The sequence below is a fragment of the Pelodiscus sinensis genome, chromosome 7 (assembly GCF_052426305.1).
Source record: "Pelodiscus sinensis isolate ZL-2025 chromosome 7, ASM5242630v1, whole genome shotgun sequence".
Taxonomy (NCBI): Eukaryota; Metazoa; Chordata; order Testudines; family Trionychidae; genus Pelodiscus; species Pelodiscus sinensis.
The window spans coordinates 26,795,883-26,940,061 of record NC_143058.1 but is presented as its reverse complement, the minus strand read 5'-3'; the positions used below and the strand labels follow the sequence as shown (position 1 = coordinate 26,940,061).

General features: G+C 45.2%; 1 long non-coding RNA gene across 1 annotated transcript; it reads left to right on the top strand.

The window, feature by feature from the left end:
- Window positions 1–34,687: 34,687 nt before the first annotated feature.
- LOC112547841 (uncharacterized) lies at window positions 34,688–123,014 on the top strand. Its single transcript, XR_003091646.3, has 4 exons — window positions 34,688–35,489; window positions 39,530–39,615; window positions 79,562–79,638; window positions 122,805–123,014. It is a non-coding gene; the product is annotated as an uncharacterized LOC112547841 (long non-coding RNA).
- Window positions 123,015–144,179: the final 21,165 nt, after the last annotated feature.

The following is a 144,179-nucleotide window of genomic DNA, read 5'->3' as shown; positions in this document are numbered from 1 at the left end:
ACACAGCCGATGAGCTTTATGTAACATTTCTAAACTGGATTATGTGTGCCAGAGACATAGAATTCTGTAGTTTTAGAAATCTCAATTTATTGGCTGCTCCAAGGTTTTTTGGATTCAATTAGAACTCACAGCTTGTCTTTCTTATTTGCATAATAAGCCTATGAATGACAGAATAGCTACAGCCAGACGGTGTTGGCTCAAAGGATTGCAATTTAAGAAGAGGAATGTTTTGCAAGAGTGGCTGAACGCAAGCAAGTGCATGTGAAAGAGAGGTATGGGGGAGCATTGTTGCAATATGCATAGTTGGCTGAAATTCGAGTTCTCTAGCTTGACTTTGTTTTAGGCAGCCTGATTTAAGACTGTCTTTCTGAACTTAGATGGATATTATAGCTTCCTAAGAGGCTCTTCATAAGTAGGCCAAGAGCTTAAATGTCTTCAAGTGAATGTCCCTATGGATGTTCCACTATCGGATGTCCACATGCGCATGTGATCTTACTATGATTCCTGAAAAAAGCAGTGAGCACAGGTCCACACCTGCATAGAACAGCACCCTGTGCATCCAAGCCAGGACATGTGAGTAGGTGTGGAATTGCTACAGTTTAGTTTCTTTGTAACAATAGCCTTCCACTTGAGCTGGAGCATTTGTAGTGTCTGCCGTTCTCAGCCCCCACCTTTCTCTTGTTAAATCTCTTCCTTTTTTTTTATTAGTGAAGGTTTTTTTTGTTGTTTTCTTAGGGCTTAGCACAAGTCTCTTTAAAACAGGGTTTATTGCCCTTATTGAAATTCTTGTTTTAGTGCTTTGGTGCTTCCCTCACTTATAGCTAAAAGGTCTGAGACCTTGTCCCTTTAGCTGTCTCCTGTGACACTCATGTCCTGTTGAAGTGTAAGTCTGCATAGGTACGTCTACACTGCAGCACTATTTCAGGATACTTCAGGTAACCTGAAATAGCAATTCTACATCTTTAAATGCATCTTTTATTTCAAAATATATTTCGAAATAATGGGCACACTATTTTGGCATCCATTTAACCCTTGTTTCATGAGGGTTAAGGGACTTGTCAGAATAGTGCTTTATTTTGAAAATTGGCACTGTGCACACAGTGCCAAATTTTGAAATAAGCTATTAGCTTATTTCGAGGTAAGGATACTGTGTAGACACACCCCATGAGGTTAAAAAGTAGATCTCAAAAAGGTTACCTAGCAGGTTGAATATCCTCTAAAATGAATGCTCTCATTTTCCAGTGAGGTCTACTTCCTTGTACATCAGCCTCAGGCTCCCATGGTGCTCTGGTGAGTGCTGGAATTGCAGGAGTAGCTTCAGACATAAAGATCTTAAAAAGAGTTCCCCTCCCATACAAAAGACCCTAAGAAAAAGAGCAGGTCACTTCATAAAACTGGCTCTTGGGGGAACTTTTGTCCTACAAAGGCTACCTCCTGCTGAAATGGGTATTGAGGCTACAGTAGCACCCAAAAAACTCTTAACAGAGAATTCTTCAGCTAAGCAGCACTGAGAAGCACCTACTTGAGTACCACGCGGCATCTTTCATCACTGAGGTGCACTTCACAGTACCTGAGCATGTGAGAAATTTCTTCATCAGTCACAGAGACCAGGACTCATGTAGGCTCAGTTCACTTTTCTGACTTGCTAAAAGATTATCCACATAGCAGAGATCTGTAAGACTGCATCATCCAGTTCTTCAGTTCATACACATTCACCAACTATTGCACAGTCTTTGCTGCTTCCAGAGCTGATATTCCCTTTGGTGATGCAGTCCTCTGAACTATCTTGGATTTCTCTTCTCACTGAGTTTCTATCTGGTAGTCTCTTAGGCTACGTCTACACTGCGGAGCTAATTTGGAATACCGGGAGTATCCCAAAGTAGCTATTCCGTGTCTTTAAAGCAGCCCGTTATTTTGAAATAGATTTTGAAATAACGGGCACACTATTCCGGCATCCCTCTAACCACATAGGTTATTTGTACAGCTTATTTCGAGGTAAGGGTGCAGTATAGATCCACCCTTTATTGTGGAGCACCCGTACAGACATATACTCAAAGAAGGAGAGGTTACTTATCTGTATGGTAATGTGAATTCTTTGCTATGTGCTGTCTCCATAGGTGTTCTATCTCCCATCCTCCTTCCCCTCAACTTCAGAGTTTTTCATTTCATGGCCAAGAAGGAACTGAGTTGTTACAGGTATCTTGAACCCAGTCCTGAATGAGTCATGGGAGTATTCTTGCTTCAACTCGCCTGCTGGCAGTAATTTACCTGAGACTCATTGAACTTAGCCCCAAATATGTTGCTCTGCCCTCCTGACATCTCATTGGTGGACTCCTAGAATAGATGATTTGTCCTCTGGCCCTACTTAAATGAGCAACAGGAACAGACAGTGGTCTAAACAACTGGGCTCTACCTTGCTATGGACTGTGTGCTTTGTGCTTCCTGCTACCCACTGCGGCCTCTCCAACTTGACTTCTTGTCATTCAGATCTGGCTCGACTCCTGGCATCTGATCTGTTCTTAATTTCTAGATTTTTTTTTTTTCACTTGCTTCTGATTCCTCTGATATCCTGGCCCAGCTTGACTCTCTGGTTTCCAGCTCACAATTCTGATTTCCATTTTTGTTACCTGCTTTTGACTTCCCAGTATTTTGCCCCTAGGGTATGTCTACGCTACAGTGTTATTTCAAAATATCTAATTTAGAAATAGTTATTTTGAAATATCTTATTTTGAAATAACGCTTCTACACACAAAATGCATTTCGAAATAGCTTTTTGCTATTTTGAAATAGCGCGTCCGCACTGATTGGATGCTGAATCGCATTTAAGGCCAGCCGGAACTGGTTCTGGCAGGGCATCAGGTCATAAGTTACCTTGTGGCCAGGGTGGCCAGCAGGGCACCCTGGGAAGGGCTGGAGGCCCCTATTTCGAAATAAGCATCTACACCAATTTTGAAATAAGCCCTCCGCTATTTCGAATTAATTTCAAAATAGCAGTTGTCTTGTGTAGATGTTAGGAAAGTTATTTTGAAATAACTTTGCTGTGTAGACTGACTCTTGACTCATATCTAGTGACTGCAGATTTATTGTTTCAACTACTAGATCTGGTATCCCAAAACTGAAATGAGGTCTGAGCCTCCTTATATGCCCTTGTTTGGAGTATGAGGTGCTGTTCTATGCAGACCTGTGTACTATGCTTTTCTCATTCTCTAACTGAGTACATGGGCGTATTATGGTAGAACACTCTGAAGGACAAAACCTTTCTAGGTTACTGATTATTTAGGAATCCTTGTCATAGTTCTATCTGTGTTTTGGGATTTGTAGAAATTAGCTTACGTGTTGTGAAATGCAAGCCCTGAACTTTCAGATGTGCTAGGTAAAACTGACTCTTCAGAGCAGGCAGACACCCTTTAACAAAGCAATCACTAAGTGATTCAATCCAATCCAATTTTCCTTCTTTGCTGTCTTAATAGTAATAGCCCTTTTAAAAATTGATGTATAAATCACATAAACCAAAATAAGAACCCTTATGTAACCCAAGGCAAACCCACAAATCAAACTGAGATTGTTTTATGGAAGGTCAGTTTAATTGCTATCATCCAATCCCACAGTTTTCTATTCCCTTAACCCCATTAATGTTATAAGCCATGGCAACATTCCTGACTATGCTACAAGTAAGACTAGCACCAGCTGACTTGCTAGCATCTGTTTTGGGGTTCATCACTTTCCTTGTTTATCCTTGGGTCTTGTGCCTATTACTGGAAAACATGGAGAAAGGTGCTAGGTTTGCAAAGCTTGAATGTATATCCTTGCTAGAGATGAAATGCCAAAGCATTAGGGGTTCACACAGTACAACTTCTTCCTATGTAGCTCTGTCCTTCCTGGGGGCCCAAATGATGTGCCATTGAATACTATGAATATGTAGATAATGTGGGTAGTATGAAGAAGTCTTTAAATAGAACTAGTGGTGAGTTTGCAGATAGAAGTAGAATGCATCTCCTTGGATTTCTTCTTTGCAAACTCATTAGTTGGAATTTATGCCATTTTATTACCTTTATGACATTTTATTACCTTTAAAATCTGTTGCGCATAGCAAACTTTCCTGGTCATTTTGCACAGAAGTTTGAACAATGATTACTAAACCTTGTTCAGGGCAATCTTGTCCATATATTTCCTCCCCCATTCTCAGAAAACTATTCTGCGGCATATGGGTAGAACAGAAAGAGAAGCCTGATGCCTACTTGAATCAAATACGGGCATGGAGAAATGGTTATTTTCCTTACAAGCATCATGCTAAAATTACAGGACAGAAACTATATCATTGCTTCACTTAAAAACAACAAAGACTCTGTTAAACAATTCAGTTAAACCTAATGGTGGCCTTGAAATTCATGTCTCCAGTATGGAATGGTTGTAGCAAGCCACACTGTGTCATTTTTTGAGGATGCAGCATGTCAATCTGCACAAAGTGCTTTCAGTGTGTTTCAAATGATCACACCTTTCCTTTTGTGGTGCCACAAAATGAATCCTTGACAAAATGATTTACTGACTCTGCCAGTCATTGTCTAGTTGGGAGTTTGCTTGGACAGCCTCCCTTTCAAACTACCAGATTCCTTGCAGCATTTAAAACAACAAACATCTTTGCTAGTAAATGTAAATATATCTTGACAAATTCAGTTATCTTATTTTAACTCCTTGAACACTTATGAATTCATCCATTTCAAGATCAGCCTTTCTGCAGTGTGACAGGACAAATATTGGTGGAACCTTCATCCATTTGGTGCACATCTAGAGGGTATTAAGAGTGCCTGCTTTTGGTATGTATTGTGTATCTATAAAGCTTTGAAAGCTGAAGAATGTACTAAAACTCTACCACCTCTTGACCACTAACTTGCAATCATTAAGTTGGGAGCAGGGAAGGGAATGTTTGATGACATGCTGACAAATATTTTCACTTTCTTCAGATTTTGAAAGTTTAATTTATTTTAAAATTTGAAAATATGAGCATGCCTGAAGATCTGGGTCTAATATGTTACTCTTCAAGAGGAAATATTTTGAGTAAAATTATTATTATTATTTGATTGCAGTAATGCCTTCAGGGCTTCCTTGTTCTCAGATGAGACCTCTTTGGAAGAAGCAGTGTACAAACCCAAAGTATTTCCTTGCCCCAAGGAATATTATGGTTTTAAAAGACAAGACAAGATATAAGGGAGAGGGAAAAAGCACACAGACACGAACATTTATGCACTTAATTCTCATTGTAGTCAATAGGAGTTAGGTGCTTACATACACTTGTTAATATAACCTGAAGTGACTTGTGTAAGGTCACACCCTAAGTGAGCAGAAGAGCCAGGAATAGAACAGCTGTCTCCAGTTACTCAGGCCAGCGCCCTAGTCACTTATTTAGGGAGAAGTAGATTTTTCATCACTTGAACTTGGCTATACAGCTTTCTGTGTACTTCCTTAGAAGTTCCTGTGAACAATGTTTCTGCAATGCTGTTTACAGTGAACCCGATTGATGGATAAAGAAACAACATATAGGGATTCTTTTTTTCTCCTAATCTGTGACAGCTTGTCCATCTGTCCTTAAGCTCTGAGATCCTTGTGGCAGAAACAGGCTCTTCTTCAACATCTGGAAATAGCAATAAGTAAACAGACACTTTGCCTTTCAAGCTAATTTATGATATTTTGGTTTTTTATTAATCTAAAATCGAAATATCTGATCAAGGGAAGCAATAGTCTCCTTGGAATAGCTCCATAGCTATTCTCTACAGTTTAGGAGCCCAAAGGACTAATAGATAGAATAGTATGTAAAGCTAGGCATACCACTGTTCTGTTGGCCAGCAGCAGTGAAGTCTGCATTTCTGCTGGATAAGACCCCCAGGGTCTTAATGAACCAGAGGTTTCTGACAGTTTGTGGGTAAAATCTCCACCAAACATCCTTGCAGCACTTTCTAATCAATAGCATTTTAAGATCTAGGTGAGCTATTTCCTACTGAAAGTGACAATTGTTTGTGGACGGGAAAGAAAATCAGTCTTCTCATTTTTGAAATGTTGCAGTTCATTTGGTTGTGTTATGTCATGCTGTTTGTTCTGTCATGTCAGATGCAACATGTTACACTGCAGTAAAATATAACATGACAGAGCATTTTAGTAAGAGATTGGAATGCTATTTTTTTGCTATTGGAAAACATACACTATGATATTGTGAAAAGTGAAAATTACAAGACAGAAGTATATCCTTTCCCTTCCTATCAAAAATAAAAATATCCCTTTAAAGACCAGCCTGTGAGAGAGGGAAATACTTCCACTATGTCAATACTTGTATTAATCCCTGTAAGTTACTCATAATTATTTGAACACTGTATGAAATAACTGAGTTACCTTTTGCTTCAAAGATATTTGGATAGACATGTCAGATACACTTGCAGCAAGTTAGTAACTACCACCAGGTTTATTTGAACTCAGGACTTTCAGAGCTTAGTATAGGAGCATCTACAACTTGAGCTATAAAGCCAGCTGGCTTGCAATCTAGGGTGTAGAAGTCTCTCGTTCTTATCTATTGCTGTGGTCTAAGTACCACTGTAGGGGACAGTGAACCACACTAGAGCTACATCTACACAGCTTCCCTCTTCCGCAAAAGCCTGTGCAAATGAAGCAGGGATTAGCATATTTCCATGCTTCATTTGCATAATTAGGAGCCATTTTTGTGCAAGAGGTTTTTGCACAAAAAGGAGCTGTCTACACAGCACCGTCTAATTAATTATGCAAATGAAGTGTGGCAATATGCTAATCCACGCTTAATTTGCATAGGCTTTTGCGGAAGAGGGAAGCTGAGTAGATGTAGCCTAGGTATGTGGGTTACACAAGGCTTTGTGCAACTCACCTAACTTTTTCTCCGGTTTAGTTTCCCCATATGTAAACTGGACAGGATAACTTAATTCATGGGTGTCAATTAATGAATGTTTGTAAAGTGTTTGGAGCTGCAGGGTGGAAACTTCTATGGAATTACAAAATATTACTCATATTTTTTGGCTGCTTTTGCAAACTTTACATTATTTTTGCACATAAATCTACATGGGGTTACAGCTTGCTACCCCACCCTTAAATTATCCGGGCTTCCTTGAATACAATGTCTACTCTCTTCAAGGTGGACAACTATCATCAGTTACCCTTATAAATAGGGAAAATGAGGGCACTGATTTGCCTGTGGTCACACAGGAGGTCAATGACACAGCTCTCCAAACTCCCAGTGCATCATCAGATACTTCACAGATATTTTGGGGACATATCACACTCACTAGAATGGTACCACTTGAAACAAAGCATGACAACTTACTGTTAGGAAAACTATAGAGCAAATTGCTCTGCCATTTTGTTACCTTGGAAGGACCTCCTGAGGTCTCTTCTGGCCCTATGTACTTTAAATGCCAGTCCCAAACAGTCAAAATTCATGAGTTATTCTCCAACTTCATAAGATTTTTTTTTTTGAAAAATAATGTTTCATTTTTTATTTGACTTCTGTTTTCACATTTATTCATTTCTCTGCAACCATGAGGAGGTGATTCCAGGAGATGGGGCTTTAAGAGAACCATCCAGTAATGAGATGTGTACTAAAATTATGTGAGCTGGCAACACTGAATGATACATTGCAAACCTGAGCCCTTCTCTGAAGAAAAGGGATGAAGATTGTACTGACATAAGCCCTCGCTCTTCTTATCACATAGCACAGGTTGAATTGTGGTGCTTTGGTTCTGTGTTCTATCCATGTATTTTTGGTTCTGGACTTTATTTTCTGTCAGCATGCCCATGTGGTTTGTAATACTGTGGATTGTCCATGGGTGCTATGGTACAAATGTAGGACTCAATCCAGCATTATGTAGTGAGTGAGAGAACCACTGTGTTCATGTGGTTCCCAATGCAATGCCTTTGCACAATCAGTTGCAATACTGGGACCTTTCTTTTTCACGACTTAGTGAAATTTATATAAATTTGCTGTTTTCTACCACTTTTTGGGCAAACGGAATATGGCCATGGTGATTAAGAAGTTAATTGCGTTAAAACGCAGTGGCTCAAAAGATGTTAGAAGATCAAGTGTTAAAGAGAACAGAAAAATGAACATGAAGTACTGGGCTCTGCTGATGAGTAAATGAAAACAGTAATTTAGTACCTCTTAGTACATAGAGAAAGTATAGGCTTGAAAGTGACAAATAGTTGAAAATAGAAGTAGCGTCTCAAGTCTCAAAATTTGGATGCAGATTTCAAACATTCTGAAGGGCAAGGGTGTTGGGATACATAATAGTTTTTAGCTTTAAAATGGCTAAACAAAATTAGCAAAATATAAGATCAACACCTTCTAACTTCATAGATACCCAGATCTAAATGCTTAGTTTGGGCCACTCTGGTTTTGAATTATATAAGTAGAAGACTGTGATCAGCACAGAAAATACTGAGAAGGCACTAAGTTAAGTAACTCAGTGGAGTATGACAGCATGGATACTCTATAAGAATAAAGACAGATGGGCTAGCCTGAAATGTGAGAAGACCACGTGGAAATCCAAACTAAGTTGTTGAGAAAATCCGGATAAGTTCTGTCAACCAAGTGTCAACCAAGTGTGGGAACTAGGGGAATTCTAATAATTAGGTTTTATGGCTTTGTGACTATTTGGATTGTGATGACCGACTAACTTTTTCAAAGCACATCAGGTGTCTTTTTGAATTTATCTAGCCCAGCAACAGAGCAGCAGGCACTATGTTTGTAAAAGCCAAGCAAATTCTGCTTGATGTTTTGCGTGAGCTGTCCCATGTTTGACTAGCCCCATATGCTTTAGTTTAGTGATGCATGGATCTATATTTCAGTTGATGATTCCTAATTGAAACAATACACTAAATGAGCCTATGTAAGTATCAGTACTATGACTTGGAAAGAATTACGTTTTCAGTTTGTTTACACTTTGCCAGGATCGTAATTTACAAACTTCAGAAGCACATTGACAAATTCCCTTACTATTTTGGCAGTGCTTCCATCAATCATCAAACTAACAGTTTCAACATTTTTCCTGGGCTATAATAGTCACTTCAATTGCTGCAACAATGTATTCTGCCCTGATAAATCATGAATGATCATTTCAGATAGTCCTAAATGTAACAGCATTTAAAAAATAGATTTTAGCAATTCTTTCTACCTTCCCTGTTGCTTATTTTAACATGTAAAATTAAAATATATATTTTCTGAATTTGCATAGGAACAAATGTGATTTGCATTTTTTTTAAACTGGACAGTCTAGTGCACTATGACGGTCCATTTATTTTTTTTCTTTTCTGCGCTTGTATCATCGACTGCAAAGAACACTTATAGATAGGTATGCTTCTTGGTTTCAACATTCTGCTGACAGATCTTGTCACACCGAACAGCTAGGTCACAAATCTGAGACCTATTTCTTCTCTTTTTAAGCAGCTTTGTTTCAGGAGGAGATGCTGCTGCAACGGAAGTGCTATCATACCTTGTTCTTTTTAGTATTTATTTTTGAAGTGCTTGTATACAAATACAAAAAATCAAAACACAAATTTGTGCTAGCTTGATCTCATGGTATTAAATGAAGTTATTGATATGACAGGCATCACAGAAACTTGGTGAAACAATGATAATCACTGGGACACAATAAACGAGGGTACAAACTATATCAGATTGATAGAGTTGGTTACATTAGTGAGATAGTGGCTCTACATGGAGACTGGGGATGTTACAAAAAAACAAAAAATCTAATAGTAATGGGGTATTTCAACTATCTCCATATTGACTGGGCCATGTCACCTTGGGATCGGATGCATAGTAAAAACTAGTAGACACTATTAACGACTGTGTAGTTAGGCAGTATGGCCTCGTTTAGACCCAGAGGGGAAGAAACTACTCTCTATGCCCAAGTGGTTGGAAGTAGGCCTGCTTTTCATCTCTCACCAGAATAAGTCACCAAGAAGCAAAAGGTGGGGTCTCTTGCTCAGCTGGAGCTGAGACACTGAAGGAGCAGACAGACCCTGTTTGCTCCCAGTCACTGGCACTGCTGCTGAACCCAGTGCTGTCCTGCCCTCTAGGGAACCCACACCTGCAATGGACCTGCCAGGATTGCCATAGACGACCCACCCAGAGGAGGTGAATATGTCCTGTTCCTGGTACACCCAAAACAAAGGGAGGAAGTGGTCTAGGGTCTACCAGTTTTGGTCTGGCTGCAGTTTGGAGCATGACCAGTATATTGTGGTTGGGATCCTTGTCGACTCAGTGGCGGACCACTCCACCACTTACAGGGCCCTGCATCAGCATCCGGTGGAGTAGAGTGGCACCGGACGTCACTTGCCACCCCACCCTTGGAGTGGCAATCTCCCCTCACCTGGCTTGGTGGCCCAGGCCAGCCCATCGATTGTTCACCGGAGCTAGGAAGTCCAACTGCTGGGATTTCCTCTGGCTATGCTAAAAGGGCCCAGGATTAATTGACTACTGGGTTTTCTCTGTCTCTGAATCAACACTGGATGTGCCCTTCCTCTATATTGAGTGACTAGGGCTAATTGACTACTGGCTTGTTCTGTCTCTACACTAAGAAACTGGGGCTGATTTATTCCTCGGCTTGTTCTGGCCCTGCAACTAGAGCCCAGAACTGACTGATTGTGGGACTTGCTCTATCTGTGTCTTCAGAGGACAGAGCAAATCCTCCACTGTGTTTGCTCTGCCCTTGGCTGCAGGGCCTGGGCTACTTGTTGCTTATGTGGGCTCTGAACCCTGCCACAAGGGCCCAGAGACCATAGACTAATTGGTGCATGGCCTGAGAGGTTTAGGAGGTTAGCTGCTTAGCCTGTTACCCTGGTCGGGACACTATGCTTGATGTATGTACATCCTTGGCAATGTAGTGAGGTGGTATGGCTCCCTTCCAAACCAGAGGGGGAGGGATAACTGCACCACCATTGCAAACCATTGGAGCAGCTAATCTTGGAACCCACAAGGGGAGAGGCAATTCTTGTTTTTGTCGTAAGGCATATAGGATCTGGTTCAAGAGGTGCATTTAGTTGAACTGCTTGGTAATAACCATAATGAAATTCCATTTAAATATTCTTTGAGAGAAATGGTGGTAAAGGAACCCACCACAGTAGCATTTAACTTCAAACAGAGGAACTTCACAAAAATGAGATGGCTAGCTAAATGGAAATTAAAAGGAACAGTCACAAGAGTGAAATTCCTGCAAGCTGAATAAAAACTTAAAAAAAATCCATAATAGAGACTCAAAACAAAAGAAAACAACAAAACCCACAAGAGAACCAAACAAATGCCACCTTATCTAAAAAAGTAAGTATAATTAGACCCAAAATAAATTTGAAGAGCAAAGGACACAAAAATGAACATCAAAATTTGTGAAAAGTACATAAGAAGCAAGAATCCTGCCAAAAAATCAATGTGGTCACGGGAGGATGGAGGCACTAAAAGGGCATTTAAAGAAGGCATGGCCATTGCAGAGAAGCAAAATAAATTATTTGCATTGGTCTTTACTTCAGAGGCTGTCAGGAGAATTCCTGAGCCATTCTTTTCAGGTAACAAATTTGAGTAGCTGCCAGATTGAGATGTCACTAGAGGAGGTTTTGGAACAAATAGATAAATTAAAGAGTAATGTGTGACCAGATGGCATTCACTCAAAAGTTCTGAAGGAATTCAAATGTGAAACTACAGAATTACTAGCTATGATATGTGACCTATCACTTAAATCAGTCTCTGTACTATAGGAATGGTTAGAAGGGAGGCTTAATATAATGCTGATTTTTTTTAAAGACTCTAAGGCTACGTCTAGACTGGCACTATTTTACAGAAATACCTTTAACGGAAAAGTTTTTCCGTTAAAAGTATTTCCGCAAAAGAGCGTCTAGATTGGCACGGATGCTTTTGCGTAAAAAGTGCTTTTGCGCAAAAGTATCCGTGGCCAGTCTAGACACCATTTTGCGCAAGAAAGCCCCAACCGCCATTTTAGCCATCGGGGCTTTTTTGCGCAAAACAGTTCTTCCCTGTCTACACTGGCCCTCTTGCGCAAGTATTTTTGTGCAAGAGGGCTTTTTCCCGAGCGGAAGCGTGAAAGTGTTTGCGCGAGAAGCACTGATTTTACATTACAAAGTCAGTGCTCTTGCGCAAATTCAAGCGGCCAACGTAGACAGCTAGCAAGTTTTTGTGCAAAAGCGAGTGCTTTTGCGCAAAATCTTGCCAGTCTAGACGCACCCTAGAGGTGAACTTGGTAATTATAGTCTTGTAATCCTAACTTGAGTGCCAGGTAAGTTAGTTGCAACTGTAGTAAAGAACAGAATTCATCTATATGACTGATAACACAATATGTTGAGGAAGTCAACATGGTTTCTGTAAAGGAAAATAATGCCTCACTAATACATTAGAATTTTTGAGGGAAAGCATTTGACAAAACTCCTTTCCAAAGACAAAATAGGCAGTCCTATGGTAAGAGGAAAGTCTTAAAATTGGGAAGTGAAGGGTAGGATCAAGTGGCCAGTTTTCACTATGGAGAGAAGTAAATAGCTGTACTGTGGTCAGTATTGTTCAACATATTCATAAATGATCCTTAGGAAATGTGTGAAGATGTGGCAATGTTTGCAGATAATACAAAATTACTCAAGATAGTTAAATCCAAAGCTGAGCACTGAGAAACCACAATGGGGTATCACAAAACTGGATGAGGGAGCAACAAAATGGAAGATGAAATTCAGTACAAATAAATTCAAAGTAATGCACACTGAAAAATGTAAAGCCAGCTATACATATGTAAGCAGGGGCTGAACTACTGCTTGCAGTCAGCCAGCAGCACTGGGGATGAGTATGCTCACTCGGAGGGTATATTATTTCGAATTAACTTTCATAGAGTATACACAGGCAAACCACTATTTTGAAATAAAATTGAAATAGTGGGGTCCTTATTTGGACTTTGGTAAACCTCATTCGATGAGGAGTAACACCAAATTCAAAATAGCTGTTTGGAATTAAGTGCTGTGTAGACACTTAATTTGAAATAGGGGGCCTCCAGCCCTTCCCAGGAAGCCCTGGTAGCCACTCTGGGCACAACCAGGAAAGCTTACTCTCCTCTTCCTCAGCCTTGGAGACATTAAAGGGGTAGACCCTGGCCACAGTGCCTGTGCCAGCTCCAAGCCTGCCAGCCCAGAGTCAGCAGTCACTGCCCCTGACCCAGTGGCCCCAAAACATAAGCCAGCAAGCCACTGGCAGTCAGCCCTCCACCGCTCCCCAGGAGCAGTCTGCCAGCTCCCAAGAGCCTGACAGGGGCTGGAGAAGGCGGGCGCTTTCCTGGTCCAGGGTGGAGATCATGGACCTTATTCAGGTTTGGGGGGGATGCCCCCAACGTCCATGATCTCCGCACTAGACAGAGGAATGCAGCCGTCTATGGTAGGATATCTGCCAGCCTGGCCACCAAAGGCCACATGCGAACCCCAGAGCAGGTTAGCATGAAAGTCAGGTTGGTCCAGCGCTATTCCCCAACCCTGAGCCCTGAGCTTCCCCTCCCCCTTCTTCCCCTTGCTTTCCCCTTCCAGCTCCTTCCTCCCAGGTTTCCCCCTCCCCTCACCAACCCTCTCTCTTCCCTTCTTCCACCTCCTTTTCCCAGTCTCCCCAGAGGTTCATCTCTCCCCCCCCCCGTTTTGTTCAATAAACCCAGTTTCTATTTTTGAACATACGTGTCTTTTATTTGACATCAGGAAGAGGGGCTAGGGAGGGGTAGGTGGAAGGACATGAGGGAGGAATGGGGCACGAGCCCCCGGTGGGGAGGACTCGGGAGGCTCTGAGGGCTTCTCGGGGTGGACGCTCTCCCTCAGGGCCTCCTGGAATCTGACAGCCCCCCCGATGGACTCCCTGGATGTCAGCCTGCAACCTGCCCATGGGCAGCTCTGGCTCCATGTGGCCAAGTGCTGTGGTGTCCCGAGTGCGGGCACTCAGGGCACTCCAAAACAGGACTGCTTTGCTGTCCCTCATTGAGGTAGACAAGCAAGCGGGGAACCCTGAGAACTGTCTGTCCGGGGTGGGGGTAGGGTCCCTTTAAGCATGGAGTTCAGTTAGTCTCAGTCAGCAGCCCCACACACTAAGTCCTAACCTGATGCCCTGCCGGCACTGGTTCTGACCAGCCTTAACTTTGGTTCAGGGTCCACTCAGTGTGGATGTGCTATTTTGAAATAGCAAAATGCTATTTTGAAATAGTTTTTGTGTATAGAGGCGTTATTTTGAATTAGCTTAATTCGAATTAACTATTTCAAATTAAGTTAATTTGAAATAGCACTGTAGTGTAGACATACCCAAATTGTTTAGGCTTGCAAGATAAGTAACTGTTGATATGTAAATACAGCTCATGCTGGGATGGGGAAGGAATCTGAGGTATGGTTATGTAAATCCAATTCAGCCAGGGCTGATGGAGGATCAGTTGTTAGAATGGAATGTGATGTACTATAACTAATTTGGGCTGTTGTGGGGTCACAAATCATGCTTACCCTAAACATGGGAACTGTAAAATATGACACCAGTGCTTGCAGGAGAGACACCACCACTGTAAGATGTCTCAGATGAACAAGTCTCCCCCTTCCAAAGTGGAGTGAACTGGGTTGGCGGGGGTAGGGGGTAGGGTGGTAAAAGGCTTGAGCCAGTCTGCTTCATGCCTGCCAGGTGTGAGCTGTAAGACTGGTTCAACCTCCCTCGTTCCCTCTTGTTTTAAGGAAAGAGGAGTCTTTTTTCTAGTCCAGTGGAAGCTGGAATCTTTTGCTAGCCTAGGTGGTGGCTAAAGAGTTGAAATCACTAAGATCTGAAGTCACTGGTTTGGCCTGGAGCCAAACCCATTGCAGCCAGCAAGATTGCTGGTGGGAGTGACCGACAGGTGGACGGTAGGAGTGGCGGAAGGTAGCTGATGGGAGCAACCAGCGGGTAGCTGGTAGGAGCAGTGGCAGGCGGCCAGCAGAGTGGCTGGCGGGAACGACCAGCGGGCAGCTGGTAGGAGCAGCAGCAGGCAGTGCAAGCAGACCACAGGAGCAGCACAAAGGTGGCATGGCCTCAGGCTAATTGAGTGGAGTCATTAGGGTGATGTGTCTGGGTCTGCACTGACTGGACAGAGCTGTAAGTGGGGCGTTTCAAGTGGGGTATGGAGAAAGTTTGGGTAAATGAATGTAACCCTTACCTTGTTGGACTAGTGAGCCTAAGGGGCAAAGGACATTGCTAAATCCATTTGAGTTGGGACATATACTCGTGGGGGGTTAGGAACTAGGTTTGTGATATTTTTCCGAGCTAACGCCATGTAACTTCTCTTCATGTTTCATTAAAAGTTTCTTTTCTACACTCAGACTCCGTGCTTGTGAGTGGGGAAGTATTGCCTCTCAGAGGTGCCCAGGGGTGTATGAATTTCTGAGGCTACTGGGTGGGGGCTTGAGCCAGTTCTGTGTGAGATGGATGGAAAGGGACCCCTACATATCGAACCCAGCCCTGGCTGCTGCTGGCGCTACCTAGCAAAAGGGTTACACATATAAAATGATGGAGGTCTAAATTAGCTGTTGCCACTCAAGACAAATCATGGAGATATCACAATTAGATTTCTGAAAACATCTGCTCAGCGTGAAGTAGCAGTCAAAAAAGTTAGAGAATGTTAGGCACCATTAGGGAAGGAAGACATAAGATAAATACTATCACAATGCCACTACATAAATCCATTGCACACCCATACTTTGCATTCAGTCTGGTTGTACCACATCAAAATTGTAGTAGAATTGGAAAAATTACAGAATAGGACAAAAAATAATTAAGGATATGGAACAATTTCCAAGGAGGGCTCTGTTCATCCAAAGTGAGCCATGATCTTGCAAAGCATAAGATGCAGAGGAGCTCACATTTTGTCTGTGTACCTAGCCAGACCATTCATCAGAAATTTAACCACACTTTTCTTCCAGTATATGTCAGATAGTTTGATTGGGGTGGAGACTGCAGGTTAATGATGATTTGCACTTCATTGATGACAAAATTGTTATTCAAGTTGATTGGCAGTTGGATTCTGATACTCGATTGGCAAAACACCTATTGTTACCTAAGATTCTTTTCTTTTTTTTCAGTAACAGAGAAAATCTATTTAATTAATTTTTCTTCACTTAAAGTATTTTAAGAATCATGCGTCAGGCCCATTCTGGTTGTGGATCTTAAAATTAGCTGTTCAATGACCAGTGAGAAACATAAATATCATTTCAGAAGATGAACAGCAAACCTAGTACTACATCACTGAAATCAATGGGAGTTGTGTCTGGTCCTAGCTGCGTATAGCTATTGGCATTGATAGTCTGGATTGTAACCCACAAGTATGAAAATGGGGAGAAAAAAGTTTGATTTTTCTAATTTTACTAATCTACCAAGCAAAATATAATCTTAAAAGTTCTGAAAATGGCTTGGTGTTAAAATTTAAAGAATCAGAAATTTAGAATAACCCAACACATTTGATTACTCTTGGACAACCTAATGTTCAATTGTTATCATTTAAAAAAAATAGTAGAAGGAAGGAGGCTTTTATCTGGTGATGCAGGTTCTAATAGAGCACTCTCAGACTGTATTCTTTGAGTTGTTCAGGAATCTGGCTCTCTAAAAAGTTATTTCAGGCCCATCAATTGGTGTCTGGGCACTTATGTAAAAGTTAAAACAGTTAGCAAACACAATGACAAGCAATGTTACCTTGAAACCAAATAATCTTACTACCCATAATCTTCCTTATGTAGCAAATATATTAATAATGAAAGAATTAGTGGGAAGAGGTGGGGAGAGAGGTGAATAATTAACTCTGTAATGTGGTTAGAAAACTCAGCTGGGAGATCCAGGATCTGATCCCTCAGGCTCTAATTACTTGCTTATTCACAGTGGAATATCTTCAAAAGGAGAGAACGAAGGAGCCTTGCAGCAGAATGTCCTATACTCCTAGGCTACGTCTAGACTGACATGATTTTCCGCAAATGCTTTTAACGGAAAAGTTTTCCGTTAAAAGCATTTGCGGAAAAGAGCATCTAGATTGGCACGGACACTTTTCCGCAAAAGCACTTGTTGTGGAAAAGCATCCCTGCTAATCTAGACGCGCTTTTTCACAAAAAAAGCCCCGATCACCATTTTCACGATCGGGGCTTTTTTGCAGAAAACAAATCTGAGCTGTCTACACTGGCCCTTTTTGCGCAAAAGCTTTGCGCAAAAGGGACTTTTGCCTTAACGGGCACAGCATAGTATTTCCGCAAGAAGCACTGATTTCTTACAGTAGGAAGTCAGTGCTTTTGCGGAAATTCAAGCGGCCAGTGTAGACAGCTGGCAAGTTTTTCCGGAAAAGCTGCTGATTTTCCAGAAAAACTGGCCAGTCTAGACATAGCCCTAGTGATAAGAGAATTCTCCTGAAAGATGTTCACATTCCTTCTCCCTGTTAGACGGAGGGGTGACTTAAACTGCAGGTCTCCCACATCCCAAATGAGTACCGTAGCACATGGGCTAGAACTTATGCAGGAGGTCTTCCTCATGTCTGTCTCTTGCTAAAATGGTGTAGGCATCTAACATCAAGGGAGGGTTTGCTGCTCAGAATTCTGAATAGGTAGGTGCCTATCACCCTGCGGAGGGAGAGATTAGGACACATCCTTTCATTGTCTAGCTGAGGTAAGGAGCTGCCTAGCATGCTCTATTCTCCCCTCTCCCCCACCATCACTCCATTAATTGTATAGGGAGCTGAGATACCATACTCAGGATTTGTGAATCCCAATAATTTCCCCAGCACTCAAAAGTTAGGGCTGGCAACTCGCAGCATCACCACACCTAAATTTCTTTGTGAATCTAGCCCACTTGTAGTGGGGTGGCTGTCCCAGTCTTGCAAGGGGTGGGGTAAGCATAGGCCAGAGGGGGCCTGCATAAACCCCGCTCTAATCAGGGAGGGGCTCATAGGGAGCCAAAAGACTGTTTGCTGGGGGAAGCCTTGATAAGGATGTGCTCAGCAAGCAGGGGGCAGTTGGGCTCTGACCAGTGAAGTGGAAAGTCTGGTTCCTTCGGAGAAGTTTGTTAGGTGGAACAGTACTGGATGGGCTCAGGAGAGACCTAATGCCATCCAGGCTGAGGGCCTTGATACAAGGGCCAAGAAGGTGCTAGGGTCACAGGAAAGAGGCCCAGGGACCACTGAAGGCAGTTAAGGGCCGTGAATGAGGGCAAGACAAAGCCAGAGGGTCCCTGGGCTGGGATTCCCACCCCCTTTCCCTCTTGCACAGCACCTAGCCACACTGAAACATGACATATACAGACTGCAGCCTGCCATTGAGGCAAAGGTCTAGACTTTGGGTTGCAGTTGGCCACAAGGGCAAGGGAAGGACTGGGACAGCAGGTCCCCCCAAAAGGGGGTGAGAATGAGTGGTGGAGACTAGTGTCCCAAAGAGGACACTGTGGTCCAGGAAGCAACGCAGGGCCACAGAGAAACACTGGAAAGTGGAGTGACGATGAGCAAGGCACCATCCAGAAGGCAGCACACTCAACAGTCAGAGCTAACTCCCAGTGTGACCAGCAGGAGGTGCCACAGCAGTGAGTCACCCCTGCTATGTCACTGACTAGAATGAATTTTCCTTTATGCTTGTTTAAATATAAATTTTGTGACGATTGCCTTGGAGACTGAAAGACAGGATATAGGACAAGCAGTTGAAGGGCAATTGTTCCTAGCCTTTGCTACTTCATATGTGTGCCTGAAACTTGACATAGGAGGGACCTCCACCTATGTATCTGACAACTTTGTCCATTCCCATTCAGTGGGTGGCATCTCTTGGGAATGTAGGTCATTGCTAAATGTGGTCATGGTGGTAGTTTTTCTGATGTGGTCATGTGGTCACTAGTTCATTTTACACTGAACAGCCTTGTAACTTTGGGTCACCATCAACCTAGTGTAAAGTTTCAAACTATTACTCATGTGAAACCTAATGGATTTTTTTATGTAAGTGAGTGACACTCACTTGAAAAAGCGTTTGCATAAGTAGCCTACTGAGCTGTTTTCAGGTTGGACTAATGAAACTGAAATTCTCCATATTCTGTGGCCAGTCTGTGATTAGGATGTTAAATTGTGGTTACCTGGCTAATCGTGTAGTTGATACAATTTGTATTGACTACATGATTAGTTGATAAGGGCCACTCTGCAGAGCCACAGCACTCCAGAAGCTGGCTCGAGCTGGGGGCTGAGCAGTCTTGGCTCAGGAAGCCACCTGTGCTTCAGCTCTGCATTTTAAATGTAGTAAAAGCTGCTGGGCTCTTCCTACATTGAAAAATGCAGAGGCACAGCATCCCAGACCAGGCCCAGCCTGGGCTGCCGTGAACAGAGGTTGCTTGGCTGTAGCAGCCCTTATCCATGGGGCGGGGGGGGGGGGGGGGGTGGGTGGGTGGGACCAGCTTCCTGCTGGGACACCTGCAGTCAGGGGCTTCTGCTGGAGCAACTTCTGCCAACAGCGAGCCTTGGCCTGCTGTGGGCAAAGGCTGCATCACAGCAACCTCTCCTATCCCTGCCGCTGCCTATGACATAGGCAGAAGGAGGGGAAGGCGGAACCATGAAGATGGTGCTAGGGGGAACCTGCTTTTAAGCCAGTTCCTCCAAGTACTGGCTTTGTCCTAAGTCCTTATATACTGATCAAACATCCTATCAGTATTTCCCCATTAATTACTTTCACTCCTACTTAATTCAAAGATGAGACCTCCATTTGAAATTCAATGAAATGCTGCCTTTTAAAAATCATGTAAATACCATTTAAAACTAGGTGATATTGACACAAGGTCATTCAGATTAACAACTTACCTTTTATAAAAAGAATCTTGCCAAAATACTCATTAATTTTGGGCCTCTTCAGGCACATTTGTTAACTCAAAGAGCATAACATTAAAATAATGTTATTCTCTGAGACTTACTAAAGCAGTTTTTAATTTTCTTCCATCTTTTGCCAGTAACCATTGAATATTGCTGACAGGAACAATTTACAAAACCTAAGTTGTTATCCATTTATCTATTTGTGTGTAAAGAGGTAGAACTAGTAATTTATTGTTCGGACCCTAATTTGAACAGAGGACTAATTAAATTGGCTAATGGTTATGGCCTAAGTCCAGAAAAATTCTCTCCTACAATAAAATCCTCCTCTTAGGGAGGTGCAGCCAAATACCTGACCATTTGCGGAGGGAGAGGTCCAGGTTGGATATTAGGAAAAACTATTTCAGTAGGAGAGTGGTGAAGCACTGAAATGGGTTACCTAGGGAAGTAGTGGAGTCTCGATCCCTAGAGATTTTTAAATCTCAGCTTGACAAAGCCCTGGCTGGGTTGATTTAGATGGGATTGGTCCTGCCTAGGGCAGGGGGCTGGACTTGATGTCTCTTCCAACTCTATGATTCTATGATTTCCTGACAATGTCTGATACTAGTGTTATAGTAGATGTTATGTCAAATTGTTCTCTGCCTGACTTTCAAATCTGTGTTTTCTGGATTGAACAGCTAGGGACCTACTCTAAATCCTGAACATAGATTATATTCATCCATATATGAATGTAGTGGACCTTTGTTCTTGAGTGAAGAGGGAGACAAAAATAGTTAGGTTCCTTCTGGCTGGGATGGATACCAATTGAATCTGGGAGTTCTGACCCTGGGAACGTCAGAGCAATATGCAGTCTTTAGTCCTGAGTTTTCTGGATGAGTCAGATAACAATCCACAGGTATGGGCCTTCTGGCCTAGAGGAAGTGTGCAACCAGTTCCATGTGTGGGGCTGCTGCTAGGGAGCCTGGGCTCACCTCTATTTCACCAGGGTCTAGTTCATGTCCCTCCACTACGTCAGTAAGGAAACACGAACATGCTGCCCTGTTTCCCAGCAGCACAACTGGACTGAAGTCTCGTTCCCCTGGGTTACTTCCTATTCAACTCTGGCTATGTTTCCCCATTAGCACTGGCTCCATCTTGCATCTTCATCTGGGGACATCCTTTTCAGCAACTCCTCAGAACCCTCCACTTCTTCAGCCAGTAGGGCTGCTCAGCTGCTGGTTTGGATTCCAACAGAGGGCTTGGTTGCCTAGAAGAGATGTCTGCCTCCTTCTCTGTTCCAGCCCCAACTGAGCTACAAGGCCTTCCCTTTGTACTTCCTGTCCCATCCCAATACTTTCAGCAATGGGAGCGGGTTTGGTTCTGCCCACCAGCAGAAATTTAGTGGTCCCTCACTCTCAAGTCTGGAGGATGGCCACTTCATCTTACAGTGAGTATATTCACCAGTGTGTTCTTGATTTCCAGGGGGAGATTTTGGTAATAAAATGAAGAAAGAACTCTAAATGTACAGTAATGTACAGTACACAGAATTATTATCTGAATTGTGGCCAAATGGAACATATATTTAGATGTATGCAAAATCAAAGAAATGTAGGACTGGAGGGGATCTTGACTAGTTATCTAGCCAAGTTCCCTGTACGGAGGCAGGACTGAGTATTATCTAGAGTCTAGACCATCCGTGACGTGTTCATCCAACCTGCTCTTAAAAACCTGCAATGATGAAGATTCCAAAAACTTCTAGGTAATTTGTTCCAGTGCTTAACTACCTTTATAATTAGGACATTTTTCCTAATTTGTAATGTAAATTCCCCTTCTGCAATTTTATGTACTTGAAGGCTATTACCCTGCCTCCCCCTACTCAATTTTCTCTTCTTCAGATTGAAAAAAAGGGCTTTTAAATCTTTACTTATAGGTCATATTTTTTAGACCTTTAATCATTTTTGTTGCACTCATCTGGACCTTCTCCAGTTTGTCCATTTTCCAGAAGTCTGGCACTCAGAAATGGACACTACTTCAGCTGAGGCCTTGTCAGTGCTGAGTAGAGAGGAAGAATTACTTCTCATGTCAAGCTTATGAAACTCCTGCTAATACATCGAGAATATTTGCTTTTTATTTTGCAATATATTTAATCATTGACTCATGTTTAATTTGTGATTGACTGTAACTCAATCCCGTTCTGCATTTCTTTTTCATAGTCAATAATTTCTCATTTTGTATTTGGGCAGTTGATGATTCCTGTGTAAGTGTAGTACTTTGCCTTTGTCATTATTGCATTTCATTAATTTTATTTCAGACCATTTCTCCATTTTGTCAAGATCATTTTGAATTTTAATTCTGCCCTCCAAGACACTTGCAATCATTTCCAGCTTCAGATCATCTGCAAATTTTATAAGTGCATTTTCTATGCTGTTACCCAAATCGTTTTATGATATTATAAGCCAAACTGTACCATACTCAGAGGCCAAAAATGACTTCATTGTTTCTGAGTAAATAACTGACTTTAATATTAGGGATGAGGGGGAACAACAACAAATAGCAAAAAGTTAAGAGTAGTGTAAGTAAAATAAATGTAATGCTGGGGTTTGTTTTATTTTAAAAACAGTTTGTGGTTCTTGTGTTTGATGTAAGTGGCTTCGGTCCTGGGTAATGTAATATCCTGGGAAATGTAGTCTGGTAGCAGATTTTTTCAAAATGTCTTTCTGAGGCTTGTTCTGCTCCAGTCTTGGATGTAAGTGAACTTAGAAAATGGTCTCTCCTTATTAGCTGAGTCAGGCAGGACATTGAAGATGCAGGAAACAGCATGGCACTTAAACACATCAATCAAAGTTAACACACTGGGATTCTTTAACAGTATTTTCATGTACCTGGAAGTTTCAAAATGTGGGTGAAACTAATTGATCCTCCCCCTGAATAATAACTTTTGTTATATACAGGAAGTCCCCGGGTTACATCAATCCGACTTACGTCGGATCCCTAGTTACAAACGGGAGGTGGGGGGCACAGCTAGTGTCGGGTGCCTCTCCCACTGTCACCGCCTCCGGTGGCACGGGAGGCGCTTCCCCCCAGCAGACCAGGGAGACACGGAGCTAGCACCCTCCCCCCCAGCAGACCAGGGAGACGTGGAGCGGCTTTTCTCGCCGCGGAGGATGCGGGCGGCAGGACTGCCAAGACGCGCCACGGTCTCGCCGCCCTTGTCCTCCGCAGCGAGAAAAGCCGCTCCGCGTCTCCCTGGTCTTCTGGGGGGGAGGGTGCTAGCTCCGCGTCTCCCTGGTCTGCTGGGGGGAAGCGCCACCTGCGCCGCTGGAGGCGGCGACAGTGGGGGAGGCACCCAGCACTAGCTGCGCCCCGGCGGCAGCATTTCCATTCACGCGGCGCTGAGGGAGTCCGGCGCGCCCTGTTGCATTGTGGGACTGGGCTGGGAGTCCCGTTCGCGGGACGAGGCGGAGGGAGGGTGAGGAGCGAGCCGGTAAGAGGGAGACCTGGGGAGGGGGGGGCAGGCGGGGAGATTTAAAGGGGAATCCGCCTCCGCTGTTAAACACCCAGCCCTGCGCCGGGCTGCGGCCTCCGGGCGCTGCAGCGGCCGGTCGGGGCGCATGGGGCACGCTTGGCCCCAGCCCCAGAGCCCGGCCGTGGGGGGTGCGGGGGAAGGGGATGCGAAGCGCCTCTGGGGCCACTTTAAAAAACTCCCCGCGCCGAGGCCGGCAGGCAACGGGTTAAATCTTTCACCCGTCGACATTTTTGTTGCCACTAGGGCCCCGCGCCGTAGAGTCCCCTGGCCGGGGAGCCTGGCGCGTGCCACTCACAGGGAACGTTCCACACCCTCCCCGCCCTCCCCGGGGCTGCGGTGACGGCAATGGGGGGCGGCTGCGGTGCTTCGCCTCCAAAGGCTGCCCCAGCACCTCTGCTTGCAGCGAAGGGTTAACTCTGCTCCTGCTGACATTTTACCTGTTCCCCCCCTTCCTCTGTACTTTTCCTGCTAATAATTTCATGTGTAAGGGAGATCGTCCGGGCTCCCCACCCCCGCTTCTGCACAGCTCCGTGGAGGAGCCTCCGGGGGTGGGGTGGGGTGGGGTGTTGGAAGGGGATTGCTGTGTGCGCAGCTCTTTCCTGTGCACCGCCAGCCGGGCTCCTGCACGGCTGCACAAAGAGCAGCAGTAGAGGCCCTTGCTTGCCTTTAAAGGCAGCAGCTTGAAATTTAAGGTGTCCCAGAGCCATGTCTATCTGCAGCCCTCAGCGCTACACTCAATGGAGAAATGCTCATTGCAGTTTTTCACCCTGTAGATATCCCTCACTTGTGTTGCTATTCCCTGTCCTTGGGTTTATTTTGGGTAGGTACCTGGTTCTGTTCCGAGACGCGCAGCCTCACAGGCGGTTCAGCCGGCGCTGCCCCGAGCGCTGCAGGGGAAGCGCCCCCCACGCCGTGGGAGGTGGCGACAGTGGGGGAGGCACCCCGTCCCGCCAGCTTTGGGTCTATTGGCCCCGCGGACGCCCCTGGGCAGCTCCAACACCCCCCGCTGTCAGCTGGAAGGAGGGTCTTGAGAATAAAGCTTGAGAATAAAGGACTGAGGGAAGTGAGGTGTGGGAGAATAAAACTGAGCTCTGGAGAAATGTTTGGCTAGAGTTTCCCCTACAACAGTGGTCTCCAACATTTTTACACCCAAGATCACTTTTTAAATGACAGACCAAGCCAAGATCTACTGCCCCGCCCCTTCCTTGAAGCCCCGCCCTCTCTATTCTCCTCCTCTCCATCACTTGCTATCCCCAATCCTTATACTGCTGCTTTTTTTAAAAGGTTTTTCCAACATTTGGAAGTGGTGCTCAGCCAGGGTGCAACACACTCCACGTGGGCTTGTGCAGAGAAGAAGCTGCCTGGCCAGCTGGCTGTGGCCTTCAGCCCAGAGGAGGCAGAACCTTGCTCCAGCTGATCGGGCAGCTTCCCCTCTGTGCCTGCCTACGTGGAGCTTGGTGCACCCTGGCTGAGCGCCATGGCCAGCTGGCCGGGAAGCCGCTTCTCTTAGCTCCCGCCTGACTGCCCTGCACTCAGCCTGGGAAGCTTGCTCCAGCACAGCTGGAGCTAGACGCAGCCTCCCTGGGCTGAGCGTAGAGCAGCTGGGCTAGGTGCAGAGGAGAAGCCGCCAATCAGCTGGAACGTGGGGCAGCTTATTTCAGCTGAAAGCCACAGTCAGCTGGCTGGGGTGTTTCAGCCCTCCCGACCTCCCAGCTCCAACCATTCTGCGCAGCTACTCACCTGTGTTGTTGCTCGGTGAGTAGCTGCTCCTCAAATGAGGAAATCTAATGTAAATGTACTGCGCAGGCACGTAGTTCAGAAAGGGCTCAAGAGCTACTCTTAGAGCCCCTGAGATCTACTGGTAGATCGCGATCTACTGGTTGGTGACCACAGGCCTACAATATGTACCAGTTCCGACTTACATACAAATTCAGCTTAAGAACAAACCTACAGTCCCTATCTTGTACGTAACCCGGGGACTGCCTGTAGTAAAAACTAAAAGTGACAGGGCCTTGACTACATCCCATTTTTCCTATTATTAGTGCTATAACTTGTGGTATTGAAAGTAACAGAATTTAAGAATCCAGAGGTGAATTAGAAATACAGCTATGTTTTTAGCAGCTACATTTTACTATGCTAGCAATTGACAAAAAGATCCAGTTCAGACCAGTGTCAGGGAAAATGCCACCAATGCCACTACTCTCAGCAAGATGTTAAGAGACAAAGTCAATAAAGCACAAGGCAGAAGTCTTTTATTGTCAGAATACCTTTATTGACTAAGAATAGCTTAAGGGTTGACTACTGTTTCCAGCAATGATTGAATTCATTTCATGGACATCATGCTACAATATTAAAGCTATTCAGAGGCTTAAAGGCGAGAAGGAACCATCATGATTATCTAATCTAATAACCTGCTCATTTGAGATCACAGAACCTGACTCACCGACTCCTACAATAGGTTCATAACCACTGGCAGGGTTAATGAAGTTCTCAAGTCTCGATGTAAAGATTTCACATTACAGAAAATCCACTATTTACTCTAGTTCAAGTTCAGGAGTGAAATGGGGAGGGTGTGAAGGATCACATGCACCCTCAACACCATGAGTTGGAGGGGCAATGAGCTACCAGGGACTAACAATGGGGGGGAAGGGGTGGAGGCTGCTCACACTTACTGTGGTGGCAGGGGAAGCATTGCCCACAGGAAGACTATCAAGTTAATTGCCTATCATGCTAATAATGTTGTGTTGATTTAGATTAATTCATTAATGGGTAGATTTAGTATAGAGGTAATAGTTAAGAGCTGTAATGTATGAAATCTGCTAAAGGCTGTAACAGGCCATTTGCAAGATCAGCAGAAGCTAAGGTTAGCAGACTTCCATGGTTGAGACATGGTCTCACCCAGATACAGGTCCTAACTTATTTATGGTTTCTCAGGACTGAAAAGGGAAACTTACGTCTGAGACCTTTCACCCACATAGGATGGTAGGGGAAATACCCTCAGACTCAGCAGATGCATCATTATATAAAAGTCCCAAAATAACTGGTTCAGGCTGAGTTGAGTAATCAGGACAGAGGATGTGATAGATGACCACAAAGGCCCATGGCAATGCATTGACATATATGATGATAAGTGGAGAGCAATGATACACTGACCTACAGGAAAAGGTTACTTCAACATTAGAAATATCCCCTACTGAATATGCATCAAACATGTCAGCATCACATGGTATAAAAGTGGGCCCCCAGCTTAGGGGCGAAGGAGGAGAAGATGCAGTCCTTGGAAGGGTCAGAATGATGCCCCGGATGATGATGGGGAAGGTGAAGGTAATGAGAAAGATGATGGGCTAACACCTAAGACTGTTCTAGAAGGAATGATGTAAGTATACAGTATGGAAATATGGATGTACATGCCCTATCTTATGAAATGGGGGTGTTTGTGACTGTGCTAACTGTATTAATAAACTATATTTGTAAATATACAAGAGTTTCTATAGTGTGAGTGTTGCAACTGTGCACATCAGGGTTCCCAATCAGAATAATTGAACACTGGGCCTGATCCTGGGACAAAGAACCTGTCAACCCTAAAGGTGGGTAATTAGAAATTAAAACATAATCTTAGATCAGGCAACAGGGAGGGTGTGAGGGATCACATGCACCCTCAACACCATGGGTGGGAGGGGCAAGGAGCCGGCCAGCAGGGAACTAGCAAGATGGGGCTGGTGCTGCCCACACTTACCATGGTGGCAGGGGAAGCTCTGTCCAGAGGAAGACCTCTGCTGCTGCTTCCAGCCTTTCTAGTCCTCTGGGCTACCTCAGGGGAAAAGGTGAGGTGGAGCAGGTGTAGAGAGAGGTGGGGGGGGACTTACATGGAGGGGATTTGTCCTGGACCTTCCCAGACTGACAGGTGTCATGTGGCTGGTGGCTCCCAGGTTTCCCCTGACCAGTCACCTCTCTTCAACCCAGCAAGTGACCTGTGCCTCATGCTGCAGATGAAGGCAAACACTGCTCCCCATGGTCTCTGGTAATCTTACCTAGAGGAAAATTACTTTCTGCCCTCAAATATAGTGATCAGTTATATTCTGAGTATGTGGGCAAGATCTACCAGCCAAAACCTAAATGAATTGTTATTCTCTGAGAAGGTGGGGAGCCTGGTTCTGCCCCATGGAGTCTGAGTCCTACTGTTTTAGACTCAGACCCACATCAGCAACAATAAAGCTGGATATAGTGGCAGAGGCAATTTATGAGTTGGCAATTGAAAGCATGCAAATGTCTGTGCACAATGTTTTGTGATGAATCAATTTAATGTGCTGGGATTTCAATCCAGATGTGGGAAGACTTGCTTTGTAGATGATGATGTGGATCTGTGGGCACAGGATTGCGTTTTATACTCAGAGGTTGGCATCCTACTTGCCTTGAAGGTTTGCAACCAGGGACTAGTGATAAGGCAAGCCTGAGTTGGAATGGGGGGAGGATCATGTTATTGGATCAGCTGATTACCACATCTGTACTCTGTGGGAGCCCTTTAATGGTCATCAGTATAAAGGTGGCCCACCTTGAAAAACATTATTTGGGAATGTGTATAAAGGGTCTGAATTAATGCCCAGAGCAGAAGGACTTGAAGCTGATCCTTCTAACTTGTCCAAGAGAAAATAAAAGTTGTGTAGTCAGACAAATGGCTTAGAAAAGGCCTTAAAATGGAGGTGTAATGTTTATTAAGGGAATGGAATGGGGTGTGGTGGTTGGGGAGCTTATGAATGATATAACAGGGAACCAAATCCACTTTCTCATAGCTGACTGTAACCCTTTTATGAGAGGGAGTGGATGGTAAGGTCCCAGCAATAGGTTGGCGAAGAACCTGGATGGGAAATGGGGGAAGGGGGCTGATAGAAGCTTCCTGATTAACTATTTAATGAACATATGATTACTCACACTGTGCACTTTTATCTGCTGGATAGTCCCAGACATCTAATAATAAAATTGCAGCCTGATTAAAAACACAATAAATGTTTCCATCTTTCAGCATAGTTGGGCAATTTGCTAGTTACTCTAGTTAAAACAAGCAAGTAATCTGTGCTCCATGCTGCAAAGGAAGATGAACCTACATATACTAGGGTCTCTGACAATCTGACTAAGGGAAAAGTTTGTTTTCAATCACAGATACATCAGTTACATCATGAGCATGCGGACAAGACCCACCAGCCAGACACCTAGGAAAAATTTATCTGCAATAACTCTGTCTCTTCCCTGTGAAGTATTTGGCTGTTGAATATATTTTCTCATTGCAATTGTGGATAGGCCATATAAGCTCTTCTTCCGATCTGGGAACAAGAAGCATGCTATGTCAGTTCAAAAGCTTGTCTCTTTCACCAATAGAAGTGCTTCAGTAAAAGATATTACCTCACTCTCTTTGTTGCGCTAATATCCTGAAACTAACATAAGTACACCAACAATATTGTATTTTCTGCTTATAATTAAAGGTCATGTTTGTCTATCTTAAGAAAACATGCATTTCTTTGTTTACATAATGAGTGTCCCTGCAGGTCATCAACAGGTTTTGAACCCAGACCTTTTTTAACAAAGCCTTGATGTCTACCACTTGAGATAAAGCAGTAATTCTGTAAATAGACAGCAGTTGGCTTTTGTTCTGTGGACTAGCTACTAGATGGAGATATGACACACACTTGAAGAGCATGTTATATATACACTGTGAAGTTTTCCTTGGGAATATTAGTACTTGAAAATCTATTGATTCCAGACAGTATAATTTCTATCAGGTAACACTTATGAAAAATTAAGTTGTATTATGTAGTCCGCTGTCCTTGATGAACAATATTTTCAACCAATCTTATAAGTGCACCAGTTTGTATATAGCTTTTGAAGGCTATTCATCTACACAGGTGCTTAAGCTCCACTTCAGCAATTCTGATGTGTCAAAGCTTTGTAACTTTGGGTGAAATAAACACATGAAAATAAAGTCGGCCAAGGCAAAATCTCTAACTTTTCAGTACTTTAGCATTATATCTTGAACAGATTTGTTCTGACCTTTAACTTCAAAGAACAGGTTTTAAATTGCAGTTTTACTTTGAAAAGTTAGTTTCTAAACATAGGCATTATAGGCCTTCATGTTTATTATCTAAGTATATTATGTTGGCTTATTGTACAAGTGAAAGAACTTATTTCTCTAACTTCTAAATTCTATAAATTCATCCTGGAATCTGAAAATCAGGCTCCTTTTTTACATTTTCATAGATTATGACCTGTAAACACAGCTCTGCAGACCAAACTATAATTCCCATTTTGACCCAAACAGCCAAATCTTTATATTTTCTCAGGACCGTGTTCCTGGTACTTGTTCTATTGTATCCTTGGCTTTTTCTGCTCCTTTTTCAATGCATCTCTGTGGTGTTTTTCACTGTTCCTCTCTCCTACAGCACTGTCTATACTATGGGGGTTATAGCAGAATAGCTACCATCCCTTAGCTATGCTACTGTATTGCTGTGGATTCTACAGGGAAATGACTACAACAGAAAGGATTCTTCCAGCACTATAGTAATTCTATGAGCTACAATTCCATGAGCTACAATAGCTTCACTGACAGATTAATCTTTTCATTGACTTGGTTGCGTCTGCCAGGGGGGTTAGGTTAGCAAATCTATGGTGACTAGAGGTGTGGATATTTTACACCTTTGAGCACTATAGCTGTTAGCCTAAGTTTTAAGTGTGGATTTGTCTCATACTGACTCCTACTCAAATAATACTCTGCAAAATGCCTGCATTCTTACAGTGTCATGTATGCCTTTTGCTTGGGAAGTGACATACGTCTGTGGTTGTTTTTGCTGTCTGCTTCTATAGAAGAGCTTAATGGTTTCTTACAGCTTTTAAAAATGACGGACAGCTGTTACACCCACCTATAGCAGGATGCTGTCATGAAGGCTCCATAGTCTTAAGGCCTGCAATGGATTTGCATAGTGATTGAAACTTAAGAATTCCAAGAATTTCTGTTAATGGCCAAACAAGTTTTGGTCAAGGCAGTTCAAGGCTGTAGGAACACCATATGTAGGGCTGCCCATTCTTTGCATCCCACTTATAGAAGCATACTCTCCTCCTTAGAGTGGCAGGAGCATGGCCCATTTTTCTTAAAGGAATGCCAGCATTCTCAATCTTTCAGAAGCAACAGTGGAGTGGAGGTACCCTGGAGAGGTAGAAATGTAAGCTAAGGGGCTCCCCAGTACTTAACCCTGTGACCATGGTGTATCTGTTTGGTATATAAGCAAGCTAGGGGGGTATGTCTACACTACAAAGTTAGTTTGAACTAACTTTCATAGGCGCTACACTAGCGCTCCATTAGTTCGAATTTAATTCGAACTAACGGAGCGCTTAGTTCGAACTAGGTAATCCTCATTCCACGAGGATTAAGCCTAGTTCGAACTTACTAGTTCGAATTAAGGGCTGTGTAGACCCTTAATTCGAACTAGTGGGAGGCTAGCCCTTCCCAGCTTGCCCTGGTGGCCACTTTGGCCAACACCAGGCAAACTCTACTGCCCCCCTCCCGGCCCCGGAGCCCTTAAAAGGCCACGGGCTGGCTACAGAGTTTGTGCCAGTTGCAAGGCTGCCAGCACCCGTGCCAGCACATCCTGCACCTGACACCCATGAGCCAGCCACCCGATGCCACCCAGCCCTCCCCTTCTTCCCAGGACCAGCCTGGCAGCTCCCAGGACCCTGCCCGGGGCCGTGAGAGGCGGGCGCCCGCATGGTCTAGTGCGGAGATCGTGGACCTCATTGAGGTTTGGGGGGAAGCCTCCAATGTCCACGATCTCCGCACTAGCCACAGGAACGCGGCTGTCTATGGCCGCATGGCTGACAGCCTGGCTGACAGGGTCCACCAGCGCAGCCGGGAGCAGGTGCGCTGCAAAATCAAGGACCTGCGGCAGTCCTACTCCCGGGCCTGCCTGTCAGGGGTCGACCCAGAGGTCTGCCCCCACTTTCACGCCCTGGACCGCCTCCTGGGGGCTCATGCCATCCCTGCCCCCCGGGACGTGATAGACCCCGGGGCAGAGGGACCGCTGCAAGAGACCGAGGAGGAGGAGGAGGAGGAGGGCTCCGAGAGCCAGGAGCCTGCCGGCAGCCTGCCCAGGACCCGGGACCCCCGAGGCACCCCACAGGGCCGCTCGCCTGTGTCGTCCGAGGCCGGGGAGGCGGCCACATGTGAGTACCATCGTGCTCCCCTTATGTGTACGGGGGGCTGGAGTGAGAGGGAGCCCCGGGACCGTGCTCCTGGGCCTTGCCCACCACGGAGCAGCAGCTGGGGATCCTGCAGGGGCCCTGGGCTTGCAGAGGGGAGCTGGGTTTCACACACCTGGGCCCCTGGGTAATTGACCGCTGTTCTTGTTGCACCACAGCCGCAGCACCTGGGACTGCAGGGCGCACCACCCCACCTGCAGCAGCCGCCCGGGCCAGCAGGAGAGCCAGGAACCAAGAGGAGTACCAGAAGTGGCACCTCTGGTTCCTGGAGCAACAGATCCGTATCCAGGACCACTGGGTCCAGGAGGACCTGAGGCTGCGCCGGAGGAGTTTGGAGGCCCTGGAGGAGCAGGGCCGTGCCCTGTGAGGCCACCTCCAGAGCCTGCTGGACTGCTTCCCAATCCCTCCTGCTCCTGCTCCCCCTGCTCCCCCTCCTGTTTCACCTGCTCCTCCTCCTCCCCTGCTCCCCCAGCTCCCCCTCCTGCTCCCGCTCCTGTTTCCTCCACACCCCCCATCCCTCCTGCCCCACCCTCCACAACCATTCCCCACCAACGCCCCTGGACCTGCAGTGTCGCGAGACGGGAGAGGCAGCCGGACTCCCACCCCTGAGCTTTCCTTTTCCTTCCTCCCTTCCCTCCCCTTCCTGCTCCCTCGTCCCAGGTTTCCCCCTCCCATCTCCCACCCTTCTTCCTCCCTCCCCCCACCCCAGTTATGTAAAATAAAAAGACGTTTTTGTTTGAAAAACAGGTGTCTTTATTTTACAGTAGGTAGGGAGGGGAAAGGGGAAGGAGGGTTGGGTGGAAGAAAGCCCCAATGGGGCATGCAAGGAAGAGGTCAGTCCTCTTCCTCCAGCAGGAAGCTCTCCCGCAGGGCTTCCCGGATCTGGATGGCCCCCCGTTGGGCTTCCCGGACGGCGGCGGTGCGGGGCTGACCGTAGTGGCCAGCCATGCGGTCAGCCTCAGCCATCCAAGCTGGCAGGAAAGCCTCCCCCTTTCTCTCACATGAATTGTGGAGCACACAACATGCTGCCACCATGGGAGGGATGTTGTGCTCGGCCAGGTCCAGACGGGTGAGGAGGCATCGAAAGCGGGCTTTCAGTCGCCCGAAGGCCCCCTCCACCACGATGCGGGCCCTGGTCAGCCTGGCATTGAAGGCTTGGTGGGAGGGATTGAGGTGCCCCGTGTAGGGCTTCATCAGCCACGGCTGCAGTGGGTAGGAGGCATCCCCCACCAGGCAGACGGGCATGTCCACGTCCCCGAACCTGATGTGGCGGTTGGGGAAGAAGGTCCCGTTTAGTATGGCCGGGACAGAACGACCCCTCCGGCGCCTCTTCCCGCCCCCCTTTGTCCCTGGGGCGGCCCATCCCCTGCTTGCAACCCTCCTCCCCCCCCCGGCGCAGTGGCCGACGAGTGCCATACCTACATGAGCACCGCTCCGACGGTGGATCTCCCCACGTCGAACTGGTTGCCGACGGATCAGTAGCTGTCCGGCGTGGAGAGCTTCCAGAGGGCGATGGCCACCCACTTCTGGAGGGGGATGGCGGGTCTCATGCAAGTGTCCCTTCTGCGCAGGGCAGGGGCGAGCCACTCGCAGAGTTCCAGGAAGGTGTCCCTCCTCATCCTGAAGTTCTGGGTTCACTGTCGGTCTTCCCAGCGCTCCAGGACGATGCGGTCCCACCAGTCGCTGCTGGTGTCCAGACACCAGATGCGGCGGGGCATGCCGGTGCCGGTGCGCCGCCGCGGCTCCTCCACGGCCCCCAGGGCGGCCAGGCGGAAAGGCAGGGGGCTGACGTGCACCAGGAGATGCCAGGCAGCCTCGAGCCATTGCTGGCAGGCTTGCAGCAGCAAGTCCAGAAAGTGCAGCAGAAGGTGCAGGGCGAGCTCTGGCTCCATGTTGCCACCTGCGGCAGCGTCCCCGAAGGGAAGCACCGACACAGACGGGCACAGAGACCAACGCTTTGCTGTCCCTCAGCGAGGTTGGCAAGCAAGCAGGAAAAGCTGAGAACCAGCTGTCCAGTGGGGGTCCCTTTAAGCACGAGCCTCAGATAGCCTCAGACAGCAGCCACACAAAGCAACTACTGACCTGATGCCCTGCCGGAACCTGTTTCAGCCGCCCTTAAATGCGCCCCTGCGTCCAATCAGTGTGGACGCGCTAGTTCGAATTAGCAAAATGCTAATTCGAACTAGTTTTTAGTTCTAGATGCGTTAGTTCAAATTAGCTTAGTTCGAATTAACTAATTCGAACTAAGTTAGTTCGACTTAGCGCTGTAGTGTAGATTAACCCGGGTAGACTTCCATTAGCATAGCACTGATTCCCCTTATGGAGTATAACTTGAAGCTGATACTCCATTGCGATGCATAGTGCAGTTTACACCTCTTAGAGCTGCAATTTTGGGCTGTTTGCAAACTCCGGAAGATGCCATTGCATTGGTAACACTTGATTCACATGTTCAAGTTTTTCTTTGCAAATATGAGGGCTTGTACTAGATGACAGAGAATACAGGGCACTCAGTGTTAGGAGTAAAGTCTTCTTTTTGTCATTGAAGTAAAAGAATTTGAGTCTGTTTCACTTATGGATCAGAGTTGATGGAACAGAGTGGAGAGAGAGCGCTCCAGATCTAGTTTCTCTTGATCTATAATTTGCGAGACGCTAGGAAAATGTGCTAGGAGAATTCTCAAGTAGAACTATAGTCTGATTTGTTCCATTGCTGTCTCATCTCCTGTTTTTTCTAGGTGTGTGTCTAAGTTCCACAACAGAATGTGTGCCACCACATTTGTAACCTGTTGCTACAGTCACAGATTGAGCTGTACTTTAGACCTCTTTTAGTCTCTGTTGAATGTCCTTCTCTGGGGACACGAGAGCTGTGGTAGGGAATGCAGGGCAGCCATAAAGCACTCCAGGGTGTCAGACTTTTCGGAGCCCGCACACAGGTTCTTGAGCAGGAGTCTGGTGGGGTGGGAGGACCTGCCTGTTTCCACCAAACTCCCTGCCCTTCTAACTGTTGAAGGGCCTAACTCCCTGACCATGAGGTGCCACTCCCAGCAAACACCAATTATCAGACCTCTCTGTTTCTTAATCATGTAAATCTGACAATTCTAATCACTTGGTACCTGTAAACCTTGTCTCTCTAGGGACCTGTGGCTGCTTAAAATGTCTCAAAATCAGCTTTTTATAAACAAAGCTTTATTTGTAGAGCAAATTGATGCTGGCCATCAGCAGGACATATTGAATCCTACCTGGCACCTTAGAGGGCTAAAGCCACATGCCCTTACTGCATGTCTACTTCACCCTGGTTCTGGGCAGATGCTAACCACCACCATCCTTGTCTAGGGGGCTTTTAGCTGTTTATGTCTTTTCCGTCTCTAGGTATTCAGCTGGGACAGCCCACCTGTATAACTGCCTAGTTCACGGAAAAGAGAATCTTCCCTCTTGCCTAGTCATTGTTATGTTAACTGGAGGTTATTCACCACAGGTGTCTTATTTCTGACATTTCATTTTCCGTTGTTTCCCCCAACAGCTTCCTTTGATTAAATTTCACCCATCTAGGCAGGATAATATCAAACAGGTAAACTGGGCTACATATTGAAATCATAAAAAATGACACATCTCCCTTATTTTCCACACCTGTCCATTCAGGAAGTGATTGGATATATTTGAGTCTATTAAATCCAGGACTTTTGTTAACTTTTTAATTTTTTTTCTGGAAAAAGAGAAAAATGCTGATTTCCTTAACACCAAATAGCTGATGTTGTCTCTGTTGCAGTATTTCAAGAGTGTTTGAGTGTCAGTACCAGTTTGAGACTCACTGCCAAAAGAGCTGAATCTGGTCAAGTTCTCTTCAAGTGTTTGTAAAGCTTTTTGCAAGGTCTCCAATTTTTGTCAGTTTTCTACAGTATCAGGTATGTGGTTTGTTTGTATTGTGCTTCTGGCATGGTACACTTCCCTTACCAGGCTCAATACGCAGGGAGAACATTGTCTTTCTTGATGGGTTGTCACTCTAAATGACAGAAATCTCCATTAAAAATCTGTGGGAGGATACTTTTCTTCTCTTTCAAAGCTTTGGGGAAATATTTAAAGTTAGGATAAGCATGCAACAGTCTGGATAGTTCTCTGAATTTCATCCAGAGTTCTAATCCAATTAAATTGTTCTTTCTTCCTTTGTCCTGCTCCTAGCTCAGCCAACTTCCTATTCCTGGCTTCTCTTCTCCAGTCTGATTTCTAGCTCTCAAGTGGCTTCCCCAATGATTTTAGATTTTACTGCTTTTATTCTTCCCACAGCCTTTATTATCTTTAATTTATTTTATGGCAGAATCTAAAGACCCCAGTTGAGGATCAGGCTCCATTGTGCTATGCACACTGTACACGCAACATAAAGATCGTTCCTGCCCCAAGAGTTTATAATCTACATATTAGGAAGGAGACAGCTGGTGGCAACAATGAACATATGTGGGTACTACAAGGAACAAGACAATTTAGATATGTGTAATGAAAAGGTGTCATAGTACACTGATTCCTAAGCAATGTCAGGTGTTTTTTAGGTGTTGTTGCATAGGTGACTTTTAAGGAGATTTGAAAGATGAGCCTTCTGATGATCACAGAGATGACCAACATCTGTTATTCTTAAAGCTATGGCCCATAATTGGAAAATTTAAGTAAAAATTACAAAAGTTGGAATTTTTTTATGGAAATGCAGGAAATAACTGATTTTTTTGTATTAGTTATATTTGTACTTCATCATACAAATGTCACAATGAGGAATTTTCATTTCAATGTGTTGTGAGTAAGACCCCAAGCAAAAGATTTTAAAGAAGTCAAGTAGAGACAAACAGTGAGAAATTGTCTGAACTTTACAATAAAAATAGCTAAAATTCAAGTAGCTCCTTTAAATCTTCCAGGTAGTTGTTTTATACAAAAGCTACTAGATTTAAAATAAATAAATAAAGATTCTTCTACTTCTACCTTGTCAAAAAGAAAGAACATTTATTACACAGACACTTTTGGTCTATATAATTCTGGTCCTTCAATGAGTTAGCATTCAATTCATTTTTAGAACTTCGACAAGCTTTTCAGCCAAATCTTTACACAGTTAAAATATTTGGCTGTATTTACTGTTTGAATGAATATACATAATACCTTTTAATTGTATATAATGTTCTTGTAAAATTTTTGCCTATATTGTGAAACTATTAAAATATTTTACAACCAGAAAGTTGAATGGTAATTGCTACTACAGGAAAATATGAATGATGCACTAAATATAATCTGAACAAAGAAAAATACTTTCCCAACACTAACTTAACAGTGTCCAAAATAATTTTTTTATAAAATATCCCAAATCCTGCCTCTCTCCTTTTCACCTAAAATACCTCTATTATGGAGGAGTCAATTACTAAAGAAGCTGTTACAGCTATTATAACTTAATTTATTTCATAGTAAGATGTCTAAGGATTTTTCAAATAATTTGGTTGATTAGCTCAATAGCCATGAATACATTAGAGATAGCAATATAAATGACAACACCTCATTACTTAAAATAAGTTCATTTTGGCTTGAATGGTGTACCACAACATCCTCAGTAATATACCTCAGAGTTTTTTTAATTCTGCTTGAAGCGTTTGGGCAAAGCTCTGTTTCATGGCATCTATGCAACTATGAGCACATTTTGTTGCTTGTTGCCACTATTTTATGGAGATCCTGGCAACATTGTAACATAAAAATTGTTACTTTCCTATATACTAGAAATGGGTCCATGCAAGAACTCTGAATCAAATCTCACTCCCCTCAAATTAAGAGTGGTTCTGGATCTGGATATAGATATGTATTTCATGGCTCCAGTCTATATCTAAGGCTACGTCTAGACTACAGAGTTTTGTCGGAAAAACAGCTGTTTTTCCAACAAAACTTGAGTTACATGCACACTGCAAGTGCATTCTTTTGACAGTGAATCAAAAGACCAGAGGGCTTTTTGCAGAATTGGTAATCTTCATTCTACGAAGAAGAAGCCTTTTTGCGAAAGAGCTCTTTTGCAAAAAGGCGTGTTTGTGGATGGGGAAGAGGGAGTTTTTTTAAGAAGAAGAGGAAAGAGGAAAAAGCACAGGTGCCCTTGTCACCATTCTGTCCATAGTAATTAGCTGCTTACATGTGAGATAGCATCCAGTCAGCCTGGACACGATCTTTTGAAAACTGCATCTCTTTTTCGATGCGCTTTTGCACTGTGGACGCTCTCTTGTGCAAAAAGTTTTTTCAGAAGATCTCTTCTGAAAAAACCTTCTTGCACAAGAAGCCTGTAGCCTAGACATAGCCTAATAGTAAATAACCACAGGACCTACACTGGCTGTGATGGAGTGAAAGTTTCAAGTAGTCACATTCACTTCACCTGGACAAGTGGTCAGACAGAGAAGGCAGGACTAAACGGGCACCTGTGTCTTTTAAATATTCTGGGAGAGTTCAGTGTAGGAGAGGAACCTAGCTGCTGTGAATGGCTAAAGTGCTAGAGATTGAGGCTGGAGGCCTCAAGAAGGTTTCAAACAGGCAGGAATGTGCTTGCTGTCAGAGGTGGCGAAAGGCAATTAATTCCTAGGAAGCAATGTCCAGAGAATTGGTTGAGGTTTTTGGGACTTGAGTCTGCATCTAGACATTGTTACATGGGACAGGGTTTAGATCCGCCCTTCTCAGCTATAGTGAGGTACAAAGACAGAGGGGCCTGCAGCAGGCATTGGCGAGAACAAGCTCTCCAACTTTGGGCCCTTAGAAGACGATGTGCCTTGGTGGTAAGTGACCACCATTACAATAACACTTTGTAAGAGCAGACATTCCAAGATAAACTTTAAAAAATCAAGTAGGTGTTGATTTCACTTAAACGATTACCTGAGTTGATATGGGTGGCCAGTATGGAAACTACAAAGTGTTTATCTTTCTGAGAAGATATACATGTACCATACAAAGATGGATATAGAAACACTTCTAAATTTATTAAACTTTTGAAGTGAAAAATCTGCCAAGTTCAGGGGATGGAGATGTCTGCCCTCTAAAGAGGAATCTCATGCCACAAAATGATGGGAGCTGCTCAGTTGGAAAGAAGGTAAAACGTTAGCTGTCTTCTCCTGTTGCAGAATAGTGTTGCCTTCAAGTGAGAGGAGAGAGCCTGCCAACATTACACTTCCTACATCTTGGCTCTTTCTTTCAATTGCATTCCTGGTTTCACAGTAAAACTACAAATATAGAAGCATTTTTTCATGAACTGTGAAAATGGAATGTGACATAAAAGAAACACGGAGCAACTTGTTCATGTCTTTTTTTTTTAAATATCTTGTGTTAGTATGTCCCACCTCACATGCAGTCCTTCCTTTGAAAACCAAGATTTTTCATAACAAGACCAAAAAAGAGAGAGAGATTTTTTTAACAGTGTCCTTTTTATTCATGGGTGGTAATGCAAGTCCTTTCTCTGAAAAGAATTTTATGTTAAAAAATAAGATTAATTATGGAAACGCGTAGTGCTACAATCTGCATGTTCAGTAAAATACATCAATTGATTCTAGGAGCTTTAATATGGAAATCAGAGGTCACCTTACCTTCATTTATTTTCTGTATCTAAAATTTCTTAATCACATGTATTACATTCAAGTGAATGCAGGGAAAAAAGCATTACATTTTCAGATTTTTTTATTTTAATAGCTTAGTATGAAAGTAGTTTCAGCTTTCCTAAGATATTTTGTTTCAATAAATGCCACAGTGGGTACTTGCCAGAATCAATGCAAAAATAATTCTGAGCGTATTACCTCCCTACCCCCTCCAAAAGCAATAGACAAGTTTAATCATACTGATTATTAGACTAAAAGCAAGGCAAATAAGCCAGTAAGGGAGGCGGTTGCACTAGAATGTATTTCAGATTGGGATTTAAAGTGACAATTTACATTTGTGCGTTGTCTTCCTCCTACAGATAACAATGCAATTTTCAAAAGAAAATCATTGATAGCCACTCAGTGATGACTGGAATTTTCTGTTGACTGCTCTGACATAAGAAAGGTAAGGATTGTATAAACTTCAGTTCCAGTGGTCTGGGCCTATTACTTCAGAAAATTAACAGTGACAATTCAGAACAGCTAATGTACATGTTCATTGTCGCATATACTTTTTTAACATAAGTCCTTGATACATGGATTTATTTGCAGCAGCATGTATTTACTCTTAAAAAATTAGTTGCCAGTGGTGAGATGTAGACTTCTGGCAGACATAAGGCACCATCTCTCAACTGTGAGGGCGGATTCCCAGAGAAAATATTAAGGCATAATCCAAATGTGAACATAATAATGAATATTTTTTTTCCTGGCTCATTTTACTCTCATGGCTCAGCAGCAACAGCAATCTGATAAATATTGAATGTTTAATAGAGAGTTCTGCTTTGACTTAATCATACATGACTCAAAAGGAACAAAACATTGGCTAGCTGTTTGTCTCCCACACACTCTTGTGGAAGTGATATCTGTGTGAAAAACTGAAGAGCCATAAAGTACAGGTGTCTGGTTGTGCACCTTTGTAGCACATCATATATCCAATATCCACTAAGCCATCTCTCCATTGCAAACTACTGAGGAGCTTCACACAGCCACTTATTTAAAATCAACCTGCCGCTAACGTGGATTCATTTCTCTTCCCTCCCCCCACATTCCAAATTACCCCTTCATGAAAACGCAAAGCAAATGTTCTGGGTTAGTGACAGTGACTACTTTCCTAAATATTATGCCTTTTAAAGACTGATATCTTGTAACCCTAGTTGAGGTTTAGACAAAAAGAGACACTATTCTCTGGTCTCATTTAATCTTAATAGAAATTCCTCCCACCCTTAATGTAAGGGGCAGAAGTGGACATTCTGGGGGCAAAGCAAGGGCTTGTTGGAGCAGAGCTTTATAGCACCTAATCTTCAATGGTGTAAATTCCATTACTGGTGGAGGAACTCAAGATTTACCAAGTCAGTGTTGCACCTACTCTAAGTATCGGCATTTCCACCAGCTTTGGGGATTGTCTGCCCTATGCTTTGCAGTTCACCCTAACTGAGTAACCTCAGTGTGGCTCTTTGGGACCCTCCATCCATACCAATCTTGCCATGTCCCCCCCCCCCCAAAAAAAAATAAATTCAAGCAAGTTTGGATGTGGAATTTTGATTTAGGTCTAACTGGAATATTAAACTCAAGTTTGAAAAGAATGCAGTAGTATGACAGAATTTTTAGAAAGCAGTAGATAATTGCAATCAGCAATGATAGTCAAGTGCCAATCAATATGAGAAAGAACCGAAAGGAGGAAAACCTATGTAGGAAACAAACTGATAGTTAAGCAGGAGGGAATGCTTCTCAACAAGACACTTTATCTTTCATCCTGACAGTTTTATACATTTCTTTTCTATGTTCATGCAATCAGAAACCGTATCAGTTGCTATCTGATGCTTCACCATGTGGGAGGAAAGTTACACTTCCCCACCCAACCTTAACTTTCCTCCGTATGTTGAGCATAAATATGCATGAAGAGAAGAACATTTTATTTGAAGATTGATATTTTGATAGCAAGATAGGATTTTACAGTCTCCAGTATGCTACAATTCTAAAATCATAATCTATTACTTTGTTTTTACAATGCAGTAAACATAATAGAAAACATTATGGTAAACATAGCAATGTCTTTCTATACTTACTTAAATGTATTGTAAAGCATCTTATATAACACATTCAATAACCCCAAAGATAATGTTTTCCTTTTGACTCATAGAAACAGCTTGGTACTCAATCAAAAACTCACACTAGCAGAAAAAATGTGAAATTCTGGCATATGCTATTGCAGCCTGATGAAATAAATTTTGAAATCTTTAATTCTAATTAAATATGCATACATATATAATGCATTTCAGAACACAGTGAGGGGATATAACTTAGCTGAATGATGTGAGGGCAAAATAGAATATATGGCATCAGTGAAGTGGCTGCATCCCTATGTGGGTCATTTCTGGGCTTTCACATTTTGTGTGGCTTTTCATATGGAAGAATTACCCTATGGAACCTGTAATACGATTTCTGGATATGAACTCCAACTGATACACAACTTCTGCCTTAATTATGGCACTTTTTTGTTTCCTAAAAGAGCCAATGGACTGCCTACTGGTTTACCAATTTACTGGTTTCCCGCCACCCCAGTATTTCCATTATCTTCCAAAGTCTGCAGCTTGTGATGTCAGTAACCAAGGCTACGTCTACACTGGCCCCTTCTCCGGAAGAGGCATGCTAATTTAGAACTTTGGAATAGGGAAATCTGCGGGGGATTTAAATATCCCCCGCGGGATTTAAATAAATCCCTTGCAAGTAGGAATAAGAGATCCTCCGGAAAAGGGCTTTATTCCGGAGGATCGCGCCAGTCTAGACGCTTTTTTCCGGCTTTTCCCCAAGCCGGAAAAAAAGCGGCGGCCATGTTTATTTAAATCCCGCGGGGGATATTTAAATCCCCCACGGATTTCCCTATTCCAAAGTTCTAAATTAGCATGCCTCTTCCGGAGAAGGGGCCAGTGTAGACGTAGCCCAAGAGTCACTGATAAATCAGTGAAGCACTAAGTGCTCCATTGAAATGGGTGGAATTTGTGGGCCTTCAGCACCTTGCAGGGTTTCACTCTCTGTTGTATGCTATGCATCCAATACAAACTGAAATATCTAAGGCCACGAGGTGCAGGTAAGTGAAGGTGAATCAACTACACTGAGAAGTTCCTGTGCATAAATAAAAGCCTCTTCTTTTAGGAGTAAAGTAGCCTCAATTGTCATAAGTAATCCACTTTGGAGTGTTTAATGCTCTTTAATTTATGTGCATTGAGTTCATACCATTAGTTAATTCACCATAACTTTCCTGAATGTCCCTATGTAGATTATGACTAATCCTAATTTACTCAGCAAAACCAAGTGACAAAGCAAACTAAACTTTTTCTCTCTCTACAACCCAGCTGTTATCCTGGAGTTTTATTATGACAAAACTTCATTTATTGAGATTTTTGTTGGTATTACTTTACTCTTGGCTTTGCATCTCAAATTAGCAGTGCAAATATCCATTACACATTTAGTATGAACTTCTGTTGATGTCAATAAAGTTTTGCATGGGGCTATCCCAGCAGTCTAAAGACTGCTTTGCACTGCTGAATCAAAAGCAAGATATTATCTGTGCTTGCCGTTTTATCTTTCTGTGCAAAATTTTTCACAGGCCCTTCAAATGAATTTCTAGAACTGTAATTTGTTTGAGGTCAGCAGTCCACTGAAGTCAGCAAAGATGTCAAAGTGAGATAATGAAACAGCCTTCTATCACTTGATCTGAACTACATGAAAGATTCAGAAATATCAACCCAAAATATAAATGGCCTTTCTCTAGAGTTTGATTTAGCCTTTATAACTAGGCTAAATCCAAGCATACACTGAATTCTCTGGAATAAATTTAGGAGACAATTACTATAATTATGCATTTTAAAACAAGTCAAAAGTTTTTACACAAAATACATACTAAGTACTGTTTTTAAAATATTAATAACTGAGATTGGCTCATTGCTCTTAATGATAGGGTTGGTAGTTAATGATCTAGAATGAAACAGCTATGGCAATAGATATTACAGCTTTGATAAATTCTCTTCAAGTAGTTGTACTTTTGTATTTGTTTTAGATTGCAGTCTGTACTAAAATTCCACTAATTAAAAAGACCTTAATTAATTAGGCAATAGGATGTGATAGATTATGGCATGAATAGGGTGGCCTATTAAGCAACTCTTCAAATAGGACCATTTTAGCATGACATTAGTACCTTTTAGTTTGTGCCAGCTACGTCCACACAGGGTAATTATATCTTAGCACTTTGTTGCATGCTGTAATCTATTGCTTCATAGTGTAAACTGCAGGGTTATGTAGACAAGACTCCACAGTATCCCATGGATCCCATTGTTTTCTTGTGTAAATATGGAGCGAATATAGTGGAGTTACCACTATAAAGCTGCTGTGAGAGAAGGAACTCTATGTTAACATCCATGGTATATGCAAGACACAGGTCTCATTCCCTGTTAGTGTTGCCAGAATAAATCAGTTTACACATGTGCCATGCTGTAATTGCTAATGTTATTTTTTTCTAAGAGTTATTTGTCTTATAGTGACTCCAAATGAGACTGAGGCACCATAGGCCACGTCTACAATGGCACTTTACAGTACTGCAACTTTCTGGCTCAGCGGTGTGAAAAAACACTCCCCTTGATTGCAGCGGGCTACAGGGCTGTAAAACACTAGTGTGAACCATGCTATAGCACTGGAAGCCATGCTGTTAACTACTTCCCTTGTAGAGGTGGCTTTACATAGAGCACTGAGTGGGGGTCCTGCCATGACTGCACTTTCCATTTAAAGCATTGCCACGGCTGCACTTTAAGTGTAGACAAAGCCTTAAATACATAAGACAGGTGAAGGATGGGGGAAAGCAAATGTTGTACTGAGGGCTGGATCCACAATGCTCAGAGTTGCAAGGCCTGAAGTTGAAATGCCCTGCTGGACCCTTAGTTTTGAGTTAGACTCCCTATTAGAGTTCTGGAACAATTGATATAGCGTGGGTACTGAGAGTCATTGAACCAGACCATCTATGATGGAAACTGCTTCAAAATAGGGCATGCAGCAGCCCCCACCCCTAAGGTCCAGTATCCATATTTCCTATACAAAGTATGGGCCAAGTTAGGTGAATAACAATGGGATTCACAGAAGCCAGCGAGACAGCAGCGTGGTGAGCTGCTTAAGCTGAGCAGTAGGAAATGCTAATGAGCAGCAAATGCAAAGGGAGTTAGGGGCCTATCTCTGGGATGGAGAGTAATCTTTGTCTGCTGAGGGCTCTCAGCTGTGCACCCAGGCTATATCTACACTACAGGCTTTTTGGGCAAGAACTGTTTTGTGCAGGAGTTCTTGCGCAAAAGGTCTTGAGCAAGAGCGCATCCTCACTGCCATGGGCTTTTGCACAAGAGATGTGCTTTTGCGCAAGAGCATCCATGGCAGTGTGGATGCTCTCTTGTGCAAGAAAGCTCTGATGGCCATTTTAGCCATAGGGATTTCTTGCGCAAGAAGCCCCTGTTGCCCGTCCACACCGCCTTCTTATGCAAGAGCTCTTGCGCAAGAGGGCTTATTCCTCGTGCGGAGAGGAATAACTGTTGCGCAAGAAGCCCTCTGTTCCGACACTTTATGATGAATTTACTTGCGCAAGAACACGTGTGCAGTGTAGACGTTCCGCAAGTTTTTGTGCAAGAACAACAGTTCTTGCGCAAAAAGCCTGCAGTGTAGACGTAGCCCTAGAATTAGGTGCCTCAGTCAGGTCAGTCCTTTCTCATGAATCCTCCCCCATGAGAGACCCCCAACTCCGTTATAGTCAAAAAGCTCAGTGATTATAGCACTCATCTGGGATCTAGGAAATCAGATGCAAATCCCTGTTTTGGAGTAGGGACTTGAACTAGATTTTCTCCCTATTCCATTTGCATGGCCTAGACCACAAATCTATCCAGTCTGTGTATTTTTCTCTGCCCCCAATGAATATTCAAGTATTTATACGAAGTGAAACCACTTTACAATGAGAGACCTACCCCAGAAAAGCCAATTATCTAGTGATGAGGGTGCTCACAAGGGATGTAAAGATCTGGCTTGAAGCATCTCATCAACATCTGCATTTCGGGAGTAAAGGCTAGGAGACTTAACCAACAAATACTCAGTTTTCTAGGGAATTTGGATGCCTCCATGGTTGTGCAGCAGTTGAGTGGGCATAGGATGCATTCAAGATCTCTGGTGCCTAGGACTATTTCTATACTATGAGGTAGGGGTGTGATTCCCTCTGCCTTGTGTACACATATTCTCACTAGCTCTCATTGCAATTGCACAAGTAGCATTAGCAATGAAATCTGAGTAGTATAGGAAGCAGTAGTTGATGCATGACTTAGCTGTTGTATTTATTCACTGACTTCAGGGTGAATTAATTAAACTAAACTCACTTAGGGTATGTCTACACTGTGGAGCTATTTCAGGAAATAGCTATTCTATGTCTATTGAAGCAGCCTGTTATTTCAAAATAGATTTCAAAATATCGGCAGCTTATTCCAATGTCCTGGTACATTTTGGAATAGTGAGTTATTTCAAAATTTGAAGCTGTGTAGACAGCGCCAAATTACAAAATTAGCTATTTTGAAATAAACTATGCAATTTGTGTAGCACAAATTGTGTAGCTTATTTCAAGCTAAGGGTGCTGTGTAGACACACCCTTAAGGTCCCTATAATGCTAAATAACACCATCCACACAGGGATTTAATGAATCCAGTCATACCTTTAGTTAACTTGGATTAATTTTCCTGGGTGTACTAATACAGACAAGCCTTAAGGCCCTTTGCAGCTCTAACTCTGAAAACCTTAACACCTGTTATGGAGTGCACTTAGCCTTCCTAGGATCTAGTTTAATTTACAAACTCTTATTTAATAAAAACAATATATGAACTCTAGTATAAGCTTTTTGTATGTACATCCTTTCCCTCAGGTCCAGTGAGTGAAAGCTGGGCTTCCTCCACTGCAGGACTAGTATTATCTTGCTTATATTCAGGATAGAGTCTGATTAGCAACACCTGCTCCAGTGAATAAGCAGTAATTAACCTATAACATTCACCAGCAAACAGAGTAGGGAGACTGGCTAATCCTGTTATTGTGGTATGCCTATACTGGACCTGGACATGTAATTTCCAGTTTGGGTAAACATACCTGTGCTACCCTGAGCAAGCTACAAATCTAAAAATAGATTTGTGGGCACAGGTGTTTGGCTGGGCTGGCTGCCCAATTATGTAGTTAGGGTTTTAGATGGGCTTGTGCTTGGATTACGTAGTCCACCCTATGGCTTGAGTTACCATGACAACACTTTTATTTTTAGTGCACCACCTTTACTGCGGCTAGCATGAGTAGTTCTACCTGAGATAGAAATTGCACCTTTTGCTCCATTGTTCTCAAGAGTCAGGGCTTCCCTGGAAAACCTGAAACATGAAATGGTTGGAAAAATCCTATCTGCAACCATTTTCTGTCAGAAAATGCAGTTCTATTGTAATCTAAATGCTTTGTTAAATTGTACTAATTTTGCCAAAGTTTAATTCTGGAGAAAAATGGAAAAAGTCCAGCAAGTCAAAATGTCTTGTTCTGACATTTTTAAAACATAATTTTTCATTTTAAATGAACTTTTAATTAATTGTATGTGTTATTTTACACACAGTGACATCAAATTAAAGTCAAAATCAAAACATTCTTGTTGATCTGAAATTACTCTTAAAAAATCTTCCTTTTGTGGAGAATTTTGAAATTTTGGGGTTTCATTCTGAATCACAGTGAAGCCAAAATTTGCAATCTCAAAATCCTTCATGAAAGTCCCACACAACTCTACAGCAGAGATGGGCAACTTCGTCTCAGTGGGCCACATGACTGCCAATCGTGGGCAACCTGTGTCCCACACACTCACTCTCTAATTCCTTCTCCCACACCTCTCATTGCACTGGGGCATTGGAGCCCTGCAGTTCCTACTTCTCCCTCTCTCAGCACTTTTGGTGAACCATGAATCTGCTGATTTGCACCTCATTTCTGCTTCTCCCCCTCCCTCCCAGAGCATGGACAGTCACAAACAGCTGATTCACAGCATTCAAGTTCTGGGAGAGAGAGAGAGACATGAGCAGAGATGAAGTGTGAATCAGCAGATTCATGTTGCTCCAAAAGCACTGGGAGGGAGGGTGGGGAGAAGGAAGTGTGGGACTCGCGTGCCTCTGTGCATGAGAGGTGTGTGTGTGGGATGAGGGCAGAGAGTACATAGGCTGCAGGTGGAACCCCAGTGGGCTGCAGTTTTTCTACTACTGATCTATAACCAAATGAAAGCAAAAATTATCAAGATTCATCTAGTTGTTTGCGGCTGAATAAAATTTGAGGAGTTTTAAGGTAGGCACAAAACTAAGTAAATTTTGGATAATTGGGGGTTCCTTTGCCATTATTTCCCCTTTTGTACAGGTCATCTGCCTGTACCAGTAGGCCTGAGTCAGCTGTTAGCTTGAGTTGTTTTCTGGAGGATGATGTTTGAGTGGCTACACCTAATATCTTGCCCATGGTATTTGGCAGATGGTTGACTATTCAGCTTTCTTTTTTAGTGTGTTCTAGTGGCAACATCGTGTTTCTTTCCCTTCCTTCTTTCCTTCTATTCCACAGAAAATATGAGGGGAGTTGGTAACCTGTCATACTCCTCACCCTGTAGCAGTACCCCCGTAAGCAGTACTGTTGGGCTTATTACTATAGACTGCCTGGGTATTTACCATGCTTTGAGACCTTACACAATGACACAACATATTGTGTAGTTTTAGGAAATGGAATTAGTGACAGCATGTAACTGAAAGATGTTTCTTTTCTTTGGGACTAACTAAGTTAAGGAGAGGTGCCTTGCTGTCTGCTCAAAACTCTGCTGTGGCTGAATGCACTGAGCACTGAAATTAGAGAAGCATTTAAAATAAATTCTACTTAAGTTACTTGTGGTTATAGGTTGAATATGTGCCAGCTTTAGGTAGCCAGTATGAAAGGAAAGTGCAATGCACATTATCTACTCTGCATAGCTGCTGCTGGATTCTGCTGTATACACAAAAACCACTCACACCAATTACTGATCTTCAGATGTAGCCCTGAACCACCAAAATCTTAAATCTAGATCAGTTATGAATCTTGAAAATTATTTCAGTTATAACCAGTTGCCTGGGGATTTTGGTAGTAGGAGAGTCTTCCCTACCTACCTCTAAACTAGGGATGTAATAGTGTAGCTGATTAACTGATTAATCATTAAGCAAAAGCTTATAGGTTAATGCTATAGACGACACACATTTCCCTCCCCCTCCACATGCCAATAATTTTTTTAACAGACTGGCTAGCAGCCCAGCTCAGTCCTGACTTGTGATGGTTCCGGGACCTACCTCTGCTGCTGCTCTGCATTTAAAGTGTATTAGGATCCGGGCAGGCAAACAGCCCAACTCAGTTCCAACTTGCATTGGATCTGGGAGCTCAGACCCTGCCCCCCAGACAGGGGCTGCTGCCACCCCACACTGCTACCTCTTTATTAGAGGCAGCAGCACTGGGTGACAGGCGGGTGGATGGTCTGTGAGGAGAGCTGGTTTTTAAACTGGCTCCCCTTGCAGACTAGCTCCTGCCTGATACTCCACACTGCTGCCTTTGATACAGAAGCAGCAGCCTCAGGACTGAGGCCAGAGTGCACTGGCTGCTTGCCCCGCCTCTGGGGTCTATAGAATAGTTGAGTAACCGATAAGAATTCATGAGGCTACTCCACTATTCAATTAACTGATATTTAACGTCCCTACTCTAAACAAAAATAACACCTTTTTAATAATTTTTTGCAACCCCTTCCAAGGTTTTTCACTAAGATGTAGACTTCCTCCGCACTCGCACATGTTATGATTCTCTTTTGTCTTCATGCCACAGAGAATGTGCTGCCAGTTTCAGAGCCACGGGAATTGCTGCCAAGCCTGTGGGAAGGGTTTATGACAGAGGAAGTAGCTATTAAGCCAATGAAACTCATTTATGCATACACTGGGCAGAAATCTTCTAATGCCAGTTACAGAAGGTTGCCTCAACCATTTGACTTATAAATGGCAATATTTAGAATGCCAAGGCAAGGAAATGAAGTGAAAATACCATGGTAATTTTTGAGGGGAGTGACTTCTAGGGAGATGAATGAGTGGACATCAGCTAAGGCTCTTTCTTAATCTGTTGTTGTTTACACTGTACACATAGTCCTATTAATGCTTTAATAGAAGATAGATTTAAAACAGTTTTAATGTGCTCACACTTTCAGAAATCCAGCAAAGCTGCTCTGCTCCAATTGCTAGCAATATGCTGCTCCCCGCAAATGCTGTTTCCAACTGCTATGCAAAAACCTGCCTTAACTGCATCCCAAATCCATCTCTTTGTGAATGTATCTGCCTGGGCTTTCACTCAGAAAGTCACTATACCCTGTTCTCGCCAGGTGTCAGCCATCTGGTGCTGTCAGATTTAATAAATTAACTTTCATTTAAAAATAGACTTTAAAAAAAATGTCAATTCAACTCAACCTAAACAATTTTGGTTTGGGGTTTTCATTTGGATAAGAAAATCCAGAAAAAAGGGGTTTCATTTCAAAATTAATGAAAGTATTTTTAATTTTTCATTTGGGCCACTGAAATGAACCTGCAGTTCAAACCACTATTTCAAATTTAATTCGATGATGGACATTATTTAGGTTTGGGGGGATGCCCCCAATGTCCATGATCTTCATACTAGACAGAGGAATGTGGCCATCTATGGCAGGATAGCTGCCAGCCTGGCCACCAAAGACCACATGTGAACCCAGGAGCAGGTTTGCATAACAATCAAGTTGATCCAGCGAGACCCGCAACCTTGAGCTCTGAGCTTCCCCCCCCTTCTTCCCCCTTCCAGCTTCCTCCTCCCAGGTTTCCCCCTGTCCTCTCCCACCCTCTCCCCTCTCCCGCCTCCTTTCCCCACTCTCACCAGAGTTTCATCCCCTCCCCCAGTTTTGTTCAATAAACCCAGTTTCTATTTTTGAACATACGTATCTTTTATTTGACAATGGGGGGGGGGGGTTAGGGAGGGGTAAGTGGAAGGACGTGAGGGAGGAATGGGGCACCAGCCCCCGGTAGGTTTGGACGGGTGAGGCTCTGAGGGCTCCTCAGGATGGAGGCTCTCTCTCAGGGCCTCCTGGATCCTGACAGCCCCCCGATAGACCCTCCGGATGGCAGCCTGCAGCAAGTGCAGCCTTGCTGATGGCAATGACCCCACGAGACACACCAGCGTGTCCAGGGGCAGCTCTGGCTCCATGTGGCCGAGTGCTGTGGTGTCCTGAGTGCGGGCACTCAGGGCACTCCAAGACAGGACTGCTTTCCTGTCCCTCATTGAGGTAGACAAGCAAGCGGGGAATCCTGAGAACTGTCTGTCTGGGGTGGGGGTAGGGTCCCTTTAAGCACGGAGCGCAGTTAGCCTCAGTCAGCAGCCCCACACATTAAGTCGTAACCTGATGCCCTGCTGGCACTGGTTCTGGCCAGCCTTAACTTTGGTTCAGGGTCTGCTTAGTGTGGAGGTGCTATTTAAAATAACTATTTCAAAATAGTTTTTGTGTGTAAATGCGCTATTTCAAATTAGCTTAATTCAAATTAACTATTTTGAATTAAGTTAATTCGAAATAGCACTGTAGTATAGACATACCCTCAGGTATTTCTCTATAGCTCCGCTAGAGAATATAATGTGGGTATTTCAGAGGTGTGACTCTTGTACACATAGGTTGAGATTGATCCCTGTGCAAATAACCCTAACAATGCCTGTGTACCAGTTAAATTCTGCTTAAGGCCTCAAAATCCACAGTGAGGATCATCTGGCTGAAACACTGTTTAGCTGAGTGCTCTCAAATATATTGAAAAATGGCTGCAAGTAAGCTTCATTACGAGTATACATGTGCTGAGGACTTGGTTATTCAGTCATGAGATTATTTTTTTACAGATAAAAAGTAAATGAAAATGCTCTTACTTAATACTGGTGTCTTTTCCTAAGAATTGGCTTAATCTCAGAAGTTCCCCTCTTTTATAATTGATTTGGTTTTCTCTCCAGCTCATGAGGGCACAGCCTGCTTTTACATGCATTCCTTGGTTTTAAAGTAATTTTAAATGAGAGTCAGAGAGATGTATACTGTAGCTGTTTTCTTTTCATTATGTAAAATTGGGTACCTGCCATCTGAAAAGTTTCACGCATCTCATGAAGTGTTAAAGGAGCAAAAGGGTGTGTTTATGCACATCAGAAAAAGTAGGTGGGGATTGCTAGTAAAGATCAATAACTTGCCCAAACAAGTAAATTACACACATTGTGTTGCACATTCCAAAAACAGAAATGTAATTAAAACAGAACAAAATTATTGTATAATTTAGAGCTCAGCCTGGGTAACTCCAATTTATTCCTTGACTCTTAGGATCCACTCACTCCCCTGCATCACCAACCATATTTCAGTATTATAATGAAAGCAGAATGTAGCGTTGCACTTTGTATCCTTCACATAATAGCATATTGAGATAAGTAGAGCCAGGCATATGATTTACTTACACTTACCTATGCTTTAATTTGGTCTCCCCGCTTTTTGTGTAAATAACATTGGCAAATATTATGGAGATTTTTTAAAAAATAGAATTGATTAAGAGCTATTTTAAATTGAATGGAATTTTAGGGGATGATTCAAGCAATATAATTGGGTAATATATAGGGCATTAATTCTCTAGACATGTCTTATGCAATATATTTCAATTTGCAATTGCATCATGCCTATAAAAATCCATATGCCTGCATTTTTATTGTAAGCATATAATAGCAGTAATAACTTTCATGGTGGGTATTTGTCTGTGTAGTGACCAGCTGGAGTTAATGACCCTCAGGTGGGTTTGAGACCATCAGCTCTTTCAAACTGCTTATTAGTTCCTGGAAAATGCCTTGTATTTGATTACTGCTGCATAAACATAGAATATACATATATCCCTATCCATAAATATGATACTGAGCCACTTTTTATCACTACTTGATAATGCATTTAGAACTTGGTTCAGCAAAGCTCTTAAACAGCATGCTACAGGGAGATGGAGGCTAAAATTTACGAAAGTCTCTACTACTTTGGGACACACCAGTGACTGTGCCCCAGGTACCTCAAAGAGATGTTGTGAGGCTTTATGATTCTGGAACACTCAGTTAATATATTATACACTCTGGGGATCTGGTGGATAGAAAGAGGAAGCTACCAGCTGTAGCATTGTCTAATGCACTGTGGGAAAAAATAAAATAAAATTGCTTATAGTTTTCCCTTTAAACCTAGAGGAAAATCTAGGATACACCTAAGATGGGAGAGAGATATGGCAACAAATACATTTTTATAACAAAGTATTTGACATTGTGTATTGTGCATAGCAATTTTAATGTTAAAATATAAACTTGAAATTAAGGAGTTGCTATGAATGTCATAGTTTATCTTCTAAGCTTCTAAAAGATAATATATTGCTCAAAGGGAGTTAATTACCTAACTTTCATTGGATTTCAATGGTGATATTGGATGCTCTTAAAAATCTTTATTTGCTTTTGAGACCAATATGAGATTATATTTTAAGAGGAAAAAATGAGAGGGCCAATCAGATGACTTTATTTCTTTCTATAAAATATTATTGAAAGACATCCTGTGTTGAACTGTGTAACTGATGCACTTGTGGATGGTGTGGAATTGTTCAGTTCCATGTGATTGGATTTTAGGGGTGTTTCCTCCTTCTGCTCCCTAGAATGGCTCTAGAGGTCAATGCAAAGAATTTGGGGGAGGGAGCAGAGGATCTGTGACCCAGCAAAATGGCCCTGCATCCTCTCCATCCAATTAATTCCTCATAACAAAGTAAAAAGGAAGCAGTATTGCCACCTCAACCATTTACAATGTTTCTGGTCCTAGTACAGGTGCACATGGTTGAGAATACAAAATACTTTCTCTGACCCTCTCCTTGCAAAGACCAAACAAGTACTTGTTCTTGTACTAGAGGAATACACCCAGTTTTACTGCCTCTTGAGATTTTATTAATGACCTTTTTGTCCCAGCTCATTGAGTCATGTTGTTATGTGAGAATCTTAGTTTTCATTTTTTTAAAAAGCAAGTTTCTAGACATCGTGATTGTGCAGAAAAGTTTGTAAATAGGAACTGAGTGCAAGACTTAGCAGTCAAATTAGAGAGACCCAAAATTATTATTTTAAGCCAATCTGATTATTTTGGCTTAAAATAATAAATTTCAGTCTCTCTTATTTGACTGCTGAGTCTTGCACTCAATTCCTATTTTCAAGCTTCTCTGCACAATCATGATGTCTAGAAACTTGCTTTTTAAAAAAATGAAAACTAAGATTCTCACATAACAACATGACTCAATGAGCTGGGTCAAAAGGTTGTTAATAAAATCTCAAGAGGCAGTAAAACTGGGTGTATTCCTCCAGTACAAGGACAGGTACTGTGTTTGGTCTTTGCAAGGAGAAGGTCAGAGAAAGCTGTTTGTATTCTCAACCATGTGCACCTGTACTAGGACCAGAAACAGTCTGACCTTATACATTGTGATGTGACAGTAGTAGATAATTAAAGAGAGTCACTTCCTTTAAGCACTGAACAAGGACCTTTAGTTTTATAAGGAAAAGAGTATGATAACTGAAACTCCTTTTTTTTCTACATGACTTATAAAACGTCTGCCAAAACATTCTCTGCTTTGCTTCGTAATAGAGTTTTTCAAAAAAACCACTACACTTATTCTGAGCTAAGCCTATTTCTGCCAGGTATAATGAGGCATTCTGGAAACATAACCTTGGGCAGATCCCTCAACTGATGTAAATTATTATAGTTCCATTGAGGTCATTAAATGAAGATATGACAATTTATATTACTTGAATATCTTCTCCATAGAAATCCCTCTCCCTCTTCCAGCCCAACTGCATGGCAGCAGGGTGTGATTCTAATCCAGGGCTCAGGTAAGTAGTAAAAAGGCTTTTGTCCCTGGAAGTGCAGAATAGCTGTGAGTTCAAGTGATTTTCAGTCAGTGTTCCCTCTAATTTTTTCCAGCTATGGGCAGAATAATTTTTGTGTGTGCACCAAGGCATGTGCAAATGTTCACCAGCAGGAGAAACATATGTTGCTGACTTCGGGTGCTCTGCTAATCAGCTGGGTGGCACTTGAATCTCTCCTAGGAAAACTGCTGTCAGTCAGGGGTCATATTAAGGCCTTTATCCCAAAGTTCCCTCTAAACTGTGCAGCAGCACAGCCCTGCAGCTGCTTAATAAGCCTTGCCCAGCCAGGGGCTCAGGACTTGTACTCAGAGGTGCCTGGCTGGGGGAGGGGCACTTTTCCCTCAGTGACTGCAGCAGCTCACTGCTGAGGACAGAGCCGCATGCCTCTCCCATCTGGTAGGGAGGGGACATGTACCTAAGAGGTGGGAGAGACTCGCAATTCTGTCCTCAACAGAGAACTGTTGCTGTCGCTGAGGGAAAAATGCCCCTCTCGCAGCCAAGTAGCTCTGTGCTGAGTCCTGAGCCCCTGGCTGGAGGGGCTCATTAAGCAGCTGCAGGGTGCTGCCGCACAGCTTAGAGGAAACCTTGCTCTAACGCCTTCTGTGTGTGCTGTGATAAAGTGCATAATATTGCAGGGCAACAAATGCTGCTCATTTTCATGAACAGCAGTAACCCCCATTGGGTTTTCCCCATGTGCTGGCTCTGAGCAATTCTGCCATCATAGTGCAGGGTGCTTCCGCTGTCTGCCATGAATTTGTCACTGCATAATTTCCCCCTCTACTTCACAATGGGACTTGGACATGTAAGGACAGGATTGAACATGACATAAGAACTACTATGTAGCAGATAGGCTGGCTTGCCATTGTGATAGAACAAGAGTTGAACATTTTTCAGTAGGCTGATTAAACTCAGATATTTAGCTCCAAATGCACAGTCAGCAGGAATTAGCAGCAACCATCAGACATTGAATGATTTCAGAGCTGCATTAGGCTGCAGATTTTAGCTTTATGTCAATATACTCCATCTTCAGATGTCAAAGGTAAAAAGAGAATAATATTTTAATTGATATGGTTCACTTATGAAAACTCTTTTTTCACCTTTCTTTTTAATCTAAAAACTGAAATATGTCAGGAAGTTTTGCCACAAATGTGATTGACCTCTTTAGTGCTGAGACAGTGGACTCTCATGTTCTAAGATGGCAGCAGCAATTCATTATTTGTGGAAAAGCACCTCAAGGAATTGTCTCCCTGTATTCAGCTCACGCAAGGCCCAGGCTGGAGTACTGTGTCCAGTTCTGGGATCTCTATTTTAAGAAAAATATGGACAAATTGGAGAATATCCAGAGGCAAGCAAAAAATGAGTAAAGGTTTATCCTGTGAGGTAAGGATAAACTCGATGGCTGTGTCTAGACTGGCCAGTTTTTCTGGAAAATTAGCCACTTTTCCGGAAAACTTGCCAGCTGTCTACACTGGCCGCTTGAATTTCCGCAAAAGCACTGACGATCTCATGTAAGATTGTTAGTGTTCTTGCGGAAATACTATGCTGCTCCCATTCAGGCAAAAGTCCTTTTGCGCAACGCTTTTGTGCAAAAGGGCCAGTGTAGACAGCTCAGATTTGTTTTGAGCAAAAAAGCCCTGATTGCAAAAATGGCGATCGGGGCTTTTTTGCGCAAAAGCGCGTCTAGATTGGCACGGACGCTTTTCCTCAAAAAGTGCTTTTGCAGAAAAGCGTCTGTGCCAATCTAGACACTCTCTTCCGCAAATGCTTTTAACGGAAAACTTTTCCGTTAAAAGCATTTCCGGAAAGTCATGCCAGTCTAGACATAGCCGATATGTTTTACTCTTGAGAAAACAGACTGAGAAGATACCTAACAACTGTCTTCATGTATGTAATGGACTGTTATAAAGACAGAGTGATCAGTTGTTCTCCATGTCCACTGAAAGTAGGACAAGAAATAATGGGCTTAGTCAAGAAAGAATGAGGTTAGATATAAGGAAAAATGTTCTAACTTTGAGGATGATTAAGCACTGGAATAGGATTCCAGAGGAGGTTGTGGAATCCCCATTACTGGAGGTTTTTAAGAACAGGTTAGGCAAATACCTATATACCTGATACTGATTCAGAGCAGGCAGCTGGCATCTTGAGATCCCTGCCAGCCCTACATTTTTATTATTGAAAGACATGCAACTAAGTGTTCATACCCTTTGGCATGCTAGACATAAGCACCCAACTGTATTTAAGGGCTTGTCTACACAGAGACACATTCCTTATTGATTAAATCCCTGTTACTCTTACTCTTGTTCTGGAAAAATGCCTTATCTGAATTAAATTAATCCATTTAATTTATAAAGTACTTTTATTCCAGAACAGGATGTCCACATAGGGAGTTTATCATAAACAGCTGTTATGTTTTTAATTCACATACTCTGAAGTGAATTCTTAATGTAAACAAGCCTTGAGTCAATTCTGCGCACATTTCAATTTGCATGTTATCTAGGGTTGTCGATTAATCACAATTAGCACATGTGATTAACTAAAAAAAATTAAATCCCTCCCTTAAACATGAATTGTGATTAATTGTAGTTTTGTTTGCACTATTCAACAATAAAATACCCATTGACATTTATTACATATTTTTTTATGTTTTTTTACATTTTGAAATATATCAATTTCAATTACAACACAGAATACAGAATAGTGTTCAGTTTATATTATATTCACTACAAATATTTGCACTGTAAAAATGATATACTAAACAAAATAGAATTCACCTGTCCAGCCAGCCATTGTGGGGCTTCTGACAGCTAGCACACCTGGCTGATAACATCAGTAAGTGTCTCCTACACCCTCAATCTTTCTCAAGCTTCTGGGAGCTAGATCTGCTGGTAAGGGGTAGGGACAGAGCAATAAGCTTTGTTATCCAGCACATTAAATTAACCGGCAACCTGGATTCCCCATGAATGCCAGATAACAAAGCTTTTCACTGTATTTTTTTCAAGTTCAAGCATTTAAAAAAAAGTTTATTATTTTTTCAAAATAAAATTAAAGAAAATTCAAAATGAATTGAAATATCAGAATGTTTACATTCAGAAATTAAATATTTTGGGGGTTTTTTTATGAATTTTTTCTAAGTGAAACTATTTGGTGAGATTAATGCAAATGTGCAACATGTTTCAGTGTCACCAAATCTGTTTCATCACTCCGGAAAAAGGTCTTTAATTGACATTTTTTTTCACAGCTCTTATAACAACAGAAATTCAAATATGTATTTTAGGCATATCATCCACCAGGCTTATCAATGTATCCTACCTCATCTGAGGTTATGTGTACGCTCAGAGTTTGGGATTTGACTTCCAACTCCAGGAGACATCCCTGCCCTAAGTCTGATGGAGCTAGCATGCTTAAAAATAAGAGCATAGCTCTGATGGCATGAGTGGCAGGATGGAGTAGCCACCCAGAGCATTGTCTAGTATCTCTGTTTGTACATTTATGGGATTGCTAGCCCGTTTTCTCTCTCATGTTGCTGTGGGCACAGTCTATATTTGGCACTCTAGCTTGATCACGGATATGTCTCCTCAAGATGGAAATGACACCCCCATCACAATGTCGTGTTCAGATTGCAAAGTGTTTGAGATTGGAACTGTTTTCATTTTGTGTCCTAAATAGTCCTGTGGACACTGTCAATAGATAATAAACAAACATAAGCACAATAATAATGCCTATTGGTAGAAGGAAGTACTGGAGGGAGCTAAAGGGTGAATAATCATAGATTAGTCAAATGAGGTTCAAGCCAGAGGGTTTGCATAAAAAAAATGAAGAAATGAGGATGGGAGAAAGACATCACCGAGATGGTTATTTGCATGACTTTTGGTGCAGAAAAGGGGCAAAATAAGAAAGAAAATGCAAAAATAATTAACTCCCTTCTCAAACATGTCTTTGAATACACCAGCAATGAACTAGATATGGGTGAAAGAATTGCCTTATGGTAATCTGTATTTCAAAGAAACATTTGATCCTGTGTGACATGACAGATTGATTTTTAAAATAAAAAACATAGCTTAGGGGAAGAACTATTGAAATGGATTACAAATTGGCTTAGGGCCAGGAACCAGAGTATGTCAGTGAAAGAAAAAATTCAGGGTGAGGGTGGGTAACAAGTGAGGTCAGTATTATAGGACTGCTTCTTGATGAATCTTGAATGTGGATGACCTTGATGAAGGTGAAATTTCAAAAGAATCTTGCAAAGTGCTAATTTTACAAAGCTAATGTGGCAGCCAAATATAACTGAAAGAACAAAAAACTCAGAGAGATGTGTTGAAGTTTAGCACTTCAATGTAGTTCAGTGCAGTTCATCATATAGCATGGAATGCAGTGACAACAGTTTAAAGCACTGCAATTAAAAGGTGATGCAGAGGAAACCAAGGTGTTTCAGGGATTTCAGGGTGTGAGCAATAAAGAAAACCCATCTGAATAGATTAAGGAAAAAAAGTTGGAGAGGTCAAGCCTAATCTAAATGATATATAAAATCTTACATAAAGTCAGGTTAGTTAATAGACACATTATAAATAAAATTTAACTAGTAGAGAATGGTTATAATCCATATTAACCCAAGAAGTCCCCCATCTCCCTCTTGTTTATCCAACACACAGATGCTTAAGAGAGTTGGTTTATGATGAGTCCCCTTAACTGAAACAGTAGTTAACCAGCATTTAGATTCAGGAATCTTAGGTGCAATCTCAAGAAATACTTCAGCAGGAGATATTGTTACAGAGACATGAGTATTTAAAATTTTGTTATATGAACTATGCCTTAGACAGTCACTAGTCAAATGATTTATGTTTACTTTATGTTAGCAAGTACTGTTTTTAACTCATGCTAACATATTTTCATACTCTGTATAGCTGGAGACTGGGAAAAACTGAAGTCAAGGGACATTCTGCCTGATGACAAAGGGAGTGAGATCTTCAGGATTGGGGTCCATCTTTTTCTTCCTTTGAATCTCAAGACATTCCGAGATTTTATTAATGCATCAGTGAAAGCTGGTAGAAACCAAACCAGCTTGAGTCAGAAGATGGACTGGTTGATCTAATACAGTAGGTCATTTCAGTCTCTAACTTCTGAGCTTCAGATAAGATCCCCAAAATTCAGATGCTTAGCCAAAGTTTCTGAACCTGTTGGAGCTACCAAGGAGAGATGGAATTTCTTAAAAACAAGTTTTCTTATGAGATTTCTGATATTTCCCATGAGAGATGGACCTGGATCCAAACATCCAGATGGACCTGGATGCAAACAAACTTTGGATGATGTTCAGAATGGTCTATGAACTTTGCAGCTTGTCTATATTTCCTTGCTTCTGGTCATTAAGTAGGAAATACTATTAGAGCAGACTTTCTTAGGGTATGTCTACACTACAAAGTTAGTTCGAACTAACGGACGTTAGTTCGAACTAACTTTCCTAGGCGCTACACTAGCGCTCCGTTAGTTCGAACTTAATTCGAACTAACGGCGCGCTTAGTTCGAACTAGGTAAACTTCATTTTACGAGGATTAAGCCTAGTTCGAACTAGCTAGTTCGAATTAAGGGGTGTGTAGCCCCTTCATTCGAACTAGTGGGAGGCTAAGGCTTCCCAGGTTTCCCTGGTGGCCACTCTGGCCAACACCAGGGAAACTCTATTGCCCCCCTCCCAGCCCCGGAGCCCTTAAAGGGCCATGGGCTGGCTACACAGTTTGTGCCAGTTGCAAGGCTGCAAGCACCCATGCCAGCAGACCCTGCACCTGCCACAGGATGAGCCAGCCACCCGAGGGCTCCCAGCCCTCCACTGCTCCCCAGGACCAGCCTGGCGGCTCCCAGGAGCCTGCCCGGGGGCGCAAAAGGCGGGCGCCTGCTTGGTCAAGTGCGGAGATCGTGGACCTCATCGAGGTTTGGGGGGAAGCCTCCAATGTCCACGATCTCTGCACTAGCCACAGGAACACGGCCATCTACAGCCGCATGGCTGCCAGCCTGGCCGCCAGGGGCCACCAGCGTAGCCGGGAGCAGGTCCGCTGCAAGGTCAAAGACCTGCGGCAGTCCTACTCCCAGGCCTGCCAGCCAGGGGCCGACCCAGAGGCCTGCCCCCACTTCCACGCCCTGGACCGTCTCCTGGGGGCTCATGCCGTCCCTGCCTCCCGGGACGTGATTGACCCTGGGGCAGAGGGCTCGCTCCTGGAGACGGAGGAGGAGGAGGAGGGCTCTGAGAGCCAGGAGCCTGCCGCCAGCCTGCCCGGGACCCGGGACCCCCGAGGCACCCCACAGAGCCTCTCGCCTGCGTCATCTGAGGCCGGGGAGGCGTCCACCTGTGAGTACCATCGTGTTCCCCTTATGTGTACGGGGGGCTTGGGCGAGAGGGAGCCCCGGGACCGTACGCCTGGGCCTTGCCCACCACGGAGCAGCAGCTGGGGATCCTGCAGGGGCCCTGGCCTTGCAGAGGGGAGCTGGGTTTCACACACCTGGGCCCCTGGGGTAATTGACCGCTGTTCTTGTTGCACCACAGCTGCAGCACCTGGGCCTGCAGGGCGCACCGCATGCAGCATCTGCCCGTGCCCGGGCAAGCAGGAGAGCCAGGAACGAGGAGGAGTATCAGCGGCGGCACCTCCGGTTCATGGACCACCAGCTCCGCACCCAGGACCACTGGGTCCAGGAGGACCTGAGGCTGCGCCGGAGGAGTCTGGAGGCCCTGGAGGAGCAGGGCCGTGCCCTGCGAGGCCACCTCCAGAGCCTGCTCAACCGCTTCCCATTTCCTCCTCCCCCTGCTCCTCCTGCTCCCCCTCCTGCTCCCGCTCCTGCTTCCGCTCCTGCTTCCTCCACACCCCCTGTCCCTCCTGCCCCCCCCTCCACAACCATTTCCCACCGACGCCCCCGGACCTGCAGTGTGGCGAGACGGGAGAGGCAGCCGGACTCCCACCCCTGAGCTTTCCTTTCCCTTCCTCCCTTCCCTCCCCTTCCAGCTCCCTCGTCCCAGGTTTCCCCCTCCCCTCTCCCACCCTCATTCCTCCCTTCCACCACCCAGTTCTGTGAAATAAACAGACATTTTTGTTTCAAAAACAGGTGTCTTTATTTGACAGTAGGTAGGGAGGGGAAAGGGGAAGGGGGGTTGGGTGGAAGAAGGCCCCAGTGGGGCATGCAGGGAGAGGTCAGTCCTCTTCCTCCACCAGGAAGCTCTCCTGCAGGGCTTCCCGGATCCGGACGGCCCCCCGCTGGGCTTCCCGGATGGCGGCGGTGCGGGGCTGACCGTAGTGTCCAGCCATGCGGTCAGCCTCAGCCATCCAGGCTGTCAGGAAAGCCTCCCCCTTCCGCTCACACAAATTGTGGAGCACACAACATGCTGCCACCACGGGAGGGATGTTGTGCTCGGCCAGGTCCAGACGGGTGAGGAGGCATCGAAAGCGGGCTTTCAGTCGTCCGAAGGCCCCCTCCACCACGATGCGGGCCCTGGTCAGCCTGGCATTGAAGGCCTGGCGGGAGGGATTGAGGTGCCCCGTGTAGGGCTTCATGAGCCAGGGCTGCAGTGGGTAGGCGGCATCCCCCACCAGGCAGACAGGCATGTCCACGTCCCCGACCCTGATGTGGCGGTCGGGGAAGAAGGTCCCGGCCTGCAGCCGCTGGCAGACGGAGGAGTTGCGGTACACCCGGGCGTCGTGTGCTTTGCCGGACCAGCCCACATTAATGTCCGTGAACTGTCCCCGGTGGTCACACACGGCCTGCAGGATCACGGAGAAGTACCCCTTGTGGTTGACGTACCGGGACGCCTGGTGTTCCGGGGCACGGATGGGGATGTGCGTCCCGTCGATGGCCCCCCCGCAGTTGGGGAAGCTGAGGGCGCCGAATCCCCGGATGACGGCGTCCGGGTCGGCGAGGCGGACCACCCTGCGGAGCAGCACCCGGTTGATGGCCTTGACCACCTGCGGAGAGAGACACAGCAAAGCGCCAATCAGTGGGGCGCCCGGGTGGCTGGGAGCGTGCGTGCCCTGGCAGTGCCCCGCGCCCCACTCCCGGAAGCAACCCCCCTGGCAGAGTGTAGTACGGCCGGGACAGCCCGACCCCTCTGGTGCGGGGCGCTTTTGCCTCCTCCCACCCCCCCTTTGTCCCTGGGGCGGCCCATCCCCTCCTCGCAGCCCCCCTCCCCCCCGGCTCGGTGGCCGACGAGTGCCATACCTGCATGAGCACCACTCCGACGGTGGATCTCCCCACGCCGAACTGGTTCCCGACGGATCGGTAGCTGTCCAGCGTGAAGAGCTTCCAGAGGGCGATGGCCACCCGCTTCTGGAGGGGGATTGCGGGTCTCATGCGAGTGTCCCTTCTGCGCAGGGCAGAGGCGAGCCACTCGCAGAGCTCCAGGAAGGTGTCCCTCCTCACCCTGAAGTTCTGGGTCCACTGTCGGTCTTCCCAGCGCTCCAGGACGATGCGGTCCCACCAGTCGCTGCTGGTGTCTAGACGTCAGACGCGGCGGGGCACGCCGGTGCCAGGGCGCCGCCGCGGCTCCTCCATGGCCCGCAGGGCGGCCAGGAGGAGAGGCAGGGGGCTGACGTTCCCCAGGTGGTGCCAGGCAGCCTCGAGCCATTGCTGGCAGGCTTGCAGCAGCAAGTCCAGAACGTGCACCAGAAGGTGCAGGGCGAGCCGTGGCTCCATGTTGCCACCTGCGGCGGCCCCCCCAAAGGGAAGCACCGACACAGATGGGCACAGAGACCAACGCTTTGCTGTCCCTCGGCGAGGTTGGCAAGCAAGCAGGAAAAGCTGAGAACCAGCTGTCCAGGGGGTCCCTTTAAGCTCGAGCCTCAGATAGCCTCAGACAGCAGCCACACAAAGCAACTACTGACCTGATGCCCTGCCAGAACCTGTTTCAGCTGCCCTTAAATGCCCCCCTGCGTCCAATCAGTGTGGACGCGCTAGTTCGAATTAGCAAAATGCTAATTCGAACTAGTTTTTAGTTCTAGATGCGCTAGTTCGAATTAACTTAGTTCGAATTAACTAATTCGAACTAAGTTAGTTCGAATTAGTGCTGTAGTGTAGACATACCCTTAGATAGTTTAATGTTTCTAGTTAATAGCAGTGGGTATGTCTACACATCAAAGTTAATTTGAAATAACAGCCATTATTTCAAATTAACTTTAATAGCGTCTACACAGGTAAACCTCTATTTTGAAATAACCTCATTCTATGAGGAATAATGCCAAATTTGAAATAGCTAAATCGAAATAAGTGCTGTGTAGACGCTTATTTTGAAATAGGGGGCCTCCAGCCCTTCCCAGCGTGCCCTGGTGGCCACTTTGGCCACCACCAGGAAAACTCTTCTGCTCCCCCCCCCCCAACCCCGGAGCCCTTAAAGGGATAGAGTCTATTTGGCCACAGGGCCTGTGCCAGCTCCAGGTCTAACAGCCCAGAGCCCGCAGGCACTGCCCCTGACTCAGTTGCCAGCATGAGCCAGCCAGCCCTCTTCCTCTCCCCAGGAGCAGGCTGGCAGCTCTCAGGAGCCTATCGGGGCAGGAAAAGGTGGGCACCTTCCAGGTCCAGTGCGGATATCATGGACCTCATTGAGGTTTGGGTGGAATCCTCCAACGTCCATGATCTCTGCACTAGATGCAGGAACACAACCGTCTACAGATGGATGGCTGACAGCCTGGCCACCAAAGGCCACATGCGCACCCAGGAGCAGATGCACATGAAGATAAAAGAGATGAAGCAGGCCTATGCCAGGGCCACAGGGGGCAGCTCTCAACCAGGGGCAGACCCAGACCCCTTCCCCTACTTTGAGGCCCTGGACCGCATCTTGGGGGGGGGGCGTGGACTGTCCGTGCCCCCCAGGTGGTCATTGACCCTGGGGCAGAGGGCCCTGACCAGGGCACAGAGGACGAGGATGAGGACAAGGGTCAGCAGGCACAGGAGCCTGGAGGGAGTGTGGCACTCACCCTGGACCCCTGAGGCATACCAGCAGCAATTACGCCACTGTCTTCTGAGGCTGGGGAGGCCTCTACATGTGAGTGCCATCACTGTCCCCTTATGCGGGACGGGGTGGGAGGAGAGGGAGCCTAGGGACTGCGTGTGTGGGCCTTGCTAAGCACGGATCATGCAGCAACCTGTGCCTGTGCAGTGCCAGTCAAGGCATGTGGCCCTGGCTAGCTGCCAAACAGGGGCCCTGGCCTGTTACTCACACACATGTATGTATGAAGGCACATGACATGCTCTGTACCCCGGGGAGGGACACTGCACAATGCCCTCCCTCCACAAGCCCCCTCTACGCAGAGGCAGGGCACATCTTTTCCCCCTCCCCCACGCTATATACAGCACAGGGGCATGGGTACAGTCCCGGGCCAGCTCACACTCCTGGGAATAGCAGGACATGATGGTGCGGAGACCTGCTGTCCTCATCTTGCAGAGGGGGGCTGAGCTTTACCCACTGTGTTCCCAGGGATAACTGACCACCTGTCTGGTTTCTCCACAGCTGCACCAGTTGTGAGTGCAGGGCACACCACCCCGCCCAGGTCATCCCCCCCACCTGGGCCAGCTGGTGCACCCAGAACCAGGAGGGATACCAGTGGCAGCAGCTGGGATTACTGCAAAGGCAGGTCCACAGCCAGGAGCACTGGGTACAGGAAGACCTCCAGCTGCAGCTTGTGGGAGCTGCGTGACCAGGGCCGTGCCATCCGTGACCACGTGCAGACCACGGTGCAGAGATTGCTGCCTCCTGCCTCTCCAGCCCCTGCTGCCGCTCCAGCTCTCGCGCCTCCTCTCACTCCTGCTCCTCCTCCTGCTTCTTCCTCGCCCCATACCCGCTCCCCCCAGGGATGCCGAGGCCCCCGCACCTGCTGGGAGACAGGTGGGCTGGAAAGACCCCCAACCCTGAGCTTCTCCTCCCCCTTCCTCCCCTTGCCTCCCCCTTCCATCTCCCTGCTACCAGGTTTCCCCCTCCCCTCTCCCACCCTCATCCCCCTCCACCTCAGTTATAGTCAATAAAGAGAGGTTTTTTTTTGGCAACACATGTGTTTTTATTTGACATCAGGAAGGGGGGTTAGGGAGGGGAAAGTGGAAGGACATGAGGGTGGAATAAGGCACAACCCCCCAGTTGGGCACGCCAGGGAGACTTCACTCCTCCTCTGTCTGGAAGCTCTCCCACAGGGCCTCCCGGATACCAGTAGCCCTCCGATGGGCCTCCCGGCTGGCAGCCGTGCGGGGCTGCGCATACAGGCCAACCAAGTGGTCAGCCTCTGCCATCCGGCAGGAAAGCCTCCTTCTTCCACTCACACAAACAGTGCAGCACACAGCGGATTGTCACCACATGCAGAATATTCCTCTCAGAGCGGTCGAGGTGGGTGAGGAGGCATCGAAATCAGGCCTTCAGCTGGCCGATGGCCCCCTCCACCACAATCTGGCATTAAAGGCCTGCTGGGAGGGGTTGAGGGGTCCCATGTAAGGCTTCAAGAGCCAGGGTTGTAGTGGGTAGGCCACATCCCCCAGTAGGCAAACAGGTAAGACAAAGGGTCTATTACTTCACAGCTGTTATAAATCACATTAAACACAACAATTTACATATAGTTGCAAATGTATAAAATCCATATTCCCTCATCATGTTGTTTAATAAACATCTTGTAAAGTTTACTTACCAGGAAATTGAATGTTTTATGCTATATATGTAGGATCTCTGGTTTTGTTTAACACAGTATCTGCAGCTTTTGCATGTGTTGGCATACCCGCTAAATGGCTGGGCAAAATCTTTTTAATGGTACAACTTTCTCTGAGAATTTATGACTAAACTTTATAGTCCATTCAAACATACACACCTGCTCATATTCAGAAAAGTTGCTTTCTAATTTGTATATATGTTTTTGTTAATGTATAATGTTGGTGAAAACTACCAGTCTAAACTGGCTCCCGCACCCTATTAGATAATTTATTGGCAATAGCTAATACTCCAGTTATAGGCCTGAATCTGCAAACCCTTATGCACATAACTTCTACGTAACTACTCATGTGAGCAAGGGTTTGCAAGAATGAACTCTAAGGCTATGTCTACAGTGGCGGGTTCTTGCGCAGGAATATCTTGCGCAAGAAAATGTCTACACTGGCCAGAACCGCATCGGAAGAACGCTGAGCTCTTGCACAAGAAAGCGGCCACACTGGTGGGAATCCCTTGCGCAAGAACGTGTCTCCAGAAGCAAATCGGCCATGTCAAGAGGTCACCAGCAGTGCCTGTGGACATGCGCCGGACCCCCACTGGGAAACGTACTTAAAGGGACTCCTGGACAGCCGTTTCCCTGTGGCTGCATGCTCACGCACCCATTTGAGGGAGTGAGAGCCAGAACAGCACTTATCACCTCTGTTCCTGGCAAGTGCCCCTGGGCACCCTCGCTGCCATCATCACAGCCATGGAGTAGGAGGAGGACCCCAGCCAGCAACATCTGCTCCTCATGGCCATTACAAAGGCTGTGGAGCTCCTTCACCAGGGAGCCACATTGCTCCAGCAGGAGCTGGAGACTGGGCAGCAGGTGCAGGACCTCGCCACAACTGCAGCTGGGCTCGGGCACCTGCACCCCACCACTGAAAGGTGCCTCTGGAGCTACACCACCAGTGGGGACTGGTGGGAGCGCCTGGTGCTGGGACAATGGGGAGACCAGCAATGGGTGCAGAACTTTCGGATGAGCAGGGGGACATTCCATGAGCTCTGCACCTGGCTCACCCCTGTGCTCCGGAAGCAGGACACCCGCCTGCGCCCCGCCATCCCTGTGGAGAAGAGGGTTGCGATTGACCTCTGGAAACTGGCCACCCCGGACAGCTACCGCTCCATGGTGAACCAGTTCGGGGTGGGCAGGTCCACCATCGGCATGGTCATCCGGCAGGTAAGGCCCTCCTTGGACCATGGGCTCATCCTGGGAGAGGGAAGAGGCCAGACCGGGCAGGGGAAGGCTGTAGGGGCAGGGGGAAGCCCTGCACACAGCGGATCACGCTGTCCCTCCTGCACACAGCCCCGCTGGTGGGGGAGGAGGAGATCCCGGGGGGCAGAGGGCCCTGGCCTGTGTGGGGGGAGGGGCCATCAAAGGGAGGGTGAGCACACCCCAGGGGCCCATGTATGCACTGTCTCATTCCATGCATCCCTCTGCAGGTCATCAACACCATCAATTACATGCTGCTCCAGAAGGTGATCAGCCCCCAGGACGTGGACACCACCATTACCAGCTTCACCAGCCTCGGCTCCCCGAACTGTGGGGGAGCCGTAGACAGGACCCACATCCCCATCTGGGTGCCAAAGCACCAAGCGGCCCGGTTCATAAACCGGAAGGGCTACTGCTCTGTGGTGCTCCAGGTGCTAGTGGACCACCAGGGCCGGTTCCAGGACATTTATGTGGGGTGGTCCGGGCGGGCCCATGATGCTTGCATCTTCAGGCACTCAGGCCTGTGCCACAGGCTGGAGGCGGGCACCTACTTCCCCCAGAGGGAATTCACCATTGAGGATGTCAGGATGCCAGTGTGCATCTTGGGGGATGCGGCCTACCCCCTGATGGCCTGGCTGATGCGGCCATACACTGGCCACCTGGACCACAGCCAGGCCACCTTCAACAGCCACCTGGACCTGGCCCACAATCCCATGGAGTGCACCTTTGGCCGTCTGAAGGCATGGTTTAGGTGCCTCCTGACCCACCTGGAAATGGGGGTGCACCACATCCCAGATGTCATCTAGGCATGTTGCGTGCTCCACAACATTATTGAGGGGAAGGGGAGGCCTTCCTCCCGGTATGGATGGTAGGTGAGGGCCAGGCCTACCAGCAGCCCCACATGGCTGCCACCCGGCAGACCAATCGCCACGGGGTTCGGGTCTGGGAAGCCCTCCGGGTGATGCTGGACCAGGCCCCACAATAGGCCACTCCTACACCTCTGACTGCAGGGATGCCTCTATGCCCCCACTTCCCGCTTCCATCACCACCCCTTCCTGCCACCCTTACCTCACCTCCCAATAAATAAAATGCACTTGCTGTACATAAGGCACTTTTTTATTTACATGGGGAAGGGAGTGCACTGAACTGGGAGGACCTCACGATGGACAATGGAGGCCTCTCCCACCCCCATGGGTGCAGGGGTGCCTCTGCCCCTCATGCCGGGTTGGGGCAGGCTGCACCAGGAGGTGCTGAGGGTGGGGGATCTCAGGAGCGGGCATGGGTAAGTCAGGGGGGACCTCGGGAGGGGGCATGGGCAAGGCAGGAGGAGAAGTGGGAGGAGAGCTGGGAGTGGAAGAGGGGGGCCTGGCAGCATTGGGCTGCTGCACGGGGCCCATCCGGTTGGCAATGGTGCCCAGGAGAGTGCAGACACGGTCGCAGTGCTCCAGGTACTGGCCCCACACCCGCTCCCGCCACTCCGCTTCCGCGCGGATCTTCTCTGTCAGAGCATGCTCCGTGCGCTCAATCACACAGACGTGGCGGCGGTCCCAGGAGCACTGCGATGGGCCCTGGATCCTTTGTGCCGGCAGGATGGGGTTGGAAGGTCCCATGCTGGCTGGGGGTCACACTGCAGGAGAAGCAGAGGAGAGCAACATGGTCAGTGAGTCCTGCCCCAAATGGTGTGCCAGAGCCCTGTGCCCTCCTCCCAGCACGTCACGATGCCTGGGGACAGGTGTGGCTGGTGAGGGGGAATTCCCCTGGAGCAGCGGAGGGGGGGGGGTCCTATGGTGGACCAGGAGCCCCCAGGGAGGCCATAGGTGCTTGGAGGGGGCCTGTTGTGCCTTCCCCAGGGGAAGCTACAGTGACCCAGAGATAGCCATGGATGTGTGCTGTGTGCAGCACCCTTTAGGCTGTGTGGGGTTAGGCCTGCAACCTTGGGGCTGGCCTACTCCTGGCCAAACCTCTGCCCCCCTCCCCCGGTCTGGTTGAGTGGAATCCCTGGGGTCCCAGGCATGTGCTGGGGCTAGCTGCCGCTTCTCTGTGCCACTTGGTCTGGCTGCACGTAGGGTTGCCGGATGTTTTCAACAAAAATACCGGACACACTTGACATCACATGACAGTCTCCATTACATCTTAGTTAGAAAATACCAGACATGTATATTTTCTCATTTATATCCTCTCAATTTGTTTCCCGAACAGAAAGCTCAAAGACTGGACTGTCCGGTTCTAAACTGGACACCTGGCAACCCTAGCTGCACGAGGCTGCACGTGCTGCATGCCTCTGCGCAGCATATGGCCAGGCTGTGCAATGTGCCGCTACCTCTCCCCCATCCTGTGGCCCTCCACGCCTTCTCCAGCACACTTGCGAACGGTAGTCACTGCACTCACCAGACAATCTGTCGCCAGCTTCGGAGGATACCTGGGACACATCCTGGCTGGTGCTGGGCCAGGATGGTGAGGTCTGGCTGCTGTCCTCTGCCACCTCCTTATCTTCCTCCTCCGGTGGCCTGGGTCGGTCCACTGGGGTGGCCACCGCCGTGTCCACCTGGGACAGCAAGGGAGTGGCTCCTTTGTCCCCCAAGATCTGGTGCAGGCGGTGATAGTAAGGACAGGCAGTGGCTCTGCTGCCCCCATGCTCTCTGGCCCGCACGTAGGGGAGGCGCAGGTCCTTCACTTTGGCCTGGGTCTGTTCCAGGGTCCGGGCCAGGTGTCCCTTTGCGGCCAGTGCCTGGGCCATCTGGGCAAAAATGTGTGCATTTCTCCTCCGGGACTTGGGGTCTCGGAGGGCCTCCTCCTTTCCCCAGAGGTCCAGGAGGGCAGTCACCTCGGCGGTGCTCCAGCATGGAGCCCACCGCTTGCTGCCCCTTTGGGCATGCTGGGTGCTCTGGGGTGGCTCCTTCATGGGGTCTGAGGGACCTGGCTGAGGCTGGGCAGCTGCCATTTCTCCCTCTGGCTGCTGCCCAGGCGGCACGTGGCAAATGGCTGTGCTCCGTGCCTGTGCCTTTAAGTGGGGGCCAATTAGGGGGAACCAACGAGTGGTGATTGCCTGTACGGAATGTCAGAGAGGCCACCTGTGTTTTTCACTGGAGGCCAATTCTTGCGCAAGTACACGCTTGACGAACGTCCACACTGCCCTCTTCCGCAAGACCGCCTGCGCAAGAGGGCTTAAGCCTGATAGAAAACAGCGTAGCTCTTGCACAAGGAGCCGTCTCTTATCACGCCGTACTGTACATTTACTTGCGCAAGAGCGGATGGGCAGCGTAGACGCTCTGTGGATTCATGCGCAAGAACATCCGTTCTTGCCCAAGAAGTCGCGAGTGTAGACATAGCCTGTGTGTGTCTGAGATACATAACACATTAATTCCTTTTTCAGCCATTATCTCAGTATGGCTATAATGCTTTGCTCTCAGGTTACAAAGCAATGGAAAATAGTATATTTTGTACTAATGTTATATGCAATATAACATATTTTATAAATCTGTTAATCACAAATAGTTTAGCATTTATTTAAACCTAAAATTACAATTTCTCAAGATTTATTGAGCCATCTATTTTTGATGCAGTGTGATTTTATTATTATTATTTTCACTAATCAGAATTGGTGCTGAGTATATTTCAGTAAAGGACATCTGTTCAGTGTAAGGGTTGGAACTGATGGCTATCAATGTGTTCAGAAGGATAATTATGTTAGTTTATTCTACATCCAGGCAGTAGAAATACTGCGCAGTAGTGCACTACTGTCAGAACTAAGTGAAGGTTCTGACAGCAGCACCACCTGTCACAGGCCCTTGTAGGAGCCATTCCCATAATAACATTACTGCACACAGTGTAAACATTATTTAGAGAGCCAGAAGGACTGAAGCTGACTATGAATTCCAAACTACAGACTGATCTGTACCAGTTTCTGGGGAAATAGTTTGAAGAAGGTATGGCATCAGCGTGTTTCAAAATTTAGTTTAAAGGAGACATAAAGGAACAGGAGGTAATGTCAGCAACTTTTAGAAACAACATTTAATACGCTAGAACAGCAGCTACGGTACTGGAGATAAAATTGATTACATTTTTGGACTTGAATTTTTTTCTATAGACTATAAACAAGGAGACAGTTAAGGGATAGAAGAAGAAATAATTAGAGAAAGAAAGTGTTCACCACAGCTACAAATTCAGTTAAACAAAATTCTCAAAACTTATGAACCATGCTATCTTCTTGAAGTTCATTCGGTGCACTTAGTTTTCTCCTAGGGTTCACAAATATTTTATTTGCTTGCAGTGAAGAGTGAACCAAAAATAAAGCTAAAATTTTGTGCCATAACACTGAGAATAAAGGAAAACAGATATTTGGGGAGAACGAGAATAGCTGTCATGTAAGCAGGTTCTAAATGAGTTCTCCCATGACAGCCATGTGGAAGTGGGAAAGACTTCAGGAGCAAACTGTATTTATATGAACACATCTACTCGGCCAAGATAGCCAGCAGATAGAGCAGCATGGCTCAGAGTGATCAACTTTTACTGGTTTTGGGTTACAAATCACTTTCATACTGAAGGCAGGGTAGTGTAATGTTGTTGTCTTTATTGTACTAATAAAGGGGAGCATAGGTGTGCTTAGCCTGTCCCAAATGTGAGGGTTGCCCACAGCTGAAAGTATGGGTGGATGGTCAACCCTGGGCTTGGGGTGGCTCATCCCTTCTTCTTGAGCCCCCATCCTTCCCATTCTAATTCCCCTGCTGGAGCCCAGAGTTCTCCTCCCAGGCCATTCCCCACCCAAGCCCCAGAGCACTGGGAGGGTGGCATGGTCCTTCCGCACTGCCTAACAGGCAGAAAAAATTTAGTTAGATGACAAAATGGTTTTTCTTCTAACTTTTCACAAAAATATCTGCTTTCCACTGACAATTCATATTTTTTTAATAGAAAACTTTTCAACCACAAGAACTTTTGGGTTCTGGCTAAAAATAATTTTCTGTTTTGTGTTTTATAGGGTGGTTTTGTGTGTGGGGGGAGGAGGAAGGGGGGCATTTTTTTCTGCCCAGCTCTCCAGAATAGATCCCTGTGCTGCTTATAGAAGAAGACTGTGCTCAGTGTGAGCACTGTTTTGGTCAGCAGTCCTTTGCCTGGCTCCACTGAAATCAATGGCAGAAAACCCATTTACTTAAATGAGGCCAGAGTTTTGCCCTGATACAGCATGCTAACAGTGAAGGATGTACTTGTGTAGTTAAAATGGGGTTTGGAGCTCCTGGGTTCTATTCTGAGCACTATCATTGTGTGATGTCATATAACCATGGTGTATTTTTATTTGAGCATCATAACAATTCATGTATACACTGATTGGCTACGTCTTTGAAGTAAGAATAAGAGCCTCCGGAAAAGGGCACTTTTTCCGGAGGATCGGGGCCAGTCTAGACGCTCTTTTCCGGCTTTTTTAAAAGCCGGAAAAAAGCGGCGGACATTTTTATTTAAATGCTGTGGGGGATATTTAAATCCCCCACGGATTTCCCTACGACCACTCGTGAAATTTACATGCCCCTTCCGGAAAAGGGGCCAGTGTAGACGTAGCCATTCAGTCCACAACAACAGAATGAAGGAGTTCTGGGAGCTGTAGCTCTCAGGATGCATGGGAGCAGTATGCCTGATAACAAGGCATGCTGGGAAGGAATATCAAGGGGTATAAGTAGTTCTTCCCTTAGAACATGGAGAGAACAAGGGAAGGGGAAAAATGGCTTTGAATTCTATGGGTATGTATTAGGAGAGAGGTTTGTGTTTCCAGTTTGTGAAAGGTTTTTTAAGAAGCTGGTGAAAGGGACCAGCCCAGGAAGAGGCCTAAAAGACAGGAAATGGTAGGGAAAATGAACCCAGGGATGGACGCAGGGTTGCCAGATGGTTTCAACAAAAATACAGGACATACTTGACATTATATCACAATCTACATTACATCTTATTTAGAAAATACTTCCCCTGCCTGGGGCAGAGCAGCTGGGGTGCTGCCGGGTTGGTCCAGTAGTGCCCAGAGCGCTACCGGCAGTGCCCCAGCTGCTCTACCACAGGCGTCTGGAGAAAAGCCTGGTCTGCTGCGGGGGTGGGGGCGTACTAGCTGCGCCCCCCCCAGCAGACCAGGGAGACGCGGGCGGCAGACCGAGACGCACCGTGGTCCCACCGCCCGGGTCCTCCGCGGCTTTGCTCCGCGTCTCCCTGGTCTGCTGTCCCACTGCCGGCATCCTCAGAGGCTTTGCTCCCCGTCTCCCTGGTCTGCTGGTCTCCAGCAGACCAGGGAGACGGGGAGCAAAGCCAGGGAGCACACGGGCAGCGGACAGCCCAGATGCGCCGCGGATGTCCTGCTGCCGGCGTCCTTAGAGGCTTTGCTCCATGTCTCCCTGGTCTGCTGGAGACCAGCAGACCAGGGAGACGGGGAGCAAAGCCGGGGAGCACGCGGGCAGCGGACAACCCAGACGCGCCGCGGATGTCCCGCTGCCGGTGTCCTCAGAGGCTTTGCTCCCCATCTCCCTGGTCTACTGGTCTCCAGCAGACCAGGGAGACGTGGAGCAAACCCTGTTCATAACTGTGGATCCAACCTAAGTCGGATCCGCGTAACTCGGGGACTGCCTGTACTGGACTGTCTGGTTCAAAACCAGATGCTGGCAACCCTAGGAGGCGGTATAGTATTGGCTAGGCTAGAGAGTAGCAAAGACCACAAGCTAGCTTCCAGGAAGAAGAACTGAGGGTACATGGCAGAGTAGAGGAAGGTTTTATGGAAGAAAAAGGATCCAAGACTGGAGGTGGTATTAGAGTGAGAGTGTTACTTGCCCTTGAACTCTGAAGGATCAGCAGGGACCTTGTAGAGAGTGAAGTGTGAGACTCTTAAAGAGAGGGCTGTGACCCAGTGAGAAGTCTGGGAGAAAGTTTTGTAGTTTACCCTAAAAGGGATGGCATTTTGACTTTGCTGGAGGGCTGAACTACACAGCCAGTGAGAGGAAATTTGAGGCCACAGTCACATTTCACTGTAATACTAAATACAATGTACTTTGAGAATATTTTTTAATGTGTTCAGTGATTTGTGCAAGCATGCCAGTACTAGCAACATTATTTTTGACTTGTGAAACAATTAAAGCTAAACTTCCTGCATCTCTCTCTTTGATCCAGACTTGGCAAATACAGGGTCTGTTCCAATCAGGACCAACATTTTTTTTAAAGCTTTTGAAATACTATAAGTGAATTTCTACTGACATGTTGGCATCTGTGGTGATACTGGTTTGGCTGACTTCACTAATGAGTAAAGTAGGGTTGAGGAATTTCAGCCCATTATTTTGCTGGTTTGTGGTTACAAATAAAAGAGCAATTGTACTTTTCTGACCTTCATTTACAGTATTGCTAAGTTTTTTGTGTGTGCCATTTTACATTTGTCTATAAATATTTTAGGAATGGAGCTCTTAATTTATATTAGATTCTCATCCTGTTGTGCTACATGTCTGTGTTTTGGTATGCAGCATAGAGGCACACTTGCTAGTGATGTTGCTTTTCCCACATGAATGTACTCAAGCAGAATAGCAGTTTCAGGGCATTTGGTTGAAACAAATGGTCTTTGTTAATCCAATGTTCTATGAAATGTCTTTCAAACATTTGTGGGGGTGTCATTTCTTTTAAAATCTGATCCTATGTGGTGCTGAGCATGCTTGTGAAGTGCTGAATGCTTTGATTCTCATTGAAGTCAGTAGGAGCTGAGGGTGCTTTGCACCTGGTGTTTATATAGCCTCCTCCCTCCCATGCTTTTTAAGATATGAGTTGTGAAATAACATTAAAATGTGCACAAGTGCAGCTGCTGCTTAAGCTGGGACTGAACCTCTCTCATAAATATTGGAAACATCCTAACTTTTGTAAGCCAGCAGGAAAGGTTGGTATTTCACTATCCATACACCATTGGAATTAGGTAGTTGATATTGTATTATGAGCCTGGACTGGCTTTGGAGGAATTAGCCCCCAAGTGCCAGCCTTTGGTTACTTGACCCACCTGAGGGTATTGATTTCAGTATCTCTTCTGTTGTGAGATGACTGGTCACACACTGGTGGTATCTCTGTTATGTACCACAAATATCTATTTAAAATGTTTAATAGCATTAATCACAATGTTTACCTGTACGTGTCTGAGTGCATTCAGTACTTCTAAGGATCTATACAGTGCTGAATATCCTGGGTTCACTATGGGATTACATAGTGCTAAATGGGACAACTATAGCTAGATCTTAGTGTGATGGGAGGGAATCTGTGTATGGACAAGGGAATGGGGGATGCGTAGAAGCTGGAACAGGTTGAAAACATCAAGATTGAAATAATAATTCTCTGGGACAGAAATTGAACAGGATTAAGACTAAAAAGCAAGTAACAACCTGCAGCTTAATAGCATCCATATGGCATTTGCTCTCCCCACCCCCAAGAATGTGTGTTTTCCATTCCATGTATTAATACAAATAAAAATACATAAAATTTGTCATAACAAAATGAGATTCTTGGAAGAAAGAAATAACCAACAGTGCATATATTTCAGCCAATGAGTCCACTATATCCTCTATAGGTGAGAGGTAAAATTCTGACCTTATTGGATTTTTGCCATTGACTTCAGTGAGGCCAGGATTTCATGATAGGATTTTGAAAATACATGTTTAGCTCCAATAGTTTAAAATGAAGTGCATGCATCTAGCTATTCTTTTTATTGGAGAGGGGCATACATTACAGCAAGTTGTTTCAAACCAAGTTTTTTTTTTATGTCCTACAGCAGAGGGCTTGGAATTGAATCCTTTTCTATTTCAACTTTAAATCAAATTCAGCTGAGCTGCAGTTTAACCCATAACCCATAAAAGATACAAACTGATTTAAAAAATTCCCTGTAAAATGGTCCCTGTGTCACAAATCTAAAAAGGCAGGCTCCCCCATGCCACCATCTGTCACTGCTCCTTTCAGCACATTGGAATTTATGAGGTGCCAACAAATGGGCTACTCTGCTGCACCATGGTGTGCTCTGTGTACTAGAGGGTTATCTTACATGCTTGTTTTCTGATCTGATCTTACTGGGTTAGGTGAAGAATGTAGAATTTAAGGCTAGACAGAGGTAACCATGCATCTTAGCTACTAAGTTGCTTTGCATTAAGAGTTCCCAATTCCTCCTCTTAATAAATGCAACCCAGTTGTGCACATGGATCTGTCACCCTGCCTCTCAGATTGCAACCTCAAATGTTCTTAAAATAGCTCAGATATCACAGGCAAGACTGTAGTAAATAGCATATTCAGTAGCACCACATGCTACCTAACCCATCAGGATTAGGTGACTGATGGGGTGGCGGAGAGTAAATATTTTTAAAACCTATACACTTTTTCTTTTTTTAACATTTGTGTCCTTCAGAATTCTTAAATTAAACTATTTTTTCTTGACTTTCAACAGAAACTAATTTAAGATAGAAATTTCTAACTAAATAGACTCCTGCGTTATGCAATGATAATTCTTGTCCTTCTTTTAGAATCAGAGATTGTTTGCCAGAGTCAAATGAAACATGTATCTTAAATTTTTAAAGTCATACTCTAACTGTAAACTTCCCATTTTGGAGTGGGCTCCTTAATTGATTATATGAGTTCTTACCGGATAATAACTTCAGTGTAATCTCATTTTTGTACATACCGTGCAGATACATGCACTCTCTCTTTGTCACATGCTCTCTATATAATATACAATGATAGCATCAAACAAGCACAGAAATAATTCCCCCCAACATGCCTGTTTTTGTGTTCACTTTCCATGAATATTCATTGAAATTGTACTGCCAGGAATGTTCAGGGGAAAATGAATTTGTATTTGTGAGTATTCATAGCTATTGTATTTCAAATGTGCACGTGGTAAAATTCACCTCCAAATTCTTGTACAATAGTGAAGCTTGTGGGTGTTTATACCTCAGGTGCTTGCTTGCTCACTCAGTTAGGAAATAGTGATATATGAATTATGTGTGAAATCACAGCTTGAATGGCAAACCATGAATACAGCATTTTCACAGAATAGGTTACAGTCAGTACAGAAAGTTTACAAACATATTTTGCTGAAATCTTTCCAATAATCAATACATTTGAGGTAATTACAGAAGATACATGAGAAAATCACAGATAGAAAGAGGCTCAGATTAACTGGTTACATTATCTTTTTACTTACATCTGTGTAAGTAAATATATATATTGTGTGTGTGGAAATACACATGCAAGGTGGCTAGGTAGGTAACTGCATCTGTCTAGTGGGTGTATAAATAAGATCTAAAAGCTATTTTAAAAATAAAACTTTTCACAAAACATGTTTTGCCAGTTTGGAATCTGTAAAATTTGTAGTCAGCTCTAAAATTATATATGGCAGCTGATGTATTGAGCTTGATTTCCCTTCCCTTGATTGGTTAGCTTTATGACCAAAATATTTGTATGTTTTTCTTTACTCAGAGAATAAAAGACCCACATATATAGGGAAACATGCTATGTTGGATGTGATGGTGGCTTCCAAAGGCCAATAGGAGGAGGAGTAAACATTTTAAGATGGAGCTTTGTAAGTTTCTGAAAAGGATTGTATGAGGGGGTTCCCTTGAGCTCTCTTCCAGCCCTTTGTTTAATATCTGTTAACAATGAGACTGCCATGAAATCTAAATGCTCATCATTGGCATCAGCATGACTCACCTCACTCCTAATGCTCCAAGGCCCAATGCCAGGAAAGGAAGCAGCTATCCCAGTGAAAAGAAAAGGCTGATTTCCTCCTCTGTAAAATACAGCAAGACCCTCACCTGTGGCTAATGAGTATACAACACAGCTCAGGATGGTTGCCTTTGCCCTCTTAGAGTTCTGAGCTATTTGTGGGCTGGGCTGATATCCTGGCAAGAGTTACAGCATCCTACAGTCTGCTCTAACTGTTGCTGGCGATCAGTGGCCCTAATGGCTAATCCAACAGTTAGGGATTGGCTGAGCCTATGAATGTGTTATTCACCCTCCTTTCCTTGACAGTGTCCCTTACCTGAGCTTCAGGAAGCAGCTTGTATGGAGCTGCTATGCATCACCTCTGTCTGCAAGGTCCCCCTAAATGTGAGACAGAGCTGCTATTACGTAGCTCGGGCTCTGGGCACCCATAGGCTTAACCTCTTCCATCTGAGGACCTCAGTGCACTTATGAAATTTGAAAAGATGAGCTTGATAACAGTTCTCTGCAGGAGGTAAGAATATCTTAAATTTCCTTGGATAAAATGAGTCACTGAAACAAGCTTACGTTACTTGCCTAGGGTCAGACAGTGAACCATTAGGAGAGTTAGATATATACCCTCAAGAGGACTGACCCTACTCTAATAACTAGCAGACATTCCCTTTCAGTAACAATACCCATCCTATACCCTAAAGGCATAAACAGCGCTCTACCATTTACACATCAAAAATCCCAGATAGAAAGAAAACATGTGCAGTTGGTTGCTTTGCTTCATAGGTGCTGTCTCTATGGGTACTCTAGTGCTGGAATACCCATGGGAAAAATATAGTGGATGCTCAGCACCCACCAGAATCCCTGCTGATCAATTCCTTCCCATCACTCTTGGCACATCCCACCCACCATAGTCAGCTGTTCAGTAGCATGCAGGAGGTCCTGGGAGGTGGGGGAGGAAGCATTAGGAGTGGAAAGAGGTGGAGGGAACAGGTGGAAAGGGTGTGCGAAGAGATGGTGGGAAGATGGAGGTGAGGGAATGGATGGAGTGGGGGTGGGGTCTGAGCCAGAGTGGGGATCCAGCATCCGCAGGGAAATACCAAAGTCGATGCCTCTTCTTTGTTTATTACACCTGCCCATCGAGATGCTGAATCTAAAGTGCAATTTTGGAATCCCTGTCCGAGCAGGTCATTCATTATCCGTGAATCAGTAGCTCTGTTTGTTTTCTCCATGAGTTCTGTGGTACTGTGAGTTGTGCTGCTTTTCAAATGCAGCTTGGTTTTTCTACTGCTCAGTTAATGCTAGTTTATTATGTCTCAGGATATACTTTGTCCTGCAGCGCAGAATCCTTCTCCCTTCCTTTATGTGCCAATAACTTTTCTGAACTGCATTACAAATGTGAGCTAGATTTATGAGCAAAACTAAATATTACTTTGTATCCTAAGTATTTGATATTACTCACATATGATGTTATCAATCACGAGGCCTGGAAGCAGTGGTTGGGACTGAAACACTGAGCCTGTTAAGAGGATACGAATTATTATTAGTGCCTCTGGGCTATTCTCTCCTTATGTGCCATTTTGGGATCCTCCTTAAAATCCGTCTGCTACTAGCTAGCTGGCTGGCAAAAAAAGAAAAATAAACATCTACATGCCTTTTGCTTGCATGTATGCTTAACAAAATATTGTTTGAGGTAAGCTAGGCTGTCCCTATTGCAGCCCAGAATCTATTATTTTGTTCTGTTTCTTTCAGATGCAATTCAGAGTCAAGCCCTTCAAGCTCCATTACAGAAGTAAAGTCCACAGAAAAATTAAGAAACATTTTTGCAGGTAATTTAAGTTGTTTGGATAATTTCTTTGGTCATAAGATGGACTCCTGTTTATAATGACTGTCATGAGAACAGGCAGGTGTAGTTATAACTCATTCTAGTTATAACTTCTACTCCAGCTCAGTGCTGTAGGAGTATGATATATTGTCTCCCAGAAGAATGTTTACTTGGAAGATTTTTGGTTTGAGTCTTACAAATCTAGTTTCCAGCAGGAAATTTATTAAGCTGCCAACTTGTGATCATCTAATTAACTTAGAAAGAATCTGAATGAGTTTCTAAATATCCAACTGAAATCAATTGTGACTCTCTTTATTTTAGGCCTCGGGCAGCTTGAAATTGAGACAATAAATGAGAGTGCCTCATTCCAAAAGAATGAGAGTTGGCAGCTTTGCAGAAGGCTGGGGGAAGGGTGGGAGTGCTGTGGTGGTAAGGAGGGAAGCAACCAAAAGCCCAAGTTTCCTTTCCAAGAAAGAATAGTTGACATTATATATGTATCAAATAGGCTTGTGTTTGCTTTTGTCATGTGTTTGCTTTTGTTTAAAAGGCTAAACTCCCTGCAGGATCCACTGACACTATGCATAGACAAAGAACTACTGTTGGCTTACTGTTATTTTTTTTTCTGTCTATGTTTGTGTGGAAAACCTTAGAATAAATCACCTCTTCTATCTTTAAAAGACACAAAGCAGATCTGTGAGCATCAGCATTATTATTTTTAAGAATTTCATTGACTAAAAAGTTCATACACATTGATTTTTTTAAGACAATACTTTTGTTTTTCTTTAGAATTTTATAATAAGCCTACAGACTATCATCTCTCTAATGTAATTCTTTCTACATCAATACAGCTAATATAGCTAAATCACAGTTAACAGCTACAATCCTAGAAAATGACAAGATGAGTAGTTTTTACTTTTATTGCTCATTAGTATTTGCAAATTGTACATATGACCCCAGTATAGAAGCCTTTAATTCAATTATAGTGAACAATATTTAAAACTCTGAACAGATGTATGTGTTGTAAGAGTAGTACAAATTTCTCTAGCTAAATAATCTCTCTTATTGCTGTTTGAAGTTTTGCTAGTACTGTAGGTGGAATTTGTTTGGTATGAACTGGAAATCTAAATAGCTGTACAAACACAATGACAGATGGCAAAATCCCAGTTGGAACGTGTGACCAGCAAACTGGCTGCTATTTGTTTTCACTCCAGGGTAGACAGCAGACATACTGTGTCTGTAAAACAGCTGTGATGAATATTGAATTCCAGAATTTTCTAACATTGGGGAGCATTTCCAGTGAAGGCAAAGGGAGGCTACCTGTGTGATTGTTTTAACTTCAGAAATGAGGAAATGGAAAACATTTTCAATGCTTTCCTAAAACTGAGAAAATCCTAGAAAGTTGTGACTGTGCAATAATATACTATACTTACTCTCTCAACTAATTATAGTGTACTGTGTAAACTGACTATGAAATACTGGTATGAAAGCTGGTAGTATTTCTGACTATGAAAGCTGGTAGTATTTCTTTATGTGAGAACATTTTTTTAAATGCCTGAAAGAGTTTGGATCTTCAGAATTCTGAAGATAATCCTTTTTTAAGGCAATAAAATTTTGTTTTTTAAACCTCTTATTTTATAAAATGACTGTTGAAAAATGATCTGTTGTTGTGTGAAGCCAAATAGCAATGTTTTACCATTGCATAGTTACTGGAGGGACAACTTTATGTTCCTTGGAATTAAAAAGAAAATCAAATCAAACATTACCACTAGACTAGAGTAGTGATTGAGAGATTGAGGCCAATATATAAAATAATGCAAAGAATAAAGCTAGATTTTTGGATGCTGTTGGTTCCGTGAACAGTTAGTTTCTTGCTAGGTGATATGCGTTAAAGATCTAGGTCAAACTTAGAGATAAGGTCAAATTTATTATGGTTGGCTGTTTAGCTCCCAATTTTGTAATATTGTGTGTAAGAATTCAATGCAGTTTGAAGTGGCGCATCCCCTTTAGGGTGGCAACCATTGACGCTGAGACTGATGCATTGGGGGAACTATCCCATAGTCCCTGCAGCCTTTTGTGTTCTGGGTTATGCTCCCAGGGCACACTGGGACCAAAACTGTGCACCGGGTGGTTCTGGGTACATGCCAGGAGCATCCCATAAGGCACTTGTCTCCTCCCTTCCCCCTGCTTGAAAGCAACAGCCATCAGTCTCTTCATGCCCTTTTTTACTCCAGTTATCCACATAGATGCCATAGCAGTGTAAGCATGGAACCCATCATTGGTCTTGTTGAGCATCAAAGTATTATGTCAGTCATATTAACCATGGTGTGCCTTATGCTAGAGTATATCCACAGCATATCCAGGGCCCTGTGTTCTAGGGCCTCTGGAAGAGGAAGTGATAGAACTCAGTGAGAAGGGAATGTGGTTCTGCAGGGGCTGGCGGTGGGGAGGGGGGGGGGGTGAAGGGTGCCTGTACATGATGCTGTCCTGGAAGGCTGCCATGTGGTTCATCAAATCCATCATGGTCTTCAAGACTCTCTTCTGGTTCTTTGCTTCCAGCTTCCCTGCACATTCTCCTGTCCTCACGCTCCTCTCTCATCTCCAGCAACAGGTATTCCTTCATTTGCCGAAGTGCTCCCTGTGCATATGGGTGGGTTGCATTTGCTCCTTGAACATGTCATCCCTGCTCCATTTTTGCCTGCTGGACACCTGCTGGAGTTGGGGGAGTGTGCAGCATGCTCACAGCCTTTCCCCCTGCAATGAAAAGTGATGGGTAGACTTTACAAGAAATATATTGTAAAGTGTCAAATCTAATCTATTAACAAAAAGAAAAGTCTGTCTAAAAACAATGGGGATGTGTTATGTACAAGGCCACAATTATGCTCTGAAGTGGCCACTCTGCAGCAGGTACACCACAGAGTTCTTAGAAAAGTAGCTGGACCCAGTTTGGAGGCAGGCATGGTAGGGGACAGTATGAGGTTTGAGCCTGCAGAGGGTAGGGGGTCCAGATGTGGCAGCAGGGCAGGGGCTCATGCGGCACCTGTGTGTTTGGCATCCCCCATTTACTGGCAGAGAGCTCCTTTCCATTCATGAAGGACCATGTGAGTGGGAGACTGGGGAGAGGATCTGGGTGTGGAGCAGAGCAGAGACTCAAGCAATACTTCGAAGTAGGAATAAGAGATCCTCTGGAATAGGGCTTTATTCCGGAGGATCGGGCCAGTCTAGATGCTCTTTTCCGGCTTTTCTACAAGCCGGAAAAAAGCGGCGGACATCTTTATTTAAATCCCGCGGGGGATATTTAAATCCCCCCGCGGATTTCCCTATTACGAAGTTTAAAATTAGCATGCCCCTTTCGGAAAAGGGGCCAGTGTAGACGTAGCCACAGAGTGAGAGGGAGCGGATACTGATTGAATGTGGTTAGAAACCTGGGTCTTATGCTGCAAAGATGGCAGAGTACTTATTGCTGGCTTGGTGTGGAAAGGTGTTTTACCGCGGAGGATGGAATAAGACAACCTCCTCCCCCCCCGAACCCTTGTGAGATGGTTTAAAGAGTTCCTCTATGAGCGCTTTATGGAGATGTGCAGGGACAATTCCCGCTCCATCTCCAGACATGTTAGCAAGCTGTACCCCTGCTATTAGGTACAGTGGCTGTTACAGACCACACCTGATTGTCCTAACCCACTTGTAGCATGATGAAAAATCTGAACTCACCACAAGTGCCCTTCCAAGGATTGGTGTCTGGATACTTTGGTGGAAGAGGGGATTGTCTCCAAAGATATGAAAAGGTCCTGTCTGTCAGTGACATCTGTTACCCCACTCATCTGTGGAACACTCTACTCTGCCTCCTCCTCCTTATCCATGCTGTCCTCCATGATGCTGCCCAACACTGCTAGGGGAGTGTCCTGGGAATCCACAGACTGGTGAGGGAAAGTCCTGGCCAGAATGGTCAGCAAGGGGCACTGAGACATCTTCTGGAGGCCAAGAACTTTGACTTTCAGAGTGCTGCATGGCACTACTGTAAAGTCAACCATGCAAGGTCAAATTTAGTATTACTCCTTGTGAAAAGCAGGAATATCAAAATCAACTTTAATAGCTCTTAAAGTCGATGGAAAAGGCTTCATGGTGTGAAATTTGACCTCTTGTGGCTAAATTCAATCTAAACTCCCAGTGTAGACCAGACCCTAGTCTAGTTTTTATTTTCCTTTTGTTTTGGGATGTGACTGTTTTATGAGCATATTAAAAATAAGTGGGTTTTTTTATCATCTAAGGTCACTTAAAAACTGATGATCAAATATTGTGTAAAATATTCTAGGGGTCTGCCATATGCTATAATGCTCTCAGGCCCTACTGAGATAAAAGCCTGTTCTGCTCTCTCTCCCCCAGACACCAGCTATTACCCTGGGACAATTTCCATTCTGTCAGCATATGTCTTTCATTCCCTGGGGAATGTCACACAACTCCTGGAATGGGAGAGCTTGAATCCCTGAAACTTCCCCCTCTGGTCTTATAGGGCCAGGATGCTATTGCAGGTGCCACGGCAAAAATATATACCATTTAATTTAGCTAGTGTTTTAAGTTGACCTTAAAAGAAGAATAGTTTTTTTCCTATATAAAAGAAAGGCTAAGAACTTTTTATAAATTATTGGATTTAATACAATTTAAATTCTTAAGAAAGGACACTTAAAAAGGAATTTAAAATACCAATTCTTTTTAATGTAATGTAGTTTGGTCATATGAATGAAATACGTTAGCATGTTAAATCCAATTGTATATAAAATGAGAAATATTTATACAATCTATGGTTTCATTTACATGATTATATGTATTTTCTCACTACATAGCAAGATTAGGGCGAAAAGGTCAATGTAGGAAATGTTTATTCTTTTGCTCCAAACATATGTAATCGCAAACATGATTTAGATCAATCACTCTCATTCTTTGCCTTTTTGAATTAAACTGGATTAGTGCAGAGTCCCATAGTTTATGAAATTTATCATCTGCTGTCACCCATCATAGAGGCTTCTGAGGTTTCTGTGCCTATGTGGAAAGGAGTTTCACAGATTGGAAGTTGATGGAAATGAAGATTAGATCTGCTTGGTTATCTTTGGTTAAGAATGAGAGGCTGAGGTTAGGAGAAAGAATCAAAGGCTAATGGGAGAATTTGGAGAGGCAGGCTATGATAAAATCCTGGAGGGGGTGAAATATTGTGGTGGAAGTTCGGTAGATGGCCCGGTAACATGTTAGTGTAGCAGCAATACATTAACAAAAAATTATTGTATTACAATTTCTGCTAGTTAGAACTTCCAGGAATAAAATAAGCTGCTAGTTTTAAAATGCTATTGATCTGTTCAAATTACAGATATTAGAGAGGTTACTACCATTCACACCCCTTCTTCTACTTCTGCCTTTCCTACTAAATCTGAGTTATACATTTAGGACATGTCTACACTAGGAAATTATTTTGAAATTACTGAATTCAAATTATGAACTCTAGATTTAGCAAATTTGAACTTGTGTGTCCTCTCTACAGGGAAGCATTGGAATTAGTCCAAGGCAGACTCTGTTAATGTGGATGCACTACCTCGGACTTAGGAAGCACTCTGGGGAACTCTGGAAGGCCTCCCGGAGGCCAATAATTCAAATTAGTGGCACTGGAGTATTCACACTATCGTTATTTTGGACTTACAAGTACAGAATTAGTGTTTTTCCTCATGAAAAGCAGGAGTACAGAGTTCGAATTACATAGCCCCTTATTCTGGAATAACAGGCTTGGTAGTGTGGTCATATCTCTTATCAATTCGAACTGAGGGAGGAGGAGATTATTTTGGACTATGGTTCTAGTGTAGACCAGGCCTCACAAACAGTTGACATGTTTGAAAATTATATTGTTGCTATTATGATGGGCCCCCTGCAGCAAGGAAGCAAGTTTGCTAATAAACTATCTAGGTACTGAAGGCCACTGCATACTTTATACACTTCTACTTCTGATAATCTATACTTTACTCAATTTCTCCAGATAGGTGTGGAAATGGCAGAGATACTGCTGGGGAAACAGGGTACAGTTTGTGAAGCAGATAGGCTCACCTTATAACAATTGATCCCTAAATCTGTTATTTTACATTTATTTTTAAAGGAGAAAAATACTCCTGACAAGTCACTATGTCACTTTAACCCCGTTGTGTAGATACAGACTCTTTCAATGGAAGGGTTTTTTCCCTCCTTGTAGGAAGCTCACCTCCCCAAATGATAGTTGATGGAAACATTCTTCTGTTAGTTTAGCTGCATTTATACTGGGTATTAGATGGGAATATCTATTGCATTCAGGGTGCAGGTTTTCCACACCCTCCAAGTAGCACAGCTATGTTGACCTAAGTTTAAGTGTAGACCAGGCCTTGGAAAGTGAAACTTTTCTTTCAGTGGAAACACAAATATAGTCAGTCAATAACAATAGCAGTTTTCCAAAAAGGACCTCCAACAAACTAATTACTCATAATCTCATAAGGAAGTTTGATGCAGAATTCAATCCATTCATATATATCCTTCAGAGATTTCGTTAAAGGGGACTGGCATGGTCAAAATATTGACAGTGCCAAGAAGGCCCTAACTCTCCCTGCTTGGGTGGGAGGTAAACCACATGTTTATGAAGTGTATTGTAATTAATCCTTATCTAGCATAGTAGTCTTTTTTTTCTTTAAGGCATAAATCTCAAAGCACATTATAAATGCGAATGAGCATTATTGTCCCCATTTTACTGATGGGAAATATGAGGCAAAGAAGTGAAGTGAATTGTCCAAGAGCATTGGCAGAATGCTTTGTATTGAAATAGAATGATACTTTTTGTATGGACAATTGTATCCCTTTTCCCATGTGTGAACTGATTATGTAGTTCTTGGGGTGGGGTAGTGAATGAATGTGAGAGTTTGGAGAAGAGGCTGTAAGACATCAGAGGCATCAAGGTACCATAAATTGAGGCCCAAGACAAAGTAGACGAATGCAGGACATTATAGATGGCCTTGGAGTGTTATGGACAAGTATTCCTTTACAAATAAGACAGCCTTGAAATGACACTTGGAAGCAAGCACCAACATACTGATGTCAGAGTAAAGAATAACCCCCAGATAAAGAGATGCTAAACAGAACAAATGGTGATTTATTAAGGACTGACCCAGCAAAATGTATAGACTTGAATAGGGGGAAAGTCTTATAAAAGATGAGGTGTCTTGCATGAATTGCGGGGTCTCATCTTGTCAAGATTGGAGCATCAGTCCGGACCAAGAGAAGCACCTGCTCCTCCTTCTCACACTTAACTCACCTGGCCAGTGAGTTAATGTGGGCAACAGACTGGTAACTTTAAGCAAAAGCAAGATAGAGTTTGTTTGTTTGTATATGAGTGAATAGATATATATATGTGTGTGTGATCAGAGCAATCCCTTTTCCATTTAAATCAACAGTGGCATTTAATAAAAGCAATATTAGTGTAACCCTGGCTTTAGTGAAAATAAGGTAACAGTAGACACAAGATTAAGCTCTGTAACAGCTTTAACTATCTGGTTAATTTTAAAAAAGAAAATTATTTTTTATCTCTATTTCTCTTACTTTTTAATGAATGGTTAAATTAAAGACACATATGCATAAAATTCTGCTTTGTTATATTTATGCAACCCCACTGAAGAGACCTGTACACAATAGAACAGAAATTGCTGCATGTAGAATTTATTGGCAGCATTATTTCCTCAAGTATTTTGAGAATGAGTCCTACAGTAGTTTCTTACAGCTGTGGCAGTAGTAATTATATAACTTATACACAATATTTTTAGTTAGTCTTTATTCATTAACTAATATGTTTTATAATATTCTACAAAATGGCTTGTATAAACTATTGTTAAAAGAATTAACATTCTCATATTAAGAATATGGTTAAATAATATAGCTCAAGCTAGGGAATGGGAACTTTAATGTGAAGGTTCATTGGCAATGCTCAATTCATGACAGTTTGCTTTCTTTCTTACAATACTGTTTTTAAAGCCAGAACATAACTGCATTGATTTCCTTGGACTCACTCTATGGAAAAATATAGCTCCTAGTATCTTGCTTATTCTTGCTTATTTCTGAGATCAATGGTTCTCAATCCGTTTCCCATTTGTGGCCCAATTGGCACACAGCTGCAGACCATGTGACATCTGCAAGGACATAAAAGTATTTATTTATTGTGTGGCTGCAGTCTACATAACACAGAGAGCTGTATATGCAGCCCACAATGGTAAATATGTTGAGAACCACTACTTTAGCGCTCTCTCTCTCTCTCTCTCTCTCTGTCTCTCATGAAATCAATACAAGTTCTAGCTATATAACTCATCCCAAAATGTACGGGTAACCTCTCAGATTTTTGAGCTTTGTTAGTTGTTATATAGTTTTTTGTGTGTGGTTGAACTAAGGTAAATGTGTGAGGAGGCCTTACTCCTTGACTGGTTCCCCTTGAAATCAATAGGACTTATTGTGGATTGGAGTATTACTCAACATAAATAAGGGAATATGAATCTCACCCTCTCTCTCTACTTCTCTGATATCTCTAGGTCATCTTCTGACCTCAGATACATGCACAGTATTCAATGGGAATTGCCTGTACTTATCTGAAGGCAAAATTATCCTCATGTTGTGTCCTTTATCCTTATTATGTATGTATGGGGGAGAGGGGAAGGAGGAGATTCCATGTGTGAAGATGTACATACATTAAAGTTTAGAGCTACTGCATGTTAGGTATGTCTTGCAGCAACCTGAATTACATGTGACTAAATATGGCCATTGCTCTACTAACAATCAATCAGAAATTCTGAAATCTGTGTTTTGAAAACTAGCTATTCAGTGGTTAAACTTTTAAGAGAAGTTCAGCCTAAGTTTCTTTATTCTCTCATTAGTTTCTTGGAGAAACCAATAGGGATTTTCTTTCAAATGCTGTTGCAATGCTAGTGATTGATTGCCTGTCAAATTTATGGATTGTACAGTGACAGTATGCCAGAGATTTCTGCTAAAGCATGGCATTTATTATTGTGAATTCAGAGTTTGTTGAACTGGTTAAGATGGAAGTTAAATGTTAAATTGGGATAACTGCTGAGTAACTTCTATGAGAGAAATTTTTTCTGTGGAAATAGACTGAGCCTTTATCTTCTGAAGAGTGTTCCCCTCTTTTCTGAGGTCTATATTCTGCCACCCTTATTCACACTGAGTAGCAACTTATTCCATGAATAGTTACATCACTTGCCCCCACAGAAATGAATGAAATATGGTGCTACTCAATGCGAATCTACTCTGTAATCCACAGAAACTTGTTTTTTGGATCCAAAGTTGCCCTCCCTTGCTTTTGCAAAAAGTTTTGGTCCCCTTTTTCATTTTGCATAGTCAGTTGTTTCTTTGATTGTGTTTAATATGCTTATTTAATATGTGTTTAATATGCTTATTTATTTTTTTAAATTTAATTTTTTGTAGCAAATACTGAATTATTTCAACCACGGGATTGCCTTCACCGTATTTTACTTGATTTTTTGTTTTTGTTTTTATAAAGACTTGGAAAACGTAATGTTGATGAGTTTCCATTCACAGTAACATTTAAACTTTAAGTCAAACATGATTGTGCTCATATTGGAATTAGGTGATGCCGTGATACAAGGAGCATAATTAAAATCACTATGCAATAAAGAAGAACAAAAAATATATGGGTTTGGGTTTTGTTAATTGGGTTACTCAGGAATTTCTGAAGAAAAGCTTCATGACCTCAAAGTTGTTTCAATAGCAAGACCAGTTTAAAATCAGAGCTTCAGATACTTGGGTCTTGCAAAATGATTTTTCATCTCTTCCCCCTCCATACAGTTTTAGGCCCTGGTTCTCTACTCAAGTCTACTGTGCCTAAGGGCTCAAAGATCTTTGCTAGCAGATCCAATTGCACAATAATATATGCTGCTATCATGATAACGATGGCAATTTATCAAGAATAAGACAGATAAACTAAATAAATCAAATGAAAGTTAAATCAGATATATGATGTGAAACTCATTAACTTATTTACTTTGTTTTTAGTTAATCAAAATGTTTCACAAACCTGCATGTCCTGTAATAACCCTCTTCAAAAATGTGTATTTATACATGCAACACTAAGTTGCTACAATTTCCCATAGGACATGGGAGCCTGTCGCTAATGAAATCAATGAGAGCGTTCTGAGTTCATCTAGAGCAGAATCTGCTATGACCAGGGTAAAAAATGTTTTGCTAAGTCCTGCAAACTTGAGCCCAGTTTTGATGGACTCTGGGTCACCTTATGGTTTTGTGTTGAGATCAGGCAAGATCTGCATTTTCGCATGGTTTTGGCATGAAAGCTAGTTTCTCAATTGACTGGAGAAAATGGTAGCACAAAACTTAAGAGTGAAAAGTTTGCAAGCTCTGCTCCCCTCTGGGGCCTGCAGGATGCCGATGGATGGGCTGCTTCCTTTGCTGTAGCATTCTGCAGGGGAAGGGGAGGGGGGACAGAAGGGTGCTCTCCCCCTCCCCACACTTCAACACCCTGTTATCTGGGGAGGAGTGTTCTCCCCCCTCCCCTCCCATCAACACCCTGTTATCTTCCCTGATATTGACAGGATGCAGGGTTGGGAATATATGTCCAGTCAAACTCCTGATGCACTGTCTGCCCATTTACTCTGGTTGTGAAACACCCCTGAGTGTACTGTGCTGGGATTTTCCTGACGAAGTCTTGGCTAGTGTTCATCAGCTCCAAAGTGAAATAAATTGTTGCATCAGTATGACTAGATGATCTTTTCCTGGCCCTACTTTAACAGATTGTGGGTTGTAAAGGCATGCAGGTTGCCTAATCCCCAGAAGATACCAAACCAAATAGTGGGAGCTGACCTGTCAGCTGTTTAGAAGCCAAGATGAAGAAGTAGTTCAGCCAATTGCCCCTTGAGACTCCAGAGTCCTATAATTGTTGGAAGGGGAGCCATGTCTGCCCATCACATAAGGAAGAACATGGCCTGACTGGTTTCATGGAAAGAAAGCTGGCTCCTTAACATTGATGAAATCAATAGATTTCATGGGACTTGCTTGATGTTTCAGATGAACCCTAAAATCAAAGCAAACCTAATGTGCTATGATCATGCCCTCATGTCAATCATTTGCCAATAGCCCCTGTGCGAAAGCTCCACTGATGACATATAAATCTATCTATTGGGTTCACTGAAAAAAAGCTAATGCGAGAGAATGATCCCACAAGAGCAATGTCTTCTCTTTTGAAAATAAACATCTTGGCTTTGTCTCTGTTTGCTTTGGCTAAACCAGTTTGTTTCTTGTTTGGACCCCTCTTATGCATGTTTAATGAAGCATTTAAAATCTTCGCAGTACATATTAAAATAAGACATTTTACTCTGCCAACATAATCCTTAGGCAAAAAGATAAGCCCATAGCTGCTGGCTTCAGCATACTCAGCAGCTTTGGATATGTTGGCATGTCATCAGTCAGTATGCACCTGGTTTACAGCTTGTAAGAAAAGTTTGCTGAAACTGCTGCCCATGAGGGGTGGAAACATAAAGGCATAGGGACCAAGTTTGCTTGCACATGCCCTATTCAGAGGTTGCAAGGGACCGGGTCAGCTCCTGTTGCAAACTAAGGGTACGTCTACACTGCAGCGTTATTTTTGGGATACTTCTGGATCCCAGAATAGCTATTCCATGTCTTTGAAACAAACCCATTATTTCAAAATATAACTGGCTCGCTTTTTTTGACGTCCCTGTAAACCTCATTCCATGAGGATTAAGGGATGTTTTGGAATAGCGGTTTATTTAAACATTTGGCACTGTGTAGATAGCGCCAAATTATGAAACAAGCTATTTCAAAACTAACTCGAAATAAGCTACGCAATTTGCGTAGCTCAAATTGCGTAGCTTATTTCAAGCTAAGGGTGCAGTGTAGATGCCCCCTAAGGTAGCCCTGCAGGCTGGCATAACTTGTCCCCTCTCTTGCTAGTGTCCCTATGAGCTTTGTGGCAGCAGAGTATTGCCAGTACAAAGGATATGCAGGGTAACAGTGGGGTTGAGTTCACCAGTGTGGACAAAATACACTCAAGATGCTTTATCCTGTGAAATTCAGGGAAGTCCTCTTGGGGATTGTCTAGACAGAGAGTTAGTGCATGACATGTTGGGTTGTGCACGTGTAGCACACTAACATTTCATGCACTAATTGGTCATGAGGACCCTACCACCGCACACTAAATGTTCCCTAGTGCATGCTGATCAAATACTATTTGAACTGAGAGTAGATCAGAACATACTAGGGAACTTCAGTCCAGAGCAGGAGTGAACAAGAAGTGGCCTACAGGCTGGATGTAGTATGCCATTGGAGGGCCACTAGATAGATGCTTTATGTATCTGAGCATCTTCAAATACGGCTACTCACCATTCCCAGCCATGATGGGTTGTGGTTTTTTCCCATTAATGTTCTTTCAGCTGGACTGGGGCTATCGCCTCTTTCTCCACCAGATGTGATGGGGACTTTCTCTATAGACCATGTCCCCAAGCGGTCAGAGCTCTGACTGGTCATACCACCTAGTGACCCAAGTTTGCAGGGAGGGAGATTAGAGGTAGTGACTAGTAGTGCAAGTCCATGGAACTGGCAGCCATCCCACTCCTCCAGATTTTAGTCCAGGGGTCTGGTGCAAGCAGTTCAGGTATGTGACCTAGGCTAGGGTATCACCTAGCCTACTCTCTTGATTACTTTGCACTGCATTCCAGCCTCTCCAAAATCCTGGTGAAGACTTGTCTTACGGCCTGTAAAATGTCCCCATCACAAAAGGTGTGTGTGTGTGTGTGTGTGTGTGTGTGTGTGTGTGTGTGTGTGTGTGTGTGTGTGTGTGTTTGGGAGAGAGAGAAGGGAGTTCCTACCAAATTCATGAACAGCTACTCCATTGTTTCATCTGTGATGGCTTGGAGTCTGTGTTGAGGCTAACTTCAAGTCTGCTCCCTTGCACTGACTGACCTAATGTATTAAGCTTGTCTGCTTTTTAAGCTCCACCTTTTCTGACAGCACAACTAGAAGGTGTATCAGGGCAGAGCTGACCAGAGTTACTAAGGTATTACTGGACTATTAGTTGTTTTTTAAGTTTGTTCTTAATACCTGTTCCCCAGTTTGGGTTTGCACACCCCACCATACCTCCTACCATCCATGTATACTCTCTTGCTTTAACATTCTCATATTTTCCCCATTTTTTGTCACCTAAAAGGAAATCTAGATAATCAGCAGAAGCCTATAAACAATAATATATATAAAGGAAAAGAATTCATGATCAACATGGAAACCTCTGTATCACATCAAACTGTGTACATAACTTGCTAGCAAAACCATGAGACTTTTTATTGAAATCCATGTCCTTCATCACCACTTTCCTATTTGTTTCCTAAGCTCATTTATGTACCCTAACCAGCATTACATTTTAAATGTTTTGGGGCACAGTCTGGCTTTGTCTACATTGCCGGCTTATTCAAGCCATTTTTGCTCAAGGGTTTTTTGTGCAAAAACAAGCAGTGTGGACATTTCCTTTTTGCGCAAAAAATCCTTTTTGCACAAGATCCTTATGCCTCTTCTGGGTTCAAGTTCCGACCCGCCTCCCCAAGAGAGAGGCATAAGGATCTTGCGCAAAAAGGGGTTTTTGTGCAAAAAGGAAACATCCACGCTGCTTGTTTTTGCGCAAAATGGCTCAAATAGATTATGCAAATGAAGCACAACAAAATGCTAATCAGCGCTTCATTTACAAATTCTCTGCCAGCAAAAGCTGGCAGTGTAGACATAGCTCCAGAGTCTTACTATGTTCTTTTACAACACCATGCAGAATGGGATTTTTGTCCTATTTGGAGCCGTTAGGAGCTGTCATACAGAGCTATGAGGTCTGTTAGTGTAAAAAGAATATAGAAGACCAGAATTATTATTTGTATTACTTATTTTATTATTTCTTTTGCATGTTTCAGTCACATCACAGTACCAGTGCCATGATCTCTTGCTTCTCTGACTGTGGCATTAATATTACTCATGCCTGAAAATGAATGCCGTCTCTATCTTTGAAAATTAGTTACACTTTTATCCTAATCAGAAACAGCTGGTGGCTTCAGGGATAATGATGGATGAAGTTTCATTTGAATGACTAGAGTTGATCTAACAATTCTACTGTTGCCTCACTTTTTTAACAAAATAAAAACAAGCAACAGATTGCATGCCAACAATTAAGATTGGTACCATGGAAAAGTAAAAGTCACACGGCTGAGATTTGTTCTAGTGCTGCTGAGAACAACACTGGAATGTTAATTCACTTTTTCTGAAATGACTGTTGATTTGTAATGTGTTAGGCCTTGATCCCACAGGGCTCGTCTACACTGGCCCCTTTTCCGGAAGGGGCATGGTAATTTTTGAGATCGTAATAGGGAAATCCGCGGGGGATTCAAATATCCCCCGCGGCATTTAAATAAAAATGTCCCCCGCTTTTTTCCGGCTTTTAGAAAAGCCGGAAAAGAGCGTCTACACTGGCCAGATCCTCCGGAAAAAAACCCTTTTCCGGAGGATCTCTTATTCCTACTTCGAAGTAGGAATAAGAGATCCTCCGGAAAAGGGCTTTTTTCCGGAGGATCTGGCCAGTGTAGACGCTCTTTTCCGGCTTTTCTAAAAGCCGGAAAAAAGCGGGGGACATTTTTATTTAAATGCCGCGGGGGATATTTGAATCCCCCGCGGATTTCCCTATTACGATCTCAAAAATTACCATGCCCCTTCCGGAAAAGGGGCCAGTGTAGACGTAGCCATAGTGATTTCAATACAGGCCTGGGTAGAGATCCACTGAAATCAGTGGGAATCTGTGCAAGCTGGAGCCTGCCTAAAGGCATCTGCTTCAGTGATCTTGTTCTTTGTTCCCTTTGTTAATCGAGGAATTCTGAGCCACTGTGCAAGTGCAGAATTAATGACCCCCTCTTATTTTTTCTACCCTGTAGATTGTAGAACAATTGATTCTGATAGTAAGGCAAAGGGAGGCTTTAATTACATCCTTTGTCCACGAAGAGCTATTGTGATGCCAGAAGAGAAGGCTGCTTCAGAGAGGAAGGGAAACAAGGGCTTTGTAGTGGGGCCAGGTGAAGAGACATAGGATGGGGGGAGTGGACTGAGCAGAGTATACAGTGCTGCTGGGGGTCAACAGACTGGCATTATGAAAGGCTGGTGGAGGGAACAGATAGGGTAAGCACATCGGAGCTAGTGAGGCATCGGAGATAGTGAGGCACAACACTGAGACAGGGGATGAGTGAGAGAGAGGGATGCAAGACCATATGGGAGAGGGAAGGCATTGGCTGAGTGGGGGCGAAAGGCCACATGGGGACAGAGAAAGATGTGCCTAACTGAGTGAGAGAGGCTAGGGATTAGCCAGTATCTACAAGGTGGAGGCTCCCTAACAATCCTTCCTCCCAGGACCCCTTGTCCCACACATACCCAACAACCCTTCAGACTTTCCCCCAACAATTATTTCCTTGTCCCTTAGCTTCTCCGTTACCTTTACTTCCCCTAAGCCTTTGCACTGCTTTTGAGGTGTGTGGAAAATGCATTTATCTATTATAGTTTATATGAAATTTTACTCCAAGTTCCATTTCCTGACTTTTTGTTGTTTGTATTGTTGCAGACATACTTGACCCAATTTCTCATTTTTTAGCCAAAAACTGAATCTCTTGATGAGAAGAGGGTTTTTTTCTCCAGAAGGCCAACACTTTTTATTCAGATGAGATTGCTGTTTTCTGTAGTTTTGAATAATCCCATCTCTTAATTTCCACGCAGAGCAGATGGAATTTTTTTTTTTAAGAACTCATCTGAAAGACCTTGCTAAACAGCGAAGAACCTCATTTGTTTACCCTCAGAACGATGATGGGTTTAAGGAGTCTCTGCTGGGATCTGAACCACGTTTTACTCTTGCTAGCTCATTAAGAAGAGGAGAATGTCAAACCTGAGGCTTAGACAATTAAGCCATTCCTTTTTGAGGTAGTAGTTAATGGGATATGAAGTTGTCTCTCCATTCTCCCAAAACTTATAGCTGTTATTGAATATCTTGCCCTTCTGCAGATTTCTTATTACTACCTGATTGTAGCTAATTTCCTTATGCCCCACAGTTTTTAACAGTCTCATTCAAGAATATTACTCACAGAAGTTGAATTACAAACACTGTACAGCTGAAGCTTTGCATTCTTTATTTTTGTAGGTATGTGGAACATCCTATTAAATAATTTCACACCATTGTGCTAATACTCTAACAACTCTGTAAAAACTAATACAAAGGTATCTTTAAAAAAAATCCCCTATGTGGAAGAGGATCTTTTTTTTTTTTACCAGCACTTTGAAATTTTTGTTAGGTATTTCTAGAAATCTTCCCTTCTGAGATTTAAGTCTGCTGTTTCACTTGTACTTTCAGTTTACTGATATTTTTCTTATTTTGACAGGATTACTTTGACTTTTTGATTTCCTCTCAGAGATGATATCTTGGTTTGTTCTTCAGGCATTGTGTGTTGCTGTTACTGGTTTTGTTTTATTTTATTTTTTGTGGGTCACTCTTAAATTTTGCTGGAAGGAAGTGCAAATTATTGATGATCTTTCAACTTGCCTCTAAAATTTCTTTTGGGAAACATTGTTTTGATTTCCTATCATATACAAGGAAATTTTCTTATACAGTCACTTTTGAAGGTCAGAAAATCTCTAGTTTCTAATTATTATTCTTTTTTCCCCTCTGGTGTACTCCTTGGTATTTTGTTGAGACTTTTTTAAAGAACAGAAACAATTTCCAACATATTCTCAGTTATTCAGATATTTTCTCTCTCATGATGTCTACTTTCATTGTTTTCCTGATCAGAGGCTAGACAGGAGAAAGAAGCATGGAAACAAGTATTTAAATATAAAGTTTTTTGAACTTCTTTTAGGAAAGCTAACTGGGGTTAGTTTGAAAGGACAGAATAGAGAGGAGAGTGCAATATCAGTAGGAAGGAACCAATCCTTTTTTCAGGACAGCAGGTATGGATGGTGATAGGTCTGCTGTTGTTACCTGCACAGTGTGTGCCATGTTTGTCTTCCTCCCGGAAGAAAGATCAAATTTCATCTGCACTAAGTGCAAGCTGGTCACCATTTTGGAAGAAAAAATTAGAGGACTGGAGGCCCAGGTGTCAACCCTACACTCAATCAGAGAGGATGAAGACTTCCTCGATAGAAGGCAGCATTTAATCCTGCAAGTACGGCAGGCGGAAGAGCCAGAGAGGGCAGTAGGAGACCAGAAAGAGAACTGGCAGCATGTAACTTCTAGAAGGGGAAAAAGGCCAGCACAGGAACCCCCCAGTGTTATAGAGGTAAGTAATCACTTTCTGGCTCTCTCCACAGGCTCTGCGGTGGTGAATGCTTTGGAAGGGACCTCACAAGGAAGACACCGGAAGGGACCACCATCTACTCGAAGGCATGGGATGCGTAGTCCTAGGGATGGGGGTTCCATGACAACCACTCCCAAAAGAAGGTGATGGGTGATGGTGGTTGGGGACTCCCTCCTAAGAGGGACTGAGCCATCCGTCTGCCGTCCGGACCCGGAATCTCGAGAGGTGTGCTGCTTACCGGGAGCTCAAATTCAGGATGTGATTGAGAGGCTTATAAAACTGATCATACCTTCGGATCGCTACCCCTTCCTCCTTCTCCATGTGGGAACTAACAATACGGCCAAGAATGACCTTGAGTGGGTTACTGTGTATTATGTAGTGCTGGGAAGAAGGATCGAAGAATTCAGAGCACAAGTGGTGTTCTCGTCCGTCCTCCCTGTTAAAGCGAAAGGACTGGGCAGGGATCGTCAAATTGAGAAAGTAAATGCGTGGTTGCACAGGTGGTGTCAGAGAGAGATCTTTGGTTTCTTCGACCATGGGACTCTGTTCCAGGCACAAGGATTGTTAGGAAGAGATGGGATCCACCTAACAAGGAGAGGAAGGAGCATCTTCGTGGGCAGGCTTGCAAACCGAGTGAGGAGGGCTTTAAACTAGGTTTGTTGGGGGACCAAAACCCTGAGGGGAGTGGGAAAGTCGGATACTGGGAAGAAATGGAAAGAGGTATGAGCAAGAAAGGAAGACCCCTGATTTGAATGGAGAAGATAGAGCGATCAACTGATTATCTGAGGTGTTTGTATACTAATGCGAGAAGCCTGGGCAACAAACAGGAAGAACTGGAGGCCCTGGTCCAGTCCAAGAAATACGATTTAATTGGGATAACAGAGACTTGGTGGTATGACTCGCATGGCTGGAGCGCTATCATGGAAGGGTATAGACCGTTCAGGAAGAACAGGCAGGGGAGAAAAGGAGGAGTTGCACTATGTGTAAGAGCGCACCATGATTGCTCAGAACTCCAGTATATAGAGGGAGAAAAACCTGTTGAGAGTCTATGGGTTAAGTTTAGAGGTGCAAACAACAGCAATGATGTTGTGGTTGGTGTCTATTACAGGCCACCAAATCAGGTGGATGAGGTAGATGAGGCTTTCTTCAGACAACTAAGAGAAGCTTCCAGATTGCAGGCCCTGGTGCTCGTGGGGGACTTTAATCACCCTGACATCTGTTGGGAAACCAATACGGAAGTACACAGGCAATCCAGGAAGTTTTTGGAGAATGTTGGGGATAACTTCTTGGTACAAGTGCTGAAGGATACGACCAGGGGCCGTGCGCAGCTTGACCTTTTGCTCACAAACAGGGAGGAACTAATAGGGGAAGTAGAGGTGGGTGACAACCTCGGAAGCAGTGATCATGAGATGGTAGATTTCAGGATCCTGACCAAAGGAAGAAAAGAGAGTAGTAAAATATACACCTTGGACTTTAGAAAAGCAGACTTTGACTCCCTCAGGGTATGTCTACACTACCCCGCTAGTTCGAACTAGCGGGGTAATGTATGCATACCGCACTTGCTAATGAAGCCCGGGATTTGAATTTCCCGGGCTTCATTAGCATAAACGAGGAGCCGCCATTTTTAAATCCCCGCTGCTTCGAACCCCGTGTAGCGCGGCTACACGGGGCTCGAACTAGGTAGTTCGGACTAGGGTCCTATTCCGAACTACCGTTACTCCTCGTGAAACGAGGTGTACCGGTAGTTCGGAATAGGCACCCTAGTCCGAACTACCTAGTTCGAGCCCCGTGTAGCCGCGCTACACGGGGTTCGAAGCAGCGGGGATTTAAAAATGGCGGCTCCCCGCTTATGCTAATGAAGCCCGGGAAATTCAAATCCCGGGCTTCATTAGCAAGTGCGGTATGCATACATTACCCTCCTAGTTCGAACTAGGAGGGTAGTGTAGACATACCCTCAGAGACCTGATGGACAGAAACCCCTGGGATGCTAACATGAAGGGGAAAGGAGTCCAGGAGAGCTGGCAGTATTTTAAAGAAGCCTTATTGAAGGCACAGAAAGAAACCATCCCGATGCATAGCAAGAGAAACAAACATGGTAGGAGACTGGATTGGCTTACAGGGGAAATTCTTGGTGAACTTAAGCACATTGACCAGGGAAGTGTATAAATGTATACCTCAAGAATGCCGGGGGTTTATCAGGAAGGCGAAAGCGCAATTGGAATTGCGACTGGCTAAGGATGTGAAGGATAACAAGAAAGGTTTCTACAGGTATGTTAACAAGAAGGTGATCAGAGAGGGTGTGGGGCCCCTACTGGGTGAAGGAGGTAACCTAGTGACAGATGATGTGGGGAAAGCTGAAGTACTCAATGCTTTCTTTGCCTCTTTATTCACGGGCAAGGTTGGCTCCCGGACTAAAGTGCTAAGTGATGCAAGATGGGATGAAGATGGACAGCCCTTGGTGGATAAAGAACAGGTTAGGAACTATTTAGAAAAGCTAAATGTACACAAATCCATGGGTCCGGAATTAATGCATCCGAAGGAGTTAGCAAATGTCCTTGAGGAGCCTTTGGCCATTATCTTTGAAAAGTCGTGGAGATCGGGAGAGATCCCAGATGACTGGAAAAAGGCAAATGTAGTGCCCATCTTCAAAAAAGGGAAGAAGGATGATCCACAGAACTATAGGCCAGTCAGTCTTACCTCGGTTCCTGGAAAAATCATAGAAGGGATCCTTAAGGAATCTATTTTGAGGTGCTTGGAAGAGAGGAAAGTGATCAGGAATAATCAGCATGGGTTCACAAAGGGCAAGTTGTGCCTGACCAATCTGATTCACTTCTATGATGAGGTAACTTGCTCTGTGGAGGTGGGAAAGTCAGTGAATGTGATATACCTTGACTTTAGCAAGGCTTTTGATACGGTCTCTCACGATATTCTTGCCAGCAAGTTAAGGGACTATGGATTGGATAAATGGACCTGGTCGGTAAGATGGATAGAAAGCTGGCTAGAAGGCCGGGCCCAGCGGGTAGTTATCACCTACTCGGTGTCAGGATTGTGGTCAGTTTCTAACAGAGTGCCCCTAGGTTCGGTTCTAGGACCGGTTTTATTCAATATCTTTATTAATGACCTAGATGAGGAGATGGATTGCACCCTCAGCAAGTTTGCAGATGACACTAAGCTAGGGGGAGAGGTAGATATGCTTGAGGGCAGAGAAAGGGTCCAGAGTGACTTAGACAAATTGGCGGATTGGGCCACAAGAAATCTGATGAGGTTCAACAAGGACATATGCAGAGTCCTGCACTTGGGACGGAAGAATCCCAAGCATTGTTACAGGCTGGGGACCAACCAGCTAAGTAGTTAGGCTGAGGTTGGCCTGTGTCAGCTAACGTGGCTTCATGGGGTTTGGACTGGGAAGCTAGAAACTCCTGTGTACACATTTCAGTTCAAGCAGCAGGCCAGGCTCTGGGACCCTGTCCCTTTACAGGGTCCTAGATCTGGAGCTCCAACTTGAGCTCAAATGACTACACAACATTGTTATAGCTCTGTAGCCTGACCCCACCTCAGTTGAGCTGGGCCAGCTGTGGATGTTTTAATTGCTGTTTAGTGAGCTGGGAAGGAGCCATTTTTGCCTTTTAGGAATAGTGAGATGGCCCAGTATGAAGGTTGAGAGCACTATTTACCCTTCGCTCAGTTGTGGGAGGTCCTAAGGTGTGTAAGTATTACCCTTGAGATTGCTTATGCTGCCTCAGTTCATCATATTAATCCTCATCTACTGCAGTCTAAATGACTTCTCCTAGACACAAACTCCCTGACTCAGCACCACAGATTTGGCACACATCAGTTCTGATTATCCTGCCCTAATTTGAAGGCACAGGGAAGAAAGCCTCCAGAATATCTTTTGGCTATGTATTTTATAGATAAGGATCTTTTACAGATTTAAAACTTACGAATAGCAGGAGCAATATCCAGGAACCTATTTTGTCAGACTTCATGGATAATGAACCATCTCCTTTTAATTCCCATTGGTTTTATCTTTGTTGAAACCTGGAGGAGTTAGCAAATAGTAAGTGTCAAGCTAGATGCTCCTTACAGCTAAGGAAAACTTAAAGTTATAGATAATTTGACTCAGACTGAAGATAGGAATATTCAGGGGGTTGGAACAGGTCCCATATGAAGAGAGGCTAAAGAGACTGGGACTTCTCAGCTTAGAAAAGAGGAGACTGAGGGGGCATATGATAAAGGTCTATAAAAGCATGAGTGGTGTGGAGAGGGTGCATAAAGAAAAGTTCTTCATTAGTTCCCATAATAGAAGGACTAGAGGACACCAAATGAAATGAATGGGTAGCAGGCTTCAAACTAATAACAGAAAGTTCTTCTTCACAAAGCAAATAGTTAACCTGTGGAACTCCTTGCTGCAGGAGGCTGTGAAGGCTGGAACTAGAACAGAATTTAAAGAAAAGTTAGATAAATTCATGGAGGCTGGGTCCATGGAGTGCTATTAGCCAGGGGATAGAAATGGTGTCCCTGGCTTCTGTTTTGGAAGGCTGGAGATGGATGGCACAAGACAAATGGCTTGGTCATTGTCTTCGGTCCATCCCCTCCGGGGTAGCTGGTGTTGGCCGCTGTCGGCAGACAGGCTACTGGGCTAGATGGACCTTTGGTCTGACCCAGTATGGCCGTTCTAAGCTCAGGGTCGGGGGTCTCACTGGACCACCTTGATTTTCATGCACACCTGCTCCTGGATGGCCAGTCTGGCAGCTATCCTGCCCTAGACGGCCACTTTCCTGTGCCTAGTGTGGAGGTCGTGGATGAGGTCCACGATATCCGCACTAGACCAGGTGGGCGCCCGCCTCTTGCAGCCCCAGGCAGGCTCCTGGGAGTCGCCAGCCTGGTCCTGGGAAGAGGCGGAGGGCTGGGTGGCAGCGGGTGGCTGGCTCGTGCCGTGCCAGGTGCAGGGTCTGCTGGCTGGGTGCTGGCAGGCTTGCACCTGGCATGGGCACCGTAGCCAGCCCGTGCCCCTTTAAAAACTCCAGGGCCGGGAGGGGGGCATCAGAGTTTCCCTGGTGGTGCCCAGAGTGGCCACCAGGGAAAGTGTTAGTCCTTGTAGAATGAGGTTTACCTAGTTCGAATTAAGCGGTTTGCCTGTGTAGCGCCTATCAAAGTTAATTCGGACTAACTTTTGTAAGTTCGAATTAACTTTGTAGTGTAGACATACCCTATGCTAGGATTTTTAATTTCACAAAGGGATTATATTCAGACAGACGGTTACATATAACCATTTCAAATCAGTTGTTATTGGATGTTATTGTTTATTTGTCATCTAACTCTGAAGTTTAGAAGACATCTTTATTCTTTTGAAATGTGCATGGGAAGTTGAATTTTCTTATTGGTATTTAGTTTCTAGAATTTGGAATTTGAGAAGACAGTTAAGCTCTGAGGTGTCTTCATATATAGACTAGATAACAGTCATGAAAAAACCTTATTCTATACTAGATTTTAAGAGATCGAAGGATTCTGATGTCTGATTTCAGAAGGAGATCATTATTAAGCCTGAGAAATCCTCTCAAATTTGTGAATCCTATGAGTGGTGGTAAAATCCTTACAACCACTGGTGTCTAAATAATGGATTTTGGTTTTTAATATTATCCCCCAAATGCTTTCAAAGATGAGCACTTTTGATTTGATGGAGACTGTGTGAAGTTAAGGTCTGCTCTACTGTATATGGTTAATAGGGTAAAATGCAATCCCTTTTCTAATTCACTTCAGAAGATGTTAGCTGCCAGAAGATAGAAGGGTTTATTATATAATAAAAACAAAAAATCTCTTAGATCCTTATGAAAGGATTTTGAAGCAGCAGTTTCAGATAAAAATTCTTCCACATTTTGGAAGATAGGGGGCCTTGGCCTTCAGCTAAGGAACACTATATTAATGACAAAACCAGGATAACACATTTTGGCCAGGTTTTTGGACTCAACCATTCTCCCCCCCCATTCTACTATAGGTGATACCATGACAAATCCTCTTTTTGATTTAATACTCTGGCGTTCAGTAAAGTACAGTGAAGTTCTGTCATTTACTTAAGCACAGTGATGGGGGGGTCGGGTAGGACAGAAGCTCTAGGATATGTTCTCTCTGCTTTACTTTTTCAGGAGGAAACTGCTAAGTTATCCTTAGTATTGGCTAATTATTTGTCTTAAACACATTGGATGGATTTGGTCTGGCTCGAAGTCTGTTATCACAGTTCCTATGTTTTAAAAAGGGCAGAAATATTCCTGTGTCCCACAGACTGATTGGTCTGTTAGATGTAGCAGGGAAAAGTCATTCCAGATTTTTGCTATTTAAGCTTGAAATATAGGCTTTAGACAAAGAGCAGTCCGACTCTGACTCACGCAAAGTGAACAGAACTATTAACTAACTTCTGGTTGTACAATCTTTGTTGATGGCGACGTAAAGAATGCAGCTTGTCTTTCAGTTTCAAGGATGAGTTTGTGTGATTGGCATTTAAAACCCCCCAAACATTTCGTTACTTGTACATTTCAGCAGATTTAAGCTGGAAATCATGCATATGCCATAGGCATAAGACACCCCCATACTGCAATTTTGACATAGTTAGTTTTCAAAGAAGAGCTACAATTCTAGGCAAACTTGTTTTTTACAGCAGTAGAAACCAGTTTAGGTTTATATTTAGTGAATTGCATACTAATTCTGTGATTTGGATGGCTTTCTATTTTCTTGCATGGATAAAATGGTATGTTAAAACAGGATATAATCCTTTCACACACTGCAGGCAATGGCACAGCATGTTATTGGCAGCACATTAGACTTCATTAACCCTAGAACATGTTGCATATTCACTCTTGGCACTCTTATAGAGCTTGCAGGCAGTAACCCATGAGTAATCTTGTTACCTACCACCAACTGTATCCACATGGAATAGGGGCTGACCACAGTGTGAAATACAAATACAGTCTTCTGAAGTTTAGTTTGAACATTTGTGGTATAATTCTTTTTGTGCTCTGAAGTAGAGTTGTGCAACCGCCTTCAAGTATTTCATTAAGAGCTGCAAATAATGAACAAAATGAACTATTAATGTTACTTCTCTGCATTGCTTTGCTCTTCAGATGCATTTTGCAGCAAGTTTGCTTTGATAGAGTATTAATGACATGTTTATTCATATAATTTATACTGTTCAGAAATATTGATTTTATTAATTTACACGTCTGGGTAAAATATGGCCACATTTTCTCATCTCTTGCTATACAGTATAGTTCTGCCCAGATTGGCTGTACATGTGCTTTTTTAGTAATTAGGAGATAATGTGAGGAACAGAACATTATGACAGGATAACAGCCTCCAGCTGGTAGGCAAAGCCCATGGGAAAGCAGAGCATCAGTCAAATATAAACACCAAGACAATACAGAGATTGATTCCATGCACTAGTCTCTTCTATTCGAATATCTTTATATCCAATAAAAGTGACCTAGAAGGTAGATATAATTATGATGCTGGTGGACACTGACACAGTGGATTAACATTTGCTTGTATCATTGGTAGAAATAAAATGAATACTAATGTTCTCTGTGCAGTATAGGAAATTAAGACAATACCTGCCGCAAAAGTCATACAAATGGAAAGATAATGTCATTGGCTTATAGACTCTGTCTGACTTGAGAAGAAACCTTCTAAGCCAGTGCGTTTTCAATACACCATTTTCTAGGACAGGGGATGTGACTTCAAGGAAGCTGACAAGGATGTGCATGTGTGTGGCTTTTACATAAGAACATAAGAACGGCTGTACTGGGTCAGACCAAAGGTCCATCTAGCCCAGTAGCCTGTCTGCTGACAATGGCCAGCACCAGGTGCCCTAGAGAGGGTGGATCAAAGACAATAATCAAGCAATTTGTCTCCTGCCATCCTTTTCCAGCCTCTGACAAACAGAGGCCAGGGACACCATTTCTATCCCCTGGCTAAAAGCCTTTTATGGACCTACTGTCCTTGAAATTATCTAACTTTTCTTTAAACTCTGTAATATTCCTAGCCTTCACAACCTCCTCTGGCAAGGAGTTCCACAGGCTGACTACATGCTGTGTGAAGAAGAACTTTCTTTTACAGGCAGTCCCTGGGTTACGTACAAGATAGGGACCGTAGGTTTGTCCTTAAGTTGAATTTGTATGTAAGTCGGAACTGGCGTCCAGATTCAGCCGCTGTTGAAACTGACCAGCAGCGGCTGAATCGGACACGCCTGGGGCAGAGCAGCTGGGGTGCTGCTGGGTTGGTCCCGCAGCGCTGCTTCTCGGCGCTACTGGACCAACCCGGCAGCACCCCAGCTGCTCTGCCCCAGGTGTTCCCAAGTCAGCCGCTGCTGAAACTGACCAGCGGCTGACTACAGGAAGCCGAGGCAGAGCTGCTGTGCCCCGGGCTTCCTGGAATCAGCCGCTGATCAGTTTCAGCAGCGGCTGACTTGGGGACACCTGGGGCAGAGCAGCTGGGGTGCTGCTGGGTTGGTCCAGTAGCGCCGCATCTTGGCGCTGTGGGACCAACCTGGCAGCCCCCCAGCTGCTCTACCCCAAGCGTCGGTGAGAAAAGCCTGGTCTGCTGGGGGGGGGGATGCGCACTAGTTGCACCCCCCCCCCAGCAGACCAGGGAGACGCGGAGCGTCTCTTCTTGCCGCGGAGGATGCGGGCGGTGGGACTGCGGCGCGTCTCAGTGGTCCCGCCGCCCGCGTACTCCGCGGCGAGAAAAGCCGCTCCAGGCTTCCTGGTCTGCTGGGGGGGGCGCTAGCTCCGTGTCTCCCTGGCCTGCTGCGGGGAAGTGCCCCCCGCGCTGCCGGAGGTGGTGACAGTGGGGAAAGCACCCCGCACTAGCAGGCCCCCCCCGGTTTGTAACTAGGGGTCTGACTTAATTCGGACTGACGTAACCCGGGGACTGCCTGTATTAGTTTTAAACCTGCTACCCATTAATTTCATTTGGTGTCCTCTAGTTCTTCTATTATGGGAACTAATAAATAACTTTTCTTTATTCGCCCTTTCTACACCACTCATGATTTTATATACCTCTATCGTATCCCACCTAAGTCTCTTCTTTTCTAAACTGAAAAGTCCCAGTTGTTTTAACCTCTCTTCATATGGGACCTGTTCCAAACCCCTAATCATTTCAGTTTCCCTTTTCTGAACCCTTTCCGAGGCCAAAATATCTTTTTTGAGGTGAGGAGACCACATCTGTACACAGTATTCAAGATGTGGGCGTACCATAGTTTTATACAGGGGCAGTAAGATATTCTGTGTCTTATTTTCTATCCCTTTCTTAATAATTCCTGGCATCCTATTTGCCTTTTTGACCACCGCTGCACACTGTGTGGAAGTTTTCAGAGAACTATCCACGATAACCCTGAGATCTCTTTCCTGATTTGTCATTGCCAAATTAGCCCCCATCGTACTGTAACTATAGTTGGGGTTATTTTTCCCAATATGCATTACTTTACACTTATCCACATTAAATTTCATTTGCTATTTTGTTGCCCAATCACTCAGTTTGGTGAGATCTTTTTGGAGTCCTTCACAGTCTGCTTCTGTCTTGACTATCCTAAACAGTTTGGTATCATCCACAAACTTTACCACCTCACTGCTTACCCCTTTCTCCAGATCATTTATGAATAAGTTGAAAAGGATTGGTCCCAGGACTGACCCTTGGGGACACCTCTAGTTACCCTTCTCCTTTCTGAAAATTTACCATTTATTCCTACCCTTTGTTTCATGTCTTTTAACCAGTTCTCAGTCCATAAAAGGACCTTCCCTCTTATCCCATGGCCATGTAATTTACACAAGAGCCGTTGGTGAGGGACCTTGTCAAAGGCTTTCTGAAAATCTAAGTATACTGTATCTACTGGATCCCACTTGTCTGCATGTTTGTTAACCCCTTCAAAGAACTCTAATAGATTAGTAAGACAGGATTTCCCTTTACAGAAGCCATGCTGACTTTTGTCAAACAAATTATGTTCTTCTACGTACCTCACAATTTTATTCTATACTATTGTTTCGACTAATTTGCCCGGTACTGAAGTTAGAATTACGGGTCTGTAATTGCCAGGATCACCTCTAGAGCCCTTATTAAATATTGGTGTCACGTTAGCTACCTTCCAGTCATTAGGTACGGAAGCTGATTTAAAGGATAGGTTACAAACCACAGATAATAGTTCAGCAATTTCCCATTTGAGTTCTTTCAGAACCCTTGGATGAATGCCATCCGGTCCCGGAGATTTGTTAATATTAAGTTTTTCTATTTGTTCCAAAACTTCCTCTAATGACACTTCAATCCGGGACAGTTCCTCATATTCATCACCCACAAAGGACGGTGCAGATTTGGGAATCTTCCTAACGTCCTCAGCCGTGAAGACTGAAGCAAAGAAATCATTTGGTTTTTCTGCAACGGCTTTATCGTCCTTGATTGCTCCTTTTATATCTCGATCGTCTATGGGACCCACAGGTTTTTTAGCAGGCTTCCTGCTTCTGATGTACTTACAAAATATTTTGCTATTTCTTTTTGAGTTTTTGGCTAGCTGTTCCTCAAAATCTTTTTTTGCTTTTCTTATTACATTTTTACACTTGATTTGACAGTGTTTAAGTTCCTTTCTATTTATCGCCCTAGGATTGGACTTCCACTTCTTAAAAGATGCCTTTTTGTCCCTCACTGCTTCTTTTACATGGTGGTTAAGCCACTGTAACTCTTTTTTAGGTCTCTTGCTATGTTTTTTAATGTGGGGTATACATTTAATTTGGGCCTCTATTATGGTGTATTTTTTTTTAATTTTCAAATTCATGGTGTTCAATCTGATATTATGGTCCAAAGCCAGAGTTTTATAGTAAAATAAAGTGGGATACAGCTTCTCTATTTCCTCAGTTCTGAGAGATCAGGCTGGCACATGGGATTTCTCAGCCATCTTCTCGTTTCCAAGAACACACTTGCTGATGTAAGCAAATTCTGAATGAGCTCTCCACTGACGTCTAGTGCTGAGTCGTGGAAGAGAACATTAGGAGCTGACCTTGTTTGCATGGGTAAACCCATCCTGCCTAGGTGCTCAGCATGATGGGATTTCGTGTCCAAATTATCACTTTTGACTCATCCTCAGCTAAACACCAGTTTCTAAGCAGCAGAATGGCTTCCAAAGCCCACTGAGTTGAGAGGTTGGTGGCAGGTATTTGTACCTGGTGGTGTGGGCTCTGCCTCAGGGCCCCAGGCACCATTTGACCCTCTCTCTCTCCATGGTAAATTAGCAGAGCTAAGTCAGACTCAGTCAAGAGTCTTGTCACATGTTGCAGAGCTGAAATCAGTGTTAAACTTAGTATGGAGCAGTGTTTCTGATGCAAGAAAACTGCGTAGTGCACACAAACACTGAGAGCTCTGTTAAGTAGGAAACCCTGAAGTCATCTTAGCAAACAGCCAAAAGTGTGGCTGTCAAGGCAATCAGGGCAGATGGTGGATGCCTGAGCAGCGGAGCCTTATTGGGAGGTTCCTTAGCCCCCTACTACACAGTCTGGGAGGTGGACTTTGCAGAGGTGGCCTGAAGCCTGTGCTCCACCTTCCCTGGTCAAGCCTCAACTTCCCTCTTCCCTGCTCTTATTTATAGGGCTTCCCCAGCAAGCTGCTCTTTCATTGGCTTCTTACAAGCCCCTTTCTTGTTGGCCAGGGCTCTGTGCAAGCTCCCTCCATCCTACTTTAATCCTGTCTGGGCAGATTTGGGGCAGCTGCCTCACTACTGAATTTGCTTCACTGATGACAGTAGTATGTGAATCTACACAATGCTAGCTGGCTGTGTTTTACTTGATTTTCTTTGCTTTGGGAAACAAGTTTAGCTTTGACTCATTCTAAATTAAGGACTTGATTTCAGAACTTTTTATTTTTGTTCTTGTCCTTTTTAACTCCCATGTATGATTACTTGATAGCAAAGAAAAATCCTAAGCTATGTCTACACTGCCAGCTTTTGCTGGCAGAGAGTATGCAAATGAAGTGCTGATTAGCATTTTGTCATGCTTCATTTGTATAATCTATGACTTTCCCAGAGAGGTATAAGGTTCTTGCGTAAAAAGGGAGTTTTGGGCAAAAAGGAAACATCCACACTACTTGCTTTTGTGCAAAAACAGCTCAAATAGATTATGCAAATGAAGTGTGACAAAAGCTGGCAGTGCAGACAAAGCCCCAGTGTATTAGTAATAGAGATGTAGCCGTGTTAATCTGATCTAGCTGAAACAAAAGACAGGACTATGCAGCACTTTAAAGACTAACAAGATGGTTTATTAGGTGATGAGCTTTCGTGGGCCAGACCCACTTCCTCAGATCAAAGTGTGGAAGAAAATTGGCATGACCATATATACCGAAGGGATACAATCAAAAAAAGTGAACGCATATAAAAACGATAAATCAGATTTCAGAACAGAGGAGGGTTGGAGGAAAGGTTAATGTTTGTGAGCTAATGATATTAGAGGTGATAATTGGGGAAGCTATCTTTGTAATGGTTGAGATAATTAGCATCTTTGTTAAGGCCCAGTCATAAAGTGTCAAATTTAAGCATGAATGACAGTTCAGAGGTTTCTCTTTCAAGTCTTGTATTTAAAATGTCTTTGAAGCAGGATGCAGGTAGTCAAGTCATTGAAACAATGCCCTTTCTGGCAGAAATGGCAAAAAACTGTTTTTTCTTTGTGAAATGGTCTAATATCAGTTTTGTGTGTATTGATTCTTTGGTGAAGTGTCTGAGACGTTTGTCCAATGTACATAGCAGATGGACACTGTCGGCACATGATAGCATAAATTATATTTCTGGATGAGCAGGAATATGTGCTCTTGATCTTATAACTGAAATGGTTAGGTCCAATGATGGTGTCAGCAGAGTAAATATGTGGACAAAGCTGGCACCGGGGTTTGTTGCAAGGGAAAGTTCCAGGGTTGGTATTAGTGTGGTATGTCCTGTGGTTGTTGGTAAGAATCATCCTGAGGTTAGGGGGTTGTCTATAGGAGACTATGGGTCTGTCTCCCAGAGCCTCTCGGAGTGTAGTATCCTATTCTAGTATAGGTTGTAGTTTATTGATAATGTGTTGGACGGGTTTAAGTTGGGGGCTATAGGTGATGACAAGTGGTGTTCTATTGTTGGTTTCCTTTGGTCTGTCTTGAAGTAGATGGTTTCTGGGTATTCTTCTGGCACAAGAATTGAAAGAAACCTCTGAACTGTCATCTTGTTAGTCTTTAAAGTGCTGCATAGTCCTGTCTTTTGTTCCAATGTATTAGTGTTTGCTACTTTAAAAGATTCAAGTTTTTTAAAGAAATTATAATTTAAAAATGCACACAAATTTGAAGGGCCTATAGGCAATAAAACTTTTCCCCCAATGTATTTTCCTGTATATTCTTTCTCTTTTTTATATTTATCAAGGATTTTATTTGTCAGCTTTCTCTTTTCTAACCAGAATACTCTTTTTGCTTCTTTCACTTATCTCACAGTAATTCATCAGGAAGCAGTTGTGAGATGAGAAGCATTATATGATAGCCCTTAGATCTAGTCCACACTTAAAACTTAGGTCAACATAGCTACGACACTTACCGGTGTGAAAAATCCCTATCTCTGACCTATGTAGTTATGCTGATCTAACCTCCAATTTAAAAACAGTAAGGTCAGTGACACATCTTATCATTAGTATGCCAGACTTCCTAGTTACAAGTCATCACTTCCAATAAATTTAATCAAACTCACATTTATATACTTTTTTTTTTGCTGTCCAAAACTACGCATTTTTACTTCTCTGTTGTTACTTTTAATGAATCATGAGATATCAAGGGACCTGGTCAAGATCAGCATTCATTATTAGTCACTAAAGTTTTTAGGAAATTGCCAAGAGATTTTGCAAGTTTTTTACTGAGCTAATTAACTATTAATTCAGAAAGGCAAAATGTAACCCACGTGACCCAAAACTGAAGAATCTCAGCAACATATGTTTTAAAGAATGGCACGTCCTTGCAAAAGACATTCCCAGACTTTTTGGCTCTTCTGGACCATTTCCTTTTATGTTAATACAAGAAAAGAAAGGTTAGAAATTATATTACAAGTTTTAAATATGACTCAATCTCATTCACTGGAACAACTGAAGTTCAGCTCAATAAGTAACAGTACAGGTTGGACTTCCCTGGTCCAGCACCCTCAGGACCTGACCGGTCTCAAAAGAGAATTTCCCAGGCCAGGAGAAGCCCTTGTCATTGCCCCTTAGCTCTCCACCCCTCGCTGCCACCAGCTCATTCCACCCTAACAGGGTTGACATCTGGCAGTCCCCAGCCCTGGTCTCACTCTGGCCATGCTGCTATATGGGCTGCTGTGGCCCTGACCCCGCTTCTGAGCAGCACATGGCTCCAGCCCTGCTGCTGCTAGGGCCGCGGTGGCCCCGGCTCTACTGCTGGGCTGCCTTGGCCTTGGCCAGGCTGTCCCTGTCAGGTTGTTGTGGTCCCAGCTCCATGCTGTCCAAGAGACCTACGGCCCCAACCCCACTGCTGGGTGGCACCTAACCCCTGGCAAGTTGTAGTGGTGCTGGCTAGGCTGCCTCTGCTGGGTTGCACTGATCAGGCTGCTGTGGCCTTGGTCCCACTGCTGATCAAGCTGCTCCGGTCCTGGCCCCACTACCATAAGCTCTCTGGGTTTCCAGCTCTGTTGGGCCCCCAGCTACTGGCCCTCCTGCCCCTTGGTTCTCTTGGCCAGAAACATCTGTGATCATCCCTGACCATGGATGTTGCCAGACCAGAAAGTCCTTGGTTTATGGAGATGCAACTTGTAGTGAATGAAAGATTATTCAGTTGCATTTCGTGACAGAGTTATGAAGTAAAATATATTTGACTATAAACTTGAATAGCAGTCTAATCTTAAATAGTCTGTTTTTAACTTTATGATGGAGAAGGTTACAAGTTCACACTTTTTCTTTCAAAGGGATTTCACCTCCTCCCCTTCCCATCTGCTCAGATTGTCTCCCAGACACTCAGCATGTGGCTTTTCCTGTAGAGAGATGTTTGTCTCCCAATCAGTCTTTCATACTCTTTCATATGAGACAGTGTGGTGAATGTGGGAATTGAGAAATGTGCCCTGAAAGTAGGGGTTGGGAATGCTGCATTGCTATCTGCAGCAGTTCATGACAATAGCTCTTCAGTTTGTTTCATTGAAGTGTTATTCCTTTCTCATTCTCTGCTTTGTTTTTTAATGACCCCCCCCCAAGATTAATATACTTCTTATTTGCCCCCAAACGGTGTAAGGAGTTGGCTCTCTCCAAAACATCCTCACTTTTTCTTCCAGGGTTGCCAACATTCTAACTGCTGAAAACTGGACACCCTGGAGTCTCCCCCGTTCCCATCTTGATTCTTTCCCAGGCCCCACACTCTGCTTGCTCCTCTTCCCCATTGCTCACTCCTCCTGGCCCAGGATTCACCTGCTGTCTGAAGAGCTGGGCTGGAAGGAGCTGACACAGAGCCTGCCTAATCAGTTCATGGAGGGGTGGGGTTGGTCCCTGAAGCAAGGGACTGGGGTTGGGAAATTGGAGCAAGGATTCACACAGGCACACACATTCTCTATCTCTTTTCTGGAAAATCTGGAGCAGCTCAGCAGAAAGCAGCTCCTCCAGGCTCAAGTCACAGCTGTTGCACATTCTGCCCCATGATGGCAGAGGCTGGTTACTGTGCATAAGCACTGCTGACTGGACCATGCCAGGTTCCCTTTTCAATCAAAATTTCTGGTTAAAAAAACTAATCAACCAACCAATCAACCAAAAATCAGCAGACACCTGGCAACTCTACTTTCCCAGACCCTATTCAGAACACTATAGATCCAGAGGCCACATTGTAGACAGGGCAGAGACTGGAAGGGATGAGTTGAGAAGAAGGCAGATGGATGCACATATCTTTCTCTTCTATCTCTTTGGAGATTCCCAGCTGGGCAGAGTTATCTTTTCCTCAGGTCTCTTATCTCTGTTTGTGTCCTCTCTGCTGCTGCCTTCATACAAACACATTGGGGAAGATGTGGCCAGAAAATTCCCTGTAGTGGAGTCATGCTGCTAGGAAATGCTGGGATCAATAACTGTTGCATAAATGCAGGGTTTCCAATTCCATGGAAAGTTAGATTTTTGGACTTTGCCTGTGACTTGTTTCTTGGAGATTTCTTCATGTAGTTTGTCCCATCAAAAGGGTGTATGGATGAGAGAGAGTCTCTATATAGATTTCTCCCTCTCCTGGAGATTTTCCCATGGCATCATTGACTCAGGCCATAAAGTGCTTTCTCTGTGTTCTAAGAGAACATTTTTCTCCTATATTCATGTTGATAGAATGTGATCTGCCCACTACTGGCAGGTGAGCTTGATGATGATGATAGATCATCTGTCTTCAACGACTGACTGTAGTGGGGAGTTTTATTTGACTCACATTTTGCTGATGAGGTCCTGATTTTGTTAATATACTGTATATTGAATGTTTTGGTCAGCCTTTTATTTTTGACCTGGAACGATATAGACAAATGTCTGTTTGAAAAATGACAATAATACTGCAGCAAGGAAAAGCTTATTTTCAGACTGCTGGCTGTTTTTCATGAATCTTGCAAATATCTCCCTCTTCTTCTTTTGCCTTACAAAATCAATAGAAAATAAGCACACACAATTCTAGTGCAACTTTTTCAATTATTTCTGTCAACAAACTACTACAGTGGCTCTGCACCTCTGGGCACACATGGGCATCTATTTGGAATGAATGTATGTTTTTCAGTTTAGTAAAGCAGCAGATCACAAGCCGAGAAGCATCCATTTAAAATACATTTGGGGATGAATTCATTGAGTTTTATTGCTCAAGGTAGTGAGTGACAGCACTGATCGGAGAAGTTCATATAGGCATTGCATGGGCTTTGTCAAACAACTTAGCCAATTCATCTAATATATACACCCTGCATCTCTTTTAATATGTGTGCTTTCCTAAGCAGAACATACCCACTATGCCAAATTGCTCATTGCTTATTTACACAAATATCTCCCAGTATCTAAATGGAAATCATCAAGCTCAGCTCATCTTCTAAAATGCATGAATAGCTGTAAATGGGATAACTGCAATGTGAATAAATAAAACACATGAAAATTAGCCAGTTCTACAGAGAAGAGAAATCCGTTAACATACTGTCACGTATTTCAAGTCTCAAGCCTTGACTGATTGCCTTCTTCATTTACAAAGTTCACTTTGGCTATTGTTTGAAGTTTTGGGAGAAATAAAATGTTAGAAAATGTGTTTTTTTCCAAGCACTGTAGCTAGATACTTGCTAGAGGCTTGAACTGCAGTGAACAAACACCTCTTGGCTTGTTTGGAAAAAGTGCATGACCTCACTGGCACTGGCATTTGTCTGTTATGTTTGGGATGAAAGCCAGCCTGAAAACTGCCAACGTTTATACAATATATTGGTATTTAGAGATTCATTTGTTTTATCGGAAAGTAAGAGCAGTCTGGGAGAGAGACTATGAGCCCCACACATAACAGGAAATTTCAGACACATTTAAGACCCCTCGACACCATGTAGACCCCCACCCTTTGGAAAGTTCTGTTTTAAATAAAATGCTCCCTGGGCTCTCACACTGGTTTGCCAGATGTGGTTTTTCAGTCTTTTAGAGCTATAATTGTGTCCCAAACCAATTTCTTTTATAGCTTTGCTTATACCTATAGCTAAATATTTAAGAGTTCAATTGTGTCTGTTGAAAGAAGCCAATGCACAGAAGAACCTGGGGTGGGCACACTTCCCCCCTGGAGATGATGGGAGGTATTATACCTTTACAAAGGCACAATTCCTCATAGGCCTTAAAGAAAATGCCCTTTTTATGCTCATGTTTCAAGTGTAGTAAGTATTCTCCCTAGATTGCCAATGCATATTCTACTACACAGATAGTCCCTTATGATCCTGATAACAGCATGGGCTGGAGTACTCAAAATCCATTATCGGGAGAAAGATTCCTTAAATAGTGTCCCTAAGTGGACTCGTGTCCACTTCACATGTACATGTGCCCTCATCTGTCATTGATTGGAGACTTTTGGTAATGTCTGTTCAAAAAGAAGAGGAGACGTGGCACACTACCTATCTTTGTGTCCTAGTTAGTGTTGGATGAATCACACTCTGCTCCTTCTAAACTGCCTCAGCCTGAGGTTATGTCTACAGCCTGACTTAGGGGTGTGACTTTTTCACGGAGTTAGTGCAAGTATAAATAGCAGCGTAGCATGGGTAGTTAGCTGGGCCTGAGTGCATATCCACCTGACACTGGCACAGCTAAGATGTGCCTGTACTGCTGCACTATTCATGCGACTCCAGGTGCAATGCTGTGTATATTTGCTGTAGGCTGCTAAGCACTAGCTTGTGTATGTGTATGTGAACCAGCGGGGGAAAAAAATCACATCATGTGATTATAGCATAGACAGACTGAGACAGAGCAACTTGCGATGCCCACTTCTTAGTTTTGTTAGCTTGTGGAACATTTCTTTATCTTTAGAGAGCAGTTTTGATAGTTTCTCAGATTGAACATAGTTTGGGAGGGTCATCTTTCCCCTTTTCCCCATGCCAGTTCCTGAAGTTCATTTTTCTCTCTTCTTGGATAGGCCCAAATGCCCTGGATTTAATACTACTGTCAGGGCTATTCCTCTGAGTGCAGAAGATGAGGGCCTTAAATACTTTGCCTTTATAGGCTCTGCTTACAAAAGCTCCCTAGAGTCACAGATGCACCGTCTCTGAGGAAAAAAAAAGCTGCCATCATCAAGTGATTTAACCCTGAAAACAAACAGGAGGGAACACTTGAATTCCTTCCCCAGAGGTACTCCCCAGCTCTTTTGCGCCAAGGGTATGTCTACACTACAGCGCTAATTCGAATGGATCCAGACTAAAAAACTAATTCAAATTAGCGTTTTGCTACTTCGAACTAGCATATCCACATTAAGTGGACCCTGAACTGGGGTTAAGGATGGCTGGAAGCAGTGCCAGCAGGGCATCAGAGGAGGACTTAGAGCGTGGAGCTGCTGCCTCAGGCTAGCCGAGGGCTGTGCTTAAAGGGACCCGACCCCCACTCGGGACAGACAGTTCTCAGGGGTGCCCCGCTTGCAAAGCAGTCCTGGCTTGGAGTGCCTTGAGTGCCCACACTGGGCACATCACAGCACTCGGCCATCAGACCGGCTGCACTTGCCGCAGGCTGCCATCTGGGGAGAGGGAGCAATTGGGGGGCTGCAGGAGAGCTTCCACCCCCAGAAGCCTGCAGAGCCAGCCCAGTCCTCCCCATCAGGGGCTCGTACCCCATTCCTCCCTCACCTCCTTCCACTTACCATTCCCTAGCCCCCCTTCTTGATGTACAAAATAAAGAAAACGTGTGATCAAAAATAGAATCTCTCTTTATTGAACAAAACTTGGGGAGACTGGGAAAAGGAGGTGGAAGAGGGGAAGAGAGAGGCTGGGAAAGGGGAGGGCAACTACAATGATCAGGGGTTTGGAACAGGTCCCATATGAAGAGATTGGGACTTTTCAGTTTAGAAAAGAGGAGACTGAGGGGGGATAAGATAGAGGTCTATAAAAGCACGAGTTGGGTGGAGAGGGTGCATCAAGAAAAGTTCTTCTTTAGTTCCCATAATAGAAGGACTAGAGGACACCAAAAGAAAGGAATGGGTAGCAGGCTTCAAACTAGTAACAGAAAGTTGTTCTTCACAAAGCAAAGAGTCAGCCTGTGAAACTCCTTGCTGCAGGAGGCTGTGAAGGCTAGAACCAGAACCGAGTTTAAAGAGAAGTGAGATAAAATGATGGAGGTTGGGTCCAGGGAGTGGTATTAGCCAGGGGGTAGGAGTGGTGTCCCTGCCCAAAGTTTGTGGAAGGCTGGAGAGGGATGGCACGAGACAAATGGCTTGGTCACTGTCTTCGGTCCATCCCCTCCAGGGTTCCTAGGGTTGGCCGCTGTTGGCAGACAGGCTACTGGGCTAGATGGACCTTTGGTCTGACCCAGTACGGCCATTGTAAGCTCAGGGCTCAGGGTCGGGGGTCTCAGTGGACCACCTTGATTTTCATGCACACCTGCTCCTGGGTGGCCAGGCTGGCAGCTCTCCTGCCCTAGACGGCCACTTTTCTGTGCCTAGTGCGGAGGTCATGGACAAGGTCCACGATGTCCACACTAGACCAGGCGGGTGCCCGCCTCTTGCGGTCCCAGGCAAGCTCCCGGGAGCCGCCAGCCTGGTCCCAGGAAGAGGGGGAGGGCTGGGGGGCATCGGGTGGCTGGTTCGAGCCGTGCCAGGTGCAGGGTCTGCTAGCTGGGTGCTGGCAGGCTTGCACCTGGCACGGGCACCGTAGCTAGCCCGTGCCCCTTTAAGAGGTCCGGGGCCGGGAGGGGGGCAATAGAGTTTCCCTGGTGTTGGCCAGAGTGGCCACCAGGGAAAGCTGCGGAGGGCTAGCCTCCCACTAGTTCGAATTAAGGGGCTACACACCCCTTAATTCGAACTAGTAAGTTCGAACTAGGCTTAGTCCTCGTAGAATGAGGTTTACCTAGTTCGAACTAAGCGCTCCGCTAGTTCGAATTAAGTTTGAACTAGCGGAGCGCTAGTGTAGCGCCTATCAAAGTTAATTCGAACTAACATCCATTAGTTCGAATTAACTTTGTAGTGTAGACATACCCCAAGAGAGCTTGAAAAACAAGCTGCAGTCTCTGGTAGCTGACTGCTCAGTCTTAGGTAGGCATGTGCACTTGCACGCATGCGCACACGCACGCGCACGCGCACGCACACACATACACACACACTCACACGTTACTTTCCAGGACACAAGAATCAAATCATTGCCCTAAAAAGGTGATTTTTATTAACAAAACGAAAGTTATAGTTGATAAAGCATACTTGGTTGCTAGGTGTAAAACAAATTGAAACACCGAGAAAATCTCTGGGAACAACTCTTAGGGTATGTCTACACTACCACCCTAGTTCGAACTAGGGTGGTAATGTAGACATACCGCAGTTGCAAATGAAGACCGGGATTTGAATTTCCCAGCCTTCATTTGCATAAGCCGGCCGGCGCCATTTTTAAATGCCGGCTTGTTCGAACCCAGTGCCGCCCGGCTACACGCGGCACGGGTTAGATTGTTCGAACTAGCAAGCCATTCCGAACTATCTGTATGCCTTGTGGAACGAGGCTCCCTGGCTCCCTGCCAATACCTTTGCTAGCTACCTGAGTTTAACCCTTCAGTCACTGGGTATTGGCCAGCACTCCTTTTATCCATCACAACTACATAATTTTCGGGGAGTCTACTCCTGCTAGCGATGGCCATTCTAGCTGTCTTCTTTATTTAGGGGTCATGTATGGCCAGTCTAAGTATTGAATCTGTATTGGATTTAGGAGTAGGTCTAGAAAGAATGAAGATAAAAACTTGTGATGGAGTGTTCTATGTGGTTTTCATCAGATCCAGGACCAGGCTCTCCCTTTATGTAGCAGAAGAGAGAAACAAGAGTGCTCTGTCAATTTCCTCTGCAGCCCACTTGGGATAGAATTGTGGGAGACAACTTTAAGGCTAACAGAGCTTTAATGGGGTGCCCAGATGGGGCAGAGTAGGTTGAAGTAGGTCAGTTAACTCTGAATGTGGCACGTGGAGGAGAGATCAGTAAAAGCATAATGAAAGATGAAGCTCAGCTGAGGAGGAGCAGGTTGGGCCTCTATAAAAGAATGAGAACAGAAGTGGGCTGCAGGGAGAGACTCTGCAGTCATTCCCTCTGGGCAGAGAGGTGGGTAGGAGAAAGCCCAGTGGAGGAGTAAAAGCTTAGGTATCCTATCCCTGTGGGAAGGGTTCACCTGGAGGAGTTGCAAAGAATGCCCAAGGAAGGCAGAGTTGAAAAAACCCAGGGAACGAACAGTGAGGGTAGAGATTATGTAAATGATGGCTGCCAACTAAGAGTTCCTGAGCTGGAATCCAGAGTTGTCAGTGGATGGGGGTTCCCCACTAGCCACTGGGAGGTGGCATTGGTCAGTACATGGAGTCTTTGGGGACCATCTCTCCTGTTTTCAACGATCCTGGGAATAGATCATTTCAAACACATGTGTTTTTTGAGGTTGTAATATTGGGCTACTCCATCCCACCTGCAACCTCCCTTCTCCATACCTTTTCAGGGACACATGAACATCTTCTGAAACACGAAGTTTTATCTCTCCTTCACACAGGAACCATAGAACCTGTACCTACTCAATATGGAGGGTGTGTGTGTGTGTGTGTGGAGGGGGAGGTTCTATTCTGAGTACTTTCTGGTTCCCAAAAAGAAGAATAGATGGAGGTCTATCTTAGATCTCAGGATGTTAAGTACTTTCCTCAAAATGCAAAAGTTCAGGATGGTGACTCACTAAACTATAATACTTTCTCTAGATCCAAGGGGTTAGATCTTAGCTTCTTGACCTATATTTTCATATTGTGATGCAATCAACCCACAAGATGTTTCCATGCTTAATCTTTGGTCAGCAGCATGTTCAATACTGATTGCCCCAGTCTGTCTATCATCTCCAGAGTCCTTACAAATGTGTATAGTGGTCTTCACCTGCATCAAAGACTGGCTTCTCATAGCATTTTCTTACACCCTTAACCTGCAAGAAGTCCTTAGCTTTATTTTGTGTGCTACAGCTTGGCTGTGTCTAGACTGGCAAGTTTTTCCGCAAACTCAGCTGCTTTTGTGGAAAAACTTGCCAGCTGTCTACACTGGCCACTTGAATTTCCACAAGAACACTGACTTCCTACTGTAAGAAATCAGTGCTTCTTGCGGAAATACTCTGCTGCTTCCGTTCGGGCAAAAGCCCTCTTGCGCAAATCATTTGCGCAAGAGGGCCAGTGTAGACAGCACAGTACTGTTTTGTGCAAAAAAGCCCCGATGGCTAAAATGGCGATCGGGGCTTTTTTGCGCAAAAGTGCGTCTAGATTGGCACGGACACTTTTCCGCAAAAAGTGCTTTTGCGGAAAAGTGTCCGTGCCAATGTAGATGCTCTTTTCCGCAAATGCTTTTAATGGAAAATTTTTCCGTTAAAAGCATTTGCGGAAAATCATGCCAGTCTAGACGTAGCCCTTTCCGTTTGACAGAGAAAAGTCCACTCTGATGCCAATTCAACCTATAGAATTTTGGGAGCCACCTCAAATACCCAGACATGCAGGGCTTGCTTATCAGTGGGCAGACTCATTGAACCTCATTTCTCAGGTTCAAATAAACTCCCAGAAAACAACCAAAAATGTGTTTTGCAACCTCTAGGTAATGTTGCATACCACCTTACACCTTGGTTGTGTACATCCTGGGGTGCAGACTGTTTACACTTCCAACAAGCACTGTATTGGCATATTATTTTTGATTTCTCAGGAGTTCTAGACACTCCTAATTGGTGGAAGGAGCCATGCAGTGTATGAATGTTAGTCCCATTCATTCTTCAACACCCCTACTTCAACTATAGTTACAGATGCAGCTCTCATTGGGTGAAGAGCTCATCTTCCAAATCATATTATTCTAGGACAATGGACCATTCAAGAATCCATTCTCCACATTAACCTACTGGTACTCAGAGCAATCAGATACACCAGCAAACATTTGCTTCCTGTGATCAAAGGCCAATACATCAAGATATGATTGGTAGACAACATATCCAATATAAATTGCATGGGAGTAGCAAGTGCCTTCCCCCCCTTTTTGCAGACTCAGTAGAGCTATTAAACTGGTGCATAGCCCATCAGATCCTCATCTTGGCTTCATAATCACCAGGACTTTAGGGGTGCGACTACACAGCAGGGCTTAACTCAAAATAAACTATGCAAATTTGAGCTACATCAATTGTGTAGCTTATTTCGAAATAGCTTATTTCAAAATTGGGTATGTCTACACAACACTTTTTTTCAAAATAGAGCACTCTTCCTCTGACTTCCCTTACTTCTCATACGATGAGGGTTACAGGAGTCAGAGTAAGAAGTCCTCCAGCTTGACAGTATTTTGACATTATTTCCAAATAACTGCCTGCTGTGTAGACATAACATTAGTGGCTGTTTACTCAAAGAATTTATGAGTATGATGTTTTAATGACTGATCTTCCTCACACCATCTTTCATAAATATATAGTGTCTTGGTCACATTCCTGCTTTTTTACTCAAGGTACCTTTGGACTTTCACAAAAAGCCAGGCAATTCAACTTCTGGTTTATACCTCAAGCTAGAGAAGAAGCTACTCTTCACACCATAAATATCAGAAAAGTGTGGGCCACTTACTTGGAAAGGATTATTAAACCCTTCAGAGTCTCTCCCAGACTGTGATTTGTGGGCAGAGTTAGAGGGCCCTTATCTCACAAAAGACTCTACAGTAGGGTTTCTAGCTGTATTCTTTCTTGCTACAAGGTGACTAATGTTCAACCTCCTCCTTGGGTCATAGTCCACTCTAACAGATCATAAACTTTTGTGTGAGAGAAGGAACTGAAGGCAGTTCATCCTGAACTGCCCTATATACCAGGGTGGGCAATAATTCTCTTAAGGGGGGCACTTAATTAATTTGGATAGGTAATCACAGGCTGGCTCCATCCCAGAGGGGGAGGAGTCTGGGACAGAAATTGTGAGGCCTGGGGGCTAGCCTTCCCCCATAGTTGTCTGGGGTTAGAGGCTTTGAATTAAAAACACAGCAAAGGGCTCACGACTCCAGGCCCTGCTGCTACCACGTTCTCTGTCAGCTGCCCAGGGTTGTTAAAACTATTTAAAGGTCTCAAGGCTATGGTCTCTGCCGGGGTAGTGTTGTGAATGGGAGCTGTGAGCCATTTAAAAAGGATCTGGCTGCCTGAGCCACTGCCTGGAAATTCAGTGGCACAGGTAGCAGGCTATAAACAGAAAGCAGCCATATGCTGTCCATGGGCAGGATCCAAGTGTTAGGTGGGCTGGATCTGGCCTGAGACTGCATCTTGCCTAGCCCTGATACATACATATTCTTGGTACAAGTTATGGAGATAGCTAGAGTGTATGTGTGGACCAAATGAGGATCGCTACCTAAAGTTTGCGTTCAAAGATGCAAACCTAAACTGAAGCACTGTTAGGGAAAACATTTCAAAGAATTCCAGGTTAGTGTGTGCTAGTGAGGGAAGGAATCCCTGTTTATTTTTAGAATCAGTACTTATGCATTTAGAAAGTCAGCTGATTATTATTCAGATAACATAACTTTATGTAAATTTTTAAAATGCAAAGCCATTGTTTGAAAAGGAAACCGCCATGTGACTTTTCCAACCAGTTAACAGTTTCTAGCTGCGGTTTGCTTCTATATAACTGTTGTTTAGGTCTGCATGTTTGGGCTTTAGGCTTTAGACTCTAGCACTGCTGCCTACTGTTTTGAAGTAGCTCTTTATGTGTGAAAGGGCTACTTCAAAACAGTAGGCAGCAGTGCTAGAGTCTAAAGCCTAAAGCTCAAACATGCAGACCTAAACCAACAAATCTTTCCCACACAAAGGCTTCGCATTGCCCTTTTATTAAATTTTAAATTGTTTGGAAAGCATCTTTTTTCATGAATGTCACATTAGTCATTGTCTCTGCTTTCAATACATGATGTATATATTTACAGTCATATTTCCTCTCCTTGAAGATTTTTCTATAACGAAAGTTAGAAATCAGCTTAAGATAAAAGGCTGTCATCACAGGGGTCCCTTCCTCAATATTGTATCACTGTCTGACCTAGTTGTAATGAACATACAGACCTCCATTGGTCTCCAGTTAATAAACAGACATATTCATTCTGTGTTACCTAGGGTCACCAAAGAGTGTCTCCTTAAGGACTGGGCTGAAGTATATACTCCTGGAAGAACTGGTACCTATACCACAGGAACATTCCTTGCTGTAAAGTTTTTGTGGATGGAGGGATACTATATCAAGAATTATTGCTCTGAAATATTTACATTTGCTGGGTCTCTGAAAGGATGTCTGTCATAGTTCTGTACTGTAAATAAAACATGAAATGATACTGATCTTAAGTCATGAATTTGAGTTAAAAGTGTTCTTTTTTAATGTCTGTGGCACTCTGCACCCCAGCGTGCTCATTCCTAGGTGACCAGGTTACCCTCAATCACGCTCCCACGACACCTGTTTCATCCCCACGGTTTCTTACATCCAGTTCAAGAGTCGCTTTCTGCACACAGCATAGCAACTCTGACCCCGGGGAGGAAGGGGGACCTAGGCCCACCCACTCTCCAGGTCCTGACCCAGGGCCCTAAGGACAGGGATCCTTCCCCGTTCCGGTTGGTGGGGCGTTATCCCTAAATACACCAACCCTCGGGCATCCACTCAGCCATACCCTGGGTCACTTCCTTCCCCCAAGCCCTCGCCAGGCTTTGCTCACCTCGCCTCCTTGCTGGTTTCCTCCCTCCCCTTCTCCGGGTATGTCTACACTACAAAGTTAGTTCGAACTAACGGACGTTAGTTCGAACTAACTTTAATAGGTGCTACACTAGCGCTCCGCTAGTTCGAATTTGAATCGAACTAGCAGAGCGCTTAGTTCGAACTAGGAAAACCTCATTTTACGAGGACTAACGCCTAGTTCGAACTAGCTAGTTCGAACTAAGGGCTGTGTAGCCCTTTAGTTCGAACTAGTGGGAGGCTAGCCCTCCCCAGGTTTCCCTGGTGGCCACTCTGGCCAACACCAGGGAAACTCTATGCCCCCCTCCCGGCCCCGGACCCCTTAAAGGGGCACGGGCTGGCTACGGTGCCCGTGCCAGGTGCAAGCCTGCCAGCACCCAGCTAGCAGACCCTGCACCTGGCACGGCACAGAGCCACCCACCCGATGCCCCCCAGCCCACCCCCTCTTGCCGGGACCAGGCTGGCGGCTCCCGGGAGCTTGCCCTGGACCGCAAGAGGCGGGCACCTTCCTGGGCTAGTGCGGACATCGTGGACCTTGTCCACGATCTCCGCACTAGGCACAGGAAAGTGGCCGTCTAGGGCAGGAGAGCTGCCAGCCTGGCCACCCAGGACCAGGTGTGCATGAAAATCAAGGGGGTCCACTGAGACCCCCGACACTGAGCCCTGAGCTTACAATGGCCGTACTGGGTCAGACCAAAGGTCCATCTAGCCCAGTAGCCTGTCTGCCGACAGAGGCCAACCCTAGGGACCCTGGAGGGGATGGACCGAAGACAATGACCAAGCCATTTGTCTCGTGCCATCCCTCTCCAGCCTTCCACAAACTTTGGGCAGGGACACCACTCCTACCCTCTGGCTAATAGGACTCCATGGACCCAACCTCCATCACTTTATCTCACTTCCCTTTAAACTCTGTTCTAGTTCTAGCCTTCACAGCCTCCTGCAGCAAGGAGTTCCACAGGTTAACTATTTGCTTTGTCAAGAAGAACAACTTTCTCTTACTACTTTGAAGCCTGCTACCCATTCCTTTCCTTTGGTGTCCTCTAGTCCTTCTTTATGGGAACTCAGGAAGAACTTTTCTGAATGCACCCTCTCCACCCAACCCCTGCTTTTAGAGACCTCTATCCTGTCCCCCCTCCGTCTCCTCTTTTCTAAGCTGAACAGTCCCAGTCTCTGTAGCCTCTCTTCATCTGGGACCTGTTCCCAACCCCTGATCATGTTAGTTGCCCTCCCCTCTCCCAGCCTTTCTCTTCCCCTCTCCAACCTCCTTTTCCCAGTCTCCCCCAGTTTTTTTTCAATAAAGACAGAGTCAATGTTGGAAGAAACGTTATCTTTATTTTGTACATCAATAAGAAGGGGGGCTAAGGAAGGGTAAGTGGAAGGAGGTGAGGGAGGAATGGGGTATGAGCCCCCGATGGGGAGGACTGGGCTGGCTCTGCGGGCTTCTGGGGGTGGAAGCTCTCCTGCAGCCCCCCAATTACTCCCTCTCCCCAGATGGCAGCCTGCGGCAAGTGCAGCTGGGCTGATGGCCGAGTGGTGTGATGTGCCCAGTGTGGGCACTCAGGGCACTCCAAGCCAGAACTTCTTTGCAAGCGGGGCACCCCTTAGAACTGTGTGTCTGGGGTGGGGGTCGGGACCCTTTAAGCGCAGCCCTCGGCTAGCCTGAGACAGCATCTCCATGCTCTAAGTCCTCCTTTTATGCCCTGCCGGCACTGCTTCCGGCCATCCTTAAGCCCTGTTCAGAGTCCACTCAATGTGGACTTGCTAGTTCGAACTAGCAAAACGCTAGTTCGAACTAGTTTTTAGTTCTAGACGCGTTAGTTCGAACTAGCTTAGTTCGAATTAACTAATTCGAACTAAGTTAGGGTATGTCTACACTAGAAAGTTAGTTCGAACTAACGGACGTTAGTTCGAACTAACTTTCCTATGCGCTACACTAGCGCTCCGTTAGTTCGAACTTAATTCGAACTAACGGAGCGCTTAGTTCGAACTAGGTAAACCTCATTTTACGAGGACTAACGCCTAGTTCGAACTAGCTAGTTCGAACTAAGGGCTGTGTAGCCCTTTAGTTCGAACTAGTGGGAGGCTAAGGCTTCCCAGGTTTCCCTGGTGGCCACTCTGGCCAACACCAGGGAAACTCTATTGCCCCCCTCCCGGCCCCGGAGCCCTTAAAGGGCCACGGGCTGGCTACTCACTTTGTGCCAGTTGCAAGGCTGCAAGCACCCGTGCCTGCACAGCCTGCACCTGCCACACAATGAGCCAGCCATCCGAGGGCTCCCAGCCCTCCACTGCTCCCCACGACCAGCCTGGCGGCTCCCGGGAGCCTGCCCGGGGGCGCAAAAGGCGGGCGCCCGCCTGGTCAAGTGTGGAGATCGTGGACCTCATCGAGGTTTGGGGGGAAGCCTCAAATGTCCACGATCTCCGCACTAGCCACCGGAACGCGGCCGTCTATGGACGCATGGCTGCCAGCCTGGCCGCCAGGGGCCACCAGCGCAGCCGGGAGCAGGTGCGCTGCAAGATTAAAGACTTGCGGCAGTCCTACTCCCGGGCCTGCCTGCCAGGGGCTGACCCGGAGGCCTGCCCCCACTTCCATGCCCTGGACCGCATCCTGGGGCCTCATGCCGTCCCTGCCCCCCGGGACGTGATTGACCCCGGGGCAGAGGGACCGCTCCTGGACACCGAGGAGGAGGAAGAGGGCTCTGAGAGCCAGGAGCCTGCCGCCAGCCTTCCCAGGACCCGGGACCCCCGAGGCACCCCACAGAGCCGCTCGCCTGCATCATCAGAGGCCGGGGAGGCGTCCACCTGTGAGTACCCTCGTGTTCCCCTTATGTGTACGGGGGGCTGGGGCGAGAGGGAGCCCCGGGACCGTGCGCCTGGGCCTTGCCCACCACGGAGCAGCAGCTGGGGATCCTGCAGGGGCCCTGGCCTTGCAGAGGGGAGATGGGTTTCACACACCTGGGCCCCTGGGGTAATTGACCGCTGGTCTTCTTGCACCACAGCTGCAGCACCGGGGCCTGCAGGGCGCACCACACCGCCTGCAGCAGCCGCCCGCGCCCGGGCAAGCAGGACAGCCAGGAACCAGGAGGACTACCAGAGGCGGCATCTCCGGTTCCTGGACCGACAGCTCCGTCTCCAGGACCACTGGGTCCAGGAGGACCTCAGGCTGCGCCAGAGGAGTCTGGAGGCCCTGGAGGAGCAGGGCCGTGCCCTGCGAGGCCACCTCCAGAGCCTGCTGGACCGCTTTCCATTTCCTCCTCCCCCTGCTCTCCCTCTTGCTCCCCCTCTTGCTCCCCCTCTTGCTCCCCCTGCTCCTCCTGCTTCCCCTCCTGCTTCCGCTCCTGCTTCCTCCACACCCCCTGTCCTCTCTGCCCCCCCCTCCACAACCATTCCCCACCGACGCCCCCGGACCCGCAGTGTGGCGAGACGGGAGAGGCACCCAGACTCCCACCCCTCAGCTTTCCTTTCCCTTCCTCCCTTCCCTCCCCTCCCCTTCCAGCTCCCTCGTCCCAGGTTTCCCCCTCCCTTCTCCCACCTTCATTCCTCCCTCCCCCACCCCAGTTCTCTGAAATAAACAGACGTTTTTGTTTGAAAAACAGGTGTCTTTATTGTACAGTAGATAGAGAGGGGAAGGGGGGGGGGTAGGGTGGAAGAAGGCCCCGGTGGGGCATGCAGGGAGAGGTCAGTCCTCCTCCTCCTCCACCTGGAAGCTCTCCCGCAGGGCTTCCCGGATCCGGATGGCCCCCCGCTGGGCTTCCCGGACGGCGGCGGTGCGGGGCTGACCGTAGTGTCCAGCCATGCGGTCAGCCTCAGCCATCCAGGCTGGCAAGAAAGCCTCCCCCTTCCGCTCACACAAATTGTGGAGCACACAACATGCCGCCACCACGGGAGGGATGTTGTGCTCGGCCAGGTCCAGACGGGTGAGGAGGCATCGAAAGCGGGCTTTCAGTCGCCCGAAGGCCCCCTCCACCACGATGCGGGCCCTGCTCAGCCTGTTATTGAAGGCCTGGCGGGAGGGATTGAGGTGCCCCGTGTAGGGCTTCATGAGCCAGGGCTGCAGTGGGTAGGCGGCATCCCCCACCAGGCACACGGGCATGTCCACGTCCCCGACCCTGATGTGGCGGTCGGGGAAGAAGGTCCCGTCCTGCAGCCGCTGGCACACGGAGGAGTTCCGGTACACCCGTGCGTCGTGTGCTTTGCCGGACCAGCCCACATTTATGTCCGTGAACTGTCCCCGGTGGTCACACACGGCCTGCAGGATGACGGAGAAGTACCCCTTGCGGTTCACGTACCGGGACGCCTGGTGTTCCGGGGCACGGATGGGGATGTGCGTCCCGTCGATGGCCCCCCCGCAGTTGGGGAAGCCGAGGGCGCCGAATCCCCGGATGACGGCGTCCGGGTCGGCGAGGCGGACCACCCTGCGGAGCAGCACCCGGTTGATGGCCTTGACCACCTGCGGAGAGAGACACAGCAAAGCGTCAATCAGTGGGGCGCCCGGGTGGCTGGGAGCATTCATGCCCTGGCAGTGCCCCGCGCCCCACTCCCGGAAGCAACCCCCCTGGCGGCGTGTAGTACGGCCGGGACAGCCCGACCCCTCCGGTGCGGGGCGCCTTCGCCTCCTCCCGCCCCCCCCCTTTGTCCCTGGGGCGGCCCATCCCCTCCTCGCAGCCCCCTCCCCCCGGCTCGGTGGCTGACGAGCGCCGTACCTGCATGAGCACTGCTCCGACAGTGGATCTCCCCACGCCGAACTGGTTCCCGACGGATCGGTAGCTGTCCGGCGTGGAGAGCTTCCAGAGGGCGATGGCCACCCGCTTCTGGAGGGGGATGGCGGGCCTCATGCGAGTGTCCCTTCTTTGCAGGGCAGGGGCGAGCCACTCGCAGAGCTCCAGGAAGGTGTCCCTCCTCATCCTAAAGTTCTGGGTCCACTGTCGGTCGTCCCAGTGCTCCAGGACGATGCGGTCCCACCAGTCGCTGCTGGTGTCCAGACGCCAGATGCGGCGGGGCACGCCGGTGCCGGGGCGCCGCCGCGGCTCCTCCACGGCCCCCAGGGCGGCCAGGCGGAGAGGCAGGGGGCTGACGTTCCCCAGGTGGTGCCAGGCAGCCTCGAGCCATTGCTGGCAGGCTTGCAGCAGCAAGTCCAGAACGTGCACCAGAAGGTGCAGGGCGAGCCGTGGCTCCATGTTGCCACCTGCGGCGGCCCCCCCCGAAGGGAAGCACCGACACAGACGGGCACAGAGACCGACGCTTTGCTGTCCCTCGGCGAGGTTGGCAAGCAAGCAGGAAAAGCTGAGAACCGGCTGTCCAGGGGGGGTCCCTTTAAGCACGAGCCTCAGATAGCCTCAGACAGCAGCCACACAAAGCAACTGCTGACCTGATGCCCTGCCAGAACCGGTTTCAGCTGCCCTTAAATGCCCCCCTGCGTCCAATCAGTGTGGACGCGCTAGTTCGAACTAGCAAAACGCTAGTTCGAACTAGTTTTTAGTTCTAGATGCGCTAGTTCGAACTAGCTTAGTTCGAATTAACTAATTCGAACTAAGTTAGTTCGAACTAGCGCTGTAGTGTAGACGTACCCTTAGTTCGAACTAACTTTGTAGTGTAGACATACCCTCCTTCTGGTGCCCCCTGTTTTATTTCCCATGTCCTTTGTGCCCCGCCCTTCACGCTTGCGCCGCCCCTCTTTCTTATGTGCCCCGTCACCTTCTTCCCAGATGTGCTTCCCATCAAGCCCTGCCCCCACCTCCTATCATCGGCAGTCTCTGACCTGGGCGCCACCGAGGCTCCTCCTGGTCGCGTTACAACGCGGTTCGCCGGTGAAATGCTCCCCCTCCCTGGTCTATGCGCCGCAGAAGCGACGCCATTTCAGCCGCTCCACAGCTCTATAATAAAGTCAAAAAAGAGTATGCTCTCTCAGGATCATACACCAAGGCTACGTCTACACTGGCACCCTTTCTGGAAATGCTTAAAACGGAACAGTTTTCCATTATAAGTATTTCTGGAAAAAGCGCGTCTACATTAGCAGGATGCTTTTCCGGAAAAGCACTTTTCCCGGAAAAGCGTCCATGGCCAATGTAGACGCGCTTTTCCGCATGGTCATTTTCGCGATCAGGGCTTTTTTTGCGGAAAAGACTACTGTGCTGTCTACACTGGCCCTTTTCCAGAACAGTTTTTCCGGAAAAGGACTTTTGCCTGAATGGGAGCAGCATAGTTTTTCCGGAAAAACAATGACGATGTGCAGCCAGTGTAGAAAGATGGCAAGTTATTCCGGAAAAGCGGCTGCTTTTCTGGAATAAGTGACCAGTGTAGACACAGCCCAAGTAGAGTTTCATGAACCTGGGATTACTCAGAATTTTCCAATTTGTTGAGCAGACAGTTATTGCCACTAAATCCCCAAGGCTCACTAAAATCTGTGATGGTGTTGAAAGATTACTGGATTTGCATTGAGGAGAAAACAGCGTGGCTTTATAGCAGATCTGAAAGTAGGGTGGCATGGTGTACCAATAAGGAAGTGGCTGAATCTGTGTAAATAATCCCACACAGTATGGTACATCATATCAGCAAACCATTTAGAGCTGGTACAACGCACCTGGAAGACACCATCTCACCCCAGTACCTCTATGGAGCTGCCTTTTAGGACAACAGAGCTAGGGTGGGGCTGCTGGCATTCTGCTCCTTTCCCCATGTGCTCTTCCCCTCCCAGTAGGGAAAGAGCAGAACCCACAGGCATGTCCTATACAGAATGGCATGGCTGTCACTATATAGTGCCAGAGGAGATGCAACTCTATGGAAACAAAGGGCTGGGTGTTGGGGATCTGGCTCCTTTTCCCACTGGGAGGGGCCACAGGTAAAATAACAGAATATTGGCAGCTCCTCCAGCTGTACTGCCCCAGTCTCCCCCTCTCCCCCATGTAATGTGGGATGGGGAGGGAAAGATCATGGGGGGGCCTAGATTGGGGGCAGGGCAGAGTCACTTGGAGGGTTGTGTGGGGAGGTCACCTACCCTGCTTTAGCTGGCGCAACCCCCTTGTACCAGGAAGAAATTAATTTTAGTTTCACTTCTGCTTTACAGTGCTCCCCAAAAGATTTTCTAAATGGTGAAGAAACAATTTTAATTCCCCTCATCAGGCCCCATAAAGAAACGTCTTAATAGATTTTTAAGTTACAAAGTAAATAGCTGATGTGCTGCGTTTTATGTTGCATTATTAAAGAGAAATTGATGAGTCATTACTAATGCAGTAGAAGCAACTGGACCTTTCTTCTCTCTCTGTCTCTGTCTCTCTTCTTTTAAACAGGTATATGTTGAAGAATAGATTACAGGAGGATAGTTTTTAGTTATAGTTTAAGCAAGTTCGGGTTTGAAAACCTCTACAAAACCAATGAAGTTGAGTTTGGCTGCTATTATACATAAATACAGATGTTACTAACCTGTAAACCAAAGGCCATAGTTTCTTTTATGAAGAAATTACATCTATGGGGGAGAGGAACTGTACCGTCAGGAGAGTGTGTGCAACTATCCTGTGTGTGAGAAGGAGGGGTTTGATATCAATGTCAAAAGCAACCTCTCTAAGAAGCAGTAGTTAGTTAAATGGAAGAATTCTTTTGTTGACATAGTGGTATCTACCATAAGGATTAACACTGTTGCTCAGGTTTGGGAATTTTTTTACACACCAGAGTAATGTAGCTAAATTCAAAGTGTAGACCCAGCCTAAGAACCAGGCATAGCGCAGCATCTCGGCACTATTTGCTCACTTCTATTCAATACCTTGCTGAGGGTCTCAGGATGCCTCAGACAGGTGTTCCTTTGTTTGCAGAGTTGCAGGCTTCCCAGGGCACCTGATAGCCCAAAGGAGCCATAAATGAACACAGAAATCCAAGAATGATCCAGGATCTTCAGCTAGAACTTGGAGTTTGTCTGACAAACACAAGTGCCATAGGTTGTAATTAGCAATGCTCCATCACAAAGGTGTCCATCATCACAGAACAATTGAAATTCTGCTCCTGAGACATTCCAGACAAATGGTGAAAGTGTGCTCACCCAGATGTATTAAACAAGGCCTCTGGTAATGACAGACAAACTGTATTACAGAACAGGAAAGTCATGCATGATCAGGTGCTTCAGCTAAAGCATTTAGTTTATTTTTCCTTCCACTCTTTTGGGAAGGTAGGTTCATCTGCTCAAGAAAAGAGATGCCACTGTTTCTGACAAGTTAATTAAGCTTTCACTTCTGAGTATTATATGTATGGTGAAGAAAAGAAACTTAATTGTCTTCGCACTTCTTGACAAAAAGCAAGAAAAATGCTTGCATATTTCTCAATTTTGTCTCTATTTTTGATTCCTAATCAGCATTATACTTTCATGGGCCTAATTAAAAGCCAATTTTATGGGTTTCTTAAATGAGTTTTGTACATCTTTCTTTCTCTATATAAATTTTTTTCTTACGGGATGACAAAGTGGTATCAACATCTCACTCTGTGTCCACAGGATCCAAGCCCCACCTGCTCACAGCCTGGTCCTTCCCAGAGCCCACATGGAGAGCTAGGACTGCTATGTTGTGGTCCTGGCCCAGCCCTCCCCTCCCCAGCAGTCGGGGGAAGAGCCATAGCTACCACAACCTCCACCTGGCCCTCCCTGGCTGTTGGGGAGGGGGGGGAGTGGAACCTGGTGCAGCCTTAGCCCTGGCCCTCCCCGGCAGCTGGTGGAGCAGGGGGGAGACTGGGACTGGTGTGGTCTTGGCCCCAGCCCTCCCCAGTGGCTGGGGGGAGAGCAGGGCTGCCTACTCCCAGAGAGATGGAGGTTAGTGAGTGTGGTGAGTAGGGGGCACAGCCCCCTAGTATCTCTGAATGGACAGAAATATCTGCATAAAATTTGCTGGCTAGAAAGAAGAAATGAAGCTTTTAAAACTGATCTTCTGCATCTCTTTATAAAGCCTTTGACATGGATTGCTCACATCTTTATTTGTGCCTTACATATCAGCAAGAGAAATGAGGGCAAAGTATAATAAACACCTGTCTCTTCTACAAACGCTTAAAGCAATTTTCTTCCTGTGTTAAGCAGAATATTCAAATTTCAGATTTTTTTTCTTATGAGTCACTGTGCTGATTGGCTTTATAAACAACATATAAACCTGCTATGAAAGCACTTAAAAGTAACTATTTCTCTTTGTAACTATGGACTCTCTTTATGAGAACATCTAGGCAGAGCCAAACAAGGCTTTTAATTGCAGTTTATTACTCTTTTTGGTCTGTAAAAGTGTACACAGATAAGGGTGTCAGCCTTCCAGGATTGGCCTGAAGTGTCCAGGAATAAAAGATGTATTTTTAATTAAAGATTATGTCATGTGGTTAAATCTCCAAGAATACATCCAACCAAAATTGTCAACCCTACACAGATCTTACTTAGTGTGTGTGAATGAGCAGAGCCTAACCTTGCATGTACTGAGCATGCTTTGGATTAGAAGCCAAATCCCATCCTGGGGCTTCTCCTACTGTAAACATGAATAACAATAAAATATAAACTTCAAGCTGAGTTTAACTGTGCCTCAGTTTGTATTCCCTGTTGCAGATCATTTTTTCTTAGACCCAATCCCTTTTTTCTCAGAGGCTGCATCTACACTGCAATTTTTTTCCAGAATAACGTCTGTTATTCTAGAAAAACAATACTAGCGTCCATATTGCAATTGCGTTATTTCGACAAAAAGCTGAAATAACAGAGGCAGTAAACATCATTCAATGAGGATTAAGCCTTTTTCCGAAAAAGCTTTGTGTGTAGATGAGGAATAGTGAGTGTTGTCAAAAAAAAGAGGCTTCAAGGAAATAACACAGGCGCTCTGCTGGCCACTCCATCCACACTCATCACAACTCTATAGTTCCTGTTCCCTGACAGCTCTTAAAGCTGCAAACATAGGGGACAGCGCTTGTGGCAGGAATCTGGCCCTCTGAGCTTCCAGACACCATGCAGCTGCCAGTGCCACATCTCTTGGCACTATGGCCCGGCCATAAGCCTCCTGAGAGTCCCCTGCCTATTCCAGAGTGCATGCACAGAGCTCCCAGGAGCCTGCCAGGGGCAAAAGAGGCATGCACCATCTTGGTCTGGGGTTGAGATCCTGGCCCTCCTCAAGTGTGGGGCAATGAGGGGAACTTCTCGGCTCTCTGCTCAAGATGCAGGAATGTGGAGATCTATGGTCGGATGGTCATCATTCTGGTCGTGAAGAGCTACACCAGGACTCTGGAGTAAAGTGAAGGAGCTGTAGCAGGTCTACACCAGAGCAAGGGAGCGCAGCTCATGCTCTGGGGCAGGACCCCACTCCTGCCCTTATTATGAGGAACTCCACTGCATCCTGGGGGGTGGTGCAGCCCCTTCCCCAATCCTGGTGGTGGACTTGGGGTTGTGGTGTACTTATCACTCGGTCTTCTCAGCCTGGCCATCGTGCTGCAGTCCACGAACACTTCTCTTGCCTGCTTATCTGTGGGATGGTAGAGGTGAGGCAGGGCCCACTGTTGAGGCCACACATGGCCTTGCTCCCAGGACATCACCTTCCTTTGACCCAAGAACTGTTGCTCTCAGCTCAGGGACAGTGTCTCTAGGGATGACTGAGCCCCTTTTTATTGTCCCCAGCTGGACCATCCATGACTGTGGGGGGATTGACACCACCCGAGCCAGCCGCCCAATCTCAGGGGAGCTGCAGGCATCAGACGGTCCAGGAGGACTTTATGAGGGAGCATGTTTCCATCCTCCAGGACATGCAGCAGATGCTGGCCCAGAAGGTCCAGGACAATGTGCAGTGTTGGGCTCAGATGTTGACTGAGCTGCTGCAGCAGGGATGCAACATGTGACCATCCGGAAGATGATGACATACCCGGCACTTCTCCCAGTCCCTGCTCCTCCTCCCATGCCTGGCTCTGCTCTAGGCCCCCATCCTGCGTATCCCCCTATTTTTCCAGAACCTTCCCTACCCCCGAGTTCACTGAGATCCCCAGACTCAAAGTGGAAGAAGCACCCGAGCCATGTGGCAGTCTCAGCCCCAGCTCTGAACCTCTACTCCCCCTCCAAGGTTCTTAGCCTTCCTCCCCATATCCAGGTTCTCAACCTCCCTCCTCCTCAGTTACTTCTGTCCCAAATAAATAACCAAACAGTTCTTTATTTCAAAACCAAACAGTTGTTTTTATTGGGTCTGCAGAGAAAAGGAGTGGAGGGGGGAAGAGAGAGTGGGAAAGGCAGAGAGGGGCAAGGCACAGGCCCGTAGTGGGGAGGTCCTAGGGAGAGAAATTCTCCCTCAGGGCCTCCCAGATGTGCACCCTTGCCCGATGGGCCTGGTAGATGGCAGCTGTACGTGGCTGTTTGAAGGCCCGTCCCTCATGGCCGACCTCTGCCCCCCACCCCAGAAGGAAGGCCACCCCTTCCTCTCCACGATGTTGTGGAGAACACAAGAGGAGATCACCTGGGAGATGCTGTGTTCCCCCACATCAAGATGGCTCAGGAGGCAACTGAACTGTGCCTTCAAGCACCCAAAGGTGCATTTGGCCTGCATGTGGGCCCTTCCCAGGTGGCCTCTTGAACTGGTCCTTGCTTTGGTTCAGATGGCCAACGTAGGGCTTCATCAGCCACAGCATTAGCGGGTAGGTTGCATCCCCCATGATGTACAGTGGCATCTCAACGTCCCCAACCCTGATGATGCACTCGGGGAAGAACGTGCTAGCCTCCAGTTTTTGGTAGAGGCTGGAGTTTCAGAAGACGTGGGCATCCTGCACCATCTCTGATCAGCCGACGAAAATGTCTGTGAACTCTCTGTGGCGGTCGACCAGGACCTGCAGGACCTTTCAATTAATATACTGTGCTGCCTGGTGGTTAGCGGCATGGATGGGGATGTGGGTTCCATCAATAGCCCCCTCCACAGTTGCAGAAGGCCAGGGTGGCAAATCTGGCGATGATGGGGTCTAGGTCTCCTAGGTGGTTGACCCTCCACAGCAGGATGGTGTTGATGGCCCTCACCACCTGCAGAAGGATACAGAGAAAGACCCAAACAAAGAATCAAAGGGGATACCTGACCCTTTGGGAGGTCCTCGAGCCCTCCTCCTCCCCCCAAACACCCCAGGAGCCACCCACTATGAAGCCTGCCCCCCCTGCAGGGCTGTGTGAGGGTGGGACTAAAGAACCCCCTGGGGACAGGGTTTCCCCCCCACCCCTAGACTACCCCTTGCATCTACCCCCCTTTCCCAAGAGTCTCCCTTTCCAGTATTCCCACCCCCTGCAAGGACTGCAGCCTGAGAGCACCCTACCTGCATGAGGAGGGCCCCGATGGTCACTTTCTCATGCTGAACTAGTTGCCCATGGATCGGTAACTGTCTGGTGTGGCAAGCTTTGAGACGGTGATGGCGACCTGCTTCTCCAGGGAGACAGTGGCTCACATCTGGGTGTCACGTCATCAGAGGGCAAAGGCAAGGTAGGCACATAGCTGCAAGAAAGTCTCCTTGCTCGTTTGGAAGTTTTGGAGCCATTGCTGGTCGTTCCACTGCTCCATCGCCAGCTGGTTCCACCAGTTGGAACTGGTGTCCAGCCACCAAAAGTATCTTTCCACCATGGGATGTGGTTTCAAGGGCATTACTCCTCTGTATACTGGCAGAGGTTCTCAAAGATGAGCTCAAAGTTGAGCTCATGTAGGGCCACGAAGGCAGCCTGCAGAAACTGCAGCACAGCTGTGTGGGGCCATTGCGTGCCCAGAGACAGCTCTGATTCCATGGCAAGGAGTGCTGCGGTGTCCAAAGGAAGGGCAACCAGAGAATACAGAGGAAATGCTTTGCTGTCCCTCAGAGAGATAGGCAAGCAAGCAGAAGAACCTGAGAAATGTCTGTTCGGGGGGGTCCCTTTAAACACATGTCTCAGATAGCCTTAGGCAGTAGCACCCGGAAGCAACTGCTGACCTAATTCCCTGCTTTGAAATGCACAAGACACCCCAGCCATGGAGGCCGGGATCAGTGTGGAACTCACAAGCCATGGGCTCATCTGCCCCCTTTGAACAGCGTGAACTGGTTCTGGGTGGCCTTAAATGCGAGATAGTGTCCAATCAGTGTGGATGCTATCTTTCTAAATAGCACATCGTTATTTTGTTTCACTTTTTGTGTGTAAACACTCTATTTAGAAATAAACTTTTCCAGAAAGATATCTTCCAGAAAAGCTTATTCCCAAAGAAGCTTGCAGTGTAGACAAACCCAGAGAGGGAGAATGAACACTTTTCTACCCAGCGGGTTCCAGCCAATAGAAGAATAGGTCCAAATAAATTTGTATGGCTACATCTACACTGGCCAATCTTGCATAAGAACATATGCAAATGAGGCACAGCAATGAATATCGCCATGCCTCATGTGATTACTTAATGAGTCACCATTTTTGTGCAAGGGGCTTTTGCGCAAAACCCCCCTTTTGTGCAAGAGCCGTTCTGTTGCTTATTTTCAGGCAGAACGGCTCTTGCACAAGAGGAGGTTTTTGAGCAAGAAGGAGCAGTGTAGACTGCTCCTTCTTGCACAAAAGCCCCTTGCACAATATGGCAGCTCATTAAGTATGCAAATGAGGCATGGCAATATTCACCACCGGATCTCATTTGCATATGTCCTTGAGCGAGACAGGCCAGTGTAGATGTAACCTTAGTGTTTTAGGTGCCATAGGACTCTGTTGTTTTTGCGGAAACAGACTAACATGGCTCCCCTCTGAAATATGTTTGCATCTCTGTGCAGGATCCAAGATCCAGTGTTCTGATAGTTGGTCTCCTGGTCTGAGTTAGCCAAAATACCTCATCTGGGGTACGTCTACACTACAGCGCTAATTCGAACTAACATGTCTAGAACTAAAAACTAGTTCGAATTAGCGTTTTGCTAATTCGAACTAGCACGTCCACACTGATTGGACGCAGGGGGGCATTTAAGGGCAGCTGAAACAGGTTCTGGCAGGGCATCAGGTCAGTAGTTGCTTTGTGTGGCTGCTGTCTGAAGCTATCTGAGGCTCGAGCTTAAAGGGACCCCCCCTGGACGGCCGGTTCTCAGCTTTTCCTGCTTCCTTGCCAACCTCGCCGAGGGACAGCAAAGCGTTGGTCTCTGTGCCCGTCTGTGTCAGTGCTTCCCTTCGAGGGGGCCGCCGCAGGTGGCAACATGGAGCCACAGCTTGCCCTGCACCTTCTGGTGCACTTTCTGGACTTGCTGCTGCAAGCCTGCCAGCAATGGCTCGAGGCTGCCTGGCACCACCTGGTGCACATCCACTCCCTGCCTCTCCGCCTGGTCGCCCTGGGGGCCGTGGAGGAGCTGCGGCAGCGCCCCGGCACCGGCGTGCCCCGTAGACGGCCGCATTCCTGTGGCTAGTGCAGACATCGTGGACATTGGAAGCTTCCCCCCAAACCTCGATGAGGTCCATGATCTCCGCACTTGGCCAAGCGGGCGCCCACCTTTTGCGCCCCTGGGCAGGCTCCTGGGAGCCGCCAGGCTGGTCCTGGGGAGAAGTGGAGGGCTGGGTGTCATCGGGTGGCTGGCTCATGGTGTGGCAGGTGCAGGGTCTGCTGGCACGGGTGCTGGCAGCCTTGCAACTGGCACAAACTGTGTAGCCAGCCCGTGGCCCTTTAAGGGCTCCGGGGCCGGGAGGGGGGCAATAGAGTTTCCCTGGTGTTGGCCAGAGTGGAGCCTTAGCCTCCCACTAGTTCGAATTAAGGGTCTACACAGCCCTTAATTTGAACTAGCTAGTTCGAACTAGGCTTAATCCTCGTAAAATGAGGTTTACCTAGTTCGAACTAAGTGCTCCGTTAGTTCGAATTAAGTTCGAACTAACGGAGCGCTAGTGTAGCGCCTATCAAAGTTAGTTCGAACTAACGTCTGTTAGTTCGAACTAACTTTGTAGTGTAGACATACCCCTGTAGACTGGATGCTAGCACTTGTGACTCTGGGACAGCATTAGAAAAGGTTACTAATATCCTGCATGCCTTTGTATTAGTGGTGTTCTCTGTCATCTAAGCCATTTTCTTTCACTTTCTTTTCCATGAGTTTGCTTCAATTTCAAAGTTTAGAAAACTGTTATTCTTGTTATATTTTACACTTTTGTTGCCATTCATACACACAAAAAATTCTCATTTTCAGCAGCAGTTCTCACCACACCTTAGAAAAGTCCCTGTGAATTTTTAAAAAACTGGCAACAGAGAACTCAATGGGGTCCTAGTTATGAACGGATCGAGTTACAGCCAAGTGTTAGGTCTGTAACTCATTTGTAACTTGGAGAGGCTGTACTTGTTACACATCATGACATGTTATACAGCAGATGGAGGCCCTAATCAACACTGTGTTAATAGTAGCATACGCATATAGTAAGAGACAGTTCCTTCCTACCCTGAAGAATTTAAAATTCATTTCAAAGAGAAGACAGTGACAGATGATGGCAATGTCATGGGTGGTCAGTCCAAGTGCTAGAGCTGCCGTTAGGAACCAAGTATTAAAGCTACAGTTAGGAACCAAGCAGGACCAGAGCCAGGCAGGTGCAGGAATAGAAACAAAACAGACACAGAAACAATCATAGATGCAGGCATAAACATTGACCAACTGTCACCCTCATACAATTGGGGGAGCATGTCTGTTGGCTCCTCCAGCCAATAGGGCAGTTTGCCCGATCAAGTGATTGTGCTGAAAACCAAATGGGATTAAGCAGCATCCTTTGTTGCTAGTTGGTTCCAGGCTCAGCTGCAAAAGCTAATTCTTCATAAGAAAGACTGGGGAGGAGACACAATGGAATTCAAGGTCCTTTTCTCTTCAATCTCAATCCACCTAGTTATTGTCTGTGGGTAGTGTGTATGTGAGTGCGATAGAAATGAGCCATCAGAAGGACTTGAGAGAGGACAGACAAGGAGTAACCTGCAATACACTTCTGAAGTAAGAAAATATGTAGCCCTCATTTAATAGATAGGAGAAACAGGCTACAATAAATTAAATGATGGGGCCTCAGAGCACAGAGTAAATCTGTGTTAAACCCCAGCAGAACTTCTAAGTCTTCTGGCTCCCAGCACTATGTCTAACTTACTAAATCATAGAACTTCCCTCCTCCAGCTCTGGTAAGTCAATGAGACTTTCTGAGCTTCACTTTCAAATATGTACGATAGGGATTACTTAACACGTGAACACTTAACTACGTGATGCAGCTGCAGATATCTTGTTTGTTATTGAATTCAACCCATAATAAATATCATTGCCTCTCTTACAAATGGGAGGTTTGGAGAAGTAAACTGGCATATTTGGGAGGGCATTTCTTCTACTGTGTTCCTGCAGGGAGACATCCGCCCTAATTTATTATAGCCATATTATTTCTTTATACCACCAGTTGCCTCAGCACCCAAATGATGTGATAAATAACATTGCTCATAACAAGCTGCATGGAGGCCACAGTAACCAGTCTCTACAATGGGCAAGTCATCTCTCCTTTAGCCTCCTGTTCCCTGCCATAGCAGAAAAATTCTTTATTTTAGCTCCTCGTTTTTCTCCTTTTGAAAGACTTGTCAGACGATGGTGCCTTCCTTGTGTGAAATGTGCTTTTGATGCTGCCTTTCCACTTGACCTGCCTTTTGTTGGAAAACTCACAGTAGAGCTGATGCTTTAAAGAAAATTTCAATCAGTAACTCCCAACTTACTGAAAATCCAGTGTGAAACAAGCAATCAGAGATGTAGGAGATGATGAGTAGAAGTCTGGCTGAGCACTTAAATGTTGGATTTTTTTAAAGAAGTGAATGTATGTTTGGAAATGAGTGGAAATTGATTGTATTGATGTTCTCTGCCCATCTCCTGAAATCAGCTCAGATTTTTAAGATGAGTCCAGTTACAAGAATTCATTTGCTTGAGTGTGAATTTTTAGGGAGCAACTGGCTGCAGCTCCAAACTTTATACACTGCCTATGCAGCGTACATAAACTACTGTAGTTTGCTTTCTTGCAATCTTCTGTTTCAAGCACCATCTGATGGTTACAATGCAAAATGCAGGTTGTCCTTCAAATACAGAACAGCTGCAAGCTGTTGTTCATTGTAGATCAGTTCCTATCAGAAGAAAGCTATAGAACTTAATAGATCAAATTCCAGTCCAAAAATGTAATAGATTGAGGGAGCTGGCTTTTACTTTTAGTATATATTACAGACCCAAATGCCCAGGGTATTATGATTTCACCATGCAAATGCATTATACTACAAAGTAACCATTCATAACAGTAGACAGAGTGCTTGTCTCAAATAATTTGAAAAATAGAAACTGGGAAAGTTTAGCCTTTTAAAAATTATATATCCCATTTGAAAGGAAGCAGGACACTACTTTTCTCTTAATTTTTGTTACATACAAATGTACATTAAAGTGAATACAGAGCTGCATTATAGTATGTACTTCTACTATTTCTGGAGAGTATATTACTTCATAAATGGATTTTTAAAAATGTATATAATGCAAGCATCATATGCCCTAGGCATGTGGTCAGATAATTTGATAAAAACACAAACAAAAATTATGATTTGTATGATTATATTTGCACTTAACTTCTCCCAAACCTTCCCATTTCCAAAAGACCATGAAAGGAAATAAACCTTGTAATGTACTCAGAAAGTAAGCAAACACAGATCTTGATATCATGTCTGCTCTTTGGGTCCTTCCAGCTCATTCCAAGCCCTGGGTGAAACTAATAAACGTATGATGGTCTAAATCCAGGTTTTTGTAGATGTTTCTACTCTGACTAGAGCTGGGTGGGAAACGGTCCTTTCTGTCTGCAACAGTTTTGAAAAAACTTTGTATCCAGTGCTTAGATAAAAATTTTAATGGGAGGGAGAGACTGAAAAAAATGCTGAGGAGGAGAACCAAAATGGAATTTGTAGCTTCTCCTGTATGCCCAGTCTGTACCAGACCGTCTGAGAAGCGGGGAGCCCCAGGTCTCAAGAGCCTCACCAGGTTGGAGTAGAGCTTGCAAAGATGTAGGGCTCTGAAGTAATCTTAGCTTTCCTTTAAAAGAAAAAGACAGGTTCCAGCTCTGATGGTGGTAGATTTAAGTCTGAAACCCTAAACATTAAAAATCCAGGAGGTATATAAAAAGGAACACCATATGTATGGGTTTTAAAGTGGTGTCAATAGTTTTGGGGATATTAATTGTGGATGCTTGAGAATAACAGTACTGTTCTGATTTTTCAGTGAAAACTGCTACTTAATTGGCCTTCATGTGTTCTGGCAATCACCATGACTTGCCACCTCTATTTGTAATACAGCATCTAGTACAACATAAGGGAAATATTTAGCAAGAGGAAAGTATGACTGTCTTGAGGCAGCTCTCAGCTTCATGACAAATACAAATTAATATGAAAATAATGGATCAGAAACTTGAGCATAGAATCATAGGGCTGGAAGACACCTCAGGGGTCATCAAGTCCAATCCCCTGGCCAAAGCAGGGCCAACCCCAACTAAATCATCCCAGCCAGGACTTTGTCAAGCCGGGACTTAAAAACCTCTAGGGATGGAGATTTTACCACCTCCCTAGGTAACCCATTCCAGTGTTTCAGCACCCTCCTAGCGAAATAGTTTTTCTTAATAGCCAAGCTAGACCTCCCACACTGTTTAAGTGCATTGCTACTTGTTCTGCCATTTGTCACTACTGAGAACAGCCTCTCTCCATCCTCTTTGGAACCTCCCTTCAGGAAGTTGAAGGCTGCTATCAAATCCCCCCTCACTCTTCTTTTCTGCAGACTAAACAAGCCCAAATACCTCAGCCTCTCCTTGTAGGTCATGTGCTCCAGCCCCCTAATCATTATTGTTGCTCTCTGCTGGGCCATCTCCAATGCATCCACATCCTTTCTGTAATGTAGGGCCCAGAATTAGATGCAATACTCCAGATGTGGCCTCACCAGTACCAAATAAAGGGGAATAATCACTTCTTTAGATCTTCTGGCAATGCTCCTCCTAATGCACCCTAATATGCCATTAGCCTTGTTGGCTACAAGGGTACACTGTTGACTCATATCCAACTTCTCATCCACTGTAATCCCCAGGTCATTTTCTGCCAAACAGCTGTTTAGCCAGTCAGTCCCTAGCCTGTAACTGTGCTTGGGATTCTTCCGTCCCAAGTGCAGGACTCTGTACTTGTACTTGTTAAACTTCATTAGATTTCTTTTGGCCCAGTCCTCCAATTTCCCTAGGTCACTCTGGACCTTCCAGCATATCTACCTCTCCCCCTAGCTTGGCATCATCAAAAAACTTGCTGAAGATGCAATCCATCCCATCATCCAGGTCATTATTAATGATGTTGAAAAAAAATTGCCCTAGAACCAATCCTTAGGGCACCCTGGTTGAAAATGACCACCAACTAGACATCAAGCTGTTGATCGCTACCCGTTGAGCTCAATAATCTAGCCAACTTTCTATCCACCTTACAGTCCATTTATCCAATCCATACTTCCTTAACTTGATAGCAAAAATATTATGGGAGACAGTATCAAAAGCTTTGCTAAAGTCATGATATATCACAACCACTGACTTCCCCTTGTCCACAGAGCCGGTTACCTCCTCATAGAAGGCAATCAGGTTTATCAGGCATGTTGACTATTTCTGATCACTTTACTCTCTTCCAGGTGCTTCAAAATGGATTCTTTGAGAATCCCCTCCATGATTTTCTGGGGATTGAGGTGAGACTGACCAGTCTGTAGTTCCCTGGATTGTCCTTTCCTTTTTTAAAAGATGGTCACTACATTTGCCTTTTTGCAATGATCCGGAACCTCCTCTGTTCTCTATGGCTACATCTAGACTGGCACAATTTTCCGCAAATGCTTTTAACGGAAAAGTTTTTCCATTAAAAGCATCTGCGGAAAAAAGTGTCTAGATTGGCATGGACGCTTTTCTGCAAAAGCACTTTTTGCGGAAAAGCGTCCATGCTGATCTAGACGCGCTTTTCCACAAAAAAGCCCCGATCGCCATTTTTACAATCAGGGCTTTTTTGCGCAAAACAAATCTGAGCTGTCCACACTGGCCCTTTTGTGCAAAAGCTTTGTGCAGAAGGGACTTTTGCCCGAATGGGAGCAGCATAGTAGTTCCTCAAGAAGCACTGATTTCAGACACTAGGAAGTCAGTGTTCTTGCGGAAATTCAAGCGGCCAGTGTAGAGAGCTGGCAAGTTTTTCCGCAAAAGCAGCTGATTTTGCGGAAAAACTTGCCAGTCTAGACGCAGCCTATAAGTTTTCATTCATAGATAATGGCCAAAGACTCTGCAATGACATCTACCAATTCCCTCAGCACCCTTGGATCATTAAATCTGCCCCATGGATTTTTGTACGTCTAACTTTTCTAAATAGTTCTTAATATTTTCTTTCTCCACTTCCTTCCCATGCCTAGTGCAATAACCTGGGAGCTAACCTTGACTGTGAAGACAGAGGCAAAAAAAGCATTGAGTACTTCCGCTTTTTCTACATAATCTGTCACTAGGTTACCTCTCTAATTCAGTAAGGGCCCCACACCCTCTCTGATCACCCTCTTATTGCTAACATGCCTGTAGAAACCTTTCTTGTTACTCTTCACATCCCATGCTAGCTATAATTCCAATTGCACTTTGGCCTTCCTGATTACTCCCCTGCATTCTTGAGCAATATATTTATACTCCTCTTTAGTCATTTGTCCAAGTTTCCACTTCTTATAAGCTTCCTTTTTTGTGTTTAAGCTCACTAAAGATTTCACTGCTGAGCCAAGCTGGTTGCCTTCCATATTTGCTTTTCTTACTGCACATCGGGATGGTGTGTTCAGTAAGAATACTTTAA